This window comes from Trachemys scripta, chromosome 3 (assembly GCF_013100865.1).
Source record: "Trachemys scripta elegans isolate TJP31775 chromosome 3, CAS_Tse_1.0, whole genome shotgun sequence".
NCBI classification, from domain to species: domain Eukaryota; kingdom Metazoa; phylum Chordata; order Testudines; family Emydidae; genus Trachemys; species Trachemys scripta.
This window is the reverse complement of record NC_048300.1, coordinates 180,102,387-180,240,072: the sequence shown is the minus strand read 5'-3', so window position 1 is coordinate 180,240,072 and position 137,686 is coordinate 180,102,387. Positions and strand designations below refer to the sequence as shown.

Below are 137,686 nucleotides of genomic sequence, written 5' to 3'. Positions count from 1 at the left end.
CTTTGAAGCTCTTTGTTTTTATTCGTAGAACAAGAAGCATAAAGGCTTATTCCCTGCAGCCTGCACATTCATTTACCATTATAAATTGCCCAACTCAAACCAAAAAGAATCTGTAACTGTAAACAAAGTTGAAGTATTATAAGTGAAAAATTACAAATACAGATTATTTTTTTAAATAGTGTATGAGCTCTATGCCCAGACAGTAAACCTTTACATAGAGGTTTTTAACTGAAAGTCGTAAGTACAGCAAACATACACAAAACAAAACTAAAAGCTATTTATGTAAGATGCTGTACTTCTAGAAATCCATCCCTTGTATTAAGAGGGAGGCAACTTTCACATATTCACAGAAAGACTCTCCCTGCATCCACTGCAGTCACTGATAAAACTCCCAGTGAATTCAGTAGTGCAGCATTAGATCCATATCCTTTAAATGGGCGACAGGGGATGGATCACTTGATTACCTATTCTGTTCACTCCCACTGAAACACCTGGCACTGGCCACTGTCAGAAGACAGGATACTGGGCTAGATGGACCTTTGGTCTGACCTAGTATGGCTATTTTTATGTTCTTATATTAATAATACTCAGTTCACATATAGCACTTTTCATCTGTAAATCTCAAAGCATTTTAAAAAGAGGGTAATCATCATTTACCCTTTTACAGAGGGGGAGACAGAGGAGGTGCCTCGCCCAAGATCATCTAGTAGGTCAGGGCAGAGGTTGGAATATAACCTAGGGCTTTTGACTCCACTGCCCTCTGACTCATGCGGCCTCCAGTCACAACATTAGTTAGTAATGAAGGAGTCACAGAAAGAGCGAGAAACATAGAAGAGAGGAAATTTGGAGTCAGGAGGGAGGAAAAGCAAGAGGCTCCCTTTGAGGACCAAATTGTGCCCTTGCAGGTCCAAATACAACTCTTATTGAAGTCAGTAGAAATCCTCAATCTATATGTGAAGGCAAAACTTCACCCTTAATTTGTAATCTGGAAAATGATACCAAATTCCATGAAATTCTGCAAGTTTTTCCTGAATCCTGTAAATGAGGTTTTTGTGGGGTGCAACATCCATTCTGAAAAAGAGGGAGGAGAGATGCCCAAGAATTTTATGCAGCCAGTGAATATTAAAAATTGATGGGGACATTCCATTTCTCTGTGGTTATGACACTTGCACTGGTTTAATTAAGAAAACTTATTTGTGTTCAGTTAGCATCCAAAACAATGTTCACTGAAATCAATAGACTCCCATTAACTTCAGTGGACTTTGGATCAATAAGTTGTGTACAGGCCTTTATACCATCAGTTCATGGGAGACTTGATATTGATATTAGAGTGTTCTTGTGCATGAGGTAAATGAGTGAGAACCACAAAGCAAAGGTGAACAGTTCTGGCACTCTGAGTGGAGACTTGTTTAACAATATTGAGCAACAGAGTATGTAATGTGCTAGGAATTCCACTACCACACCACACCTCACGCAGGATTTTTTCCAGATTTTATTCTGAGTGAGCCCATTGCCATGCTGTATGCTGGTTTATTTCCTCATTAAGGAAAGTCAGTTGACTTAACATATTATACAACTACCTGTGGACATTAAAAACCAAATGATACCAACTGAGGGACATTTTCTGTGATTTCACCTAGTTGCATGCGGGCAACTGATAACATGAAAGAGACCAAGAAAGAAAGTGCTAAGCTACCATACATAGGTGACCATTTTTGTCCTCATTAAAACCTCTCTCACACCTCTTTTTTTCTCTCTTCGTATGTTCCCTGGTGACCGTCTCTCTTTCAGATTTTACTTTCTTCCATTTTATTTTTCATTTTTCTATCAGAGTACTTTTTCCATAGTGTCTCTCAACACAAGAACTAAAGTGAGTCAAAAACAGAGGAATGTTTTTGAGGGGAAAAAACTGAGAGTGCTGGGTCAAGGAAGTTTCCAAAAAAACTTAAATTGCTCTTACTACTACTATTTGATTTGGGGTCAAATTTTTGAATCCTGAAAGTGAAATCGAAATTAGGCTCAATGATTTCACCCATTCTTACGGTTTCCTTATTTTAAAGTGGTTGAAACCATCAACAACAAATGCATCAGCAGTGTGCACAAGTATGTATGCATGTTCACAGTTCATTTTTACTGAGCAATATCATGTAAAAATAGCAGATACAAACAGGAAGGTTCCATAGCTATAAATTTTGGCTGCATATGAATAGCTTTATCTAGTATACTATGTACATAAAATTGGAAGGGATTCAGACAAGATATTTGGGGGGGGGGAATGGTAGGAAAACGCAGATTATCCCATATCTGCCTGCTATGGGGGTTCTTATACATTCCTCTGAAGCATTTGGTGCTGGCCACGGTCAGACAGGATACCGGACTAAGTGAACCATCCATTATGGTGACTCCTATGTTCAGACAAATCTACAAAAGAGGGGAAAAAAGGTAACGGGCCAGATTTTGCGATGTGCCCTCTCACTGTGCACACAATTTTTTGGCACAAAATGGGAGGTCAAGATGAGCCCCAAGAACCTGATCCAAAGCCTCTAAAAGTAAATGGAAAGATTGACATGGTCTACAGTGGATTTTAGGTTAGGCCCTAAGCCTCAATGTGCAAGCACTGGAATCACAAATAGATGGTTGCTATCAAACTAATTTGTATTACAACCCATAACAGGAATAATTTGTTGATACCTGCTGAACACTTCATGATGTTGTTTTGACACTAGTAAAAATTAGATTTAAAATGTGCTACTGGGAGGAAAGCTTTTACAAATACCCTTCATTCTCCAACTAGGTACTGGATTTATTTTTCTGTACAAGATAAAATATTTGATACTCTTTCCCCTGCAAGTCTCAGTAGAAAATCAGAAAACAGAGAAATTCAGTTATTATGGGCAGTACATTCCCATAGCTTTCCTTTAAGATATGTAAAATTCATACATTTCCACAATGTAATAATATTGAAAGTTATTGAGTTATGAGGCTAATATCATAGAAACACTCACTGACACTTAAATGATAAGGCATTTTCTGCTTGGCTGATCATTTTGTTTTTTGTTTCAGTAATTTATTCAGCAGTATAAAAGCTAACATTGCAATCTTCATCTCCTTTAAAATGAGAGGTTTCTTGGTCAGATTTCTGACCTATAAGAGAAGGGGCGGGAGGAAGGAAGAAAAGTAAGAAATTATTATTAAACTTGTTTCTGTATGAATCATTGCAGACAAGAGTCTTTTTCTCAAATAACCAGAGAAGGCACTAGAATAGAATATAAGATTTATCCTATAATATCCATCCAAATTGTGTAAAGAAGCCCTCACACCCATGAATATGGAAATTTTTTATTAATGCACATTTATCTTTTGGGAAAATTTACTATGAGAAATAAATATATCCAGTAGTGTATTTCTGGCAAGTTTGGGGAATGTGTAGGCAGAATAAACATATCATAGTAAGAAGGAGTACAAAAGGAGAGAAAAAGTGTTGCAATTCAGGAAAAATATAGCAGCATCAGATTTTAAATGAATTAACGTAGGCAAATGTGTTTCAGTAGCAAAAAGAGAGAGAAGCATTTTATTCTTTTAATATCTAATTTTATTTACAATCGGGACAAAATTCCAGTGAGACCTCCTTTGTTTATTCCAAAAAGATGGAGGATACATTATTATCAATTACAATGGGACCTTGGCCTCCAGGAGCTGAGAACTATATAAATAGATCACAAAGAAACAGTCCCTGCCCCATGCTGCTTACACAACCATACTTCATTTTGCCTTTCAGATAACAATTCCCCAAATGTTAACTGATTAATACCTCTTCTCCAGCAATTGTGAATTTTATTTCCTGTTTTACAGAGGTTAAACATAGGCACAGACCAGCTAATTACCTGAATTTCAAAAATGCTGAGTGAGCATTCACAGTTCCCATTGACCTCAGTAGGAGTTCAGCACTTCTGAAAATTAGAACCATAGATTTCTTGTCCTGGGTCACACTCAAAATACCCCCGATTCCCAATTTTCAGTTTCACTCTAACCAATACACTATGCTTCCTCCCATGCTTGTCAGTTATTTGGCTACTGGGTTTTTCAAACAGCAAGGACTTTTGCAGTATTCTTGCTCATGATATAAGCCATGATCTCATTTCATATAAATAAGAGTTTTCTTAAGAGGACAATGTTTTAAATAACATTGATGAATGGCAAATTACAATTCACTCGAAAAGAAAACTAAAAGTCTTTAAGACAAGACAACAAAAAGGTGGGTGGGAATGACAGTGGACCCAATTCTGTGAAATGCCCAGAGTCCTCAGCTCCTACTGAAGTCAATGAGAGTTGTGTGCACACATGTGAGGTTAGAACTGGGACAATAACTATTACTTTCATCATTAGCAGAACATTTATGAACAGTTGGGGATGGGATTTTCAAAAACACTCCAAGGGCTGGCCTAACTCTGCTTTAATTAAAGGCAACTGGAGTTTTACTATTCTAAGCACTTTTGAAAATGTGATCCTTAAACTTCAGACACTTCAATGTTCTTCAGACACATTTAAAAAAAAAACTAACTAGGACCCCGATCCTACAAGGGAATCATGCAGGCAGATACCATTGACTTCTGTTGGACTCCGTATGGTCACAAGAGTCACCCACACAGTTCTCTTTGCAGGATCAGGGCCTATAGCTTGACTTTAAAACCTCAGATGTGAGTATTTGATCCTCCAAAAAGTGGCAATCCCAACTGACTGAAAAGTGACAGCAGCTCCCCAATTCATTAAAACAACTGATCTCTAAGCAACTGGCTTCCTAGATGAAAAGACTTACGTGTGGAATTTACACCTACCCACCTTTTAAGTACGGATTTTATTACTTAGTGTTTTTCAACTGATATTTGGGAATGTCTTTTTAATACCCCTGTTAACAGAAGTTGAAAGGAGAATAGTCTATGTGGTTGGTCTTTAATGTCTACTGGCCATTCCAATCAGAGGGAAAGGGCAAAGGGGAAAAAAATAGCCTATGCTGGCTTATTTTGCTCAGAAAATGGAAGACAACAGATTTTATCAAAATAATAGAGACCTATTCAATCAGGAGAATTTCAATGTCCAGTTCTATGGCCCCATTTTTTCAGCTGTTTTTCAGACACCTGCAGTGATATTTCAGGTTTCAGAGTGGTAGCCGTGTTAGTCTGTATCAGCAAAAACAACGAGGAGTTTTTGTGGCACTTTAGAGACTAACAAATTTATTTGGGCATAAGCTTTCGTGGCTAAAACCCACTTCATCAGATGCATGGAGTGGAACATTCAATTTGGCATATTTCAAAGTTAATTTTCATATTTTAAAAACATTTGAAGACCAACATCAGTACCCATATTCCATTAAAAGCCTAGCCAAGTTATTTCCAAGGGAGTCTCATATTTTCTTCATGAAAAGCTTGATTTTTTTTTGTTAATAACTTTTGTTATTGGGTTCAGATAGCACTTATTACTACGGCTATGATTTTGTCATGGAAATTTTTAGTATATTTCATGGCAGAGGTACAGGACAAAGAACAATAAGCCACTTGAAGGTCACAAAATATTGTAGTTTTCTCTACATTAACATACACAAGAGTATAGTGGGGGGGGTGCTGAAAGGTGAGGTCTGGGCATAGGGGTTGGAGAGTCAGCCTACACTGCAGCAAACGGCTCCTGTCCAGCAGGGCTAGACCCAGCTCCCCACTCCAGGCATTGTGACCAGGTGCACGAGATCACAGCACCACTGAGGTAACCTCATGTCTGGCTTGTCTGCCCCCTTCTCTCCTCCCCCCCCCCATAGATGGAGACAGGGCGCAGACAGGCCAAACCTGAGTGGTGCTGCAACATCATGTACCAGGTTGCAACACCATTCGGTTTGGGGCCCTAATCAAATGTGTTTTTAAAACCACTTCCAAGATTTCATGGACTTTATTCAAATTCATGATTTCCGTGACCTCTGTGACAAAATCGTAGCCCTACTTATTACTTATTTAAATTGTGGTAGTGTCTACAGACCCCTACCAGGGACCACGGCCCAGTTGTGATAAGGCATTGTATTAACAAGTAAAGCATGTTTTTCTTCCATTAAAACAGCACACAGTGCCTTGCATTCTGAATGGACAGTTTTCCAGAGTGATGCCAATTGTCATCAGGATATTCAGAACCTCTTTGCAGAGCTCACAAAACCAGCTACAGCAGCTGAAGAAAATCAAATTAAAAACAAAAATCTATGCTTATTTCAAGTCAATTAGTATATTCTTTAAATGCTACTTAGTAGTGACCTGAGTGGGTATGAACAGGGGTGCTAACCAGTTATTCAGGCCAAATTTCAGCACATACTGTTCCATTTTGCCTGCTTAAATTCCCTCTTCAGTTTCAACTGGAAAATATCATCTTTACTTCCTGTCCTAAAACTGTTGTGTAGCATTGGTGTGTGCTGCTAGACAGTGGCCATATTTCATCCCGGAAGTGGCTCCATTGTAGTGCTGGATGTAATGATCCTCGGGGACATAGCTGGCATATCAATTTAATTGTTATAAAACTATTGATATCCCATGAAAAAGGGCAACATACAAATTTGAGATCATAAACACCAACAATAATTAGCCTTCATATAGTTTGCATGTTCAAAGAACTTTGCAAATATCAGGGCCCAAATTCAATGTAGTACTTAAGCACAGACTAAGGTCCAATTTTTTAAGCAAAGCACTTAAGCACATGCTAAAGTCACATGAACTTCAACTGCAACCATTTCTTAGCTCTTTTTATCTGCTATGGAAATTAAGCATATGCCTAAAGTGAAGCACATGTCCTTACGTGCCTTGCTGAATTGAGGCCTAACAAATTAAACATGGCACACCATTGTGAAATAGACAGGTGTGTAAATATTATCCCCCTCTTACAGGTAGGTAAACTGAGACAAAGTCAAGTGACTTGCTCAAGGCTACACAGTAAGTCGATAGCTGAGCTGGAACTAAAGCCCACATCTCCTGATTTCTGGTCCAAAGTTCTAACTAGAGAATGCTGCCTTTGCACATCGTATCATTGGGCTCTTCCATTTTCCATCTATGTTAAAATCAATACAAAGTCCAGGAAATGTTATGTTGTGAAGAACAGTGCCAAGTAATCACTAGGAAGGAATGCCTTGCCTAATGAGGCCACTATACAAGTTGGGTACTTGTGCTCAAAATGTATTCAGTATCTTACTCCTAGGGTTGTCACTTATGCTTTTCATCCTGACAATTTGTATTTTTGGAGGTTATGTTCAGCATGGCAAAATTCGTCAGATTTTTTTCTTCAACCTAGCAAAGATGTGCATCAACTTTTTAATAATCACATGCTAGTCAATTTTTGATTCTTTTACGCTTTTAATCTTCTTCAGGTCTCATACCCATGAGCTGTACAATTTCAATATTTTTTTTCAGGTTTCCCACCATAGCTGTGATGATTCAGGACTCCAGTATTTTTCCTCTTAATGCCTGAATTGGTTCTTAAAGTTAGAGCTCCCTGTGTTTGAGTGATAGGAGGCACAGTTCCTGGGGGACTGGATTTTTTCTGGCTGAAATCCTGGTCCCATTAAAGTCAATGACAAAACTCCCTATTTACTATCAGAGGGGTAGCCGTGTTAGTCTGAATCTGTAAAAAGCAACAGAGGGTCCTGTGGCACCTTTAGTTAGTCTTAAAGGTGCCACAGGACCCTCTGTTCCTATTTACTATCTTATCCTTACCTTCATCTTGTCTCCTCTGCCTTCTCCCCCTATTACTATCTTCCTCTTTCCCTGATTATCCCTCTCCTCTTGTACTCATTATCTCATCTCTCCTTCCCATCCTCTCATCTCCTGTAGGTTTCCCCATTAAATTCATCTTCTTTTTTCTTCATCCTTCTGGATGTTCCAAGTAGAACATGCTTTTTAACCCACACAAATCACACATTCATACCACATGCCAGTTCACCTGCACCACTGACTGAATAGCTCTCTGCCACCTCCACAGAAAGATACAGTCACTTACTGTGGAGAGGAAGCATTTGATCACCACCTGGGACAGGATTTGTTTTGTTCTTTCCCTTAGCTGCAACACATGGGAAATCCCCAAAGTATATGTTGGAGAATTAGTAGGTCTATAGATTTAGGGTGGGGTTCAGCTGAGGTTCTCCACTCCATTATTGATCCTGCATAAGCTAGTGTTGCTTGGAGAAGACTCTGCTAGAATCTGTTAAACTATTTTCACTTCCATTGTTCAAAACAAATGAGAGAATGTAAAAGCCAACCTACCAGAAAAAATGCTGAACAGAACAGTGAGTGAAGCACATCAATCTGTCGCCTCAAAGGAAGTGACAATAAAATGGAGACTTGCAATGAAGAAAGGCCTGTAATCAAATTCAGTCCTGCTGTTCACTTCTGTGAGCCAATTATAGTATGGGCCACTAATTTCACCCTCAGTAATGGGCACACACCCTTACCAGGAAACATGGGCTCTATTCCTACCTCTACCACTGACCTGCTGCAGGATGGTGGGCAAGTCACTTCACTTCTTTGTGCTTCCATTTCTCCTCCCTTCCTTTTATCTGTATTGTCTATTTGGATTGTAACCTCTTCAAGGCAGGGACCATCTCTTACTAGGTATTTCTATGGAGCTCAGCACAATGGGTCCTTGCTCACATTTGGGGCCTCTAGGTGCTAATGTAATACAAATAATAATTTGATAGAATATAGACACAAACAGCAAGGAGTTAAATCTAATCCTCTAGGATGCTATGACAATATTCCTTTAAAACTACCCAAGTCCCCTACAGAAACAATTTACAAAAGTACATATTGGCAAGTAGGACAGAAACAAACAGGACCATAGGGAATTTTGAATTTCCCTAACGTTGACCTGCTCTGTCAGGCTCTGATACACATTCAATTTAAGACTCTTGATTGAGATCTGGTGCTCACTGAAGGGCTGAAATTGAAACAACACAGACAGATATCTATCTTTTGGATAGATATCTGTAAATGTACCAGTAACTGAATTTTCTAGGAAGTGCTACTAGAACTTAATTCTCCTAAAAGCTTACAGGACCATTTAATGGAGAAAACAGAAGAAGGGCCTATACAATACATATTAAATATATATGTTAAAATGTAAATATATTATCAAAAAGTAATTTAGCACTTGTATAAACCCTTTCTATCTTAAAAGAACTTGTCAAACAATAACTAATAATTTTAACACCCCTTTAAAGTTCCTAAATATTATGGGAGGCAGTGTGGGCCCACTGATAGGGCAAGTGACTGGAAGTCAGGAGACCTGTGGTCTGTTCTTAGCTCTGGCACTGACCAGTTAGCGAGAAACAGAGAGGTGAAGTATTTTGCCCTATCCGTAGACTGATGCTTACCTTCCTTTGAGATGAAAAGCACCATAAAGAAAGTATTAATTACCCCCTTTGTACAGATAGTGAAACTGAGGCAGCGACATTGAGTGACTTAATCAAGGCTACAAAGGGAATCAATGTCAAGCCCAGGATTAGATGAATTCCTTGAACTCAGTTCTCTGATCAGCCATTTTGACAAAAAGGTGAAGATATCGTCTATTGTATTAAATAAGAGAGAAAATATTTGTGGTTCAACTAATTATTAGCTGCAAGCTAGACAAGTTCCCAGTCAATGTTTTGGGTTTATAGTTCAAAAGAACTGTTAGGAATTTTAATTTAAAAAAATCACTTACAAGCTTTAGGTGACAAGCTTCATTTTACCTGTTCGCAGCCCTGGGGCGGATAAGCTCCCTGTTTTCGTTTCTGTCTCTTTCAAGGCTTTGCCTTTCAGCCGAGAATACTAAAACAGTGACCACACACCCCTACTCCCCAAAGTGGATTGTATTGTAAGATATAAAAACAATATAATTCAAACTACAGATAAATGAGTCTCATCTTGACTTCAGGAGACATTGGCTCAAGCCCTGTATTTCCCTTAAACCGTTCCAGGAGGATTTTTTTTTCCTAGATAAAAATCTAACATCATATATTCAAAATATTTTTGGCCTGTGTTATACACAAGGTCAGACTATGTGATCTAACTATGCTTCCTGACCTTACAAATCTACAAATATATGAATATTCACTTTTGCTGATGTATGTTTTCCAGGATGTTTTTGAAACTAGTTTATCACTTCAAGATTTTCCACCTGGTACAATGTAGTGGGGGAGAGGGGAGGGGAAAAAAGATCAAAAGGTCTATAAATGTGTCAAACTTTAAAATGCAAATCACCTGCCATAATGTTGCTGAGAACAAATCTTTCATTATCACCTTTCTGTGAAAGGTTCAAATTAGCCTGAATTAGTTAAAAAGAACAAGCAAAAGACAACAAATTTATCTTCTTGTGGGTTTTGTTACCTTTTAGATTTATTTGGCTAATTACACAATACTCCATTACTCAGAATTATTCCACAATGAATTCTTCAGGCAATCTATAAATAAATGGTGATCACATAATGGTGTCATTATAGTTAACGGACAGATATGGCAATGTTGCTTGAAGTATTGATAATTATAGAAATGGTTTATTTGTAATGCCAAAGGAATCCTTATAAGCAGGACACTGTAGGCTGAAATAACTCTACCATTCTAAGTCAATATACGACATTGGAAAATATAGACATTTTCTATGAACTGTACATGTCAATGATCCTTTAAAAGTTATAATGAGCAAAGTTTAAGGGCTAGGAATTTTTCTAGATGTCAGTCTTACAAACTTCTATCGTCTGTGACAAATAACATTTCTTTAGTATTTAGAGGTATATTCATTTAGAAAGAAAGGTCTTCTGCAAAATTCCATCCTCCCTCATCCCCAGCATCTATGTCACTTCCATGTCCTTCCAACTTAAATTTTAGGGCCCAATTCTGCAGTGAACTACACACAGCACCTCAGCTCATGTGGCACATATCATGGGATGGGGATCTTTATTTCCAACTCAGTTTAAAATTTTTAAACTTTAAAGTTTAAAATGCTGAAACACTGTAAATACCTTACTACAACCGAAGGAAATCTACATATATTTCAGAATGTTATGGAAGCAAAGATTACTGTAATTTGCATCGCTTAATAAAAATGCCAGTCCTTTCTGAGGCTAGCAAATTAAAAGCTGTTGTGCCAGCAATGCATGAGTTATGGAGCCTTCCCTCTCCGGGTTACCAATTGAAATCCAACCAGGATTTGTAGTGATATGACTGAAAGTGATCTCAACAGACTTCTTATTGCATAGATATCCCTGTCACAAAAATCAGTACTCTAACTGGTGCCGCTGGTGGTCTTAACAGAGAATTCATGGTCATGGATAGAAACTGAATCATCCTAATGCTCTTAGAGCTGGCCTTTTTCGGGTAGGGAAGAGGCACGTGTATGGGAGAATATGGGGAAACCTAGTATGGCTACTTCCAGTACTGTCCATTTTACATATAAACTAGGGCTGTCGATTAATTGCCGTTAACTCACGCGATTAACTAAAAAAAATAATCATGATTAATCGCAGTTTTAATCAAATTGTTAAACAATAGAATTGAAATTTATTACATATTTTGGATGGTTTTCCACATTTTCATATATATTGTATTCGATTTTGTAGTTGAAATCAAAGTGTATATTATTTTTTATTACAAATATTTGCACTATAAAAATAATAAACAAAATAGTATTTTTCAGTTCATCTCATACAAGTACTGTAGTGCAATCTCTGTCGTGAAAGTGCAACTTAAAAATGTAGTTTTTTTGTTACATAACTGAACTCAAAAACAAAACGATGCAAAACTTCAGAGCCTACAAGTCCATTCAGTCCTACTTCTTATTCAGCCAATTCCTAAGACAAACAAGTTTGTTTACATTTACAGGAGATAATGCTGCCCTCTTCTTATTTACAATGTCACCAGAAAGTGAGAACAGGCATTCGCATGTCACTTTTGGAGCCAGCATTGCAAGGTATTTTCATGCCAGATGCGCTAAAGATTCTTATGTCCTTCATGCTTCGGCCAGCATTCCAGAGGACATGCTTCCATGCTGATGACGCTTGTTAAAAATAATGTGTTAATTAAATTTGTGACTGAACTCCTCAGGGGAGAATTGTATGTCCCCTGCTCTGTTTTACCCTCATTCTGCCATATATTTCATGTTACAGCAGTCTTGGATGATGACCCAGCACATATTGTTCATTTTAAGAACATTTTCACTGCAAATTTGACAAAAATGCAAAGAAGGTACTGTAGTGAGGCGGGGTGGCTCCCCTCCACCCCAGAGAGGGACGAGCCTATCCGGAGGCCAGGGTGGGCAGAGCTAGGGAGCTCTGAGCCCGCCCCTCAGAGGTTCAGGCGGCGACCCGGAAGTATAAAAGCTCGACCTCAGAGCTCACTGGAAAGCCAGATGCATCCAGCCTAGTCCGCGACTGGGAAACCCCCGTGGCCCAAGGTGCCCGCCAGGACTGGCTCGACTTGCCCTGCGCCCGCTACCCGGAGGAGTTGCCGGGCCTGCTGCTCGCCCACTACCCAGAGGAACCTATGGTGCTGGACCCCCCAGAGGACACCACCGTGACTCAGGTACCACAAGAGGGGCAGCCGACCCTAGTCTGGCTGTAGCACTGCCAGAGCCCATGTCAGTGTGTTGCGGCCAGGATCCCCACTGATTCAGCAGCAGGTCTTCTACCGCTGCTAGAGCCCCGGGCTGGGACGCAGTGGAGTGGGAGGGCCTGCGTCCTCCCTGCCAACCAACTCGTGGGTGGCAGTCTCCCCCTCTCCCAGGCCTTTTAGAGGCTTGGGCCTACTGTTACTGCTCAGCCCTGACTCATTATTGCCCCACCCTGACCTAGGGCCTGGGCACACTGTGGTTTGTTCTGTTACTGCTCAGCCCCTGCCTGAGCTCCTGACTTATTATTGCCCCGCCCTGACCTAGGGCTTACTACTGTTTATATTGCTATAGCATTACTGCTCAGCCCCTGCCTGAGGGCCTGAGTCATTGTTGCCCCGCCCTGACCTAGGGCCCCGGCATAAGTGTACTTATTTCTGCCTCCACAAGGGCCGCCAGGGAAGTCACCCGCGGCCGGACTAATTCCCCAAACCTGAGCTGTGTGTAGTGAGCCAGTGTGGCTCCCTGCTGCCCCAGAGAGGGTTGAGCCCCGGCCAGCCCCTCTACAGCTACCCATACGAGATTTCTAAAGATAGCTACAGCACTTGACCCAGGGTTTAAGAATCTGAAGTGCCTTCCAAAATCTGAGAGGGACAAGGTGTGAAGCATGCTTTCAGCTGTCTTAAAAGAGCAACACTCCCATGCGGAAACTACAGAACCCAAACCACCCAAAAAGAAAATCAACCTTCTGCTGGTGGCATCTGACTCCGAGAATGAAAATGAACATATGTTGGTCTGCGCTGCTTTGGATTGTTATTGAGCAGAACCCGTTATCGGCATGGACGCATGTCCCCCGGAATGGTGGTTGAAGCATGAAGGGTGGTTAGTGCATGTGTCATGTAAATATCTTGCGATGCTGGCTACAACAGTGCCATGAGATTGCTTGGTGTCACTTTCAGGTGATATTGTAAACAAGAAGTGGGCAGCATTATCTCCTGCAAATGTAAACAAACTTGCTTGAGTGATTGGCTGAAGAAGAAGTAGGACTGAGTGGACTTGCAGGCTCTAAAATTTTACATTGTTTTATTTTTGAAATGCAGTTATTTTTGTATATAATTCTACATTTGTAAGTTCAACTTTCATGGTAAAGAGCTTGCACTACAGTACTTGTATTAGGTGAATTGAAAAATACTATTTCTTTTTTTTACAGTGCAAATACTCATCAAAAATAAAATGAGCACTTTACACTTTGTATTCTGTGTTGTAATTGAAATCAATATATTTGAAAATGTAGAAAACATCCAAAAATATTTAAATAAATGGTATTCTATTATTAACAGTGCGATTAATCACGTGATTAATCACAATTTTTTTTAATTGCTTGACAGCCCTAATATAAACTAAGTACATCTTTTTGCCTAAGGCTATTAGTCCATTCTGAGCACTTAGAGTACTTTTTCAGGAATGTAATTATCTTTGCTTTTTTATAGGTAGTTATATTAATTTGTATGTAATTTAACCTGAGTTTAAAAGTGCATGTGTAAACATTTGAATCACTACAAAGCAAGAGCAAAGCTGATATATTATGCCCACCATTTATCAAACGCAGGGTTGACTAGCAGGGTGGTTTTTTTATGAGGGATGGGAATACTTGAAATTATTCCCCAGCACTCCTTCATTTGTTGGAACCTGGATTTGTTAACCCTCTGGGGAGGCTGCAAATCCCATTTTTTCCTTGGGCTTTTGAGGAAAGGTTAGGCTGAGGTCTTGAGTGTGGGTGTTGTAGAGATTTATGGTGGTAGCAGTTATTCACATTGTGTGTTTTAAGTCATGGGATAGGCACCCACAGTGCAATATATTTTGTATATAATGGAAGAAAAATAATAAACGATATTCACAAAGTATACAGATAGTTAATGTGAGACCTCATGACTTTTTAAAAAATAAGACAAATATTCTATATCAAATAGAATAGTGCAAGGATTTTTTTTTTAAAAGGAAAATAACTATATGATGGGTGCAAGTTCCTTGTTCTGCTGTGTTATCAGCCCTAAGCATTGGAAATATGAGACCAGCATGCCCACTTAATATGGATTTATCCTTCAGCCTGTCCAAATGGAAAGGAAGAATGCCCCTGATGTATTATTTTAGATGAACGATATGGGCTAAAGATGTTAACATAACCCTGTCACTGTCCAACAATAAACAGTTGTAAACAAGGTTCGGTGTGTGGTATACAGCCTGCTTAGTACCATGGCAAACCCACCATTAAAATTATTTTAACCTTTTTATTAAAAGGTACAGAGAAGAAAGAAAAACAGAGCATTTGACAACAGCTCACCTAGAAGCTGTTGTCAAAGCAAATATTTTCCAGTGATAGAAGACAGTAAAATTAAGATCTATCGACTCTACAAGCAAATATCTGTGCAGAAGATCTGGAATAAATACTGGGATATGTGCACATTAGGATTATTAAATTATATTATAGTAGAACCCAAACTACCAATCAGGACAAGGATTCTATTATGCTAAGTACTATACACATACACACGATGACATGGTATCTGCCCTACATGTACTGATAAAATTGAAGTATGGTCATGGGGAAATATCTGTATTGCTCCTTGTATAGCCAAATTTTCTACTCTCTATATGGATTTCAAGTGGTGAGCAATATGGAGGTACATATAAAGATATGCAGAAAGGCATAGTTAGAGGAAGCTTGTATCTGGATCGCTCTGTGTGAGAGACCACTTCACCTACCACTGAAGTAGGGCTTTCCAGCACAAATACTACATGACAATTTAGGGTAGAAAGTGAAGAATGTCTCACCAGCTCAACTACAAGAGAAACTTAAGTAAAGCAAAATGTAATAAAACTGAAATATAGTCTGGATGTTGGGGTTAGCACACCTGCACCCAAAGGGTGCCATGGAGTCTTTAATATCCGTAAGTTGTCACTCTTTCACCCTACAGCTCATCTGAAAGACCGTACCTCCAGTAGCACAGTGCCACCTTATGCCATGCTGGGGCATTGGCTCAGTAATGACTCACAGGAAAAAGGATCACCTACTGAATCTTCTGGAAGCAGTGGTGTTTTCCCTGAAGATTTTTCACCCAAGGCCTGACTCAAATCAATACTTCTTCAGTTTTGAGCTTAAGCGTGAGCTAGTGTTGCATCCATAGGGCCTCATTCTACTTCCACTAAAATCAGCACTCTTATTGGCTTCAGTGATTCCTGCAAAGTCATTTACCAAACTGTAGGTTCTACAGTTGAAAATATAAAAATCACTGTTACCACCAATAGAACCAAGACAATTTTAAATGTCTGAGCTGTCACTAAGTATGTAGCACAGCATCAACAAAAGGAAAAATAGTTCACATGGCATACATTATGTGGCAACTGTAAAAGCATTTGTAAACTCAACTCTTGCTCCTTTTAAGCTTCAAGTCCATAGGAGCCTTTCAGAAACTCATCTGAATAATGCAAATGTGGGGCTATATGCATATGGAATAGGCCATCAACTATGCAAAATGTCCCTCCCTCCCCCCAAAAAAACCCTCAACTCCTTTACCAGAATTTAGCTATTGACAGGTTTTCTTCATTTTCTATCATAGAAAAATGTTATATATATATATATTCTGATCCTAGCAATGCTGTGCACATCTTGAGTGACTGACATTCATCTTCACTGTATTTACCTTTAAACAGAAAAGCTGAATGCATGACAACTTCAACTTTAAGACAATTATCAGTAAAAGGTTCCTAATCTTAGAAGGGGGAGTATTGAATTGAGCCCTGAGAATTTGCGAAGGCTGGTTTTGGGCTATTGCTGTTGGGATGAAACATAGAAAATCTCATGGTGAGAAAGATTAATGGGAGCTGTTATTTGAGACAAGATAAGACCTTTTCATGTCTAAGAAGGTGTTAAACCCTGCTATATTACATCAACAGATAAAAGGAAGCTGCAGTTAGTAATATTACTGGAGCTTGTTGCAGCCTAAGTGCTACTGACAAAATAGTAAAAGTCAGTGGTGAATTTAGCACTCTCTCCTTCAGGAAACAAACTAATTTGCATTCTTAAAACTGCTAAAATGGGTGATACAACCAGAATGTACTACTGTTCACTCAGCTCCCGGGTTCAGATGATAAACCGAGTTTCTCATGTGCAGATTAACAGCTAACCTTTTAATTTTACCCAATAAAAATGAAGATTGTGGGTAAAATTTTCAAAAGGGCCTGAATTATTTAGGAGCACAAGCCCCCTTCTCAAATATGATTTTAAGAACTTGGGGATGGGAGACTTAGGTTCCTAAATGCCAAAAATCACATTTGAAAAGGAGACTTAAGCCCTTTTGAACATTTTACCCAGTAAAAATACAATTTAGATCAGATTCATGGATTTTAGTCAGTCATCTATTTTGGTTTAAATCACAATGAGAGAAATTTATTTGAGCAACATCATTTTTAACAATTTTAGTTTTCATAGACGTACATTTGTCAGGATATTTATGAGTGACAGAGCACCATTTATACACCCTTGTATTTTAAATACAATGTACTCAAATTTAGAAATTCCTAGGTTCTAGCTACAATGACTACCCAATCCTAAGGTTTGGGAACAATCCAAAGTGAGGAAAAAGGTTTAATATTGTTCATGGGACCATGAACCCAGATCCAACAGTCACAAGCTGGGAACGGAATGGACAACATAAAGGTTCTAATGACACACACATCAACTATGCAAAATGTCTCCTCCCCCCTCCCCCCCAAAAAAAACCCACCCTCAACTGCTTTACCAGAATTTAGCTATTGATAGATTTTCTTCATTTTCTATCATAGAAAAATGTTACATATATATATATTATGATCCTAGCAATGCTGTGCACATCTTGAGTGACTGACATTCATCTTTTCAGTTAAAGGTCAATGCAGTGAAGATGAATGCATGACAACTTCAACTTTAAGACTACTATCAGTAAAATGGTCATTGTGGGTGTCATTATGTCAAAACTAATTTGCTGCTGCCTTCTCTAGTCAGTCAATGGTCTCTGTATCAGGTAGGTTTCAGAGTAACAGCCGTGTTAGTCTGTATCCGCAAAAAGAAGAACAGGAGCAGTTTGCCTGGAGTTGAGGCAGCAAGACATCACAAGGAAGGCCACAACGTATTTGCTTGCACCATCTCCATGTTGGACATAGTATGGTTAATACACTGGTGATATAGAACAGCTTGACATGTTCTGTTTGCGTTACCATAAATAGATCATCTTGAATGCCTTTTCATTTTGGTTATCTGGTCGATTCATCTCATTCGCTTATACATGCTGCTAAAGAAATGTATCCCTTGTAGGAATTATTTTCTGCAGAGGAAATTTGCTATATTTCATATTACTACATGTTGATGGTTTATTTTAGGATTTTCCTTAAGGTGTATTAGGGTGGTTGAAAAGAGCAAGTCTGTTAGAGTAATATTAGAAGTACAGTACTTTTTGTGTGGCGTAGCTTATTTTTCTTTGCAAGATAGAGACTAGGTGTTGAAAACGTAGTAAATAAGCCCTCCTGCTTTAGCTTGTAAGTGGTTTGCGTGTCCATTATTTACCTCTATTCTGGATAGCAAAGCAGACAGCTTAGGAACTGTAAAAATAAAATAACACTAAGAAAGAGTATTGGCCTCAGCCATGAATTTAAAAAATGAGACAATTAAGAAAAATACTTCCATTAGCAGCCTGGACAGAGCTGCTGATGTGACTTGACCGAATTTAGAAAATAGTGCATTAGCATTGCACTTGCTAAAAGACCTAACGATGTGGAATCTGAACATCACACTGGGTCTAAGAGTAGCACACAGAACAATTAATGCTTCCCTCTACCAATGCAGAAGCAGTTTCAGCTGGGTTTTCTCCCTTCCCTCCAGAAAAAAGGGCCAAGTCTCCCCTTCCTGTGTGTTTTAGCACAGAACTAGGCCCTCATTAGACAGAGCTCTTTAGCACAAGTACACTTAAGCCTAGATCCATAATACTGAGGCGCCTAAGTCCCAGTTTTAGGCTTCACTGTGATTCACAAACTCCTGCTGAACCGTGTAGGCTCCTAAACTCATTGGCACCTAAGTTTTTTGGGGTAAAAAGTTCCCTCAATACCTATATTTCTGCCTCTGGGCATGCACACTGCTGCCTCGCTCTAGGCATCTGGACACCCATCTCCTGCCTAAGCCCCCGAGCGATTCACAAACTGGGGAAGATAGGTGTTCACACACCTAACTTATGTGTGGGGCCCGCCCAGAACAAGCCTATCAGAAAAAAAAGGTTAAAAATAAACAATATTATCTGTCAAATTTACAAAATAAATAAAAATAAAATAAAATCAGATTCTGCCAAATCTAGCTAAGAGGTATTCTGATGTGGGGCTTCCTCAGTCTTTTCCGTTGAAGCAGTGCCACTATGGATAAATAACTAAAGAGAGTCACTGGGCCAGACAGTGAGCAAGCAAATGCAAACATGAGAACAATTTTGTAGCATGAACTATTAAACACAGCTGTTTAAACTTTATAATCCTCTGATTTTTTTCCCCTCTTGCAAGTCTCACTGTACAACAGAGAGTGTAAACTTCTCTTTGCTAGTTTAACACTTACATTTTCCACAGAAATTAATCAAAAACCTATTAGTTTAATAGAAAAAAAGAGACGCATTAAGTTAAAATCATTAAGAGATTGTTTTGGTACAAATTATATTTTTCAATATATAATTAATTACATTTTCAAACACTTAATTACTTTTAGCCACAACACTTTGTAAGTAAAGAACTTTTTGAACAAAATTCAGATATAACAAGCATAATAAAGGTAAACACGTATTTTGGTCTTCAATACAAATGGTACAATTAGATGGAAAATGTTCTTACATAGTATTGTATGTCTAGATGTCCATTTAGAAGTCTAGCACTACCACAATCGTTATTCAGTATAGGACATAAGGTTTACTGGCCTAACAGTCTCCTAATTAGATTCAGCATATTTAATGAAAGATGACAAAACAGAAAAGTAACATTTCTAACGTAGGTGAGTTTCTTCATTGGAAAGATGTCTCAGGCTTTACTTAACAGATTCAACAGCACAAGGCTATATGGTCTGTACCAACTCAATGCAAGGATGAGCTGAACTATCATAGGACTATTTTTCTCTCCCACTGGTGTATGTCTTCACCAAAGTTGCTCCTGATAATGGAGTTACACAGGTGTAAAGCTCATGAAAGGTAGAGATGAATCAGGCATTAGAAATTATATATTTCCTGTCTTTTGCACATACCTGGACCTGAGCTGTGGGACTGAATGTGGCTCTTACAGGGATTCCAAGAATACACTGATTCTCTGCAGTGCCGGAATCTTTAATAGATATACTTTACATATCTGACCTCCATCATCCAAGGAAGAGTGGGTTCAAATCAGAATCCTGACAAAATACTTACAAGATATCATCCATCTATGCAGTTACATAGGCCAAGCAAAATTCATGACTACAGTGGAACATCCTTGGAGAACACTTCTAATGTCTAATAATCATCAGGCCCCATATTCCAAAAGGGAAAAATAGGAAAATTGTCACAAAATGGAGAGGACACTTGTTTTAAATGCTTAAAAATTCCAAATCTTATTCCATCAAAGCAAAAGAGTAGGAGCTGCATCTTTCTTGTTTTTCCTAGGTAAAGAAAGTACAGTTCTTCTTCCAACATTTTTTACCTTTAGTCCTTTTGGTATGATGTCCATCTGCTTGCATTTGGAAAGGAAGATGAATGCAAGCAGATGGACATCATACCAAAAGGACTAAAGGTAAAAAATCCATTACAATCTACATAGACAGACATCATCTTCCAACATTCAGTCTCCAAAATCAATGCGCAGTTTTAGAAACAATACCTTCAAAAGATAAAATCATAACCATGTAAAAAGAAGACAGACAACCACACAGACAATTCTGTAAGTTACTTACAGCATTCGTCTCTCAAAATGTAGTAGTCCTGATCTAGTCAACCACTGATCCCTACTCACATTTTCTAGTAACTACATAATAAAACTCATGAAGCATTTCATGATCACCTTTTCATATGTATACTAATGATTCTATTGCTTCATTCCTTTATGTAATGAGAATAAATGCTATTATTTTCAGAAGTAGTTTTAATCAATCTCTCTTGCCACCTGGCTGGACCAAAAAGGCTTGACCCTCCTAAAAAGGTAAGGATCTTGAGTTTTCTATTGAAATGTTTCTCTTTTCTGCTCTATTTTATGTACTTATTACTGTAGTATCTAAACACCTCATACTACTTAAATAATTTTACCTTCACAAACACCTGTGAGGTAAGAAAATACTATTTCCCCCATTTTACAGAAGAACTACTCACGGAAAGTTACTGTAAAGGAGCCATTTCTCTCCTTTCCTGGGAAACATACTGAAGAGAACTATCCTGCAAGAGGGAAGGGGATTGATTAGTTGAGATCATCGGTTCTCCTTTTCTCTAATTTCTACAAATTCTGTAAACCTGACATTATTGCTTTTTGATCAAAAAGTCTTCTTCATTGGCTGCTAGCTATGATGAAGTCATGCATAATTTCACCTACCGCAGCGATTCTCAAACATTTAGTATTGTGATCCCCTTCACACTGCAAGCCTCTATGATCCCCCCCCCCTCCCAGAAATTAAAAATGTGTGTGTGTGTGTGTGTGTTAATTTAATAATTTAAAATAACAGGGGCTGAGGCCTATCAGCCCCATCCATTGCCAGGCCCACCCATGGGCTGACAGCTCGTGACCCCCACATAACCATCTGATGACTCCCTGAGGGGTCACCACCTCCAGTTTCAGAACCCCTGACCTATAGCCAATGGGGAACTCAGTGGTGATCTGTGGGAAATAGAATGTAGTTTGGGATATGTAGTCCCAGTGAACTGTATCTCTGCATTAATGGGTGGGATCTATTGTGTTACTTTTTTGTTTTAAGTCTAATTTCAAGGCTCCTTTTACAAACAATGATTTAAAATGTGATGCTGGTAAATGAAGTTGCAATAGCAAATTTAATTTTAGGTTTCCTATAATTTAACCTCTTCTCTGCTATTACCTAAAGGCAAGTCAAAACTTGCAGAGATTTCATTCTTGTTCTGTAGCAAAAAAATGCCACCAGCTACAAACATTAATTTAATACAATTACATTTAAATAAAAATGTAGAGATAGCAATTACAGAACTAGAATGCACCTAAAATACTCACTTTGAGTCCACTCAGCTGGCACTGATTCAAGTGGTTATTAATCCTTTTCTGGACTAGGCGTCTGTTCTAACAGTTCATTATAGGACATGTCAGACAAATTCAGCTACACTGGACAAGCTCAACTGCTGAATTTATCTGTTCATTTATTTAAAAAATAAACAAGTAAACAAGTATTTGTAAGCCTGTTTTAAAGTTAACACCCCATCAAGAGAGTGGAGCACAATGGGGAATTTCCGTTACACAAAAGCTGTATCAGTTTGTCTTGCTGAGAACACCTGATAGCAGCATAGCACATTGTAACTATATTATGAGTCTACCTTTACAAGCTGAAAGGCTAATGCTTCATTACATAAACCTTACCTCCTTTGGAATAAAATAGCAATGTTGTATATTATGTCCATGGCTATGGTGCTTAAGGCAAGAAAACACTATACAGTCAAACGGATTTCACGGCATGTCAGTTGTACTCCAGAGACTGCACAATTTTGACAATGTTTACATTTCAAACTTCAGTACCAAGTAAGCAGGACTTCACAATGCTTTCTATTAATTACGACTATGTCAACTTAGCAATACAGCGTCTCTTGAACTTGCATACACCAATGCTATGAATATGAGGAAAGGACCTATGTAGGAGTTTTAGACACCAAGTTAACTGTTTAATGTAATGTATTTTTAATGAAGTACTAATTGCTTTTGAGTCTTAGTTTGAGCCTTTCAGACAGAGGCAGGGGACTATCTACCCATACATCACAGTCATCATTTTTGCTTTGCTGAAGAGAAGAACAGGAGTCTAATCTTTTAAATGATAGTATTGGGCTTGGGAAACTGTTAGCTTCCACTACCGAGGCAGGTTTTGGAGATACTTCCATTGACAAATTAGTGCTAGTTATTTTTAAATTTGCCTCTCTCTCTCTCCATTTAGTTGAAAGATTTGATCCTCTGTTACCCCTCTCCTTGGTGGTGTTTTCCTTCATCTGAGCTGGATTCGGTTGTCTCTGCTGTTTAATTCTGTAAGTCTGATTTTTATCCGTCATATTCCCATCATCACTGTCCTCACTAGAAGAATGTCTGTCATGGCACACACTCTTTTTAATGAAAGTTTTCCAAGTAGCTTCAGTACAGAATTTTCTAATGTGACAGTTATCTGTGGCCTTTGCTAACTTCAGTGATTCACTTTTGGAGTTCAAAGGCTTTGTTGCTTGACTGCTCAAACCCACAGACTTCAAACAGCTTTGTTTGGGGTGTTTTTGCTCCATTTGTACCAAGTTTCCAGGTTTTTTGTACTGTTCCTGGTAATTTTGTACACCAGAGATCTTCAAATATTTTTCTGATAACATTTTGATTTCCTTTGTGGTGTCACGCAATTGAATTGAAGGATAAGTGGAAATAGTCTCAGGAATTGATGTTTCTTTAATTTGTTTCAACAATTGTAAAGGTTTCGGTTGCACAATGTTTAGAGACAGTGCAGTATCTTTCTGCACAGACGTCTTCAGAAATATTCGTTCTCTTAAAGGCAACTTCTGAAGCTGTCCTACCAGATCAGTAGGGGTTGAAACCAAATACTCTGCACTGATGCAAGAATCTTCATCAGATTGTGTAGCACCAGAATATTCTGTGTTTTCCCTTGTTTTGTGCTGAAGTGTACATGGTTGGCTTATACAATTATTAGATGCACCAAGCTCAGACACTGAACAGGCAGAATCAACATGTGCTGGTGAAATGCTAAACGAGGTTCCTTCCCAATCAATGCCACTCAATTGTAGATCAGCTATCATAGAGGAAACATAAGAGGATGATGCCTCAGGGAGTTGAGTAAACTGTGCTGGTGAAGTAAAAGAGTTATCTAAAGCACTCTGATATTGAGTGTTGGGTGAAGCAGTTAGAGGAAGGGTAGATACTGGGTTTTGTAACTGAACAATTACAGGGGAAAAATCTGCAGCTAAAAGGGAATCATTAGATTTGGAGATACTTTTCTCCTGCATTTGATTATCAGGAAGAGTTTTAAAATCTGACTTGGAATCCTGCTCAGGAAAGCTTTCACATGTAGACTGCAAATTCATCAGAGACAGAAGATCAGCAACTTTACCATCGATATTTGAGCGTTCTTTTTCTTTTGGTTTATTTTTCTTACCTGAAAAAACAAAGAGCATACATAATAGGTGTTTCTTTATGTCAAAGTAAAAAACAAAAATTAACCATATAGTGCTAGCAGATGAAAAAGAGCAGGAGATGGGAAGGAGAGAAGGAAATGGGATCTTAATCTTCCACTGTAAATGATGTATGAACAGCTATGGAAGAGCTGATGCAGTCCTGAAAATATCTTTATTATCTGTGTTATGGCAGTGCCCACAGAGTGCTAAGCATTGGTCAGCTTTCAAACTTACTTCTCTGTTTCCTTTCCAAAACTTCCAACTTTTCCATTTTATAGAAGCCAACGATGTCAGGATAGGCAGCCTGAAACAAAGCTTCTTCCTCTACTGTAACCACAAAGGACTCTGTGGGCTGATCATCTGCTGTAACATAATGCTCTAGAAAATTAACAAAGGCATATTAGGGCTGAGGGCATGGAGGAAGGGAAAGGACCAAAGCAAGAACTATGCAGTTCCCTTGTCCTTAACTGCAATTTTCAAATATAAAGGTCAGTAGCAGATTAGAAGTCAGACCCTGGTCATGCTAAGGCCCCTTTGCACCAGTCTATCACAGGCTGAGATTCCCCAATCATGGGGGATTTTTTCATGTAAAGTAGTACCACCATAGTATAGGTGATATGCTGGGGCCAAGGAGGAATAAAACTGGAGTCCAATGTGCTGTCGTAGTCCCAAGCCAGTATAAGGGACATCTTTGGCCACCTTCAAGTGTGCACCAAGTGCTGATCTGATACGCCTAAAGACTGCCACAGACAACCCCCCCGCAAGGGTTCATTGTTTGCATTTTCAATCCGTTTGATTTTAAAAGTGTGTGTTTTCTGCATATGTTCATAGAACAGTTGTCCAATCTGTACTACAGGTCACTTGTGCATATTGCTGGCTACCCACTTCCTTTAAAGGGGATTTTTGTCCACTGTTTTTAGTTACATTACAGAATAACCCATGTGTGTATAAGATCGCACCAACCTGGTTTTTGCCATTCAATTTCAAAACAAGGAATTCCATTTTTAACACGTGTCCTGACTATCCTGTGAAACAAAAGCAGACATGGTATCACTAAATGATTTTGCTAAAGCAAGAAATGTGAAAAATCACAAACCTATTGCAAAATTTTAATTTTGTAATCTATGCAAATTAATCAGAGGGAAAAAAATTCTATTCCTCTATCAGTAGATTTAGTACAGATTCTAAAAATCAGAAAGATTTGCTTTTAAGATTTGTAATTTTGTCTTTGGTGTAGGTAAATAATAAACTTCAGTTCTTGACTTTGAACATTTAAACAGACCATTAGTGAACGTAAAGGTCATAAAAAAGGTACCAGATGAGCATCACTGAAGAGTGAAGTCCCCTTCTCACAAGAGATACAAAGGCAGTGATACTAAAAAACTTCCTCAGACTGCCCTGCCTATGGCCCTAAACCCTAGCATGGGGACAACCTGACACAGTAGTTGCGTCTCTATTCATTCACTCTTTTTGTCTCTTTGCTCAGACTGGAGAGTTTTGAGCCAGAGAGATATTGCTTGGGGGGAAATATTCATTTTATCTCCATTGTGCAGTTTAGTTAGGTGTTGTTGTGTGTGTGTGTGTGTGTGTGTGCGTGCTACTGATGTTTTTTTGTTACACTGACAGTTACAACTGAACAGCCATCAGATAACTTAATTTTGCTATTGGCAGTGGATTTGAACCAGCAACTTAGAGGTTAAAAGGTTCCACATTCTACTAACACTCCTATAAACCACTTGGTCCCTGCTTTCAATATTCCTTTGGAACAGAATTCTGAATAATAACCATTGATCCTGCAAAAACTCACCTTACCACTTGTGCTATTGCACATCTGTGAGCAGTCCCACTGAACTCAATGGAACTACTCACAATAAAGTAAAATGTGTAAATGTGTGCTAAAACAGGTTTTAGGCACTAATCCTGCATATATGGAAACTGAATGTGCTACACAGAAGCAGAAGGAGAAATTACTATGCTATGTAATAGGCATAACTCTGTTCAGTGGTGGCTTTGCACCCAAGCAGGAAAGGAGAGGATAATTGGATGTCTTTGGTTATCCATGAGGGTGCAAGATTAGTGATGAGATTGTCACAGGTACATACTGGCAATGTGTGTGGGTATATCATCTAAGCAGTGCACAGCCTCTCTGCACCCCCTTTTTTGCTGAATTGGTAATAGAATTTGATGGTAACACTGAACTGAAAATTTAACAGGGTTAGAAAATAATGATATTCCGTCTTGACAAGAAAGCATTAGTAGAATTCAACAGCAAGACCATTCACTCTTAGCCATAACAAGAGGAAAGCCAGTAGGTATGACAAGAACTTCAGCTCCCCAGCTGCAAACTGTCACTGACTAAGATTTATAGACAACAGGCCTGATCGTGCATGGACTTCAATGAGCAAAGACTCATGCCCATAGTGCTTATCTCATGTATAGTCCCATTGAAGTTGATGAGACTATGGCTAAACGTGAGGGTGTGAAGAATCATGCCCTATAAACTAGCATTAAAAGAAACTTTTGTACACATTTTACTTTACACTTTATTTTTGTGTAGCCACAATGACAGAAATGCAGCACTAATTTAAGCTTTTACCTTTTTCGAAAGGCAGCGCATAGCTCAAGGATGAGGCAAAAGGGGGAAGTAAATTTTACTTTAGTAAGTAATAAGATTTTCTCCAGTGACAGAAGTGAACAGAAACATGGAGTGAATTCAAAAACTTCACAAATTACATTACCGTATTGCCTGCAGTTGCTCTGTATCTGTCTGACCAGACTTTCTTTTGATCATGTCATAGCGTGTCAACAGTGACAACAGTTTCTTGCAAGCATAGTGTTTGGTCCATTCCATCTTCTCAAAAGCAAGTCTCTGTTAAGAAATGCAACCTTAATACCTTCTTATTTTGTTGTTACAGTTTCCTTAACAGTTACCTCAATGAACACTTTAAATATGTATTATGTTTTATACATCGGTTTAATACCCACCTTATGGTAAGACACTAATGACCTCTCAATGCAAGATGGCAGAATAATGGACAGCCATAACAGGATAGATATAGCAGCCTGCTCAACTGAGAGTTAAGGGAGCAGTTGTAATAGCAGCAGCAGGAATGGGAAGGCCACATTGAAAGCTAAACATTTTCCCCATCAGATTCTGATAACGTATCTCTCCCATGCATGCACACCCACAGATTTTTATCACCTTCCACCAGAGTACTCATTAGTGGTCCATTGTCTATACACCATTCATGTAAACAGTCTCAGAAGGTGGAACATCAAAACAGATCTTCTGCCCTGCCAGGAAAGGTGAGCCTTAATGTTAGCCTTGGAGATGACCTAACCAAGAAGGGTATAGTTTCCAACTTCTGTACATCATCCCCCCCCCCCCCCCCCCCCCAAATTCAGATAGATAGTTCTCTGTTATGCCGCAAGAATCCACTTGGTAAGGTTCCACAATTATGTTGTCGGGTAATCTGTAAATCAATCTAGAAGAGTCATTGTTCCAATGGACACTGAAGTCATCCAGCACAATAAACCCGGGAGAATTCTATACTGGGCACAAGAACATAATCACTCACTCAAGGCATAAAGGGCTGGCCTTTTTCTGTGATTAGCACTAAAGGGCATCACCAATTTTTGCATTGTAAATATCAGTCTCAAATGTTATCTACAGACTTCTAGACAAAGCTGTTCTAATGTAAGGTGACCTCTTCAACTGTGTCGATTAAATACAATTTTGTGTGTACATTTCAATTATGTTTCCTTTTGTATTGATAGAGTACAACTAAAACACATCTTAGGGTTTGATTAAATGTATAAATGCAGAGTTCTTACTGGTAGGCTATTGGTAGCCAGCCTAGTTCAACAGCACAACGAAGGCATCATTTATAGCACTAATGCTCAGAAGAACAATATAACGTCAATATTGAAATAAATTTCTTGAAAGACGAGAACAGCGGTTCACAATTTTTTAAATTTATTTTTATGATGGAGCTCCCTTTGCTACAGATTAGGAAATGGACATTACCTTGTGTCCTTTTTACCAACCCATGACAGTTGCCACCAAATTCTTTTTTATTCTGTCCAGTCTCTCTCATGTGTTCTCTGCCCTCTCTCCCTTGCACACTTTCCTTCTCTCTATAGGGTTGTTATTTTCAGCTATTCCCCTCCCCCCATTATTTTCTTGTGTAATGGATCCTCCTCCTCCTTTCCCACTAGGCAGAAAGCTACATCCTGCTCACCCACTATGGAACTATCTATTAGTGGGCCAGATCCATAGCTACTATAAATCATACTAGTTTCGCTGAACTCAATTGTGCCATGCTGATTTACACCAGATGAGGATTTCACCCATTGTACTTTAAAAAGTGTTAATGATACATAAGTATCTCTCTCTCTCACGCACTAGGCTGATAAAATCTACATCCACTCACATAACCTCTAGGGAGCATGCCAGGGCAGATCTTTGAATTTTTGGGATGATGGGCCTTCCCAGAAAAGCCTCCAAATTTGGTAGGTGGCAATTCAGAACTGGTAAGTGAGGGCTAGCTGCCATAACAACTCAACAGTTCAGGACAGGATGTGAAAAGGAACTTCATATCTAGCTAAAGCTGCAGTAGTTGTGAGTGACCCTGTTTTCCAGTTTCTCTCACTACATTGTCCCCTTCTACACCTATTCTAAGGCCTTTATTTCAGATTTCCAAACAAACATGTATATTAAAGTTGTTGCAAGGTTCTTACGTTCTTCCCACTGATAAAAGTTACTAATTAATGTTAATATTCTCAAGTGCATTGCATACTAACAAATGCAACATGTCAAAGAGCTGGATTCTCTATGCATCATTCTGTACCTGAAAGGACAATAAATTTGGCCTCTGGCACTCCATTATCCTGACGAGTTTGTTTTTGTTTACAAGAAATTCTTCGATAACCTTGAAATAAAGCAAAGAGAGGACATTGAGAAGAAAGTTAGCTGAAAATCCAATTCACTGATTCAAAATGAACCTTTAGCAGACTTTTTAGTTACCTCAGAAAATGGAAAGCCCTCACAATCTCTAGCTTTTCTGCAAGTAAAACATACACATTAGGAACAGGATAGAAATGTGTGTGATGCAGGACTTGCATGCTCACCCTGCACCTGAAAGCAATGAGGAGCAGTTCATTTTGAAGACATTCCTACTTTCTGATATTGTCCTCCACTGCATTTGTCTGTTTCACTCGCTCTGAACAATGCCACTCACAAGGGCAGCAGTATTGATAGTCATGTGGTTCACAGTACATAACACTTCCACACAGTTTACATCCACTGAGCTCATGGTCCTTACAAGAACCTACAGAAAAAGGAAGAAAGAGAATGAGATGAACCATGTTTCCCAAACTACACAAGAGTGTTTCATAAAGTTGAGTATACGTGGGTATATCACCAAAAGCTGCTGTATACAGAGCTAAGCACACTAGCAATACTGAGTAACAGTTACAATAAAAATCAGATTTTTCTTGTTAGTTTGAATGTTGCAGAATGTTATTCTGGAAAATTATCTCTCTAAAGACCCACAAATATCATGCATATTTGACACCGTGACAAAACTGTGGAATGAATGACTCTCTCTCTCTCTCTCTCTCTTCCTCCCTCTCCATCCCCCTCCCCCCACCAAATTTCTTCCTGTAAGCAGCATTGGGTTTGAACTGAAGGTGCCAGATAGATGGCCCTCGAGACTGAATGCCACTTTAAAAATAAAATCCAGACACAGTAAGAATAGCAATGCAAATGTTCTCTGCTAATATATCTCAATTGTGTCAATGGAGGGCCCGCCAACATGAATGACTGAGTAGTTCAGACTCAATGTCAGTTCAGTCTTCGCTCTCTTTATTGACACTGCCAAAAAGGTGCCAACTATGACGGCAGTTTGTGATGTATACACCTGTCCAAACTAGACCTATACCACCTAACAGCAATTCAATAGTAACATCTTCTGCACGCCTCCAACATGGCCCATGCTTGTACCAGTGGCCTGCAGGTTTTAAAAAAAAAAAGTCCTACTCCATCACCAATCCTCAAGAGAGACCTTTTATATTTTTTAAAGAAAGATAATCCAGAAGTTGAGACCTGCATAAAAGCAATTTTTAATGCAAGTCATTTAAAATATTTTAAAGGGCATTATCCTTTTTCAAAAGGCATTATACAGTAACTCCTCACTTAAAGTCTTCCCGGTTAACGTTGGTTTTGTTGTTACGTTGCTGATCAATTAGGGAACATACTCGTTTAAAGTTGTGTAATGCTCTCTTCTAACATCGTTTGGCAACCGCCTGCTTTGTCCACTGCTTGCAGGAAGAGCAGCTCATTGCAGCTAGCTGGTGGGGGCTTGGAACCAGGGTGGACCGGCAGCCCCCCTATCAGCTCCCTGCTCCCCTAAGTTCCCTGTGCTGCAGCCGCCCAGCTATCAATCAACAGTTCAGCTGTCCCTTCCCCCACTGCCATGTGCTGCTCCTGCCCTCTGCCTTGGAGCTGCTCTCAGAGACTCCTGCTTGCTGTGCAGGGAGTGGGGGGGGGGAGGAGCGGGCTAATATCAGGGTGCCCCCCCCCGCTCCTGCACCCCACTTACCCCTTCTCCATATAGAACACAGTGGGGACAGGGAGGGAGAGAGACAGAGAGAGCTTGGGGCAGCAGCTGCTGTCTCAATTTCCTGATCCACTTAAAAAGACAATGCACTTAAGAGTGGGTCAGCTTACTTAAAGGGGCAGTGTACGTCTTTCTCTCTCTCCCACACACAAGGTGCGTGTGTGTGTCTGTCTCTGTCTGCTATGCTGTCTCCCCTCCCTCGTGTTCGTGCTGCCTTGTGTGAGAGGCTACATTAACAACAATGCGTTAACCCTTGAGGGCTCAGCCGAGTGCTAGTTCATCATTTAGCAGCAAGACATTCCCTGGAAATATACCTCCTTCTTCCACCCTCTAACTTCACCACCTCAACCAAACTTCACAATCATCATAGCAGTGAACAGTATTAAATTGTTTGTTTAAAACGTATACTGTGTATATATCTATATAATATATAGTTTTTGGTCTGGTGAAAAAAATTTCCCTGGAACCTAACCCCCCCTCATTACAATAATTCTTATGGGGAAATTGGATTCGCTTAACATCGTTTCGCTTAAAGTCGCATTTTTCAGGAACATAACTACAACGTTAAGCGAGGAGTTACTGTACTTATAAGGCTCCAGAATGGGCAGCCTCATTACCCAGGGGAGCTGGTGGGGGAGCAAATAAAATGTACATCAAATTAAAACAAAAATCTACCCCTTTTCCTACCGACCTGGATGATGGCACACAGAACAATGAGTCATCTTGTTAACTGTCAGAACAGATGAATTACCACATTGAAGCTGTCCTTTCCATTGATCAAACCTAAAATTATATTACAAATGTTAACGTAATGCAATCCCATAGCTTATTCATGCAAATTCTACCACTTAAGTTAAATATGGGGAAAAAAATCATACCAACTAATTCATCCTCTTAAAACTATTCCGTTTTCCATTGCACAATTTGTTTCAGTGAATGTACTTTTGAGTACGTACTGTGGATTGTTGGGATGTCTAGCTTTGAGAATCATTGTGACAATAGTCATACCAGACAACATTAGGATCTAAAGTCCTGATCCAAAGCCCTTTAAAGTCAATGAGAGTCTTTCCAAATTACTTTTGTGGGCTTGGGATCAGGATCTACCTCCTCTGAGCCTGCAAACATGTATACATGTGTTACTGTCTGCCAGAATAGGGACTATGAGTTAACACAATTTTAAGCAATAACTAACTTTAAAAAAATAGTTTGCCTGGAAGAATGTATTGTTTGAATACACAGCTGATCATCATGTAAGAAATTTAATATTTTGTTTTCTTAAAAATTAAAACATGAGTAGCATAGACTCAGGTTCAAAGTGCAACATAATACTGCCTTTCAATAAGACAATTTAAAACACTGAAATATTTCAGGAGACAAGACAAACTTTAACTTTACCTCTGCAGTAAACTTTGACCTCGCAAAGTCTCAATTAACTTTAAAGCTTGTTCTTTTCCAACTCCTGGCACTCCCTTTTAGAGAGAGGGAAACATGGTACATATTAAAGTTTAAACTAATGTAAAACATTGATATCTGTTAGGTGTAATAACAAAAAATTAATTCCATGAAGAATTTAAAAAAATTCAGATGCTTCTTCCTTTATATATACAATATGGATTTAGCCATCTTACTTCTGCAGAGTGGAAAGCACCTTGGATTGAATTCATTACAATTAAAATCCTTACTGTTTACACAAAAAATTAATATGGGGTTGTCATAAGATTGTAGTACGTCTCCAATGCAACTACAGTGGGTCACCGTTATGTTGACATGGTCATCTGGGAAATATGTTTTGTTCCACAAATATGTTTTGTGGAATCAAGTCCACAATTAGACATAGCACAGAAAGGAAGAACAGAGGTCTTGAAGAACAAATTTAAAAGTCAGTGAGAAAGCTGCATGAGAAGAGTCAACTTGAACTACAGCAACTGGGAATTGGGGTACTCAATTGGAGGGGCAGAGACTAGGGAAAACATCCAAGCCAGACTCCCATTGAAAGATAGTTGAAACAAGTACATAGAGCTGCCCCTGCCTGTGGTGCTTGGTCCCCCTAATCTGAGCAAATGATGCCATCTAAACACTGAGGGCTAGGAGGCAGTACCCCTCTCACTATTTTGGGAAGAAAGGGCTCCAAGCTTTTTTTTTTTTAAAAAGGAGCTAAGGTGGGGTGATTCAAAAAAAGTTTAACACACCTGATTTACAAAGACACCATCAACTTAAAACAAAAGTAATTTTCTTCTCGAAATTTTATCTGTTATAAGTTATTCCTAAGGCTTGGTCTAGAGTAGAAAGTAGTACCGGAAACACTTGCCTTTAAACAGAATTGCAGGAAGATTACGAAGAGGGGAGGGAACATCTCTGTTTGAGTTTCTTTGCTCTGGAATTAATCCTGAGCCTCAGATGTCAATGGCAAAATTCCCAATGACTTTGTTAAAGTGGGATTAGTGAATATGTGCAAATTAAATTAAATTGATTTGTTCACTGCCTGTGGCATCTCCTGTGTCTCACATTAGGATGATGAATTCACTCTCATATGCCGCTTTGGGGCAGTTCATAATAATATTTTTCCTTAGCAGGAAACCAGCAAAAGCAGCAGAAAAACAAACACAAATTGAAGAGATAGCAGGAGAGTGGAAGAGGGATAAACCCAGGCTTATTTATTATTTCTTTTGGAGCCACGCAAAACAAGCTTCCAAACATCAATATGGGAACAAATCTCACTGATTTATTCTATAGTATTTTGATAACATACTATTTAAAGAGCACATCAAAAAAGTAAATTATATTTAAGTTCTTGGTTTCTGAAAATAAGTTTGACAGTGTCCCTTTAAAATACTCTATACTTGAGAAGTATTTACTGATATGGGTATCAGTACTGGTACTCAAAGCTTTTGTGACAGGTACTATAGGACATGTTACATCTCTGTTTGAATAATATGCCTCTGCTGTGTAACTCAGTACATTCTAATCTGCAATAGAGTTTCAGCTCTCCAAAGGATAATCTTGCATATTTGAGAGACTAGGGTATAGAACAATTCAAGAGCCATTTTTGGTTGAGTGGAAGTGACAGACACAAATGAGGTTTTAGACTGGTAAACTGGATTTGGAATCGCTTCACTTTACTTGGAATGAAGGAACAGTGGGGTAGACTAACCATCAGAGCAGCTTCATAATGAAGTGCTCATTGCCATAGTTTGCAAAGAGTAATGCACATCAACCTTTACTGGCAACTTCCATTTCAGCTCATCTTTTTCTAGTCAAGAGCATCAGTACTTACAAACCGAGACTATTATTTCTTCTCAACTTCCTCTGCATGCATTACAGCAGCAGTTTCCAATTAAATGTCAGGACATGCTGTATCAGGCGTGCCTGGTCACACCAGACAAATGCATTTGTTAAACATTTCTTTAAGCCCTGCAGCAGAAGTGGTTAACTCCCCAATCTCCATACAGTCATGCTTTTTGGTCAAATCCAAAGTGGCTCAAGAACAGTCTACCAGCAATCACATTTAGAAACAGTTATTACTGATTTCTCCAAACAGAGTGTACAAGGATTTTTCTGGCAACTGTGCTTTCCATAATCATACTGTAGACTGCCCCATTTTCAGACACGCTTGTTACTAGCATAGTTACAGCCACAGTGTGGACAGAAAGCATAATCTAATGGACTAAGTGTGAGACTGGGAGCTCAAAGTTCTAATAGGCTCTTAGTTGCCGATGCCAGCTCTTCCACATATATATTACATGCCATCTAAATTTGTTTTAGCTTCCTTATTTGTAAAATGATAATACTCACCTATCTCACAGAGTTGCAAACATTAATTTTCACTACAAAGTATTATGAAAATGTCTTTACGGTAGGAGTTATTAAGGTACTTTCCTCAGCTAGATGTCTGTAGTCTACCATGCATTTCATATGTTTTTATACATGCTCAAATCTTAATTGGTACTGTATGTTCAGAAAAAATAAGTCACAGAAACATGGTAACTAATTAGTTTCCTCACCTTAGGAAGATAATCACAACCAAGAAGAATTGCTAGCCCAATCAGAGACTCTCTGTCACAACGTAGTTTCTCCTTAATAGAGGACATCGTATAGCAATCAACATGTGGGTCCTGCAAGAAAAATATTACAGCTGGGAATAGTGTAGGCAGGACCACAGGTGACTAGGAAATTGATTTGTTGCTGACAGGTTAAGAGCAATTTGTCTTACTGTTGTTCAACTGCTAGAATAGAAGAGACCAAGCCATTTGTCATTGTTACACAAAGTATGATTGACATAAATATCATCTTGCATTGAAGACTAACCAAATGATTTTAAGAATTGCAGCTTTCAATATCTACATACAAATGTAACTGTTTTTAAGTAAAATAATTAATCAAGGATTAGCAAAAAGAACAGGAGTTCTTGTGGCACCTTAGAGACTAACAAATTTATTTGAGCATAAGCTTTCGTGGGCTACTCAAGAAACTGCCTGAAAAAGCACAAGAGCAAATCCGCACAGACACACCCCTAGAACTCCGAGCAGCGGTATTCTATCTGCAACCCAAGATCCATAAACCTGGAAATCCTGGACACCCCATCATCTCAGGCATTGGCACACTGACAGCAGGATTGTCTGGCTATATAGACTCCCTCCTCAGGCCCTATGCTACCAGCACTCCTAGCTATCCTCAAGACACCACTGACTTCCTGAGGAAACTACAATCCATTACTTGCATCTGAAGAAGTGAGGTTCTTACCCACAAAAGCTTATGCTCCCAATACTTCTGTTAGTCTTAAAGGTGCCACAGGACCCTCTGTTGCTTTTTACAATCCATTAGTGATCTTCCCGAAAACACCATCCTAGCCACTATGGATGTAGAAGCCCTCTAAACCAATATTCCACACAAAGATAGACTACAAGCCGTCGGGAACAGTATCCCCGATAATGTCAAGACAAACCTGTTGGTTGAACTTTGTAACTTTGTCCTCACCCATAACTATTTCACATTTGGGGACAATGTGTACCTTCAAATCAGCGGCACTGCTATGGGTACCCGCATAGCCCCACAGTATGCCAACATTTTTATGGCTGACTTAGAACAACGCTTCCTCAGCTCTCGTCCCCTAACGTCCCTACTCTACTTGCGCTACATTGATGACATCTTCATCATCTGGACCCATGGAAAAGAAGCCCTTGAGGAATTCCATCATGCTTTCAACAATTTCCACCGCACCATCAACCTCGGCCTGGACCAGTCCACACAAGAGATCCACTTCCTGGACACTACAGTACTAATAAACGATGGCCACATAAACATCACCCTATACCGGAAACCTACTGACCGCTATACTTACCTACATGCCTCCATCTTTCATCCAGACCACACCACTCGATCCACTGTCTACAGCCAAGTTCTACGATACAATCGCATCTGCTCCAACCCCTCAGAGACAAACACCTACAAGATCTCTATCAAGCATTCTTACAACTACAATACCCACCTGCTGAAGTGAAAAAACAGATTGACAGAGCCAGAAGAGTACCCAGAAGTCACCTACTACAGGACAGGCCCAACAAAGAAAGTAACAGAACGCCACTAGCCATCAACTTCAGCCCCCAACTAAAACCTCTCCAGCGCATCATCAAGGATCTACAACCTATCCTGAAGGACGATCCATCACTCTCACAGATCTTGGGAGACAGGCCAGTTCTTGCTTACAGACAGCCCCCAAACCTGAAGAAAATACTCACCAGCAACCACACATCACACAACAAAAACACTAACCCAGGAACCTATCCTTGCAACAAAACCTGTTGCCAACTCTGTCCACATATCTATTCAGGGGATACCATCATAGGACCTAATCACATCAGCCACACTATCAGAGGCTCGTTCACCTGCACATCTACCAATGTGATATATGCCATCATGTGCCAGCAATGCCCCTCTGCCACGTACATTGGCCAAACCGGACAGTCTCTACGTAAAAGAATAAATGGACACAAATCAGACGTCAAGAATTATAACATTCAAAAACCAGTTGGAGAACACTTCAGTCTCCCTGGCCACTCGATTACAGTAATCGTTGTAATATTGCTAAAAGTCGCAATATTACAACCAAAAAACCCTTCAAAAACAGACTCCAACGAGAAACTGCTGATTTGGAATTAATTTGCAAATTGGACACCATTAAATTAGGCTTGAATAAAGACTGGGAGTGGATGGGCCATTACACAAAGTAAAACTATTCCCCCCCCACCCCTACAGTTCCTCATATCTCCTTGTCAATTGCTGGAAATGGGCCATTTTCATTACCACTACAAACAGTTCTTTTTCTCTCCTGCCGATAAAAGCTCACTTAACTGATCACTCTCCTTATAGTGTGTATGGTAACACCCATTGTTTCATGTTCTCTGTGTGTATACCATGAAACAATGGGTGTTACCATACATACTATAAGGAGAGTGATCAGTTAAGTGAGCTTTTATCAGCAGGAGAGAAAAGATATATATATCTTCCTACTGTATTTTCCACTACATGCATCTGATGAAGTGGGCTGTAGCCCACGAAAGCTTATGCTCAAATAAATTTGTTAGTGTCTAAGGTGCCACAAGTATTCCTGTTCTTTTTGCGGATACAGACTAACACAGCTGCTACTCTGAAACCAATCAAGGATTAGAAATTTAACCAACACCCTAGGCTTATAGAATGACAAAAGAACACGCTGAAGCTGCAAAGAACGAATGAACAGGAGGAAGTTGTCTTCTATCAAAGGATCTGAACTTTAAAAACAAACAAAAACTTATAACCCAATTTTCAAACTTTTTAGGCACCTCGACAGATATTTAGACAACTAAAGTAAATACCCATTTTAATGCTATTTGAACACCTAATTTAAGACATCCCACTTTGAAAACTGGGCTCTAGTTTACTCTGTACAAATGTATAGCCAAATGAACACAAGCAAATTGCCCTACAACATTTTCTTTTTTAACATTATGTGCTCCCAGCTCTGCCTCTTCATTCCATTAGTTCTCACAAAGAAACAAGCACTTTTTTTAGCTGAACAACAGTTTCTTACACCAGGATACATTTAAATCTTCAATCTTTACTCCATTTGCTACCGCACTTGCTTGATGCCCTAGACTTAGCATAAAATAAATCTCTCTGCATACTACAGAAGAGTGCACAAGAGAGTTATTTGTTCTGCCTTCTCAAATGTATCAAGCTACATTCCTAACGTATCTATAATTTTAATCAGGGTGGTCTGTTTTATTGGATACATTCATTTTTGGACTGGTCATACTATAGTTTATTATTCAGACATACAAGACATGGTGTCAACAGTGCTTGATTTGGTGAGCAATCCTCATTATCAAGTGTGACAGTGTTACACATTTTAATGTGTATGTAAGATGCAAATGAGGGAATTTGCATTTATTTAACCCCATAGACCTGTTGCTTCTGTAAGCACACAACTGTCACTACAGGGCTGTGTCCTGTAGAAAATTTACAGCTTTAGGTCACATAAGAATTCATGTAAAAGAAAACCTAAACAGACAGCAGATAATTTCATGTTTAGTATCAGAGGGGTAGCCGTGTTAGTCTGAATCTGTAAAAAGCAACAGAGGGTCCTGTGGCACCTTTGAGACTAACAGAAGTATTGGGAGCATAAGCTTTCATGGGTAACAACCCTCACTTCTTCAGATGCAAGGGAAGTGAAGAAGTGAGGTTCTTACCCACGAAAGCTTATGCTCTCAATACTTCTGTTAGTCTTAAAGGTGCCACAGGACCCTCTGTCAATTTCATGTTTGTTTTCAACTCAGCTGTTTTTCTTACTCATTCAGTACTTGAACACTAATGAATCAAGCAAAGCACGTCTTCTTTATAAGAACAGAGATTTTAAGCAAGACCAAATACAGGAAGACAAAAGTAGGATACTGTTAGTGTTCTTAATATAGTATTTAGCCTGTATATTTGCCTGAAATAAAATTTTGGGTTTTGTTCACCTGTTTGACTTTTGATATTTTTACTAACGCGTGAATAAAGACACCGTGTGTTGCATTTGCCCACAACCAGATGGGGTTTATAGCACAATGAGAAAAGATAAGTAAGTGAGTTAAAGTGTTGCAGGTTTTGGTGGGAGTTTAGTATATACGACTGCCACAAATCCTATCGCAAGGCAAGGTCAAGCAACCAGTTGGGAGGGGCAAGGAGGGGCGGCATAAGAAACACTAAAAAGCGAAAGAAATGGTGACCCTGGCCGAAACACAACCTCACTCCCTACACTTCCGATGAGGCACAAAAGAGGCGGTACCAAAGCCCCCAAGATCATGATCCTCCAAAATGGAGCATGACCATAAATTGTAAGGGGTGGGACCAGGGTGTGTACTACAGATATAATTAAGCCTGCTAAGGAGGAGGAGGTGGGAAAAAGAAACGGAGAAAAGCTCTGCAGCGTACAGAGCTATGGATATGCTTGCTTGATTAACCCCAATAAACATTACATTGCCTGCACTTCAGACTCTGGTCTTCTGCTTTCTGTCTGTCTGACAAGAACCAAGGGAGTGGTGAGGAAGAAGCCTTAACAGATACCATAAATATTTTGAACAATTAACTACGTGCTTCACATTTAAGCAATATAATGAGTGTGAAGTAGTCTGAAGGAAAAAAGACTCCAAAAAACTTAACACACTACCTTTACATTCATGGTGAAATTCCTATAAACTGTTTGAGCTCCATACAAGAAAGCATCTCCATCATTGGTAATGCAGCCATCCACATATCCATTTGCATTCAGGTAAGCACACATCGCCTCCGCTTCACCAGCTGCTTGAACCCAAGGTAATCCTAAACACTCCAACATTTCAAGGCACTAAATAAACAAAAATATTCAAGAGAAGACAGAGATTGAATCTTCAGTTATCCCTTTTTACAATTAACCATTTTTTCTAAATAGTCCTCAGGTTCATGTGTATGTCTGCAGTGGCCATTATTATTATCATCAATGTAGTACTATCATTGTATGTGTCACTTTACAATACATGTGGCATTGCAAACAAAGACTAGCTCCCCGACTGAACTAACTTATAATTTATAGTGAGTAGGGACATGGTTATGTTCAGTTTCACAGTACTAAACACACACTGATTGCCAAAACACTTTATGTATCAGATAGGCAGGGGCGGCTCCAGGCACCAGCGCAGCAAGCGCGTGCCTGGGGCGGCAAGCCGATCGCTGCGAGGGCGGCAGTCAGGCGGTCCTTGGTGGCGTGCCTGCAGGAGGTCCGCCAGTCCTGTGGTTTCGGCGGCGGGTACGCTGAAGATATGGGACTGGCAGATCACCCACAGAAACGCCGCCGAATCCGTGTGACCGCAGACCGCTGCAGGCATGCTATCGAAGCCTGCCTGACTGTCGTGCTTGGGGTGGCAAAAAACAGAGCCGCCCCTGCAGATAGGCTCATCAGATTTTTGAAGGAGAGGCTGGAGAATTGGCATACATTGCTTAGGAGGTTTCTGTGCAGAAAGAGGCACAGAAGTAGACAGTGAGCGAAGCTTGGGTGGAACATAGGCAAGACAAAGTATGAAACAGGACTTCTTAAACTTTCATCATGGATCACATCTTAATGAAGTGCCTCAGGGATCTACGTCCCCTCTCATTCATGATCACATAACATCTCTGTGATAATTACAGCAATTGCTTAAGTGGAAAAGTAATAGATGGGAATGTGCAGAGGAACAGAGGAGCCAATCCAGAGATGCAAGAAAGTGTGTATGTGCATGAGTGAGGTAGGGGTCCGGGGGAAATCATGGGCAGACCAGCAGAAAAGGAAGGTTACCTTTGTAGAAGTGTTGTGTGCAAGCTATCTGAAATGACTATACTGAATTATTATGATGCCTTCTCTTCACAAGTCAGGATTTTTAACAAATCAAAACCACAAAAGTGGCATAGTAAGAATTGCTGTCCTATTGGAGCGTAGCTCACGCCAAGCAGCTTGACAATATTAATATATTTTATTCAGGTTAATCATCTGGTGCCCAATCCAAAACCCACTGAAATCAATGGAAATATTTCCACTGTGCTTTGGATCATGCCCTTGAAGAGAAACAAACAAAGCAAATAAAACATCTTCCCTCATTTCATTCCTGTCCTATAAATACTTTTCCAACACTACCAAAAACTTTATGGAAGTACAGTTTACTTCAATCACAAAAGAAACCCGGCAAACAGTGAAGCTGACATTAAGAATCTCCAAGTTACTAATTGATCTACAATGTTACTTAAAAGGACAGTAGTCATTGTGGTCCAAGGCCCACAAATTCAACATGCAAATTGATATTGCCATGTATTTTTTCATGCCACAAGCAATCATGTAGTACATTATTTTGATACGAGAGCAAAGAAAGAGCTGAACACTAAGGAAATGAGGAATTAGTAACGAAAGATATCAATAAACAAAAACTTCCATACAAAATGACAGAGCAATTTGTCCTGCAACCTTGGTTCTCTCAACCTAGTTAAATACATTTCTCACCAAACATTTTCATAGCTAACTATGTTAACATGGCTATTTTCCTGGTTCATAGACCTAGTCTAGAAAACAAGTCTACTGTGTTATTATGTAATGACCAAAAGTGTGCTAGGTGCTTTAGAGCAGCGGTTCTCAACCAGTGGTCCGGGGCCCACTGGGGCGCCACGAGCAGGTCTCAGGGGGTCTGCCAAGCAGGGCCGGCGTTAGACTTGCTGGGTCCCAGGGCAGAAAGCCAAAGCCTCACCACCTGGGGCTGAAGCCCAGGGCTCCAAGCCCTGTCACCTCGGGCTGAAGCCGAAGCCTGAGCAAGATAGCTTCACAGGGCCCCTTGTGGCATGGAGCCCTGGGCAGCTGCCCTGCTTGCTACCCCCTAATGTTTGCCCGAAAAACAGTTGTTGTAGCACAGACAGGCCGTGGAATTTTTATAGCATGTTGAGAGGAGGGAGGGGAGGCTCAGAAAGAAAAAGGTTGAGAATCCCTGCTTTAGAAACATATAAACAGGTCTACACAACACCAATATGTTTATTAGGTAAGTAATAAAAAATATAAAACCAAAAAGGCTTATGAGGAATTAGATGGCTTGAGAGATTGGTAATGAGATACAGAGCCTTGTATCTCAATCACTGGTCTGAATCCAGCACCAGAGAGACTTGCCATGCAACAGCTGTTAGAAGAACAACTAGAATTTCAATCTACTTTCAAATGGATGGGTGTCCTGATGCCAAAATCACCATGACAATAGTCCACCTTCTTTCCAGCATCAGCAAAGAGATTAAGGAATGGAACAGAGCAAGTCAGGTTTAAGGCGCATCCAAGGAACGGTGAAGAGAGCTTGTACTAACACTACCTGTGTAATGCCTATTGTGTGCTTAGCTCCAGAAGAGTCTCCAGCATTGTCAACCTAGAACTATTAACAGGCACTATATTCACTTAGGATTTATTGTCAATATGTATACCTTGGAGTTTAATAAAAGTGTATTGAAATTTGCATAGATAGGGGAGACTACTAAGTTTGTTGACTCAGGAGTGTACATAATAATTTTTAGGTGCTAATTCAAATGATCATTCTTCACTGAGTGACATCGTTGTGCTCAATGCTGTACAGTACATATGGGAACACACTGCCCCAAGAAGTTTATATGATCTTCACAAAAAAAGGGGGTTCATAAACTCTTAATACAGCAAGTTACAGGACTAATATCCAATCTCAAAGTGATGCAAATTTTTTGGGGGCAGAATCTCATTGAAAAATCTGTCTGGAGTCATTTCTGTGCGTCAGATTTATTGTAAATTCTTTCCCTTTTTTTTTTTAAACGTTTTTTCTTCCCTCTCCATTCTCTAATACCCCAAATAATGAAATTCCTCTATCACTCACCTCTTTTAAAACTGATTTAAAATAGGATCTCCCTGTTTTTGCAGCCCTAGGTTTTTTTGAAGACCCATAGCGGAGCTCATTCCTCTTACTCATTGTTTCTGCTTTCAGCTTTGGGGCATCCCCCTCCATCACAAACACCAATTTGATCTCCATTGAGGTTAAAGAAGAGATTCGAAAAAATAGATTCCTGTATTAACAAAGTAAATAAATAATTTCACTGAAAAATTTAGTTATAAATTAAGCCGCATGACAACTGATGTGTATACCCTAAATGGAAATTTCATGTTGGTCAGAACTTCATAATGAAACATACACAGTTTCAAACCAAAGAACAAAAATAGCAAAAGAAACACCTTAAGGACAATTGGATTATAGCCCTAACCCAATGCTCCTCCATCCACCCAAAAAGATTCTATAGCTGCCATTTGGAAAACACACACAAACATATCCGAAAAGATTTCATACCATTTTGTATTGCAAGTCTTTGTACAGGTATATAACTACAGAGAGGAAAGATATTCATTTTTCTGCGGACTTATTGCTCAGAAGAACTTTAATACCTTTTCATGAATTCTGTATTATAGGAATATATTCTTGTTCAGCCTTCCAAAACTGTCATGAAATTTACCAGCTCATGAACAAGATCTGCTCCCAGACCTACCTTCATACTGATGATAAAGGGAAATTGGAAGGAGGGAAACAGACATCCTGTTAAATCAAATGTTAAAATGTTGAGAATACCTCAGCTGTTATGGTGATCAGTGTGGTATAAAACTCAGATATAATAGAAATATAATACTATTTTTAACATACTGATTTATATATTTCTTGTGGGCAAAAAGAATGTTGCATCTTTCATAACTGCAATTTTTCCTACTACAGTAATACTGAGTAGGCACAAAGACAATACATTTTTGCCATAATCCATTGAGCCGACATTCAAAAGCAGTAGAACAAACATTCACATGTGTTAGATTGATTTAGAAAGACTACTGCTTAAAAATATTTTAGTTAATATACTACTACTGAGGGGAGATGAACTGACATTTCTGGAGGCTGAAACCCTGTTTATGTATAGAACAAATATAATACAATCAGTTTCAGTGTAAGTTTCCCTAAAATGGCTTAGCAATGTACTTTTAACCCTGTCCCCATGAAAGCTTGTCTACAGTGGTGGAATAATTTATTCTCCAGATCCATTCAGCTTTTGGTCACTCTGCTGAAAGTTCTTAAAAGGGTGCCAGTTAGGGTGATCTGTGTGATGTGGGTATGTCCATTAGAAAATTGACTGATATTTCCATCCCACTGCAATCAGAGTAATAACTTTCTGTTACTACTAACATGATTAGTAACTAACAGATTTGAATCAGTGCCCCCATGCCAGACAATTTTTGAATTAATTGCTGATCGGCTAAGGCTGCATTTTGGAAAGTGGTCAGCTATTTTGGGTCCCTAATATGAGACATTTTAGATGCTTTCAGAAAATGTGGTGCATCCAGAATTCCAGTTGAAGTCAATTGGTGCTGTGGATTCTTACAACTTCAGAAAATCATCCATAAAGCCTCTTGAGCTGGGTACTCAAAATCTAAGAGACCTAAAAGCCACTGGTCACTTTTAATAGTAAAATTCTAGTTGTCTATAGCTCCACATGTCCTCTTTTCAGTCCTGTTTGCACAAGTCAGTACTTTGGAGTTACAGTCACTTTGATTAGTTTGTTCTTTGAACAAGCATCAGACACATCAACCATATATGCACATACTCCTCAAGGCACTTCATAATGGCTCATGCAGAATGATCGGCACACACTGAGTAAGTGGTTAAAACTATATGGTAATATGGACTACCACGGATTTTGGAAGTACCTTGGCATAACTCTGGGAGCAAAGCACCACATGAGCAAACTATATTATATAGATTCAAACACTGACTGGTTACAGTTATCCACCCAAAAGAAGAAGAAGAAGAAGAAAAAAAAGATACTGTACCTAAGATGAGGCTTGGTGACTACTCCAATCATCTTTTTAACAGTCTGTGCCTCACACACCCATAGACTTAAATCAACAGCAAGGGTTTTTCCACTGAGACTGCTCAGATGAACATGTTCTTTCACAGGCTCCAAGATCTGCCATAGATTAGTCACTCCCATTGTTCTGAATTCCGCCTTGCCAATATGAGGCTATCAGCTGTAAAGACTGATCAAAACAAAAGTTCACAGCTAATAATATGGAATGTGGCAATTTTGGGGGGGGGCAGTAAGTGCTCTAAGTACTTCTAAAAATAAATGTTAATGACTAAGTGAATGACACAATCAAGCAATCCAAATATTTAGAGACTTAAGTTTATAGACCCCCCTTGTTTAATGGATGAGCTGCTTGTAGGACAACTTTTATTATAAATAGGCTACAGTGCTGTCTGAACAGAATGGTAAAAGTGTCTAGTTTAAGAAATCACTTTCATCTACACCTTAAGTGCCTCTTTCTCACTTTCCACAATAACTGAACATCTACTGCCCCAATCCTTTCTCACAGAAAATTCAGATTTCTATGAATAAACATATTTTGGTTCAACTACAAGAAAAGAGCACGGATACATTCCATTGTGTCTTTCTATCCAAAAGTGAGGGTGAGACTTCGAAATTCATACTCCTTTATTTCTTCTTGAAGTTCCCACTTCCGTTTAACATCTGAGAATTACTTTTATGGAAACAGTGCTTTTTGTCCGCAACCAGAAAGACACTGGGACAGATCCTCAGCTGGTGGAAATGATCACAGCTCCACACTGGAACTATGATCATTTATACCAGCTGAGGATCTACCCCAGTATATTAAGTGGGGTACATTCCTTTTGACTCTCTCTCTGCTTATAACTCTAAATTCATAGAATCATAGAATATCAGGGTTGGAAGAGACCTCAGGAAATTCTCCCTTTCCTGAACCCCTCCCTCATTCCTTCCTGTTATCAGATTTCCTTTTCTTCCTGTTTTCTCCTCCTCTTTCCCATCCCCTTGCTCACTCCTCTCCCCTTCAGCCTTGACTGACCTTCCTTTCCAGTGCTGTTCTCACTTTCATCCCTTGCCACTCTTAAAATATCAGCCTTTTGCCTATACCCTGCTTGTTTGCTAGAGTCCATTTCTTCACCTCAATGCCAATCTATTCCTCTTGGGAGGAGAAGGAATACATTTTCCTTATGCTTATTTCTCTTCATTTCAATATGAAATAGACTTAAATAGAAATTGTTTTTTTTTTAAATCACTTTTGTTAATGGTTTATGCATGTCTATTTTACTTTTGAAATAAAGAAAATCTCTCATAGAAATGACACAGCAGTCAGGTCACATTGTCACATTAAGAAAAATGATTAAGCTTAAAGAGTTTTGCACTACTCGAGAGCAAATCGTGACCCTGTAGGTCAAAATTGAATCAAACAGGAAGTCAACCATGGAGAATGAGGAATGCTGCCATCTAGTGGCCTCTTGAGCCTTCTGCGTGGCTTTCACAGAAATGGGTTCTCAGAGAACCAATGTTAATGCAACACTAACATAGGAGTATAAAGCCCTGGGATTCAGCTAATTGACCAGTCATTTCTCTTGCTCTCATTGCATGAATTACAAGTTGTTCTAATTGAAGGACTTCTTACTACTGGTTTTCAGGGGTTACATTCTCCCAGTAGCTGATCCATGCCTTTGGAATTTGCAACACCTAAATCTGTATTAATTCACTCAAATAACTGGCCTGATTTTCAGAAGTGCAGAGCACATACAGTTTCCTTCGAACTGAAGCAGGTTTCTGGGGGAAATCACTTAGAGCTCTGGGTGGTTAAGCACCTTTTTCCCCCACCCTAATCAGGTCACTTAATTAGACTCCTACTTTTAAGAATCCAAGCTTGGAAATATTACCCTGTTTGACCTTTGAAGATTTCTGCTTTAGTTTATTACTAGATATTGATACTTTTGCTATTGAGCAAAGAGTTTCTCTGCTGGGTTTTGAAGCCCAAAGGCTGCTGTTTCTTTTCATAAACATAACGGTAAGGTGACCAGTTGCTTTGCAGTGCGAGCCAATATAAATATAGCTGTTTGAAAAATTATCAAGAGAAAAAGCACATGCCTGATAAATTGTAGTATTGCATCTGGGAAGAAAACTATCCCCCTTAGCAACAACGTAGGTTTCCTTTCTCTAAGTACTTGAGAACTTCAGGAGACAAGCACTTAATTAAACAAGCTTCTAATTGCTGGGAAATCCCAGAAGTTAATTAATTGGCTGGTAAAGAGCTGATGACATATTAACCATTTTTGTGTCCTACCGACATTTGGAGAGTATCTAGTAATACAAGTCAAATACATTGGCATGGCTATGCTTCTGAAGTTTTGTATAGCAGAACAGGCATTGTAAGAAATTAAGTGGCCCTATCGGAGTGCAAATCTGGAAAAAAAATAAAAATTATATGTTGGGCTACCTCTTGCACTGTAAAGAAAACTGATGTGAACAGCACAGGCAAGAGAATAGAAATGGGAAGCCGAGTTATTTTCCCCACTCTAGTTGCTGTGTTTACCCTGACATTCGGGGCTGGCCTGTGCCAACCAACCCGAGGTGTGGGGCTGTTCCATTACTGTGTAGACTTCAGGGCTTGGGCTGGAACCCAAGCTCTGGGATCCTCCCACCTTGCAAGGTCCTAGCACCAAAACTCCAGCCCAAGCCCAGAAGTCTACACAGCAATGAAAGAATCCTGCAGCCCAAGATCGAGTGGCTGGTACAGGGCACTGGCGGTGTCTAGTTGCTGTGTAGACATGACCTCAGGGTACATCTACACTACAGCGGGGAGTCGATTTAAGATACGCAAATTCAGCTACGTGAATAGCGTAGCTGAATTCGACGTATTACAGCCGACTTACCCCGTTGTGAGGACGGCGGCAAAATCGACTTCTGCCGCTTTTTGTCGGCGGCGCTTACTACCACCTCCGCTGGTGGAGTTAGAGCGCCGATTCGGGGATCGATTGTCGCGTCCCGACGGAACGCGATAAATCGATCCCCGAGAGGTCGATTTCTACCCGCCGATTCAGGCGGGTAGTATAGACCAGGCCTCAGAGATGCTCATTTGCTAAGTAGTAGCTTCAACAGTATTATACTTAGATAAAAGATGCTTTAAAACTACTCAGAAGTATTCTTTTTTTGCCACAGTAATACTTTAATATTTCCAATTGTTACCTTTAAAAGCTAGAAAGCCTTGAATAGAACATTCTGCAGGGGGGAAATTAACCTTCTTACCATCTAACTGGGACTTCCAGCTTTTTGAGAGGTGAACGAGACAACACTTTGCAAAAAGCCCTTTTGATGTTACCATTTGTTGCCTATAAATCAATCTATGTTTCTTATATAGCTTCCTATAACCTTTGTGTTAATTGGTTTATTAGTACCATGATGACATAGCACATCTGTATTAATGCACAGGGAGGATAAATGCATCAAAAAGTATTTTTAATTCCATACTTATGCAAAAGTAGCTATATAGACAAAAATGTGGCGAAGGCAACTTACAAAATGAAAAATAAAAATAAGTCGATGTTGCTCAACACCATGGTAAAATATTAATTTATAACTATGGAAGTGATTTTTCCCTTTCCATGATTCAAACAAAGTATATTAGTTGCTGAAGTAGGTAGACATGCCATAATACATTTTGGAGGTTCTTTTATTTTTGTCATTTAAATGATTTAGGTTCTAATCCATCTTGCAGAAAGCTGTACTGTCTAGAATGGGGCTCTTTGTAAAGACCCACCTGAACAGATTTTATTTCAGGGGCCTTAGTTATACCAAATCTCCCATCCCACCTTCTATATCTTAGAGAAGGTAAAATCTTCACAGCTGGACCTTATTTTTCTGTATGTCTGTAAATCACCCTAAAACACTGTTAATGTTATTACAAAAACAACAACAAAATTTAGGGAGTTGATCTGGCTTCCACAAAAGTGAATTGCAATACAGTCACTGACATCAGGTCCAGGATAAACCAGCCTTTAAAAGTTTAGAGCAAGTAAGGGTACGTCTATACTTACCTCCGGGTCCGGTGGTAAGCAATCGATCTTCTGGGATCGATTTATTGCGTCTTGTCTAGACGGGATAAATCGATCCCAGATCGATCCTGGAAGTGCTCGCCATCGACGCCGGTACTCCTGCTCCGTGAGAGGAGTACGTGGAGTCGACGGGGGAGCCTGCCTGCCGCGTGTGGACCCGCGGTAAGTTCAAACTAAGATACTTCGACTTCAGCTATGTTATTTACGTAGCTGAAGTTGCGTATCTTAGTTCGAAGGGGAGGGTTAGTGTGGACCAGCCCTTTGTCTATAAACAATGAACATTTTATATGATTACAATTAAATCAACAAAAACAAAAGGAGTACTTAAAATGAGTGAATGAATTTAAAGTTGATGACAGTTAATGGTTTGCTTCAGACAGGTCATCTGACTGCAAATTTATCCAAGAAATCTTGGCCAATGCGCCTCAATTCTGCCCTGCAGTACCCCTGCCCTTCCCATACTAAGATCTCCCCACACAGCAGAGTTCTGCAATTACTTCTTCTAAACTACAATCCTCACTAGTATTCCAAGTCCTGAGATCACATCACACAGCTTTGCTAACACACCTAAGCTCCCAAAGTGCATCACCCACTACTATTCCGTTTGTGGGATACCCTCTTGTTTTCACTGGGACAAAAGAGAGTGAAAAAGTGTTATGAAATGAAACACAAAACACATTCTATGCAATTTAGTCTTACTCTTCAAATATAAAAAGACATGTTGCACAAGATTAAATACTTGCAATTCTTTTTTTCTGTAAGTAAAACAAGAATAAAACCATTAAGTCCCTATGCTACTAGCTGGTTAGGCTGCATGCAATGCTGCATCTGTCCTTAAAATACCAATACTTTTACTAATCCATGTGTATTCTCAGCATTAGTGAATTTTGGAGGGATGAAGGGAAGAGAACCACTAAAATCCTGAACCCATTGTGGGCATAGGCACTGAGTTTTTCTTTTCCCCCGGGGTGCTCCACTCCCACTCTGCCCTGAGGGCCCCCCTTCAACCCATTCCCTCAGGCCCCGCCCTTACTCCGCTTCTTCCTCATCTGCTTACTGCTCTCCCCCAGCCTACAATCAGCAGTTTTGGGGCACCACCAAACAGCTGTGGCTGGGGGTGCTGAGCACCCACTATTTTCTTTTCTGCAGGTGCTCCAGCCCCAGAGCACCCACAGAGTCAGCACCTATGATTGTGGGTACTGGGATGGCCCACCCAGAACTAAAGGTTTATCCACTCACCCAGGCCACAACTAAAGTCTTGGGGCAACAAATGAACAAACAAAAATGGAGGGAGGGTCAAGGTTAAAAAGCAGGGAACTAGAACAGGAAATAGAGCAGAGAACACTCAACAATGCACACTGCTCCTCAAAAATGTCCAGGGAGCCAGTGGACACTGCCCAAGGAACTTTGCTCAGAGGTACGAGACAAGGGACCAGAAATATACCACAGTTACAGAGACACCCACCCCGTCCAGCTTCCTCCTCAAGGAGTGACGGATGGTCATCTTGACCATTGCCAGGAGGTTGACAAAGAGGTCTTGTGACTTTGTGGGGATATAGAGGTAAATGAGGTGTGGGGAAAAGTGCACCCAGAATCTCAGCAGGAGGTTTGTCAGATTTCAGCCCCTCAAGACCACTAGAGTAGAGTATCCCAAACTTTTCAGGGTCGCAGCCCCACTCCCAGGAGCCGGGAGAGGAGCTGTGGCTCCAGGGGTAGGGGGGACATGGACAGGGTAAGGGGCCCAAGGCTGGAGCTGTGGTGGGGGCAGGCAACGGAGCCTGCAGCAGGGTGTGGAGTCATGGATGGGGCCGGGGCCAGGTGCAGAGCTAGGGGTAGGGCTGGTGGTGCTCCTGCCCAACCCCCCAGTGGGGACTGATTTGGGCCCTGCTGCACCCCCCAAATGTTCCTCTGTACCCCCTAAGGGGGTGCACCCCACAGTTTGGGGACCTCTGCTTTATGCAGATGTGCATCACAGTCTCCCTCTTGCTGCAGAAAGAACAAGTGTTAGGGAATTCTGTGAACTGCACCAGATACATGAGCCTATGTTCCCGGCTCCATGGAGGAGCTGTCAATTAATATCCGTGGTGGGCCACCACTAAACTCCTGCAGCTCACTCCGGATACTAGATCCTTAGGGGACTACAGCTACGCTGCATCCAGGGCTCCTGTACTGGTTTCTGGGGTGCAATGGCAGCAGGGTGGGAAAGAGGAGAACTGCAGTGTGGATGGGGGAAGAGGAGACACAAACAAAGAGCCAAGGCAAGGCCAGGACTGGAATTCAGGTCCCCACAGTGGGAAGCAGGCAACAGCCTTGATAGGGTCTGAATACAAACACACATCCCCAGGATGCTAAGCAGGAGCAACTGGGATGAAACACGGGGTTGGATAGTTTAGGGAGACCAAGATGTGACCTGGGTGGCAGTAGGGTGCGTGTGAGAAGGGGGGGATCTGAGCCGGGGGGGGGGAACGAAGAGGAAGGAACAGCCTAGGCTGGATGGGGGCTGGGAATCGAACGCGGGTGGGGCGAGGGATGAGAGAAGGGAACAGCTCAGGCAGGGTGGGGGCTGTGAACCGAATCGGGGGGGACGGGTGAGAGGAGGAAACAGCCTAGGGGGGGGGGAGGCTGGGAACCGAACCGGGGGGGGGATTTGTGTGTGAGAGAAGGGAACAGCCCAGGCGGGGCGGAGGCTGGGAACCGNTTTGTGTGTGAGAGAAGGGAACAGCCCAGGCGGGGCGGAGGCTGGGAACCGAACCCGAGCGGGGATGTGAGAGGAGGGAACAGCCTAACGGGGTGGGAGCTGGGATCCGAACCAGTCTACAGGGGGGTCCCACCTGCGCGGCCAACGGCACCGCGACGTCCCACTTTATCACTGAGGCCCGGCGTCGGATTCGTATTTGGCGCGGGAGCCGCCCACCTTTCCTCCCGGAAGCGGCTACGCCTCCGTAAGATGGCGGGGCCGCAACCGCTTGGGCCGCGCGTGCGCACTCAGGGGCGGGGTCTAGGGGCGCCTGCTTTCCCTTTCCGGTCGGTGCCTGCCGCTGTATGCTTGCCGCCTAGCCGGGGCAGCGCGGAGTCGAACGCTAGGGCTCAGAGCGGGTTTAAAATCTCAACGGATCATAACGATACCGGCTGTTCCTTCGCTGCAATCCCTCCCACCTCCCCGCGAGGTAAGAGGGGCGGCCCGGGAGCCTCTTCTCGCGGCGTGCGCGGGCCGGGCGGGGCTCTCGCCGGCTAATCGCCCTGCTCTGATGGAAGGGGGGGTCGCCTGGGTTCCCCCGGGCAGCGCGTTAGGATGGTGTCCCTGGTGGCCAGGCTGCAAAGCCCCATGTCCCCGGGGGTGGCCGTGGGACACCCATGGTCACACTAACGCGGCTCTTCCCAGTGTATCAAAAACTGTTGCGCTGTATTGTACCCCAGTAAACTAGATTCTGGTTTTCGTGAGTCCTGGGGGCCAAGGACCCCATTGCGCTCATTTTGTGCTTTTGCCTTTCTAATCTTGCCCCTGCGTTCCTGTGTTGTTTGCCTATATTAATTCTTTGTAATCTGTCCTAGTTTCCATTTTTTATATAATTCCTTTTTATTTTTTAGATCATGCAAGATCTCATGGTTAAGCCAAGGTGGTCTTTTGCCATATTTTCTGTCTTTCCTACTCAGCGGAATAGCTTGCTTTTGGGCCCTTAATAGTGTCTCTTTGAAAAACTGCCAACTCTCCTCAGTTGTTTTTCCCCTCAGTCTTGATTCCTATGGGACCTTACCTATCAGCTCTCTGAGCTTCCCAAAATCCGCCTTCCTGAAATCCATTGTCTCTATTTTGCTGTACTCCCTTCTACCCTTCCTTAGAATTTCAAACTCTATGATTTCATGATCATTTTTGCCCAAGCTGCCTTCTACTTTCAAATTCTCAATGAGTTCCTCCCTATTTGTTAAAATCAAGTCTAGAATAGCTTCACCCCAGTAGCTTTTTCAACCTTCTGAAATAAAAAGTTGTCTGCAATGCAATCTAAGAATTTGTTGGATAGTCTGTGCCCTGCTGTGTTATTTTCCCAACATATATTTGGATAGTTGAAGTCACCCATCACCCATCACCAGATCATCAAATCTTGGGCTTTGGATGACTTTGTTAGTTGTTTAAAAAAAGCCTCATCCACCTCTTCCATCTGGTTAGGTGGCCTGTAGTAGACTCCTAGCATGACATCACCCTTGTTTTTTATCCCTTTTAGCCTAACCCAGAGACTCTCAACACTTCCGTCTCCTATGTCCATCTCCACCTCAGTCCAAGTGTGTACATTTTTAATATATAAGGCAACACCTCCACCCTTTCCCCCCTGTCTATCCTTCCTGAGCAAGCTGTACCCATCCACACCAACATTCCAATCATGTGTATTATCCCACCAAGTTTCAGTGATGCCAACAGTGTCATAGTTGTATTTATTTATTAGCACTTCCAGTTCTTCCTGCTTATTACCCATACTTCTCGCATTTGTATATAGGCATCTAAGATACTGGTTCGATCTTGCCTCTCAGTTTTGCCCTGACCCTCCTTTCTCTCTGCCATTATAGCCCACACTCCCTCTTGTTTCCAACCCATTTCCTAGGCCTCCACGTTCCCCACTTACCTGTGGGCTTTGCTCACCTGTCCCCGTTGAAGCTAGTTTAAAACCCTACTCACTAGGTTAGCCAATCTGTGTCCAAATAGGGTCTTTCCCTTCCTCGAAAGGTGAACGCCATCTCTGCCTAGCAGTCCTTCCTCGAATAGCATCCCGTGATCAAGGAAGCCAAAGCCCTCCTGGTGACACTATCTTCTCAGCCAGACATTCACCTCCATGATGCATCTGTCTCTTCCCGGGCCCCTACCTTTGACAGGAAGAATCAAAGAGAATACCACCTGCGCTCCAAACTCCTTCACCCGTACTCCCAGAGCCCTGTAGTCACTCTTGATCCGTTCAGTGTCACATGTCGCAGTATCATTTGTGCCCACATGGATGAGTAGCATGGGGTAGTAGTCAGATGGCTGGATAATCCTCGACAACGCCTCTGTAGCATTTTGGATACGGGCTCCCAGCAGGCAGCATACCTCCCGAGATGAAATGTCAGGGTGACAGATGGGCGCCTCCATCCACCTCAGCAGAGAGTCTCCGATCACCACTACCCTATGTTTCCTATTCGCAGTTGTGGCAGCAGACCTCCCAGCCTTAGGGGTACGAGGCTTCTCCTCCTTTACTGTAGGGGGTGATTCCTTCACTCCTGTATCAAGAAGAGCATAACGGTTACCTATTATCACGGCAGGAGGGTTCGGAGCAGGGGTGGAGCACTGCCTGTTGCCAGAAGTAACCAGCTGCCAGTGTCCACCCTGAGCCATCTCCTCCTCCACCGGTGGTGTATCAACAGTCCTGTGTACTGGGACAGCTACCTCAGCTGTCTCCACATGGACAGTGTCCAGGAATTGCTCGTGGATTCGGATGCTCCGCAACCTAGCCACCTCCTCCTGTAGCTCTTCCACCTGCTGCCTGAGAGATTCCACCTTCAGGCACCTCTCACATTGGATGGTCCCCCCAGCCTGGATATCAGTAAGTGGAAATTGCAAGTTACAGTCTCTGCAAAACCACACCAGGATCTGGGTAGAAGCATCCATGCTCCAGCGCTCTGTCTGGCTACAGGCGCAGGTGGAGGAGACAGAAGCAGTGCTGGCACAGGTGTTATGGGTCTTCCTAACCATCGTAAGCCTCCCTCTCAAACTGTCCTGTCTGCAGCCCCCTGTCCACTGAAAGGGTTGTTTAAGCAAGAAGTTTTGAATGTAGTTGGTTTATAGGTTTTAAGGGGATAAAGGGAAAACAAATAGTGAGAAGTGATGTGGGTTTTTTTTTTTTTAGCATTAGGACAAAGAATGGTTATTTCTTTCTGGTGCTCCATTTATAACTCCAATTATTTGTAAAATCACCAGAAAAGGATGGAATAAGGGAGAAGCCACTGAAAACTCAAGAGTTGCCAATGAAGGCGAATAGTGTATTGTTATACTTGGTGAAAGATCACTTCAGAAATATATGGGAGGGAGGGAAAGAAATATACTGTAGCAAGACAGCTACTGAATGTTCAGAGCCATGGAACAAATAATTCTGGTAACAAAAGGGTGAGTAGAGAGAATTTCCACTCTTTCCTCTACCTCCCCAAGGAAAATCCACTCTAAATTGGTATTCCTAGATCCATAGATTCTAGGACTGGAAGGAACCTCGAGGGGTCATCGAGTCCAATCCCCTGCCCTCATGGCAGGACCAAATACTCTCTGAATACTGTCATCAGTTATAGTGGCTGAAGTGAACAGTGTGATGATCATTCAATCCATGTTATTACACTTTCATTTGGGAAGTAAAGTATTCTACTCTTTGAAGGAAAAATACCATTTATTTTTTAATATTTCCATATCTGCAGGACAAATTTGGTCATGACACTGGTTACTGTCCACTGACTGATGAATCAGAGCTAATCTCCTGAATAGATGAGGCCTCAGTAATGAAAATTAACCAGTTTAGCTGTATTCTTTGTTTCTTTTCATTAATGTTAGTCTTAAAAGTTTCATTACTCACTGTTGTATTGCTTATAATTTCCATAGGAAAATATCATAATTAAATTGACACTTGTTTGTCTCTTAGACACAGTGTGCAATTTTCAAAGGTGCCTAAAGGAATTGGTTGGCTCAGTTCCCATAAAAAATTAATGGTGACATTGAAAATCTCAGCCCTAATCTTCACTTGATTACAGCATGCTAGAATTATTATTAAGGCTACGATTTTGTCACGGAGGTCGCGGAAGTCATGGATTCTGTGACTTCCAAAGACCTCCGTGACTTTGGTAGCTGGGAGCTGCAAGTACCCCTGCCACCTCAGTCTGTGGGGCCGCCAAGCTCTGAGCCACCATGGACAGCGGGAGTACTCCGCAGCTCCCAAAGCGTCAGGGGGATCCCCACTGCTCCTGACCCCCACGGACAGTAGACGGATCCCAGCAGCTCCCCGCAGGTGGAGGGGGACCCTGGAGCTCCGAGCCCCGATAGTGGTAGGGGCCCCTAGAGCTCCCAGCCTCTCCTGCCCTGCAACTGCCCAGTGGCTTCCCATTTTGTCATGGATATTTTTAGTATTTTCCATTAATTTTTCTTTATTGCCCATGCTCTGTCTGACTTTTACTAAAAATGTCCATGACACAATCTTGGCCTTAATTATTATTTATGCAGTGTATTACCACAACACCAGTTTAACCATAAATTCCTTTATTAAATGCACAGGCCAAATAATATTTATACAGTTGCTCTAAACATAACTAAAAAGTCAAAATAATAAGTAATTTACTATTTCCAAATAGTAAAATAAAACATTTATAAACATTTGATCAAGATATTTACAAATGGGCTAAACTAGGAGTGCTTAGACCATATTGGTTAGATTCAACTTGGTCAGGCAGGTATTAGCAATGAAGCCTTACTTTTTAATACCCTTTAACAAACAAGTGATGATATTACCAATTATCTACTTCATCTAAAAACAATTTGAGATAATTCACCTTTATTTCCAGTCTTAATTCAGATAAGATTTACAATCGCCTGTCTTCCCGAAGCCTTTCCTCCCTATATCTTTGCTCCTTCTTGCTGATCAACAGTTTTTCCCTTGCATGCGGGTTCTCCTAGACACTCATTTTTGAAATAACACTGGCATATGTTTTTCTTTACAACACATATTTCTTTAACCAAACTTAAGTTAATGCTAATTCTCTAATATTATATTCTACACAACATCTAAAACCTGTGTCAGGTTCAGAAATGTATGAAAGGGGGCTTTGTCTCAGCAATGACAAAGTAAGTCCGGCTTTCTTACTGATAGCAGGTGAGGTGATTTTACCGTTTTCTACCTTTATCTGTTGTCTTTTCTCTCTTCAATCAAACAGGAAGTAGGTTGGAACAGATGTAACCCTGGTGTAAGGCCTCCTTGATTCCGTTTTTTTTGTCCTTAGGCTGTGTGTGACTATGGCTTTCAGCATAGCCTCTGCATTGTCTGTAAACTTGTCAAGTGTCTTAATGGTCTAATGACAGAGCCACTTGTATGCACTTGGGATTTCTCTTTCTCGAGCCTCACGTGCTGAGTAACTTCACTTGCTCTGTTAACTTTGGATATGTTAAATTCTTTAAGACTAGTAATTTTGTATTTTATTAAAATCTAAAACTACTCATTGTCTGCCAGGTAGTGCTTTATCCTGTAGAGGTGAGTACTGAGTGTTCTTAACACCTGTTGACTTCAGTGTTGAGGGCTTCTAAGCACCTTGCACAAGGTGTTTAGCAACTTGTAGAATTGTGCCCTTGCTGTATGTGCATGAAAGATATTTTTCAAGTAAATCCTGTGGCATACAAAGTTGAGATCTTGAGTAGAAGAACTTAACCAGTTAGAAATCTTTTAACATTGGAGAATTATTTTGAAACTGTTGACATTTCTGTTGATATTTCCGGATCCTGCAAGGACTTCTGCACAGGCTTAGTTTTACTTACTGGGCAGACCCACTGAAGTTAGTGGGAATACTTAGATACGTACAATTAAATATGTGCATGAGTGTTTTCATGATTGAAGCTTTATTGTTCCTTCTTGATGCAGAAGTGTGCTTTCCCCCCCCGCATGCTTTGTGTAGTGCTAAACATAATTTGGTACTCTTGTAATAAATAAATTCCAATACAATGTGTACTTGGTTAGTGTCATAACCAAACCTCTTAAGTTGAATAGGAGCTATCCATTTATAGTCCAATTTTCATCATTACCATAATTGTACCAGCACTGATGCCTCTCTGTTGGGTTTGCTCAGCTTTAGGTTTTCAAAATTTTTTCTTTTTGTCTGACTTAATTTTCACTTTGTTTTACTGGGACTTGTCATATTGCTTCAAAAGTGGGCTGATTCTGTCAGTTTGCTCTTTGTGATCATCCATATTTTTATGTCGATATAGTGTTACAATCTGTGATATTTTTCATTTAGCTAACTGGAAATTACAATTTACTATACTTTTTTCAGTACTTATGGGTAAGAGAAAAGAGGAAAGCTTTTCAGAACCTGGACTCCACAAAAGGCCAAGACAAGAATACACAGATGAATCTAATGATGAGCTTGATGAAGAAGAACATTCACAGTTGCAGTCTGACAGTAATTCCAGTTCGCAGTCGGTAAGATGTGTGTCCTGTTAGAAATGACAGTTCTAAAAAAGAGGAAATATGCAAACTGGTATAAATATATCATAGACTAAGGTCAGAAGGGACCATTATGATCATCTAGTCTGACTTCCTGCACAACGCAGGCTATAGAATCTCACCCACCCACTCCTGTATCAAACCTGTGTCTGAGCCATTGAAGTCCTCAAATCATGGTTTAAAGACTTCAAGGTGCAGAGAATCTTCCAGCAAGTGACCCGTGCCCCACGCTGCAGAGGAAGGCGAAAAATCCCCAGGGGCTCTGCCAATGGCGATCAGCTAAACCCTGAGCATGTGGGCAAGACTCACGAGCCAGACACCCAGGAAAGAATTCACTGTAGTAACTCAGATCCCATCCCATCTAACATCCCGTCACAAGCCATTGGGCATATTTACCATTAATAGTCAAAGACCAATCTCATTATACCATCCCCTCCATAAGCTTATCAAGCTTAGTCTTGAAGCCAAATATGTCTTTTGCCCCCCACTACTCCCCTTGGAAGGCTGTTCCAGAACTTCACTCCTCTGATGGTTAGAAACCTTTGTCTAATTTCAAGTCTAAACTTCCTGATGTCCAGTTTATATCCATTTGTTCTTGTGTCCACATTGGTACTGAGCTTAAATAATTCCTCTCCCTCCCTGGTATTTATTCCTCTGATATATTTGTAGAGAGCAATCCTATCTCCCCTCAGCCTTCTTTTGGTTAGGCTAAACAAGCCAAGCTCTTTGAGATTCCTTTCATAAGACAGGCTTTCCATTCCTCGGATCATCCTAGTAGCCGTTCTCTGTACCTATTCCAGTTTGAATTAATCCTTCTTAAACATGGGAGACCAGAACTGCACACAGTATTCCAGATGAGGTCTCACCAGTGCCTTGTATAACAGTACTAACACCTCCTAATCTCTGCTGGAAATACCTCGCCTGATGCATCCCAAGACCGCATTAGGTTTTTTCACGGCCATATCACATTGGCAGCTCATAGACATCCTGTGATCAATCAATACTCCGAGGTCCTTCTCCTCCTCTGTTACTTCCAACTGATGCGTCCCCAGCTTATAACAGTAATTCTTGTTATTAATCCCTAAATGCATAACCTTGCACTTTTCACTATTAAATTTCATCCTATTACTATTACTCCAGTTTACAAGGTCATCCAGATCTTCCTGTATGATATCCCGGTCCGTCTCTGTATTGGCAATACCTCCCAGCTTTGTGTCATCCGCAAACTTTATTAGCACATTCCCACTTTTTGTGCCAAGGTCAGTAATAAAAAGATTAAATAAGATTGGTTCCCAAACCGATCCCTGAGGAACTCCACTAGTAACCTCCCTCCAGCCTCACAGTTCATCTTTCAGTACGACTCGTCGTCTTCCCCTTCAACCAGATCCTTATCCACCTTTCAATTTTCATATTGATCCCCATCTTTTCCAATTTAGCTAATAATTTCTCATGTGAAATCATATCGAATGTCTTACTGAAATTAAGGTAAATTAGATCCACTGCGTTTCCTTTGTCTAAAAAATCTGTTACCTTCTCAAAGAAGGAGATCAGGTTGGTTTGGCATGATCTACCTTTTGTAAAAACATGTTGTAATTTGTCCCAATTACTGTTGACCTCAATGTCCTTAACTACTTTCTCCTTCAACATTTTTTCCAAGACCTTGCATACTACAGATGTCAAACTAACAGGCCTGTAGTTGCCCGGGTCACTTTTTTCCCCTTTCTTAAAGATAGGAACTATGTTAGCAATTCTCCAGTCATATGGTAAAACCCCTGAGTTTACAGATTCATTAAAAATTCTTGCTAATGGGCTTGCAATTTCATGTGCCAGTTCCTTTAATATTCTTGGATGAAGATTATCTGGGCCCCCTGATTTAGTCCCATTAAGCTGTTTGAGTTTGGCTTCTACCTCGGATGTGGTAATATTTACCTCCATACCCTCATTCCCAGTTGTCATCCTACCATTATTCCTAACCTCCTCATTAGCCTCATTAAAGACTGAGGCAAAGTATTTGTTTAGATATTGCCCATGCCTAGATTATCCTTAACCTCCACTCCATCCTCGGTGTTTAGCGGTCCCACTTCTTCTTTCTTTGTGCTGTTTGAGTCAGGTTGATTGCAAAGCAATGTGTCTTGCATGTAGGCTGCAGAAGGAACAATATGAAAATAAAGCTACCAGTGATGTTTCTATCATATCTTCTTCAGTTGTCCTCTACTACATTTGAGGAAACATCTTCCTTCTGGAATAATTTTTTAGGGTGCTGTCAACCATAATGATCTGTTCTTTGGCTTCAGATACACGTGTTACACAATTTCTTGAAGCATTCTGTTTTGATCCTTTTGTAAATTCCACAGCCTGTTGCAGTCCCCAGTTGTCCTTTGGAATAGACAGTAAAGAGTACTATTTTTAAATGTAACTTTAATAATTTGTGTAATACATACTCATGGCAACTAAGCATTGTTTAAAATTAAAATCATAAGTTGCACCGGCAACCACAGTCAGTTGCATTATATAATATGACTACTTCTGAGGGCAAAAAACATAGGCAACCAAGTTAAGGAAATAAAATGTTTGGTTAGTCATCCAAAAACTAACCAAATATGTTGGGCAAGTTGTGATTTTATGTTGCACAAAAATGGGGGGTGGGTGGGAGGGAAATATTTACAAGATAAATGAGTGACCTGGAAGGAGCAGTTAGAGCCACTGTAGCTTGTTAAACATATCCCAAATACTTTGTGACACCATCAAAATATAATCATATTTTTTAAATATATTTTTTGTGTGAGTGCTAATTTAAAATAAAATGAGGATAAATGCCATCCTTATTGCTCTCTAGAGTAGTTGAGTCATAACGAGATAAATATTTTAAGAAAAAATGCTTTAAGAAGAAATGTTCTTCAAATGCATTGTTGTCTGATGTAAGAACTCAAGTTACAGGTGGCCTTTATATATGCTTAAAACAATTATTTGTTTCTAGGAAACAAAAGTGCAGAGAAATGAGTATTGCATTCCCAAAGCTTTGGCTTTACCCTAAAAACTTTCTAAAAAAATATATATCAGCATTTTGCCACTGGATTATCCCTTCTGCTTCTAAATTCAGCTCCTTCTTCCCAACTTTGAAAGTTCTTTAAAAAGAGTAAAGATTATTTAAAAAAAAAAAAAAAAAAATCTATATGGTGTATGAAGAATATTATACCACATGGAAGCTAAATAATAAAAGCATGCTGTGCTCTACATGCCACAGAAAGGAGTATGCAGTGTAGATGTACCCTAAAACTATCTTTGATAAGTGAAGCATTTTGATAACTATTTGCATTTAATACTACATTATGACTGAATTACACCACCAACTATAAATTTTCATATTGTTGTGTAATTTGTATATATCACCACCTAAAGCCCTTCCATCTGTTTGTTTGTCCTGTTTTGGCTACAAAAGTATCCGTGACTTTTGATACCATTACCATTTTATCACCATGTTCTCATTTTAATTTCTCATTCTACGTGACTCACTTTCAGTTTTTTTCATTAATTTTGTGCATTTGATTTGTCATTTTCATGATATTTCTGTAGACTTCGGGGGAAGTGGGGATAATTGAAAGCATCCAATTGAAGAACTTCATGTGCCATTCAATGTTGGGGCCCTTTCAGTTTGGATCCAATGTAAACTTTGTGGTTGGAAACAATGGAAGTAAGTATTAATTTTCTCATTTCTCTATCAGGAGCATTTTTGTGGACTTATCCAAAAACTAAACCAAATATGTTCCTAAATATTTAGAGCAAACGTTCATTAAAAAGTCTTTTTAACTACAGAAAAGGAAAACAATTCTTTATACAAACTTCTGCTTTTTCATTGATGTTCGTCTCAGTGCTAAACAAGATAGAGAGGTTTCTATATGTTGTGATTTTAATTTAGTTATACAATACAACATTGATTAATGATGACCTGTTATGTGGTGTTATCAAAACAACTTAAACTTAATTTTGATTAACGTTCTTTGTTGTATATGTATTTCTTAACTTTCAGCCCAAATGTAGTATTACATACTAATTTAAAATGTTACTGTCTTCTTCTTGTTTTTCTTTGTAAAGATGTCATGTTGTTTGTTTAAAAAACAAGGGGAAGATTGAGCATTAACAAAATAGACACCTTCCCGTTTATATTTGTTCAGTAATACTTGCATCATTTGTAGGTGCAATAAATGTTGTCAAAGCACAAGAAAAAGACAGAATCCTCCTGTATCTGTCAGAGATTAGTTCATTCTGCCAAGGATTGGCCCTCATAACCTGTTTGGAGTTTTGTCATCCATTCTGGATCTGCTGCAAGGTTCTGTGTACTGTGATTATCTCTGCAGTTGCACTTCTTTCACCCAGGGTTAGGCTGCTTCTTATTTTCCTCACCTTTTCATAGAAAGCCTTACCTTTTCTGGTAATTTGTGGAAATGTCTTATCTTCTGTTGAAATGTCCAACATACGAATGTCTCTCCTCTCTGGGTTTGAACTGTCATTTGTCTCCCAGTTATCCTCTTCTAGTGTATAGTCTCTGATTCTTCTATATTGGTTAAATGTCTGTCCTAGCTTTGCACTCTATACTGGGGTGAGGTAGTCTGTTAGTGTGATAATTGTGTACCAGGAGGACATTTTATTTTAATTTGGGGTGGTTGTGTGAGTTTAGGTGCTGATCTAGTGTCATGAGGTTTCTTGGGGTTGTTCGCTCCATTGGTTGTGAGGTTAGTGGTGTTGCAGTAAGGAGCAATATATAGGTATGAATAGTATTGATTCATTGTCTTATGTTGAAGGGATTATTTGCTGCTTTCAGGTAGAACCTGAAGTGCAGTGTTCTTTTCTGTACTTTTATTAGGAGTGGGGATGGGACTGAGCTCTGCCCTGTTGTATTGTTGCTGGTATTTTCTTCTGCTTGTGTAGTGTACATGGTGATACAAACAAAGCTAACAGCATTGGAGAAGAAGGGTACATAATAAACCTCTACATGGCTAGGGTAATTAAATATACAATCATATTAATAACTGGGGCTGTCAAATGATTTAAAAAATTAATAGTGATTAATCACCCGATTTAAAAAAAACATGATTAATTGCAGTTTTAATTGCACTATGAATAGAATACCATTTATTTAAATATTTGTGGATGTTTTTTACATATTCAAATATACTGATTACAATTACAACACAATAGCAAGTACACAGTGTTCACTTTATATTATTTTTTATTACAAATATTTGCACTATAAAAAAGATAAAAGAAATAGTATTTTTCAATTCACCTCATAGAAGTCTGTAGTGCAATGGTCTTTATCATGAAAGTGCAATTTACAAATCTAGATTTTTTTGTTACATTACTGCACTCAAAAACAAAACAAGTAAAACTTTAGAGCCTACAAGTCTATTCAGTCCTACTTCATGTTCAGCCAATTGCTAAGACAAACAAGCTTGTTTACATTTATGGGAGATAATGCTGCCTGCCTCTTATTTACAAAGTTACCTGAAAGTGAGAACAGGGATTATTAGCATGGCACTGTTGTAGCCAGTGTTGCCAAGGTATTTATATTCTAGCTATGCTAAACATTTGTTTGTCCCTTCATGCTTCGACAACCATTCCAGAGGACATGCTTCCATTTCTTTAACTAAGCACTAGGCTTGGCAGAATGATTTTTTTTTTAACAATATATAATTTGGATGGATAATATTATTTTTAAGCATTTTTAATTTTTATCTATTTAAAATTTTCACAGTGCACAAAACTGAGTTTTAATCATTTTTTTTTTTTTTTTTTTTTTAAATTTTTATTGACTTAAATTTTCAGTTGAAGGATACTGCGGGATAAGACAATGGAGAGGAGATCAGACAGACGTTAAGACTCAAAAAAGTTAAAGCTGTATAACCATGAAAATATAAATTGTCAACATCATATGTCAAAATATACTAACTCTGTAACCTTAGATCAAATTCTAAGTTCTCAAGCAGCATTTTTCTTACTTTGCCCATCTGTAAATTTTGATTATTATCGATAGAACAGGCCTGCACAACATGCGGCTCACTGTGCGGCCTGCGGGCAAGTGGTGGGGGGAGCTGCTGGCTTCACCCCCTGCCGGGTGCAGAGCCGACCTGACAGCCCCGCCCACGCGTACCGCGCTCCGGCCGGTGAGAAGCGCGGCTGCCAGGTTCGCCCCCTGCCGGGGGAAGGGGAAGGGAAAAGAGGAGGCTGACCTCACAGCCCCGCGCGTGCGCGCCGCACTCCAACCGGCTGGTCAGAAGCGCGGCTGCAAGGTTCGGCCCCTGCCTGGGGGGGGGGCCAACCTCACAGCCCCGCATGTGCGTGCCGTGCTCCGACTGTCCGGACGGTCAGAAGCGCGGCTGCCGGAGGCCCACGCGCGCCGCGCTCTAACGTCCCGAACGGCCAGAAGCGCACACATGCGTGCACGTGTCTCCGTCTCCCGCTGCCCCCGCCTGGCGTACAGCGGGTGCGTCCCTTCCGGGGCCTGCTGAGGCGGGAAGCGCTGGGCATGAGGCAGAGCCTGGGCTCGAGCCGCAGCTGGGGGGGACTGGGCCGAGACACCCCCACCCCTGCGGCCCTGCCTGCAACCAGCCAGCCCGCCCCATACCCCCCTGTCTCCAGCCAGCCCCGCACCCCTTGCCCTGCCTGCAGCCAGACCCTACCTCCAGTCAGCCCCTGCCCTGCTTCCAGCCAGCCCCATGTCCACTGGTGCCCTGCAGTTCCCAGGGCAGTAACCCTGCACACCTGTTTCAATGAGGGGGGCAGGGAGCAGCTGGGACCCACACATGTGCACACAACTAGGGTGACCAGACAGCAAGTGTGAATAACCAGAACAGGGGTGGGGGGTAATAGGAGCCTATATAAGAAAAAGACCCAAAAATTGGGACTGTCCCTATAAAATCAGGACATCTGGTCACCCTAGGACACCCCCAGGGAGTGGCGGGGACCCAGACATGTGAAATGGAGCTCATTAATAACCGATAAACAGCATATATAGCACAATGTACATAATATATAATTTTATTATTTATATAGTTATGGAAAGTAAATAATACATGGAAGAAATGAAAGGCTCCGGTGAAAATGTTCGAATTGGGCCCCGCACTTCCTAAAGCCCGTCCTGTGTGTGTGTGTTGCACCTGCCCTGCCCTGACTGCTGCCCCCTTCCCTGGTCCAGGGACCTTATCCCTCCCCGGCCTCTATCACACTGCCCCTCCCCCTCCCCCCCCGGGCTCCCTGCGGCCCCTGTATTTGTGTGTGAGACAGTCACATCCAATCCCTTCCCACTGCTCCCCTTCCCCTTCCCTGGCTTAGTTCATACCCCCAGAAAATCCCTTCAAACTGTCCCCCTTTTCCCCTCCCCTTATTTCATGGGGGGATGACGAACCGAGCGGGCGATTGGGCAGGTAGTGGCGGTTAGGCTTTATACTTCGGGGGAGGTGAGGAGGTGAGCGGCGAGTCGGTGGCTGGAAGGAGGCATCCATTTTCAGTATTTTAATTTTTGGTACTGCTGTGTGCAGTAATATAGTGATCCCTAAAAAGAAGAACAGGAGTACTTGTGGCACCTTAGAGACTAACAAATTTATTAGAGCATGCATAGAATGGTTCCATTCTATATGCATCCGAAGAAGTGGGCTGTAGTCCACGAAAGCTTATGCTCTAATAAATTTGTTAGTCTCTAAGGTGTCACAAGTACTCCTGTTCTTCTTTTTGCGGATACAGACTAACACGGCTGCTACTCTGAAACCTGTCATAGTGATCCCTGGGGGTTAAAGAGGGGTGTAATGGTGGGGCCAAGCAGGGAGGGGGTGGGTCCTATTTTACTACTGTGATCTGGTTACCCTATGCGCGCTGTTTCTTTCCCCCTCTACAGGCTTCCACACACTGTCAGTGCCTTGCTAGTGTGCCACGTGCCGTGAGATATCTCTTCTCTTTGTGTGTGACTGAGTGTTTCCCTTGTGTGTGAATTTATTCAACAAAATCTTGAGCTTCATAATGGCTACCATGACTGAAAAGAAAAAGAGAAAAATAGAATCCAAGCACAGAGTTTTCAACACTGAATGGACAAATAAATACTTATGTACTGTTTCCAAAGACAAAATACTGTGCCTTGTGTGTTGAGAAACGTTAGCCGTTCCGAAAGAATACAACCTTCGGCGGCACTTTGAAACTAAACATCCCAATCTCGCCAAATTGAACCCAAATGAAAAAATAATTAAACCAGCCAGTTTAGTGAAAAACCTTAGTGGAGAACAGCAAATTTTCAAGAAAGTGAGCACTGAGAACGATACAGATATTAAAGTAAGCTTTCAAATTTCTAAGGAAATTGCTGCTGCTGGGAAATGCTTCACAGAAGACAAGTTTTTAAAAAAGTGTATGTTGATTGCTGTATCTGAGTTATGAGGGGAATATTTGAGAATGTCAGTCCATCATGCATGACTGTACAGAGAAGAATAGCTAACATTTCTACTAATCTAAGTGATCAGTTAAAGCAGAGAGTCAGTGAATTCTGCTTTTACTCCCTAGCTATGGATGAAAGCACCGATTTAAAAGACACTGCCCAACTTTTTATTTTTATTAGAGGTATTGATAAAAATTTTGAAATTACTGAAGAACTTGTTGGCATGTGCTCCATGATGAGTCACACAACTGGAAAAGAAATCTCCAGTGAAGTGATAAAGTGCATGAGTGATAAGTTGGGAATAGATTTCACAAACTTGGTGGCCATTTGTACTGATGGTGCTCCAGCTATGTGTGGAAAAAATGTTGGAGCAGTTACACTTCTTGAAGAATTTATCGGGAGAAAAATAACCAAACATCACTGCATTATACATCAGCAGATTTTGTGTAGCAAAGTCTTAAAATTTGAGCATATAATGTCAGTGGTAGTTTCCATTGTAAATCTCATCCGTTCTAGAGGACTAAAACATAGGACATTTCGAGCCTTTCTTGAAGGGGAAGACGCCGAGTGCAGCGACTTAATCTACCATACGGAAGTGAGGTGGTTGAGTCGAGGAAGAGTGCTCCAGCATTTCGTTGCTTTGAAAGAGGAGATAGCAAAATTCCTAGAGAATGGGCCAGTAAAATTCCCGGAGCTTGAAAATGAGTCCTGGAATCAAGATCTCTTTTTCTTTTGTGATATTACAGCACACCTGAATGATCTCAACATTCAACTTATATTTCAAATGTGTGCAGCAGTGAAAGCTTTCAAAATGAAATTGAAACTTTTCAAAAGTCAGCTGTCAAAAGGTGAAATGTGTCATTTTCCCACTTGTGCACAGCGTATCCCTCAGCACAAACACGCCGAGTTAGGAGAAAAATACGCAAAGCACATCAATCTTTTGATTGAAGAATTTGACAGAAGACTTACTTTGTCTAAAGATGATGACATCCAGTTGAAGCTGATTGAAGATCCCTTTTCTGTGGATCCAGAGGAAGTGCCACAAGATTTGCAGTTGGAGGTTATTGAACTTCAATGTTCAGCAGTTTACCGAAATAAGCACAGAGAAAGCAGCCTGTGGGACTTCTATAAAAGTCTGGACGATGAAAAATACAAGAATCTTATTGAAGGTGCACTGAAAACGCTCAGCATTTTTGGAAGCACTTACATATGTGAACAAACATTTTCCATCATGAACATGAATAAAAACAAGCAACGTTCTTCTCTGACTGACGACCATTTGGAAGACATTATGAAAATATCCATTTCAAATATGACCCCCGAATATGACAAGCTTGTTGCCGAAAAGAGATGTAATATCTCTCATTAAATTTGCAAGATAATTATGAAAAGTACAAATGTTTTCTTTCAATGGAACAGGTGTTTTTCATTTGTCCATGATTCATAAAAAATTAAAATAATTAAAAAAATTGTTACTTTATTAAGAATTTTTCAATTAAAGCAATCACCCCCCCCCCCCCAAAAAAAACCCTTCCTTTTCGGCCCACAGCTGTTTCGGCGGGGCGGTGCTGGGGAAGGAGGGTTTGTTTCCGTGGTGCGGGCGGCGCTGGGGTGGGGGATGTGTTTCGGGGGGTGTAGCAGGGTGGTTACCCCGCTCCTGTCCTGAAGGGCTTAAAACAGCTTTGGGGGAGGGCTGTGGCAGGGGAAAAGCTGAGCTGATTGAGGAAGCCGCTGCAGCTGGGCCATGCCACAATCAGGCCCCAGCTGGCCTGTATAAAAAGGCTGTGAGCCAGAGGCCCAGAGGAAGTCTCTCTCTGCTTGTAGAGAGAGAAGGGTCTGGCTGCTAGGGAGTTGAGCAGGGTACTGGGAGTGGAGCAGGGCTGGGGAAGGCTAGAGGAGCTGGGGAACTCCAGCCTGGAAAACCCCCAAGCTGCGGACCTAGCTAAGGGCCTAAGACCAGTACCAGGGCTGCAGAGGGGCAGCCCAGCTATAGAGGGAGGCAGCAGGTCCAAACCCAACCTTGCCTGTGATGAGTGGCTGATATACTGCAGTCTACCTCAGGGCGCGGGGGCTAGTTGGTGACTGGCAGTAGCCTTATACTGAGGTGAGGTGGGGATTAGAGGATTGGGGGTTCCCCAGAGAGAGGAGACCAAGAGCCAGAGTGTGGGGGTATTGCCAGGGGGCAGCACCTCAGATCAAAGGTCACCGGGGTCCAGGGGGGACACAGAACCAGCGGCAGTGGGACACCGGCCTGCAGAGGTCGCTCCAATGGCTGGATGAGCTAATTCCCGAGAAGACCAGCAGGAGGCGCCGCCGGGGTGAGTCCTGCTTGCTTAAACGGGGGCTGGGCGGCGCTGGTGGGGGACGGGGTTCAGTGGGGCTGGGTGGCGCTGGGGGGGGGGGAAACGTGTTTCAGCACGGCCGGGGGGTTTCGGTCCTCAGCTATTTTCTTTGGAGTAATATGGCCCTCGCCGCTTTACGAGTTGTGCAGGCCTGCGATAGAAGTATGTTTTCATCTTTTTTTGTGCATACAGTGAAATTGACATTTATCAACATTTACCTATAAAAATCTAATTCTTCCAAGCATACTTAGCCCATGATTACCATTCAAAATGTTCTCAGCAGATGAAATACATCCTAGAAAGCTCAAGGAGCTGACTGAGGAGATATCTAAGCCATTAGCGATTATCTTCGAAAAGTCATGGAAGACTGGAGAGATTGCAGAGGACTGGAAAAGGGCAAATACAGTGCACATCTATAAAAAGGGAAATAACAACAATACAGGTTATGGGGGGAAGCGGTAGATGTGGTATATCTTGATTTTAGTAAGGCTTTTGATACTGTCTCACATGACCTTCTCATAAACAAAGGAAATACAACCTAGATGGAGGTGGGTGCATAACTGGTTGGAAAACTGTTCCCAGAGAGTAGTTATCAATAGTTCACAGTCATGCTGGAAGGGCATAACAAGTGGGGTCCTGTAGGGATCAGTTCTGGTTCTGTTCAATATCTTCATCAGTGATTTAGAAAATGTCATAGAGAGTACACTAATAAAGTTTGCAGACGATACCAAGCTGGGAGGAGTTGCAAGTGCTTTGGAGGATAGGATTATAATGGAAAATGATCTGGACAAACTGGAGAAATGATCTGAAGTAAATAGGATGAAATTCAATAAGGACAAATGTAAAGTACTCCGCTTAGGAAGGAACAATCTGTTGCAACCTACAAAATGGGGAATGATGACCTAGGATGGAGTACTTTAGAAAGGGATCTTGAGGTCATAGTGGACCACAGGCTAAATATGAGTCAACAGTGTAACACTGTTGCAAAAAAAAGCGAACATAATTTTGGGATATGATAGCAGGAGTGTTGTAAGCAAGACACAAGAAGTAATTCTTCTGCTCTACTCCGTGCCGATTAGGCCTCAGCTGGAGTACTGTGTCCAGTTCTGGGCACCACATTTCAGGAAAGATGTGGACAAATCGGAGAAAGTCCAGAGAAGAGCAACAAAAATGATTAAAGGTCTGGAAAACATGACCTGTGAGGAAAGATTGAAAAAAATTGGGTTTGTTTAGTTTGGAGAAGAGAAGACTCAGAGGGACATAAGTTTTCAAGCACCTAAAAGGTTGTTACAAGGAGGAGGGAGAAAAATTATTCTCCTTAACCTCAGAGGGCAGAACAAGAAGCAATGGTCTTAAATTGCAGCCATGGTGGTTTAGGTTGGAATTAGGAAAAAGCTTCCTAACTGTCAGGGTAATTAAGCACTGGACTAAATTGTCTAGGGAGGTTGTGAAGTATGTTGTGAAGAAGGTTGCTATGCATCCGAAGAAGTGAGGTTTTTACTCACGAAAGCTTATGCCCAAATAAATCTGTTAGTCTTTAAGGTGCCACCAGACTTCTTGTTGTTTTTTTAGGGAGGTTGTGGAATCTCCATAATTGGAGATTTTTAAGACCAGATTAGACAAACAATGGTCAGGGATGGTCTAGAATGATAATCCTTAGTCCTGCCATGAGTGCAGGGGACTGGACTAGATGACCTCTCAAGGTCCTTTCCAACTGGTAGACTCACTACTTTCAGAACAGATCCAAAATATAGAAAAGTTGAGAAAACTTTATCTGGTGCATGGTTTGTCTTAATTCTTGGTCTCTGAAAATTATTTTGTGATTAGAGGTAAAAAGTCAGTATAAACCGAACTCTTGCACATTCAAGCTCTGGAAAATAACTTGTTAAATGCATTGTTACTGTCTTGTAGGGGCTAAAATGGCTGATTTTTTTTGTTTTGTTTGGGTTTTTTCAAATCAGGTTTTTAGTAAGATTATCTGTCCTTTATTCACAATTTAAAGGATGGGTGTTAGGTAAAACAAATACATTTAATTTTTTCTTGTGCATTTCACCTGCTTGGACAGTCAACAAATAGAAAAATAACTAGTCGCCTCGGCTTGCATTTCTAGTCACTTTTGCTCTGTGTGTGCTCTGTCCTAGTGTAGCACTGCAATGTTAGGATTGCAGTCACTGCAGAAACTTATTATTTTCATACTTAAAATAGTGATCTTTGAATTCTTTTTGTTCTGTAAAACATTTTAGTATAGCTTTGGAAAAACAAAATGCACAAACAGTACTACTTCTCAAATTTGGACATGAACTACTTGACCTATACTTGTTCATGTTAGGAGATAAAATTATAGATATTCTTTTCAACTCAGTTTGAATACATTGAACTTTAGAAAGCTTTTTGTGGAATAAAAACTGGAAAAGCGGTAATATTTTGCCAACATTGGAACAGTTGGTGTGTGCGCCTATCATATCTTTTACAGTAGATATTCTTAAAGTCTATTTTCAGTTTTATTAGTTTGATTTAGATGTGTGCAGATTTGTCTAAAATTATATACACTGTAATTGAATTGTATAAATAGAAGACAGTACTGTTTTATAAAAAGATTTCTTGTTTGCTTTTTCAGGTGGGAAGAGTGCTGTATTAACTGCTCTTATTGTTGGTCTTGGGGGAAAAGCTACCACAACTAACAGAGGATCCTCTTTGAAAGTATTTGTGAAAGATGGAGAGACGTAAGCAAAACTCTGTATTGATGTATTTGAGGTGGGCTGTTACTTTGATGTTAAAATTAGTTTGGTCCATTGAGTTACAAAGTCCTTAGTTTTCCCTTTTGCTTTATTGGGCCTTTTATAGAGCGTCAGGATGAGAAACATTTTTAAAAATGTAGAAATGTTTGGTTTTAAAATAGTAAAAATTAGTGGTTGGACTTCGGTGTGATATCTGAAACTACTAAATTTTTTTAATGAATTTGAAATTTAGTCACTGTCTTTAACTGCTATATAAATAGAAATTTCATTTCCTCTCAGTAGTCAATTCTAAAGTAACTTAAATATTTTAAAGAATGCCCATAAGTGTACTGAACTTTCTTTAAACTCTTTCCTTTACTTTGAGCAGCCTATTTATCCCCTTCTGCAGTGGCAACTTTATTTTTGTCTGGAATGGGTTGTCCAATACCCAGAGCTGATTGTTAATGTTCCTCTCAGCCCCCAAAGTAGAAAGTTGACTTATGTACTAATTCAGTTATCTATTATTTGATTTATTACTTTTTCACTGAGTTGGACAGACACAATGGAAGGCCTTTTGCTCTCAGAGCATATAAAATTGTTGCAGCACTGCCAGTCTGCCATCCTACCCTTTCAGATAGATTTAAACTTTCTGTTAACATACTACTTAAAGCCTTTTTTAATGCTATGTTTATGTGGTTCTATAGCTGCGTGCTCATAAAAGTAAAGGTCTGGTATCATGGTTAGATCCAGACACATTGCTCAGACAGCTCTGGCCATGCAACTCAGTTTGGCCTGTAGAACTTTCTGCTTTGGAGCTCAAACTCTCCTGTGCAAACACAGTACCACAGTAGTTCTGTGTTGACCTACAATTAGGGTGAAACAGACCCAAGTAACTTTCGATTGTGGCCTAAACAGGAATTGAAAATCTATTGGTGGAAAGTCTATTTCTTTATCTTGAATGATTCAAACTCAGATATTTTAAGTTACTATTTATTTTAGTTCTGCAGATGTTTCAATAACGTTAAGAAACCGAGGTAAAGATGCATTTAAACCAGAAGTATATGGCAGTTCTATTATTGTGACTCAACACATTAGCATGGATGGAAGTCGTAGTTATAAACTGAAAAGCAAAACAGGTTTGGCAATACTTCGTTTTATTTTCAATTTTAAAGCATTTGAAAAAAATATTTTCATTACCCTTTTGTATGTTTGTGAAGGATTAGGTATTTCCTGTGAGCCAATGAAAATTCAAAAGGTAATGACAGAGTTAGCTAGTTTTTCTATACTGGTTCTGAGAGAGAGAGATGCTTGAACAATAAAATAAATAAAAAATGTAACTTCCATTATTTTAAAAAGTAAAACTTAATATCTTTCTAGTAACATATTTGCATTTCTGTATTCTGACTTTAACAGTACTGTGAAATTATTATCCATATTCTTACATTAATTAAGAAATACTAAGTAGTATGTGTCACATTCTGACTAGTGAGAGGTTGTGTCACCACCTGCCTCGCAACCTCGGGTGCCTCACAATATTTTGCTGCTGTATCTCCCAACCTGAGCCCCCTCACAAACAACCAGACAGCATGCAGGTCACATCCTGAGTGTCTGTATAGCTGCAGCCTGCCAGCAGTACTCTGGCTTCTACCAGCCTTGATTATCACTTCCAGGATGACCCCAACACACCCCCAGGCCCGAATTTTCCCAAAAACGTGTTCTGCATTGTCTAGTCATCTCCTGGATAGTTCAGATATTAGAGGTTTATTGCCCTTGTAAGGGGTTAATATTCAACAGTATGCTTTTTAATTGGAGTTACCTAAACAGTTCAATTTAAACACAGCAGTGGATTAGTTTTGATTAAAGAATAAAACAAGTTTATTTAAGTACAAGGAGAGATTTTAAGACAGTACAAATATAAGGTGTTAGTCAGAAGTGATTACAAGGGAAATAAAGATAAAACACTTTCTAGTAACTAAAACTTAAAAAACTAGACTTGGTCCCAGATAAAATCCTTACCACTGGTTCTAAGCAGCATTGCTGACCAAATTCTCAGGTCTGAATCCCTCCTAAAGGCTGGTTCCTTTGTCATTTTAGGTGAAAGAGTAAGCAAGAAAGATAGGGAGAGGAAGAAAGAGAGAATCCGTTGGGGGGGAAGGGAAGAGGGTGTTTGCCCCTCACTTTTATAGTTCAGTCACCCTATGAAATTCATTTTCCTGAGCATTACCCCTAGATAAAGTTCCTTATCACTGTGAAGATGAAGATATGGGGCTTCATGATGAAAGAGGTTCCATATTGTTGTTTGTTAAAATGTACGTTGATCTGTTCCTGTCCCCGTATTGCCAAACAACTTTGATGACACCTGGCTAGAGGCATCAGCTTGTCCTTTTGTCTTTGAGAAACTGGTTAAGCCACTCCCTAGACTTGTCTGGTAAATGTATTTCAGTCATAATTTCAGTTTGTTAAAAACTTTACATAATGTTGTTATGTTAGGTTAATAACTTTAAATAATGTTGCTGCATACATTGACCAGTGAGCTATTGGTTTTCAAGTGATACCTCACAAGGTATATTTTGTACAAAGATTATTAGAATAGTGTGTAGAGTGTAAATACAGTGGTGCATTCAGTCACAATATAGCAAGCTATACATTTTTTGTACTTATCTATTATTTTGGATATAAACTGTGATTTGGGCTTTTTTCTTTTTTCTTTTTTTTTTTTTTTTTTTAATACCTTCAGGGACATTAATTTCTTCTAAGAAAGAAGAACTTACTGCAATACTGGATCACTTTAATATACAGGTAATTGCTGAAATATTTGTTAGAGTTCTACATTACTTGTAGAGGCAAACTGAACATATTTGATAAAGCATGCTCCATTTTGATAAACGAGGGCACTAGTTCTTTCATACTAGCACAGTGCTACATCAGTTCACATTCAAAAGGTTATCTTCACAGGCAGTGGCTAGAAACTCAGGTTTGAAAAGGAAAAACGGAATTTGCATTCTGCAGGGTATGAATTTGCTATAGAGGTTGGATAAACAAAATAAGCAAACCAGATGGGACCTAACGTTTGGGATTCAGTCATGCTGTTCTGGGAATTCCCAGCTTATGTATTGATGCCTGTTATTTCATCCATACAGTAGAACCTCAGAGTTATGAACACCAGAGGTATGAACTGATCAGTCAACCACACACCTCATTTAGAACCAGAAGTACGCAATCAGGCAGTAACAGAGACCAAAAAATAAGCAAATACAGTATAGTACTGTTAAATGTAAACTACTAAAAAAAAATAAAGGGAAAGCAGCATTTTTCTTCTGCATAGTAAAGTTTCAAAGCTGTATTAAGTCAATGTTCAGTTGTAAACTTTTGAAAGAATAACCATAAAGTTTTGTTCAGAGTTATGAACAACCTCCATTCCCGAGGTGTTCATAACTCGGAAGTTCTACTGTAATTGGAGATCGTTATAGTATCTTATTTTACTCACTTTCTGCAGAGGGTCTGTAGATCAACCTGTTCTAGCAGAGACCTATTTGGTTAGTTTTCTTCCTGTTAAGTGATTCAGGGAAGAATAATATGTACTACTATGCACAACACTATAAAATGTTTTACAGCAACACATATTCAACATGTGCAAAGAAAATCTTTAGTATGTTACAACTTAATGCAAATATTGTACTGATTTTATCAGAATTTCCATGCCAAGTATAATTTTTTGGGATGTGCTGAATGGTTTGTGGAACTGAAGATGGAGTCTTATCTTTATTTCACTCATATAGAATTGATTCCAGATCAATCATGGAGAAAATCATGACACTCTACAGCTGTTCAATGGTCTGTTTAACCATACCTCCTCCAACTCCCCTCCCCGCATACATTTTTACCTTCATTTCACTTCTTAGTAGCCAGTGTTTACGTCGGCCTGGTCTACACTATGGGATTAGGTCGAATGTAGCCGCATTAGGTCGATTTAAAAATGACTGCGTCCACACAACCAACCCCATTCTGTTGACCTAAAGGGCTCTTAAAATCGACTTCTGTCCTCCTCCCCAGTGAGGGAAGTAGCGCTAAAATCAACCTTGCTGGGTCAAATTTGGGGTAGTGCAGATGCAAATCGACGGTATTGGCCTCCGGGAGCTATCCCAGAGTGCTCCATTGTGACCGCTCTGATCAGCACTTTGAACTCCGATGCACTAGCCAGGTACACAGGAAAATCCCCGGGAACTTTTGAATTTCATTTCCTGTTTGGTCAGCGTGGCGGCAGCACTGGTAGCCCCCCCAGAATCACAAATGAGCTCCAGCATGGACTAAAAGGGAGACACTGGATACCTTGTCCGTTATCTCATTTTTTTTTAATTAAGAAAGAATGCATGGTTTCAAAACAATAGTTACTTTATTTTGAACGGGGGAGGATGGTTGGCTTACAGGGAATTAAAATCAACAGAGGGGGTGGGTTTGCATCAAGGAGAAATGCACACAACTGTCACACCGAAGCCTGACCAGTCATGAAACTGGTTTTCAAAGCCTCTCTGATGCGCAGCATGCCTTGCTGTACTCTTCTAATCGCCCTGGTGTCTGGCTGCTCAAAATCGGATGCCAGGCGATTTGCCTCAACCTCCCACCCCGCCATAAACGTCTCCCCCTTACTCTCACAGATATTATGGAGCACACAGCAAGCATCAGTAACGATGGGAATGTTGTTTGCGCTGAGGTCTGACCTACTCAGCAAACAGCGCCAGCGAGCTTTTAAACATCCAAAGGCACATTCTACCACCAGTCTGCCCTTGCTCAGCCTATAGTTGAAATGCTCCTTATTACTGTCCAGGCTGCCTGTGTAAGGCTTCATGAGCCGTGGGAGCAAGGGGTAGGGCGGGTCCCCAAGGATAACTATTAGCATTTCAACATCCCCAATGGTAATTTTCTGGATCTGGGTAGTAAGTCCCTTCTTGCAGCTGCTCAAACAGCCTGGAGTTCCTAAATATGCGAGCTTCGTGCACCTTTCCTGGCCATCCCACGTTAATGTCGGTGAAACATCCCTTGTGATTCACCAGTGCTTGCAGCACCATTGGGAAGTATCCCTTGCTGTATGTATGTATGTATTGGTTGGTAAGGTAGTTCGGTGCCAAGATGGGGATATGCGTTCCGTCTATCGCCCCACCACAGTTAGGAAACCCCATTGCAGCAAAGCCATCCAGTGCGACCTGCACGTTTCCCAGAGGCACTACCCTTGATAACAGAATGTCAATGATTGCTTTTGGCTACTTGGATCACAGTAACCCCTACAGTAGACTTGCCCAGTCCAAATTGATTCCTGTCTGACTGGTAGCAGTCAGGCGTTGCAAGCTTCCACTGGGCTATTGCCACTCACTTCTCAACTGTCAGGGAAGCTCTCACCTTGGTGTTCCTGCACTTCAGGGTGGGGGAAAGCAACTCACAGAGTTCCAGAAAAGTGGACTTACGCATGCAAAAGTTTCGTAGCCACTGTGAATAATCCCATACCTGCAACACTATGCGGTCCCACCAGTCTTTGCTTGTTTTCCTGGCCCAGAATCGGCGTTCCACTGTATCAACCAGCCCCAGTACCGCCATGATGTCCCAGTTGCCACAGCCCGTGCTTTCAGGAATGTCTGTGTCCATGTCCTCATCAAAATCCTCCTCATGCTGGCGTTTCTTAGCCCGGTTCTGCATATACTCCAGGATAATGTGGTGTTTACAATGCTCACAACAGCAGCAGTGATGGTGAGCTGAGCGGGCTCCATGCTTGCCGTGGTATGGTGTCTGCACGGATAACCCAGGAAAAAAGGCGCGAAATGATTGTCTGCTGTTGCTTTCATGGAGGGAGGGGCGACTGACAACATGTACCCAAAACCACCCGCAACAATCTTTTTGCCCCATCTGGCATTGGGAGCTTAACCCAGAATTCCAATGGGTGGCGGAGACTGCGGGAACTGTGGGATAACTACCCACAGTGCACTGTTCTGTAAGTCGATGCTAGACATGGTAGTGAGAACACACTCGGCCGACTTAATGTGCTTAGTGTGGATATAATGCAATTGACTGTATAAAATCGATTTCTAAAAATTGACTTCTATAAAATCGACCTAATTTTGTAGTGTAGACATACCCGTCATAAACACTACTCCCACGGTGTACCTCTCTTTTGCCTTAGTGTGTGCCTTGGAAGACTCAGCAGTCAGTTTAATGAACAAGAAGACTGGACTAATGTCTCTCCTTTAGATGTGGCTCCACCAGGTCATGACTTAGTCAATTTGACAGAGGAATGTAGAAAAAGTGAAGATCTTATTTCCCATTTCTGTCAATGTGCTTTCATTAATATTAACTCAGTTTAAAATATTTCTGTTTATAAATGTGTTGTTTTACAGGTAGATAATCCTGTGTCTGTTTTAACCCAAGAGATGAGCAAGCACTTCTTACAGTCTAAAAATGAAGGTGACAAATACAAGGTAAGCTCAGCAGGATCAATGGCATTTAAATAAAATATTGTAAAATACAGTTCCTGTTCAGTCATTTTTAATTTTTAAAACTTCTGTGAGGTTGTTGCATGCAATCCAATGAAAGCAGAGTTGTATTCAGAAAAAATATGATTTAAGTGGGAATATATTTGTTTCAAATTTGTGTAAAGGATTTACCAATGGCATTGAAAAATAATTTTGGAAAAAAAAAGTTAATTGAATTTGACAGCCTTCAAAGCAAGTTGGAAAGCTTACTTTTACTCCCTGGCCTGTGAGGAGATGGCTGTTGGTAGGTCTGGGTAATGGTGGTGTGGGACTATGGGGATTGTATAGGGCGGTTAAGTACTTATTGTAGTTCCGTTATTTATGTTATGTTATTGCTGGGTTATTTGATTTTATGTGATCTGCAGGGTCTGATGCATTGGCTTAATGTTTTATAAGACTGTTTAGGGTGCTCAGACTATTGGATGGGTGCACGTTTTATAACAGTTTGTTAAAATCCACTTAATTCACTTTACACAGTTTTACCAAAGCTGACGTTTCAATCTCTCTCTTCTTTGGTTTTAGTTCTTTATGAAAGCAACCCAGCTGGAGCAGATGAAAGCTGATTATTCATACATTATGGAAACTAAGTCAAGAACTCATAAACAGATAGAACAAGGAGTAGAGGTATGTAAAGGTTACAGTGGTTAATTACTACACTCATGGACACTGAAATAATATAAGAAATACAGATATTACCCATTATAAAATACAGTTGCACCATAAATTAACTATCAACTTGTAATATAGTTTAGCTGGGTTGCTTCAATTGATTAATCTGAGTCAGTTTAAACTTTTAAAAAATTTTCCTTCTACAATTCCATACTAAACCAACAATCCTTTATGCTCATTAACATCTGAATCTTTTTACTTTTTTTAGCTTCTTCAAGACCTTAAGCAGCACTATGTCGAGAAAGAGGAGCGCTACAAAAGTATTGCTTTCGTGAGTGAAATGCAAACCAACCTAGAGGCTTTGAAACACCAAATGGCCTGGGCAGTGGTAACTTTCTTGTTAGAATATCTTTTTCTTCAACTCAAGTTCACTTAATTTATCTTCAGATTACCTTGACTGGTGTGTTGTATACTTCAGTCTTTCTTTTAAACATTTCAGGTGAATGAAACTGAAAAAGAAATGAAACCAATCAAAGATAGTATTGATATTGAGGAAGGACGTACTGAAAAGTATGACCAGAAGCTAAATGAATGGCAGGTAGGGTTGTCTTAAACAACATGTTAATTCTAAATTTAGTCTGGAAGCATAATGTAGTAAACTCTCATAATAAGCAAAGCTGATAATCAATACCACTGAACTTCGTTTTTTGCTGAAGATGGCAAATCAACTTGAAGCACTCCTTCCATTTATAGTCATTTGTAACATTCAAAGAGCTAATCAGGTTTCATATTCTTAGTACTGTGTTATAAGCTAATGCTATCAGTCAAGGGCCACAATTTAACTTTGTGAGGGCAACATATTTGACATGCATATGTTAAATTATAATTTAAAAAGTTGATTTTTAAACATTTTCTTGAATATATATCTATATAATTGTTCTAGGTTTGTTGTGTTTGGTACCATTATGTTTGTGGGAGAAAGGGCTTTTTAATGCCACTCCTCTCAATCCATTTCTGATGACTTTTTAATCAAAATTTCCACAGACAGGATACTTGAAGTTGGAAGGTGGTTGGGTGGACAGCAAGTCTCCCCTGCCATGTCACAAAGGATGACATCATTGAAATTCTGATTCTGTAGATTTTTTTAACAGTTAAAAGACTCCTTCCTTACTTTATCATTAACTTGCCCTGGGAATTGCTCCCAAACTTTTTATCTTCTTTGTTCTAGTGAGGCAGTGAAATTAGTTTAATTAAATTTATAATTCTCCACTGTTAAGTAGATTATCAGAGCTATCTACTCAGTTTCTTTCAGTTATAGCCTAAAGACCATATCTAAATAGCAGTCTTTATTTATGCACTATTGATTAGCAGTCTGAACCTTCATGGTCATATTAGTGCTCATTCACCACCCCACTTCACTGGGGACTAATTCTAGGATGGGAAGATAGTTTGTTCGCTGTACTTGTTGAGTCCTAGGTTTTTTGTTTTGTTGATTCACTCAATGACTGTCTATGTGATGTGATGTGATGTGGAATCACTGACTGAGAACCAAACTGAGATGATCAATTTTGCATAGGCCAGTGAGCAGTATTTGAATGATGGTTACTTTTAATTCTGTTCTATATAGACTCTTATACAATGCTTATCACAATACTATGAGTGCCTTTCAATCGTGTATTAAGCAATGTGATTAACATTTGTCGTGTGTGTTACGTCAAGTCATCATTGGCCAGTTGAGAGCTGGAGACCACTGGTGAAAGGCACAAGTATTCCGCAAAGAAAGACTAAATTGACTTTTCATGGCACTGGAACTTTCAGATGTGTTAAGAGAGGGACCTGATGAATCAGATATTCAGGTGATATGCATAGGAAATCAGTTCCTCACTGGGTATATTAAAAATTGCTGTTCTGTGTGTTGTTTTGAGTCATTAAAATCCCTCAACGTTTTTTTTTAACTTAGCAAAGCACTTGTTCATCTCTGAAAATTGCATATGAGCCAAATATACATTTTTAAAATGAAGCTGATTTTAGTTACTTTTTTCAGCTGGAGTATTAGCTTAATCTCACTTCTGTCTGAAATATTTTACATACGGTTATCACAGTAATTGAAATGGTTTACTTTGTGCCTTTGTCAGCACTTTGTGTTTGATCAGTTTCATGGATTTTCCTCTGTAGGGGTCCTCTGTGCCTCAGGGAATGAGAACATATCCTAAAATAAAAATAATGTAAAAAAAATTGTAAAACCACAAGAACAAAGGAAACAGAGGTAGATGTACTTGGAAACTACTTTTAATAAGGCAACCAACCACCTGGAGCACCCTCTTGCAGTAGGCTGTGGCACAATCCATGCATCCATCTCAGTTTCCCCTCTGTCTAGCCATATAAAGAATGCTCTCATTGTCTAATTCAGATTCTCACCTCTGGGCATAATTTATTCATGTACACATACGATCGTAAAACCGTTCTCCCAGTTCCCATAGTAAAACAGAAAGATACATTGATTTTCCATTCTGTCTAGAGATATCACTTTTACGGTCATCCACCCGTGAGTCTACAAGCAGTTCCTTTCTGCCCTTGTTCCAGAGCCCTGCTCTCCAGGCCATCCATCTGAGAGAATGACCAGTCTCATGACTCTTCTGCCCAAAACACAGTCCAACAACTCAGCCCTTTTCAATCTCTTGCCACTGGCTCTCCAGCTCAGGAAGGTCAACAGGCTAGTCCTTTTTCTGACTGATCCTTAGGCAGCTCTCACCTGCACCTCTCCTTGCTCTTTCAGTTTGTGTTCTCAGGCAGCCCTCCTCTGCATGCTTCTTTGATTTTTTTTCCAGGCAGCTATCACATGCTTTTTCCTATTATTATTATTATTTTTTTTTTATGGCCCAGGTGTCGTCTTTTAACTCCATTTTGTTTTCTTTTGACATGTAAAAATGTATAAATTTTTTTGTTAAGGACTGACACAGCAATTACAATGACAGCAACAGAACCATTAGCTTAATACTGAAAGCTTTCCTCCATAAACTTGGCTTGTAACTTAAACCGTGTTAAATATGGAAATATTTTAAACAGTGTCTTAAGGTACATTCTAAAACACGGCAAACCTTAAATATATCAATTATAAACTCAGTATGCTGGGAGGCAGCTAATCAGGCACAGGTGCTCTGGACCCTGCTCCTCCTTAAAGGAGTTAGTCACACTGTGACACTACTCGTGACTCTTTTTTCAAAGTTTCTGGTTTATAGTGTTAAAAAGTGCAGAGCCAAATATCCTTTTACTTTTCCCACAAGCCACACATTTGATAACTCAAATGTAGTAAATTTTGCCAGACAACAAAACAAACTCTTGGCATTAAATTTTTCAACTCAAAGGATAACTACTGGGTAACTTTTTATACGCTCCTTAAACCATGGACTTACTTAATCATATCTTCTAATGTCACTGTGGAATATATTTGGGGGAAAAAATCACTTCAAATAGCTGGCTTCAGGTTTGTCTCAGAAAGCTTTTCCTGGTTTAAAGAGTTGTGGAAATAAAATATTTTGTTTCATTACGTGAGCTCATGTATTCTCTATATTTTGTTGTAAGGTCAAAGTAAACGAAGCAGAAGAAAAGTACAAGGCCATCCAACATAAGTTAGAGAAGATCAGTGAAGAAGCACAAGCATTACAGCCTCAGTGTGTGTGTTTGAAAGCTGATGTACAAGCAAAAAGAAAAGCATACAACGAGGCTGAGGTTGGTGGAAAAACACATTTTCTAATTCTATAATGCTAATGGTGGTGTTCTGAAACACATGCTGTAGTTTAGATTACTTTGTGGAAGTTCTATGGCCTGTGTATAGAGGAGGTCAGACTTGATGACCACATTGATCCCTTCTGTTCTTTATGAAAAAGGGCCTGGTTGTGTGTTGAGCTCTGCTCAGGTGGACTCCTGCATCTATGTGGAGGCCACTGAAATCACAGGGACTTAAGGCAAGTGCAGTGTGAGACAGTACAGGGAGTGAGGGAGCTGCCTGCAGGAGACTTGAAGCCTGGAGCAGGCTTGCTAAATGAGCTAACCAGTTACACCTTGCATGGGGAGGGAACCACAAACAGCTGATTTCTAATAAGAGAGCTGAAGCAGTTGTTTGAGGGAGGTGATTCTAGGATGTCAACTCTGAGCAGGACAGCTGCAAGCCAAACCACAGGTTGGTGACTCCTAAAAAGTCATTTAAAAAAAAAAAAGGGTACTAGAGGAAAGAACCCTTTCTCTCACCAGTCTCTGAGGCAAGAGCCATGCCTTGGGACAGATTTTTGGGACTCTGTTTTACTTTTGAGTTATTTTTGGAATAAACCCACACCCCTGTAAGAGTGGTGAATGGACAAGCAAATGTCTGGAGTCTCTGTAAAAAGGCCTAGAAGAGGCAGAATAAAGGGCAAAGTAGAGGCACCCCCACCACAAGAGGATGCACAGGGCCAAACAGCTCATCCATATGGAGGCTTCCACTTGAATGGAGCCAGTTGTGTGATCAGGACCATAGGGTCTACATCCTTTATAATAGTACTAAAGATCGGATGGCTATTGGGGCCACATTAACGTAATTAGAAAAGGAACTGATAAAATGATTAGCATGACATTCAAGTTCTAATCTTCTGCTGCGGTATTGCAAAATGGTAAATCAAATGACATAAGTGTTTATCTTCAGAAAAATAGTAGATGTGTTTGATGTATTCTTTGTGAAGACCAAGTAAGCCAGTACAAATAAGAATTAATGTATTATATATGTCTAATTTTCTTGGTAGGCACATTATAATCGTTCTAGAACAGAATTAAAACGACTAGAAAAAGATGATGAACAGCTACGGAAACGAATTGAAGAACTGAAAAACAGGTAAATGCCCCACAGTGTTTGTACTACACGTTTGTGGTATGTAGAGAATGAGCTCTTCAGAATTGGATGATCCAATATCTTTATTTAAAAAAAACTCTAGCTTTCAACAGAATTTAAGATTTTCACTACTCTCTAATTTTGCTTAAAGCGCAAAATATAAAAATGTTGAAAATTCTGTCCTGGGATTGATTTACACACACAGATTGGCTTGTTTTTCTAATCACTATTAATAGCCAGTTCAATTGAAAATAGTATGGTATGTGAGAAAAGAAGTATAGTTCTGAGAAGTGACATCTTTAGATACACGCTTTTTGGTCCAATGTAACTTTTGACGGGTGAAGTTGGAAACAAAATAGAAAACTCTGGCTTTTTGATAGAGCAAGCCTTCCAGGTATGTTTCACTATATGCAAGGCTGATTTGGCATTTTTACTATAAACTAATATCCGAGATTTCAGTGTCTCCGTTACAAAAACCTTTAGTGAACTGAAGCTTGGAGTTCAAGTTGTTACTCTCTCTAGATGTTACATTTTTGAGTTTACTTCTCTTAAAAAAAAAATTGAGGCTCTCATATTTTGAGTATTCATTTAAATATCTAGAACCAGATAACATGGCTTCAAACACAATTTAATTTCAGAGGACACAGGCTAAACCACCGTTTTTCAAATGCAGCCCCTGTGGCCGCATGTGGCCACCAGGGGCTTTTATTGCAGGCCCACCCTTCTGGGAACTGCTTGCGGGGGGAGGGGTAAAGCAGCGGTCCTTCCTCCCCAGGAGCCACCAGCAGTGGTTGGGCCCTGCCCACCTCTGGAGAGAGACAAGCTGGAGGAGTAGGCAGTCAGTGAGTTCCCCACATTGCCGGAGGTGGTGGGGTTGGGCTTCAGCCCTCGGGAGGTGGGCGGCAGGCAGCAGTCACAGGACTTCAGGCCCTGTCCCCAGGGTGTAAGGCTTTGGGCTCCATTCCTTGGCTGCGCGGTGGCGGGCTCTGGCCCCAAGCTCACCCGCCCCATCACCTCTGGCACTCGCTGTCTCTCTGTGCCCCATCACCCCTGGCCCCCGCTGCCTCTGTAGCCACCTCCCTATCCAGAGGTTCTTTCTGGGCTTTGTTCCCGGGCTTGCAGGGGTTGAGTAAGTCTGCTATGAAAAATGATATTAACAAACATACAAATATCACTTTTCACAGTATACTTATAGCCAGCAAGTCTTAAAAACAAACAAACCCCAAAACAAAACACACCCCACCCCCAAAGAAACAACAAGAAAAAAGGCAAGAATGTTCAAAGCACCTTATTTGTGTTTCTATTCTGTGTAGGTCCAGTAAAGAATAGATACAACTGTACATTATTTTTTATTATTGAGTCTGCAAAAAACAAACCCCTATATAGATAAATTACAATGATTTAGATATGTGCATATTTATTTGTTTTTCCTAAAGTTAATTATTTTAGAAGAAGTTCTCAGAGTGGCCACCAGCAAGAGTTGGTGGCAGCACTCTGAGGCCACCAAAAATTTTGTTGCGAGAATCCCTGGACTAAAGCATGTATTTAAAGCTTTTACCAGGAGCAGAAGTCCTTTAATGTGTACTGCTTTAGTAGTGGTTGTATTCTTGCTATTTTGTGTGTTGTCTTTAGTGTGATTGGCACCTACTATAGTCATCTGTGAGTTTATTTGACACACATTTTTGGTGAAGGAGTGAATTTTTTGGCTGGAGGTAGGGAATTGAGGTTTGATTTTAAAAAAGAAAAAGAAAAGTTACTTGCCCATTTATTGCTCTTAACAGGGCTAAATCCTTTGACAGAAGAATTTGAAGCTATACCATTCAGAAGTCTGACCTAGATGCAGGAATATACATATAGTCTAAGGCAAACGATAAACAGTTGGAGGGCAAGAGGAATGTAAAACACTTAGGCAAGGGCTCAAAACCCCCCAAACTTCCACTTTTGTTACTATTTAACCATACATGAACTGCCATGATTGCCTGTTTCTTGTTCCTCATTTGATCTTTTAACTCTAGCGTGTTTATTTTAATCCTTATTTTCTACTTTTAAAGAAAATAGTTTGCCTTTTTTTCTCTGTAACTTCAAGTTACAGAGAATCGACCCTTTACTGTAGTTCAGACCAGCAAGTGATCTGTGCCCCGCACAGTAGAAGAAGGTGAAAAACCCCCAGGGTCTCTGCCAATCTGACCTGTGTGAAAATTCCTTCCAGAGTCCAAATATGGTGATCCTGAGCATATGGGCGAGACCCACTAACAAGACACCTGGAAAAAAATTCTCCATTGTAACTCAGAGTCCTTCCCATCTAGTGTCCCATCTCCAGCCGTTAAAATATTTACTAATAGCACTCATGGATGGGCCACATGCCACTGTAGGCAGTCTAATCATCCCATCCATAAACTTAACAAGCTCAGTCTTGAAGCCAGTTAGGATTTTTGCCCCCGCTACACCCCTTAAAGGCTGTTCTAGAACTTCACTCCTTTGATGGTTAGAAACCTTTGTCTAATTTCAAGCCTAAATTTATTGATGGCCAGTTTATACCTATTTGTTCTTGTGCTAACACTGGACCTTAAATAACCCCTCTCTCTCCAGGGTGTTTATACCTCTGATATATTTATAGAGAGCAGTCATATCAGCCTTCATTTCATTAGGCTAAACAAGTCAAGCTCCTTAATCTCCTTTCATAAGGTAGGTATTCCATTCCTCTAATCAGCTGAGTAGCCCTTTTCTGCACTTATTCCAGTTTGAATTCATCTTTTTTAAACATGAGAGACCAGAATTGCATTCTAGAATTGTATTCTAGAGGAGGTCTCACCAGTGCCTTCTACAATGGAATTATCACTTCCCTGTCTTTACTGGAAATATCTTGCTGGATATATCCTAGGATTGCATTATCCTTTTTCATGGCTGCATCACATTGATGGCTCACAGTGATCAACAAATACACCCAGGTCTTTCTCCTTCTCTGTCATTTCCAACTGATATGTCCCCAGCTTATAGCAAAAAATCTTGTTAGCTCCTAAGTGAATGACCTTGAATTTGTCAGCTATCACATCCAGGAATACCTGGGCCCTATTGGTATTAGTAACAATTGTGCTCATATCTGGACCTGGGACATTAAAGTCTCCCATAATCACACACTTCCCAGTAGTATTTATGGATAGGGACATTTTTAATTTAATATCCAGATGGGATCCTGGGAATCTAGCAGACACCAGGCACTATCCTATTAGAGCCTCTGTTCCGTATTTTTCTCAGTGATTTTGACCCAAACATATTCATTTTTTGTCCATTTCATCACTTCTAGTTTCTTTGCAGTCTACTTTGTCATTAGTACACAATGCTACTCCACCACCTTTGCCTTTATTTCTGTCTTTCCAGAATGGCACATACCCTTTAATACCTGTACTCCAGTCCTGGCTACTATTCCACCATGTTTTTGTTATCCCTATAATATCTGGTTGCACTGCCGTTAACAGTAATTCTTCTTCCATTTAGTTACCTATGCTCCTGACATTGGTGTACAGATATCTTAATTGTTTCTGCTTGGTGTCCCCCAGATTCCTCATCTGATTAGGTACAGTAATTTTACTGCCAGTATCGCCTTCCTGACTGTTAGTGCCAATACCAATTAGACTGTTTCCTGTTGTCCATTCTCTTACCTTCTGTTGTTCCTTTCTCCATCGTTGTATCCGCTCTTGATTTCCTCCCACTCAATATTAGAATCAGGCGTGGAGATTACATGAGAATCTCCCAGCCGTCTCCCCCAGATTACTAGTTTAAAGCTATTTTAATCATTTTTTCCAGCCTCCATCCCAGAAGACTATACCCTACCTATTCATAAGAACATAACATAAGAACGGCCGTACTGGGTCAGACCAAAGGTCCATCTAGCCCAGTATCCTGTCTACCGACAGTGGCCAATGCCAGGTGCCCCAGAGGGAGTGAACCTAACAGGTAATGATCAAGTGATCTCTCTCCTGCCATTCATCTCCACCCTCTGACAAACAGAGTCTAGGGACACCATTCCTTACCCATCCTGGCTAGTAGCCATTAATGGACTTAACCTCCATTAATGTATCCAGTTCTCTTTTAAACCCTGTTATAGTCCTAGCCTTCACAATCTCCTCAGGTAAGGAGTTCCACAAGTTGACTGTGCACTGTGTGAAGAAGAACTTCCTTTTATTTGTTTTAAACCTGTTGCCTATTAATTTCATTTGGTGACCCCTAGTTCTTGTATTATGGGAATAAGTAAATAACTTTTCCCTATCTACTTTCTCCACATCACTCATGATTTTATATACCTCTCATATCCCCCTTTAGTCTCCTCTTTTCCTAGCTGAAAAGTCCTAGCCTCTTTAATCTCTCCTCCTATGGGACCCGTTTCAAACCCCTAATCATTTTAGTTGCCCTTCTCTGAACCTTTTCTAGTGCTAGTATATCTTTTTTGAGATGAGGAGACCACATCTATACACAGTATTTAAGATGTGGGCGTACCATCGATTTATATAAGGGCAATAATATAATTCAGGTGGAGACCATCCCAGGAGAACAGCCCTCAGTCCATGAATGCCTCCTGGTGGTCGAATAACCCGAAGCCCTCCTTATAGCACCATTTCCTGAGCCATCTGTTGATCATCATAATCTTGTCTCGTCTTCGCTCTCCTCCTTTAGGGACAGGTAGAATCCCACTGAAGATCACCTGAGCCTCTATTTCTTCGCCAGCCTGGCATAGTCTTCCTTGGTGTGTTCCAGTGAGAATCTAACAGTATTACACCTCTACACGATATAACATGAATTTGGATATAACACAGTAAAGCAGCGCTCCAGGGGGGTGGGGCTGCGCACTCCGGCGGATCAAAGCAAGTTCGATATAACGCAGTAAGATTTTTTTGGCTCCCAAGGACAGCATTATATCGGGGTAGAGGTGTATTTGCTCCCACGTGAGGGACACTTGGATTCTTTCCTGCTCCCATTATGATCTTCTTCAGCCTCAGGTCCACATCTCATATCTTAGCTCCTGGCAGACAGCCCATTCTTTTGGTCTCTGCATCAGCTCTGGTGACAGGCCTGTTTGCTGTTCTTGGTAGGGAGTCTTCAGTCACATACTCCCTCTCTTCCTGGTGGTGGTGCAATTCTCTGGCCTGCCTCCTTCCTTCTGTTCTTTCTGGTTGCAAGTCGTCTTGTCTTTTGTTCTCATTTGAAATCTTCGTGAGTCATCCTTTATCCTCCAGGGGCTCTGAGCTCTGGCTATCTCCATTGACTTTCCCTCTTCTTGTAGGACTTAGCTGCTCTTCTGTTACTACTTGCCTCACTCCTTCATTTTGCAACTCAGCAAACACACTCCTCTGCTCTTTTGCTAGTCAGTCTTTTTTTTTTCTGCCTTTTTCTCATAGTCACATGCTTTCATTGGCCACCTTCCTCATCCAGCAATCTATCTTCACAGTTATCTGGTCCAGCTTGTATCTGCAAGTCTTGAGTTTTCCCTTCAGCCTCCATCATCTGATGAAATTCCCATCGAAACTCAACTATAGTGTCTAGCTGCATCTCTAGACCTCGGATCTTCTCTTCCATCAGATCTGTCAGGCAGCACCATTCAGGTACCCTCTCTAGAATAATGTATATCTCGCAGCTTCCACATCCAGGCATCTTTATTGTCCATTCCATTCCTCGAGCCCCTACCACTGCTGCTTCTGTAGCTGTAATAGCCTTCCCCCCTAAGCTGCTGTCCTAAATAAATAAATAAACCCCAGAACATCATACTCACCCTGTTTTCAGCTCTGTGTGCTGGCTGACCGCTTGGCTGCTTTGAGAGGCCTGCTGATTAGGGAAACCCTGAGCCCTAGTCCAGGCTCAGTTGTGATCAAAGGCTCTACTTCTTTTACAACAGACTACTCCCTACCAGCCAGTCCTTTGACTAAAGGAGTTTTCTCACAATCAGTTTTTCTGTAGAGCTTGCTGATTTTTCAGTCAAATCAGGATCTACTGGGTTCTCCTCAGTAAATGGATAACAGAAGGTCTTTTTGCTTCAGGTTATATTTCTCCAAAACATTGTTTTGACCCCAGAGACCAGATAACACCCTGTGGCCTTGGCGTCCCATGCTGATTACAACTCTCCTCTCCACTCCCCCCAGCCAGCATGTTTTCCTGTTGACTTGACATGTAAATAGGGCTTCCTTTGTGTTTGACTTATTCTGCATTTGAAGATCTAGGCAGACAGGTAAATTAATGTAAAAACTTTGTATATCATCCTTGCTTACTTTAAACATATTTTTAGTATAATCATACAACTTGTTGTGTAACATCCATATATACCTCTTGCAAGGCTTATGATGATCAGTATGATATAAGCTTTTGATACTTTACACATCCAGGGGCTCTTTAGGGTCATAGGCATAGTGTTGATTTCATCATCAAGCTGTGGTATAAATTCCTGCAAGTTCTGTACAGAAGGGCACTAGGGAGACAAAGGGAAAACATTGTATTTGTTGAGTGCATCCACACCTTGCAGTAAGACACAAACTTGCTTTGTAAAATGAATGTCGCATGAGCAAATTGATAACATTTGTGCGTATATCATAAGGGACTGGTTATTTGAGCAGTGTCAGGGAGAATGGATGACACTCAGGTCCTATAACTTGTAATATATGTGGTACAGGTTCTAAACATACTGTACGTGTGTTGTTTAAAGGGGGGAGTGTTGGGCAAAACAAAAACAACCTTATTTTATTTTGTATTTATTTTTAGTTACAAGGTTTATTTCCAGTTTTTTCTGTGGGAACTGCTTATTGTTATAGAGCACTTATTGCTCAAAGAAAGCAAGATAGACATTGCCATGATGTGCGTTTTAAAACAAACATGAAAAAACCTGTTCAATTTCTACAATATTAAAAATAGATAAATTCTTTGTTCTGCATTGTGCACCTGTGGTAGGTAGCCATAGTTACCCTTCTGTGTTTCTTAGATGTAGATCCTGCCTTAAATTAACACACCTCCATATCTAATTTTATTCACTTATCTAATTGCTTTTTTTAGTTTATTTTGGAAATGTTTAATTTTGTTTTGGGTAAGGGAAATTCATTGTTATCAGCCAGACTATATGTGATCATGATCCCAAATAGATCTTGCATTTATTTAGAAAGTGTCACATGCAAGCCAGACAACAGACAGGTTTTTCTGCTGTTGAATAATGTTGGATATGCTTGCTTAATAAAACCTGTTAAATGCTAAAATGTATGTTTTAAACAATTGTACAGTATTTTTGTTCTTTTCACTGTCATCCATTCTGTGTGATTTTAAAATATTGAATTGTGGTCTGTGTACTGTTACAGTGCTGATCAAGTTTCAGAGTCTGAAAAGTTGGAAAGACAGAAAAAAATAGCCCATTTGAAAGACCAGTTGAAGACCGTCCATGATCAAGAGGTCATGATGGGTCAAGAGATGGATCGGTTTCAGCAGGCTGTCTACAAATCCAAGGAAGAACATGCTAGACTCAAGTAAGTTTAACTTTGTTTTTAATTGTCAATGTTTCTTTACTACAAGTGGCAATAGGTGTTCTGCTTCATTACCTGTATTTCAAAGTACTCCATGCAGCACTATACTTAATTTATTTTTTAGTCCTAATTCTCCCAAAACAGCTTATGATCTGGTACTTCTTTGTCCATCATCCACAGTGAGACTAAATTTGAAAGTTCTCAGCACAAAATACAAAATGTGCTTGCATTAATGCTGAAATGCAGTGCTAAAATTAAAATCTGATTTAATCTAAGATAGGGTGGGTGAAAACCAGTGTTTTCAAATAAAAATCAGATTTTTTTAAAACTCAAAGGCAGATAATGGTGGTTGTCTCCGTAATATAATAAGGGATTTGGCATATGTTGCTTACTCTTCTCATATTAGTCCTGTTAATCTTCCTTAATTCCCACTATCTTACTTCTACATCAAAATTGTTTCTTATTGGTGTGTTGTTACCTAGAAGAATGTTTCTGCAAGATACTGGACTACTAATTACATTTATAACATGATTACCACTTGAATTCTACTGATATTTCCCAAACGTTTGTATATCATTGGTTTGTGCATACTATTTATGAAATGATGATACCAATAAGATAAATGGTAGAACCATATTTATAAATTGCATTTCTCAAGCCTCTTCTGATAAGCTCACCTGTACAACGGAACTCATGTTCATATTCTAGCTTACACTTTCTTGAGCTCACTTAATATAATGATACCATCTCTACCTTCAAGTATCAGAGTGGTAGCTGTGTTAGTCTGAATCTGTAAAAAGCAACAGAGTGTCCTGTGGCACCTTTGAGACTAACAGAAGTATTGGGAGCATAAGCTTTCGTGGGTAAGAACCTCACTTCTTCAGTCTTGCATCTGAAGAAGTGAGGTTCTTACCCACGAAAGCTTATGCTCCCAATACTTCTGTTAGTCTCAAAGGTGCCACAGGACCCTCTGTTACATCTCTACCTTGTTCACGTTTCAGTTTAAGCCTGTGTACACCTAACATTGAGTTAGTGACATTCCTTTCCGTTGTCACACTTCTGATATTATTACTATGTACTTTTTGAAGTTATCTTGGAAATCTTTCTTTCTGTTTTTATTATTGATACTCTTGCTTGTGTTGTTGTGCTGCTCTGGGCATGTCACCTTGGTACAAATGAAAATGTTTTTCAAATCCATATACTCTAAAGCAATGAGGATAGTTCAGCATACTCTTTCTTTCTCTCTCAAATATTTTGAAGCCTAAGTCCTTTTTCCAATTGTAACAAGTTTTGTTACGACAACAAGAAAGTCTGACTGCTAAATTTGACAACTGATAAAATTGTGTCAAAAGTTGCTATATTAATTAAAGTCAATGTAAATTTGTTACAAAATGTTTCAGTAGCCTTTCCTTTCCTCAGGCGAGAAGAACTTGATGTGAAACAAGCATTGGATTCCAAGCAAAGACAGCTGAAGGAGCTGACAGACAGTAAAACAAATAGATTGAAAAGATTTGGACAACATGTGCCAGTCCTTCTTGAAGAAATTGAAGATGCCTATAGAAAAGGACATTTTAAACACAAACCTATTGGACCTTTAGGTAAGATAGCCCTTGCATAAAGGAACGTAAAAAGTTTGCCTTTATAGAGTCCCACTGTACACTTGGTCATGTGAACACGGAGCCTTTTTGAAAAGTATTTGTCACTTAAGGGGCATGATGTCCAATTCTCTTAAGGTCTGAATTTCCTAGACTAAATATGTTAGACTATACAAAGCACACGGGATTTTTTATGGAGGAAAAGGCAAATACGCCGCATTTGTTGAAAATACAACAGTTAGCATATGCTGTTCAGTCACACACACTCTCTCACTCACGCCAGTTGATGTTTATAGTTACCAGTCTGTTGTAGCTCGAGTCAATCTAATGGCCAGTTAGATTGAGCATGAGTGTGGAGCTGGGCTCTTGTCGGTCGCGATCTGATGCTCCGAGGCTTTGCAGGACTGAACCCAGAGTTCCATGGCAAAACACCCCAGCTTTATAGTTGTAAATTCCCATTTGAGTCCATGCAGGGAAGGAGGTTGGGGTGGAGGAGGGGTGTGGAGTGCAGGAGGGGGGTCAGGGCAGGGGTGCGGACTGCGGGAGGGGGTTCAGGACAGGGGGTTGGGGTGCACAGGGGTGTAGGGTGAAGCAGGGAGCTCAGAGCAGGTGTACGAGGGGGCTTAGGGCAGGGAGTTGGGGGGTAGGAGGGGTTCGGGCTCTGGCCTGGTGCCGCTTACCTAAAGCGGCTTCGGGATGGCAGTGGCGTGCACCGGGGCCAGGGAAGGCTCCCTGTATGCCTGCCCTGTCCCCAGCCCCGTGCTGCTCCAGGAAGCGCTGCGGCCCCTGAGGGAGGGGGGGTAGAGGGCTCCGCATGCACTGCCCTTGCCACGCCTCCAGGTACCTCCTCCGAAGCGCCTATTGGCTGCAGTTCCCCGTTCCCGGCCAATGGGAGCTGCGGGGGGCAGTGCCTGGAGGCAAGGGCAACACACGGAGTCCTCTGCCCCCCTGCCCGGGGGCCGCAGGGACATTGTGCCAGCCGCTTCTGAGAGCAGTGCGGGGCTCGCAGCGCCACGGGGGGCAATCCTGCGGGCCGGATCCAAAGCCCTGAGGGGCCAGATCCGGCCTGCAGGCTGTAGTTTGCCCACCCCTGTCCTAAGGGATGTGTCTGACCAAACCGTGTGCTCTTCTGTACCTATCAGCCTTCTCCAGCCTTAAATTAAAAATTCTTCTAAGATCTTTTTAATTTTACATGCCAGCAATCTGATTTCCTTTTTGGTGCAGGTGGAGCCCATCCTTCCTGTATAGGCTCCTCCTTTCCTAAAAGGTTTCCCATTTCCTAATAAACCTAAATCCCTCCTCCAAACGCCATAATCTTTTCTACACATTGAGACCTTGTAGTTTTGCCTGTCTGGCCCTGCTCATGGAACTGGAAGCATTTCAAAGAATGCTACCTTGGAGATTCATGGATTTAGCCATGAACTGCTTCCAGAGATTTCAGGGGAAAGGACCTACCCATTGTGAGGGTCTGCTTCTCAAAGTGTTTGTGAGAAGAGAAATTTGCATGTAAGAGAACAAATTATCTATTTGTATTTACATTATTGCTTAGAAAATCTAACCTGAGCTTAAAAAAAATTAAATATATGTTCTCAAATGTTTTTTTAAAACTAAAACAAAGAATAATGTAGCTACGTTTTCATTGCACTTACATATTCAAATATATTTGACACTGTGCCTCTGAGGTCTTGACTTTTTTGTTTATATTTAGGTGCTTTCATTAGTCTCAAAGATGCTGAACTTACTTTGGCTGTTGAAACTTGTTTAAAAAGCCTACTGCAGGCATTTTGTTGTGATAATCATCATGATGAGAGAACACTTCAGACACTGATGTCAAAGTTTTATACATCTGGATATCGGCCCCAAATAATTGTCAGTAGGTTTCGAAATGAAGTGTATGATGTCAGACCCAGGTGAGTTCCAAGTTTTGAATAAAATTGCTTCTTCAGAATCTTGATCCAAATGGCTTAATAGTAACTCCAATATACAGTGCATTTTTTAATGTACGGTCATGTGAATTTTTAAAGCGGTTTGCACTGTTTAAATATGTACATTTTAGTTTTGTTTCTTTTCTCATAGGGCCGTTCACCATCCAGAATTCCCATCAGTCCTTACAGCTTTAGAAATAGATAATGCAGTGGTTGCTAATTGTTTGATTGACATGAGGAGTATAGAAACAATCCTACTAATTAAGGTAGGACATAACTGCCATATTTGTTTTTGCTATAAGTTTTAATAGGAATTTATATGCTATTGAGGCTTTTTGTAATTAAAAAAAGGCAACCTGGTTGCTTCTTGCTGCCCCAAGATACCTATGGAAACAAGGCATTCTTCTTTGAATGGTTGCAGATGTGTATTCTACTCAGTACACACATGTGCACACAGCCAGTGCACTGAAGCCAGAGAGCTTTTCCTAGCAGCACCCATAGAAGTGGTGCTCCTGCTCTCTGGCCCTAAGACCTTTCCATGGCTATATAAAGGCAACACAGCCCCAATCCTGCTTACATCCTTCATGTTGGAGTCAGAGCTTCCCATGTGTTTTTTTTTTTCATCATGGATTTTTGACATCAGTTATTTGTAAATAATTAGTAGTACCCTGTAATTAGTGGTTAGTTCGTTAGCTTTCATTTGTGTTAGTGTTATATAGTGCTATGCCCTCACCAGGGTTTGAGAACTGTCCTTCATGTGAGGTGGCTGTTCCCAATAACGACCCTCATATGTGCTGTTAGTTGTGCCGAGGAGAGGGGCACATTAAAGAGAGGTTCTTCATTTGCCACTCCTTTAAAAATAAGACTCAAGTGGACCAAGATTTGTGCTTAAAACAGCACCTCACTTAATAGGATAAAAAGGGGGGTCCTGGATAACCCCCATCCAAGAATATTAACGGAACTGGCACATGAAACTGCAAGGCCAAAGGGGGGAAAAGAGTGATCCAGGAAACTACAGACCCCTTAGTTTGACCTAAATTGTATGCACGGTCTTAGAACAAATTTTGAAAGATTAATTAGTTAAGGACATAGAGGTAAAAGGTAATTAGGATAAAATACAACATGATTTTAAAAAAGGTAGATCATGCTAGATCAACTTAATCTTTCTTTGAGAAGATAACTGATTTTCTAGAAAAAGGAAATGCAGTAGATCTAATCTATTTGGATTTTAGGAAAGCATTTATTACAATTCCACATGGGAAATTATTAGTTAAATTGGAGATGATGTGGATTACTATGAGAATTGAAAAGTGGGTAAGGAACTGGTTAAATGAGGGACTACAGCGGGTCATACAAAAGGTGAATTGTCAGGCAGATGGAAGGTTACTAATGGAGTTCCCCATGGATGGGTCTTGGAACCAGTCTTATTTAAAAGTTTCATTTATAACGTTGGCACAAAAAATGGGAGTATGCTAATAAAATTTGCGGATGATGTAGAGTTTGCGTGGTATTGCCAATACAGAAGAGGACTGGAATATCGCACAAGAAAATTTAGATGAACTTTGAAATTGGAGTAATAGAAATTGGATGAAATGTAACAGTGCAATATGCACAGTTAATGGTTTACTTAAAAGAATTTTTGATATAAAATTGGGACTTAGCAGTTGTAAGCGAAAGGACAAGAAAGATCTGCGTGCATTGATCGATCTCAGGATGACTATGAGCTGCCAGTGTGATGCAGCTGTGAAAAAGGCTAGCACAGTCCTAGGATGCATCCTGTGAGGTATTTCCAGTAAAGATAGGGAAGTGATGTTTTCCATTGTAGAAGACACTGGGAGATCACATCTGGAATACTGTGTTCAAGAAAGATGAATTCAAACTGGAACAAATGCAGAGAAGGGCTAGTAGGATGATGAGAGGAATGGAGAATCTACCTTATGAAGGAGACTTAAAGAGCTTGGCTTGTTTAACCTAATAAAATGAAGGCTGTAGGGAGATATGATTGCTCTCTATAAATATATCAGAGGGATAAACATCCCAGAGAGATTGGAGTTAAGGGCCAATGTTGGCACAAGAACAAATGGATATGAACTGGCCATCAACAAATTTAGGCTTGAAATTAGACAAAGGTTTCTAACTGTCAGAGGACTGAAGTTCTAGAACAGCCTTCTGAGGGGAATAGTATAGGCAAAAAAACCTAACTGGCTTCAAGACTGACCATGATAAGTTTATGGAGGGGATATATGATGAGGTTGCCTACAGTGATGTAGGGCCCATTTGTGCCCTCTATTAACAAATATCTCCAATGGCTGGAGATGGGACACTAGTGGGGAGCGGTATGAGTTACTACAGAGAATTTTTTCCAAGTGGTTCTCACCCACATGGTCATGGTCTAACTGATTACCATTTTTGGGGTCAGGAAGGAATTTCCCCCAGGTCATATTGGCGAGACCCTAGAGGTTTTTTGCCTTCTGCTGCTGCATGGGATATGGGTCACTTGCTGGTTTGAACTAGAGTAAATCGTGTATTCTCTGTAATGGAAAGTTCTTAAATCAAGACTCAGCAAGAGGTTATGGGACTATTACAGGAGTGGATGGTTGAGTTTCTGTGGCCTGCAGTAGCGCAGGAAGTCGGACTACGTGATTCGGATAATCCCTTCTGCCCTTAAAGTCTATATCTAATATTAAGGACACAGCAGAGAACATCTACAGTTGGAAATTTAATCTGTTACTGATAGTAGTTGATGACAGTAGGTCCACCTGAACCAGAGCTGAAAACTGTTTAACTGCCTTTGTCTGTTGGTCAAAGCTATTTTCAGCACCCTCAGAAAGCTGTGTTTCAAAAAGGTTTTCTTTAAACGAGTTAAATAATTTTGTTCCAGTTTTGTTAGCAGTTAAACAGTTCTTGTCACTGGTTCAAAGCAGGGTGGATTTGATTTGAATCAAATTGATTTAAATCACTAATCAGGAAGACTCAATTTAATCATGGATTTCTACATAAAAGTGCATTCTTGTTGGTTGTTATAACCTTAATACATATTCTTCACAACTCAGAGATATGAGACCCAAATTGGGTCTCTTTTACGGCCTGCTGCCATTATAGGTTTTCCCTTCTAGTGTGAGAATGGTATGGTAGATCTCAAGTTAATGAAGGCTACACTCAGAAAGACCTCAAGACTTATGGAATATGCTGCTCAAACAGTTTCACTTTTGTTTCTACTGCTTGTCCCTCCCTTCTCACATTTATCTCCAGACTTCTTTTCCTTGTCCAGATCTATTCCGCCCCCAACAATCTTCTATTCATTGAACTTTTTGAAATTTTGCACTTTTAGAGAGAGGTAAGGGATTGAGTTTGTGTACACAAATTTGCAGAGGGACAATAGAGTTGAGGTCTGTTATTTCTCACCTCTATACATAATTTATTTATTTTATTTTATTTTATTTTTTTTTTTTTGCTATTAACAAGCATATTATCTCTGGAGACACAAATCCACAGTTTGAGAACTGCAAAACTAAGCATCTCTGATGGTATCTTCTAGACTTAGCACTGTGTCCCATTGGGTAGATAGAAAGATTAACCTAAATAATCTATACAGAAGCCCCTGGAACCCCATAAAATTGGGTCCCTAATCCATGAACTATTAGAATTCTTTTACAAAACTTTTCTTAAACATTATATGAATTTATTCTCATACTATAGAATTAGAATTTATAATCCCTATTCCATGATGAGATATCTTTGAGCTATAATTTATCTTAATTAAAACTATCTTTAGATGGCTTTTTTCCTTAAAAAGCATTTTATCAAAAAAATCCAATTTAAATAAAAAAAATCCATTTTTTTTTTTTAAGTCATTGATTTTTATCCACCCTGGTTCAAAGAGACCCATTGCTGGCAGTTGTCCATTTCCTAATGTAGACTAAGCTTTGAAAAGCAGTAATATCTGAGACCCTTTCTCCCTCTTTCTCCCCCCCCCTCCCCCTGAAGTTCTGGTTTACAGCAAAATAGATGCAAGTTTACAATGTAATATGGCAAGGGGGAAAATGCTAACGGGATTAGCTCTGTCTGTACTGCACTTAACATACTGCTTCTAGTTCTGGGCATCTTAATTTCTGAAAGATAAAGAAAATTGCAGGGAATTTGGAGAGGAGCAAGAAAACTGATTACGGGGCAGGAAATAATGGCTTATGAGGAAAGAAACTAGTATTACAAGTATTTGATTAATTTCTTTCTTCTGATAAATATTGCTTGGGTAAGTAACAGGACACAGTCCTCTAAGGGTTTGTCTATATTTAAAATGCTGCAGTAGTGCAACTGCACTGCTGTAGCACTTTAGTGAAGTTACTGCCTACGCTAAGGGGAGGATTCTCCCATCGGTGTAGGTAATTCTCCTGCCCAAGAGGCACTGTCTACACTGGAGGTTAGGTTGATTTGAGTGTGTCACTCAGGGATGTGGATTTTTCACACCCTGAGTGATGTAATACCAACCTAATTTTCTAGTGTAGACTAGACCTATGTGTTTGAATGGTGTGAAGATCAGAGAGAGAGAGGATTGGTTATAAGTCAGTAGAAGGAGATGTAACTAAGGGTATGTCTACATTTAAACATGTACAACGGCACAGCTGCAATGCTGCAGCTACACCAATGTAGCACTTAAGTATAAACACTACCTACGCCCAAGAGAGGGGTTCTCCCATTGGTGTTGGTAATCCATCTCCCCGAGAGGTGGATTCTTCCATCGACCTAGCACTGTCTACAGTGGGGGTTAGATCAGCATGGCAACATCTCTCAGGGATGTGAATTTTTTACACTCCTGAGAGACGTAGTTATGTTGCTATAAGTCCCCAGTGTAACCCTAAGAGAAATGGGATGCCAAGCATATTGGGCTTGACCTAAACAAAGCTGCATCAGTTTTACTGAAGGTGTGATTTTTAAGGTGTTTTGGTTAAACCAGTGCAACTTTCTGTATGTAGACAATCATTTAGTTGTGGAGTATTTTTCCAAAGGAAACAGGGAAAACGTCATTAATTGAGAGATTTAAAATGAAGCTGTACAAAGAACACTGCCAGATGGATTCAGTAGATGATCTAAGGGTGTATTCCATCTTGAATATCAGTATTTTTGTCAACTTAAGACCCTTTAGTAGACTCATTGGTCCAGGTAACTCTTAAGTGGGTTGTTTTTTATTCCAAGTGTAAGGGACTTAGACTTTTCTTAAGTTTCAGATCAAGTTCTTAAATCTTAAACTCAGTTTTCTTACTGTTCTGAAAGCAAGAAATATCACGCCCTGAGGTTGGTAGAAGTCAGTGAGAGCTTTGGGTGCTCTAAGGATCAGAAATATAGATAACATTTCAAATTGCTAGCCATTGTGAGTACTTTTTATGAGAAAATACCTATGTTTTTCAGAGTAACCCAAAGGCTCGTGAAGTAATGCAGAGGAACAGGCCTCCAAAAAACTGTAGAGAAGCTTTTACTGCTGAGGGTGATCAAGTGTTTGAGAGACGTTATTATTCATCTGATAATACCAGGTCAAAATTCCTAAGTAAAGACGTGGAAGCAGAAATAAGGTTAGTGTCGTGTATTGCTGAAGTGTAAAGTATTCTCTCTCAAGGTGTTAGAAGTAACATCTTTTGTTCTTTGTCCTTCTACTCCTGTTTGAGGGTTTCAGGAGTGTTTTAAAGCACAAAATCAAAAAAGAACCCTTCCCTCTGCATTGTAGAAAAAGGTACCCTTCTCTTCAGTTGACCTTTCTTTTCTTGTAGACTTAACTCCATGTCTGTACCTGCATCACACTTTTTTCTTGTGAAGTTTTTTTTCCTCATTAGACTTATTAAAATCACATATATATTTTCCAGAAGTACCTTTTGTAATAGATTCATATTTTTGAGTTCCTTCTTAATTGTTTTGAGCTTGTGGCATGTGGATATGGCCCAAAGACATGGGATTTGCAGAGGCAACTTACTCTGAGAAATCCAGTTACCTTTCTTTAATTTTTGTAGCCTTAGCCAAAGAGCAAGCCTGAAATGAAAGGTCTCTAAAAATACTATGATTGGTTGAATGTAAGATAACTTAGTTTTTCTATTCCAAATTAGCCTCACGCCAGTTGCCCTTTGTTAAAAGATTTGTAGCTGTTTTGTTAGGGCATGTTTACACTACAAAATTAAGTCAAGCTAATTTACGTCGGCATACAGCTGCTGCTGCAGTAATTACATTGCTTGTGCATGTCTACACTTAGTTCTGTAGGTCAGTGGTGTGCATCCTCACCAGGAGCACTTGTATCAATTTGGGACATTGTGGGATGACTTTTGAAAGCCAATAACAGTCTATATAAGCAATGCAGGGTCTACACTGACACTGTGTCAACCTAACTACATCAACATTGACTCTGTTTCAGAGTAACAGCCGTGTTAGTCTGTATCCGCAAAAAGAAGAACAGGAGTACTTGTGGCACCTTAGAGACTAACAAATTTATTAGAGCATAAGCTTTCGTGGACTACAGCCCACTTCTTCGGATGCATATAGAATGGAACATATAATGAGGAGATATATATACATATCATATAACATTGACTCTGTGCCTCTCATGGAGGTGGAGTTAAGTCAGCATAGCAGGGCAGTTATGTTGGCGGGAGCAAAATTTTAGTGTAGACATTTAGGGTACGTCTATACTTACTTCCTGGTCCGATGTAAGCGATCGATCTTCTGGGATCAATTTATCGCATCTTGTCTAGACACGATAAATCGATCCCAGATCGATCCCGGAAGTGCTTGCCGTCGACACCGGTACTACAGCTCAGCGAGAGGAGTACGCGGCATCGACGGGGGAGCCTGCCTGCCGCGTCTGGACCCGCGGTAAGTTCGGACTAAGGTACTTCGAATTCAGCTACGTTATTAACGTAGCTGAATTTGCGTGCCTTAGTCCGAAGTGTGGGGTTAGTGTGGACCAGGCCTTACATTGTTAGATCAATGTAAGCTGTCTTGTGTTAACCTAACTCTGTAGTGTAGGCCAGGCCTCAGTTCCAAGCATTTGGCATACCTACGTGCAGCTATATGTAGTCATCTTGATTATTCTGGTTACTTTTTCAAAATAGCAAGCTTTAAAAGAAAACCAGCATTTATTCTTGAGAGATTTCAGTGGTGGTGGTAATAACTTCTTTGACCAACTCCAATTAGTACCATTAAAATACTTTATTTTGGGGGCTGAGCTATAATGCAGATGAAGTGAGAAAATAGGGCACTGTTGAATTAAAAATGTATTGAAAAGAAATTTTCCTTAACTTATTAACACCTAAGATGTTTAAAATTCTGTGAGCTCTAATAACAACTTTTTGCTATTTAGGGTGTGGTTTAGTATTTATATTTTTCTCCATTTAGATTATTAAAATAAACCAGTCAGCTTCTCTTATGTTAATAGTCAGTTTCTAGTCCACTACTTTTTTCAAGTTTTCAGTTGTTACCAAAATGCTACAATATTTCTGTTGCAAATTTTGTAAGTGGAGGGAAGTGTTTTTATATTTAAAAAAAAAAAAAAAAACCACACACACAACAAAAAGTCTCCCTTAGAACATAAAATAGATGGGACGAGTATGTCATTTCCTTTAGTCTCTTGTATTATAAACATTATATTTTTATTAAACCTTATATTGGGATCCTGCTTAATCTGTTGTTTCTTTTAAACACTAACACTATATTGCCTATTTTGAAATATGCATGTTTTACTGCAAAAAGTGTTTTTTACTATGGTCGGCTGAGATGCTGCCACTGCCATTTCCAGTTATGAAAGCTATATATGAGTATTTTGTCCACTCTATATGAAGGTTAACTAGAGTGTCTGTTTTGCTTTTTAAGTGAACTTACTGCTCACTAAAAGTGCCATATTAACAATCCTGAGGATTGAAATCCTTCTTAAAAAGAACAAGTATGGGAGGTGGTAAGCCAAGTTTCTCCATACAGACTTAATTACTTTGCTCCAGCCAAAGTTCTGTCTGGTCTTAAAGTATACTAGCATTTTTAGAAGTAATAACATAGTTTAGTTCAGGCACTTGGCCTTTCTGCTAAGGCTGCCAATAAGGGTTCTTAATGCGATGGTGGTTTATTTGACATGAATGCATACCCACTAGGGACTGAACAGAGACTACTAAATAACTATCAGATGATAACCAATTATGAACTAGTGAGCTAGTGATAAAGCATTCAATCTCCCTATCAGTCATTAGCGCCTGTATCAGAATTTTTTTGTTTCATAGCCATTGTTCAGTCCATTTGGTAGAATTTGTAATTGGAGAGCATATAATCTTATGATAAATTTTATATTTTAAGTCACTTGCAGAAAGAAGTTGAAAACAAAATGGCACAGTTGTCAACATCTCAACATCGTTTATGTTCCAATGAAAATGAGACGAGACAGAATGAAGATTATCTTAATCGTTATCGTAGACAACAAAAAGAATTACAGGTAGAAATATGTAATAGACTGCTAAAATCAAAAATGCATCTGTTTTAGCCTATTGTATTAGTCTTTATTTGGTGGCTTTGCTTTTGTTTAAAAATGTGCAGAGTCTCAGGCTCTATTGTTGTTAAGTGTCCTTGCATCATGCAGCTAGATTTATGCTCGCATGCTTCCCTTGTTATTCTATGAATGCTCACTAGGGTTTTCACTTTCCTTGGGAGACCAATATAATAAATACCGCTTTCTAGGATGTGTATTCCTGATCTTCAGTCTAATTTCTTTTTCTTAATTTCATCCCATTAATCCTTGTTTATGTTTTATTCAAACATAAGTAACTTACCTTCCTGTTTAGCATTTGCATCCTTCAGCTGTTTATGTATTAATGTTGTGACGCTTCCTAGGGGTATCCAGGTTGTGAGGCACCTTGCTAACACCCATTTTTAATGTGAGGAAGCCTTGTCTGTACCTGCCTCGGGTCAACTCCTTGACTCCCCAAGCCACAGGCCACGCAAGCACTCAGGTTCTGCTGTCCCTCATGCAGCTAGCAATAGGCATATGCCAAATCAAGTGTAAATTTATTTAATGAAGACTATAGATTCGAGTGATAACAAACAAAAATACATTATACCCCCAATTATTTGAATAGCATAGATTCTGATAATCGGGAGTTTGGATAATCAGGAGGGCAAGAGCCATTCATCCATTCAGCAGTGGGGTGGCCTCCCCCACAGCCATCTTCCTTGCAGTCCTGGCTGTGAGGGCCTCTGCTCTGCCCCACTTACTCAATCCCCTGACTGTGGGGCTGCAAAGTTCTCCCTGCAGGGCTGGTGACACCCTGTCTCTGCAGGCACCAGGCATGGAGGGAGGCTGCAGTCCTAGTGAGGCAGAGCAGAGACCCCCAGCCAGAACTCTGCTCTGCCCCACCAGGACCACAGCCATCTTGCACCTTGCAACCTCCAGGTGCTGGTGGGTGTCACCAGCCCCGCAGCGGCGCAGGGAGCCCTTTGCAACTCTACTATCATGGCCACGTTGCTTGCTTACTCCCAAGACAGTAGCCTTGCAGAACCCATTCAGCAATAGGGTGACCTTTCCTGCTGCTGGGGACTTGTTGTCCTTCTCTCATTTCTGGCCAGGGCTCTTCGCTGTATTATCCAAACCTCCACATTATCTGAATCCCTTCCTTGACCCCCAGGAGGATAAATGATGCATGCTGCGGAGGGCATGTATTTCATGCTGCAGGACAAGGAAGGAATTCACGTAATGTGGACACGTTTCAGAGTGGTTGTCGTGTTAGTCTGTATCAGCAAAAACAACGTTGAGTACTTGTGGAACCTTAAAGACTAACATATTTATTTGGGAAATAAGCTTTCGTGGGCTAACACCCGCTTCATCAGATGCATGGAGTGGAAAATACAGTAGGAAGAGTATATAATGTAGAGGTTCAGATAATAGGGTTTTGGATAAATTTAAGTATATTGTATTGGAAACAAAGAGTTACAAATAAAATAATATTGTACCACATATACTAGTGCCTAAACTCAGCTAATAAAATGCCCTCTTGTCTAATAAAGTACTGCTTGCCCCAAAGGCTGTCTCACAGCATTCTTCAACCAGGATGACTGAGATCCACCTTTCATGAGACCAAGCCTGCTGGTAGCCTGTCTTCCCCCAGATGAAGGATGCCAGGGCATCTTTGTGCACTGCTAGATATTGTAAGACCAGTCCTTTGTTCTTTACCTTCAAAACAGACACCCCACCTTCCATTGTTCCTGTTAAGTTTCCTTCTGAAGTCCCTACAGTCTCAGCATTGGCGTTTATGTTAATAGACTTCTGTTGTAAGACACACAACAGAAAGCAAGGGAGATAATGGTCTTCCACCTCCTGTCTGATGGAATCAGTCTCAGGGCATGCGACTGCTACAAGCCCTTAAGAACATAATTTCTTTATCTATGTCTACCTATATCTGTATATTTGTAGATATTATTTGCATATACATTTCGCAGAGATTATGATGACCAGTGTGATAAAGGCTTTCAATAGAAACCTTCAGAGACATTTCGGTGAACTAGAATGTAAATACCTATCCAGGGGATCCCTGTAGCCCTTAAGACCTCCTGTGCCCTCTTCCAATTGGCGTCACAAATGGTCCTTGGGTCGCAAATGTCTCTTTCCTTCCCTCCATATTCCCTTAGTTATTGCTTAATTGAGTTGTGCATATTTAGTTACTTTTACCTTTTCTTATAAATCTCTTTCCAATCAGTCGTCATTCTTGTTCTCAGAATGCCTCTTTATAGTAGTAGGCTAGGTTCTACAGTTCACTTATATTGGCCAATGATGCTCAAATTATCAGGTAAACAATCGCCTAGTGTCCTATTATGGAAGTATGTGCACTGAAGTGCATATAAACAGTCGTATAGTATCAGCATATGGACCAAAATTTAACTACTGCAGAAAAATATTTGAAGGTGGTTTTTTTTATGTAACATAGCAAAGTTTTACTGTCCATTATTTTGAGAAAAATGTAATTAATGCAAATGTAATTTTTAAAAATTACTTTTCTTCGGAGCGCCTGCACTTCTGGATCAAAATGTTCTTGTTCTGGTATGTATTTTGGGTTACCTGTTTAACTTTCTAAGAAAAAAATGTTTCCTTTTTCAGATGAAAATAAGAAGAATAAACATAGAAATAGCAGATCTTGAGAATGTAGAAGAACACCAATCAGTAGACATCTCCACATTAGTAAGAATGATTAATGTATTCTTTCTTACCTTGATGTATTATTCTATTTTTTTAAATGCTAGTAATGAAAACTTGTGTTTGGCTAAAGCATGTTTTGATCTGACGGCAACCAATCTTGATCTGAAGACAACACGAGAGAGAATCCACCACTTCTCTTTGTTCCCATAGTTAATCACCCTTGCTTAAAAAATAATATATACAAAAAATTGTGCCTTACTTCCAGACTGAATTTGTCTGGTTTAGCTTCCAGCCATTGGTTCTTGTTACTCCTTTCTTTGCTAGATGAAAAAGCCTTTTAGTACCCGGTATTTTCTTATTATGGTTATTGTCACTCCATTCTGTGCTAGATTAAAAAGGCTTTTAGTACACAATATTTTCTTTGTACTGTAATCAAGTCACCTCTCAATCATATTTCTGATAAACTAAAAAGATTGAGTTCTTTAAGCCTCACACTATAAGGCATTTTCTCTCACCCTGGAATCATCTTTGTGGCTCTTTTTTGTACGCTCTCCAGTTTTTCAATATTCTTTTTAAAATGGATTCTTGGAGATCATTGATGACAATGTTGAAGACTGACTTAGACTCCTGTGCCTAGGGCAAATGAGGCAACCCATTTGTTTCCAGTGCTATCTGTACAGACCAAGATGTTTGACTCCACCTTAAGTCATCTCCATAATGGCAGCATCCTTTACTGTGATGGCATCAGGCCTAGCACCAATCTCTGCAGAGCCCCACTAGAAACACCCCCATTTAATGATGATTCCCCATTGACAATTACTTTTGAGATCTGCCAGCCAGTCCTTAATCCATTTATCATGCAGTTTATAATTTTTGTGTGGTATTAAGTCAAATTCCTTATGTAAGTCTAAGTATATGATATCTACCCTGTTACCTTTATCAACTAAACTTTTGATCTCGTTAAGGTTTGTTTGACCAAACCTATTTTCCATAAAACCATGTTGACTTGCATTAATGATATTTTTATCCTTTAATTCTTTATTAATTGAATCTGTATCAGCTTTTCCACTGTTTTGCCTGGGACTGAGGTCAGTCTAACCTGTCTGTAGTTAACTGAGTCATCCTACTTACCCTTTTTGAGTATTGGCACAACATTAGCATTCTTCCAGTCGTCTTGAATTTCCTTGGTATTCTAACATTTACCAAAAGTGAACATCAACGGGCCAGAAATCTTCTCAGCCAACTCTTTTGAGCACTGTTGGGTGCAAGTTCTTTGAGCCTGTTTAAGTAATTTTTATCCCTCGTAGATATTCTTGTTAGCTAATGTACTGGAAAAAAGCTTAATCATCCTCATGTGATACAAGTACATCATTCTGCTTCTTTCCAGTACAGCATAGAAATATTTATTGAATACTTCTGCCTTTTCTGCATTGTTATTAACAATTTTACCATCTCCATATAGTATTGTGCCTATAGTATTGCTGTAATTTATTTTGCTATTAATACACCTAAACTCCTTATTGTTCCAACACCTGCCAGTCATGATATTTTCCCTGATATTTTTAACTTCCCTTATCAATTTTCTAATTTGTGTTGATTGCCATCATGGCTTTTTGGCCATCTAATAAACTCTCAGTTCTCTGGTTTGATTTGGTTGTCTGTAACAACCCCCTTCAGTATCCTCCTCCCGGGCTTGTTAGTTAGCCCATTGATCCATAGACATTCTTATTAGAGAATTGAATACACTGTTGCATGTAATCTCACATCCATAAAAGTGACTCTGAAATGAATATCTTGTACAATGACCGAGGGTGATATTTTTTCTCTTAATTTTCAAACCTATGTTTATATGCTAACAGGAAGATGAAGCTCAAGAAAACAAACATAAGATGGTATCTGTTAAACGGGATATGGAACAGCAAAGGGGGAAAATGGAGGAATTGAAAAATATTCTACGAATGGCTGAACATAAACTTGAAGAAATTAAAGAAAAACTTCACCAAGTAGAAGAAATAGCCAGTCCAGTCAAGGTAGAAACCATACAAATATACAACTTTTAAAAACATATTTGATTTTCATTTGTTGGCAAACGTAGTACTAATCTTTAAAGAGGGGAACAAAGGATCTGGGGAATTATTCCAGTCAGCCTGACTTTGATATCTGGAAAGATACTGGAACAAACTATTAAACAATCAGTTTGAAAGCACCTAGAGAATAATAGGGTGATATGAAATAGCCAATATGTAAAGAATAAATCATGCCAAACCAACCTAATTTCCTTCTTTGACAGGTTACTGGTCTAGTTGATGTGGGGGGAGCTGTAGACATGATATATCTTGATTAGAGTAAGGCCTTTGATACAGTCCTACATGTCATTCTCATAAGCAAACTAGGGAAATGTGAATCTAGATTAAGTTACTATAAGGGCAATGCACAACTGGTTGACAGATCATACTCACAATAATTATCAAGGATTTGCTGTCAAACTGGGAGAATGTATTTAGTGGGCTCCAACAGGGGTCAGTCCTGGATCCAGTACTATTCAGTATTTTCATTTAATGACTTGGATAACGGACTAGAGAGTATGCCTATAAAATTTGCAGATGACACCAAGCTGGGTGGGTTTGCAAGTGGTTTGGAGGACAGGATGAGAGTTCAAAACGACCTTGACAAATTCTCCAGTTGGTCTGAAATCAACAGATGAAATTCAATAAAGACAAGTGCAAAGTACTACCCTTAGGAAAGAAAAATTGAATGCATGTCTTTAAAATGGGGTATAGCAGGCTAGGCAGTAATATTGCTGAAAGAGTCTGGGGTTCTGGTGTTTCACAGATTGAACAGGAGCCAACAATATGGTGATGTCAAAAAGGCTAATATTCTGAGGTTTATTAACAGGAACATTGTATGTAAGGAAGTAGAGGTTATCGTTTTATTTTACTTGGCCACCGGTAAGGCTTCAGCTGGAGTAGTGTGTCCAGTTTCAGCCACCACATTTTAAGAATGGTGAGGGCAAACTGGAGATAGCCCAGAGATGAACAGCAAAAATAATCAAAGGTTTAGAAAAGCTTGCCTATGAGGAAATGTTAAAAAACTGGTTATTTTCAGAAAAGAAGACTGAGCGGGAGCCTGGTAACAGTTTTCAAAATATGTTAAGGGCTGTTATAAAGAAGATTGTGATCAATTGTCCTTCCTATCAGATGAAGGTAATTGGCTTAATCTTCAGCAAGGGAGATTTAGGTTAGATATTAGAAAAATCTTTCTAACTATAAAGATAGTTAAGTACTTTAGTAAGTTACCAGTTTATAAGAGAAGTGCCCATTTAATGGATTCTCTGTTCTCTTCCCATTTTTCAGTCCAGTGTTTCTGAGCTCTTCTTCCCAATGAGTAAAGAATTATACTGTTCATTTACAGACCACATACAACCCCTAAAAGTTACCAGTATGGCAGAGGAGCAACACGAGGCATTCTCTTACTATACTCTTTCTGGCAGAATTGAGTGTGTGCTCTCACATAAATTGCTGTTACTGACACTGGAGTTCAGCGGGAATGACATTATAAAATGTGAAAATCTAGAAGCTATGTTATTGGAGCAGTAATGACTAAACATATTCTCCCATTTTAAGTTAGTAAACATTGGGGAGGTGTTCACAAATCTGCCATTCCAATTAAATGTGACATTTTGATTTGTTCCAAATAGGATGAATTAAACCAAGCTGACTTAGAATTGGAAAAGAGTAAACACCACTGGCAGCACTATGAAGAGAAACAGAAAGAGCATTTGGCATCCATAAAAAAAATTAAAGGAGAACTAGCTGCTAAAGAAAAAGAATTAAAGGTATGAGGGTTTTTGGCAATTTGTAGGGGACAAAAGTTGGGTATTCAAGGTCCATTTATTACTTGGATAGTCGGTTGTTCCCTCTGCTAAGTGAAGTTTCTGTTATTTTAAAATTAGTATCATAGTCCCTTGCTCTAACCCCAGGTACTCAAGAAATCTATCCTGCATACTATTGTCCATATTTTAGTTGTCTTTAAGTATTGATTGCTAGGTTAGCTAAAAAGAACTTGAAGTGTATGGGGTGTAGTTTCCTTTTGATATATGTCTTAATGAAACATTATCGGGATTTTAAGCCTACCAGTTAACTTAAGTCTTTCTGTAGCCCCCCCGTCTCCCACAATTCTGGACATCTGGGCTGTTCTCTCTCTGCCATTCACAGAGGTAGATTCAGCATTTTGGCGCCACATGGTCTGGTCACGCCTACTCTGCTTTTGCTTGTTGCCTCCACAGCCATAGACAGTGGTGGTTTCTTTTGTTCCTGCCTTCTCTTCTTCTATTTTAACTTTTCTGCACATTTTTTGGCAGGGAGCAGTATTCTCCTTCCTTGGCATTCCTCCTCTTCCCTGATCAGTTAATTCTTCAGGGTTTAACCCTCCCTGAGCCTCCCCTATTGTATCTCCCTCGTGGACAAAATCTTTTCTTTCCAAGGGAAATTCCTCCTTCTGTGCTTCCCAGGAGGTTGTGATTCCTTCGTTCTGTTCAACTGCAAAGGTGTGACACATCTTAGATGTCATAAGAAGTTTTGAAAGCATACAGAATCCACGGGAAGATTGGGCTCCTAATTCATTTCCTTCCACTCGAAATACCTTGGACTAAGAAAGACTATGTATTGTGGAAGCTTATAAATCATCAAAGATTCCTCTCAGAGAAGGGATCAAGGTTCACGCTCTCATGAGTGGAAAAAGCAAATGCATCCACTTTGGAAATTTGCAAAGTGACTATTTGGTCTACAGCTAACATCTTAAGTAAGCACTACAAGGTGGACCTTCTACCTTCTGTGAACACCGCCTGTGGTAGGAAGGTGCTGCAGGCAGTGATCTGAAAATAATAGACTTTTGAGCAAGCTCACGAATAGGGGAGGGTACTTCTTTCCTTCCAAATTTCTTGTTTCACAACCCTTCCTATATCCGTTCACTGCCGACTACTTCCCAGACATCCACAATTGTGAGAGACATTGGGCTGCGGAGCAGAAAATTTCTTACCGCTTTTCTTTCAGCTAGTATTGTCTCCCACAGTTTTACCCACCGTGGATGATGGTTAATGAGTAGAGTCATCTAATACGTGGAATTGTTACCATATGACTGTCTTCTTTCATCTAATGTACATAGTTATTTCATTATCTCTGGTATATGTGTTAATGATATTATGCAAGGTTTAAAGCTTGGGAATAACTCATCTGGCAGCAAGCGGGAGCAGTGTGTCATCAAAACACTGATCTACCTCCATGAGCTGCTGAGAGAAGAGACCAGTCCAGACATACAGAATTGTGGGAGACACTGCTAGCAGAAAGGAAATTATTAGTAAGAACTTTTCCATTAGATAACTCAGGTTTACCAAGCCAAGAATGCTGCTTTTGTACCAGTGGGGAATATATGATGAAAATGTCTTCACCCAGTAAAATTTATACTTACTGTCTCAGATCTGAAAACAAATAGCAGTTTTTCTGAACATTGCTTTTGTTCAGGGTGATAATACATCACAGGAAAAATCAGTTTTTATAAAATCATCAATATGGCATATAAACACAAATGTAATCATCAAGAGAGCTCTATGAAAGGATTCAAGACTGAAGACTATATAGATTCTAAACTTCAGAGGAAAGTATCTAGCAAATGGCAGGAGCCAGTGGGGACAGACACAAGCATTAGACTTTTGACCAGTGGCTGCAACTTTATTATAATTTAGAACAGCAAAAAACACACACAAAAACAAAAACAAACCCAACCAACCAACAAGACATTTCCAAGAGAGGATTCCAATCAATGGCTTGCAAGGAACTCATTAATATTCATACAATATTTGCCCTTTCAAATATAATTAGATACATGTTTTCCCACTGATGAGAGCATCATAAAATTCAAATGAGGATAATTGATTAAGCAAAATGTTAAATTAAAATGTTTGTATAAAACAAAGAAATTTCATAAATTTTGTGAATAGGGCTGTGAATCACAGTTAACTCACGGGATTAACTTAAATTAATCGTGATTAAAAAAATTAATCGTGCTTAATTGCATTGTTAAACAATAGAATACCAGTTCGAATTTATTTAATATTTTTGGATGTATTCTACATTTTCAAATATATTGATTTCAATTACAACACAGAATACAAAGTGTACAGTGCTCACTTCATATTTATTTTTGATGACAAATATTTGCACTGTGAAAAACAAAGGAAATAGTATTTTTCAATTCACCTAATACAAGTACTGTAGTGCAATTTCTTTTTCATCAAAGTTGAACTTACAAATGTAGAGTTAAGTACAAAAAAATAACTGCATTCAAAAATAAAACAATGTAAAATTTTAGAGCCTTCAAGTCCACTCAATCCTACTTTAGCCAATCGCTCAGACAAACAAGCTTGGATAAAATTTGTAGGAGATAACTCTGCCTGCGTCTCATTTACAATGTCAACTGAAAGGGAGAACAGGCGTTCGCATGGCACTTTTGTAGCCAGCGTTGCAAGGTATTTATGTGTCAGATACGCTAAACATTCGTATGCCCCTTCATTCTTTGGCCACCATTCCAGAGGACATGCTTCCATGCTGATGATGCGTTATTTAAATTTGTGACTGAGCTCCTTGGGGGAGAATTATATGTCTCTAACATGCCATATATTTCATATCAGAGCAATTTCGGATGATGACCCAGCACATGTTCATTTTAAGAACACTTTCACAGCAGATTTGACAAAACGCAAAAAAGGTTCCAATGTGAGATTTCTAAAAATAGCTACAGCACTCAACCCAAGGTTTAAGAATCTGAAGTGCCGTCCAAAATCTGAGAGGGACAAGGTGTGGAGCATGCGTTCAGAAGACTTAAAAGAGCAACACTCAGATACGGAAACTACAGAACCCGAACCACCAAAAAAGAAAATCAACCTTCTGCTGGTGGTATCTGACTCAGTTGATGAAAATGAACGTGCGTCGGTCCACTCTGCTTTGGATCGTTATTGAGCAGAACCTGTCATCAGCATGTACGCATGTCCCCCGAAATGGTGGTTGAAGCATGAAGGGACATATGAATCATTAGCGCATCTGGCACATAAATATCTTGCGGCGCTGGCTACAACAGTGCCATGCAAACGCCTGTTCCTCACTTTCAGGTGACATTGTAAACAAGAAGTGGGCAGCATTATCTCCTACAGATTGTAACCAAACTTGTTTGTCTGAGTGATTGGCTGAAGTAGGACGGAGTGGGCTTGCAAGCTCTAAAATTTTACATTGTTTTATTTTTGAACGCAGTTTTTTTGGTACATAGTTCTACATTTGTAAGTTCAACTTTCATGGTAAAAAGATTGCACTATAGTACTTGTATTAGGTGAATTGAAAAATACTATTTATTTTGTTTTTTACAGTGCAAATACTTGTAATCAAAAATAAATATGAAGTGAGCACTGTGGACTTTGTATTCTGTGTTGTAATCGAAATCAATATATTTGAAAATGTAAAGAACAGCCAAAATATTTAAATAAATGATATTCTGTTATTGTTTAGCAGTTCGTTTAAGCTTGCGATTATTTTTTTTAATCGCTTGACAGCCTTATTTGGGAGCCTAAGATTGATGCAATAGTAGATCCACCAGTGAAAGACATAGTCAAACCTTCATAATGGGACTCCCTTCCAAAAGACCGCATACACCATAAGAGTTATGACATACTGCGCAGCAAATTCACCTATAGCTATTAAGACCAAAGATTTTTCATATGTTCAGTAAGGAAAGCCGACTTTGTGACCGCTCCCACCCCCGCAAAAAAAAAAAAGGCTTATTCTCTAGAGGTATGACCCTTGCCCGGAGTGAGATGTCTCGGGTTCTGTACTCATCGAAGCCTTGATGTGATCTATGATGAGCAATGGATTCCAACTAGGTGGCTACAAGGAAGCAACATTTCATATATGAATAGGCATTGCTTATCCTAAACTGGTATCTTGTGCAGCCAGACTTATAGGTGAGGAGCTATTGGGGAAAATATTGAGATTGCAAAGAGGCCTCAGACCTCGCTGTTGAAACCAGCATAGCAATCCATTGGTTGCTACCAACACCAAGAGTATCCAAGAAGGGACTATTACTCTGGCTGAGGGAAAAATCTGGAGCAAAAGCTTCCAAAGAAGCCTAGATAAAATGCTCTTCAAACTACATCCTTTCAGCTCATTTCAGAACCTCTATCCGGGCGATGGGGTTTTTTCTTTTCTTTTTAAAGAAAAAGCAAAACCCACATGGCCTTATGGCATTAGATCAGTGGTTCATCGAGTTCGGTATGCTGTCTGTAACAGGGATCAGTACCAGCTGCACTGGTGCAAGGTACAAGAAACCACATAGGTTATGATACGTGCAGGGGAAGTCTCCTCCAACCTCCCATTGGAGGTTGGCTTATGATTGAGACTTGAGTGTTTTATAGCCTTTCCCAAATCAGGAAATAACCAGAGGTCAAAAGCTTCTTCGTGATAATGGAAATAATGTCCTGGGTAGAGAAGAATGTGCTGCTTTTCAAGACAGTTCACATAAAGGGTACGGAAAAGAAAAAGAGAGAGTGAGTTGTAGTGGTCCTCCTACAGCAGGCACTTTGGACTTGCTAGGTACCCAAAGACCCCACATTATATCTACAAAGAACACCAGACCCCTTGAAGCAGGGACTCCTTCAGTCAGACTGGGAACATCTACAGTTAACAACCTGGGCATCAGAAGAGAAGTGTAGTTTAGAATTAACCTCTGATACAGTTGATATTCCAACAAAACTCAGGGTATATCATCATTGGTTTAGTCAAATTTACTTTCCTGGTGTGAGGGGAAACAAAAAGCTCTTTTGAGGCAAAGATTGCCTCTTTGTGCAGTCCCCAGCACACTGGGTCCCTGACCTCTACATGATGATGTAATAGAAATGCAATAATAATCCCAAATTTCTGATGTGATTTCAGGTACACTAGAGTTTCTTCAGGAGGCTTGGTTGGAGTCCTACAACCAAGCATGGTAAAAATGTGGGTAACAGCCATAACAATATTTTGTCATCAAGTATTTGGAGTATCAGGTGCCACATTTAATCATAGTGACAAATTGCAGTTGGCCTTGCTAGTCATACCACCTGTGAAAGGCAAGTTTTGGAATTAGTTCCCATGTCCATACAAGAACCACACTGCCTTTGTCATGAGGGAAGGATTATGCTTATAGCTCCAGAAACCTTTCAGTTCAAAATAAGTTCCCTTTTCCACAATTTCTGGGAAATAGTTCTCCCACCATTTTGTTCTAACATGTGGAAGGTGTGGCATCAATGGGCATTCCTTGAGTGCTAAAGATCTATCTCAAGCATCTGAAGTACATATGTACCTTTTCATCTCATTCTGTCCAAAATGCCAAGGCCTCACAGTTTCAAGTTTGTTGCAAGCAGGAGGTAAAAATGGGGGGAACTTCTGTCTAAATTACTCTGTTATAATAATTAAACTTTGCTTATTCTTTCCCTCCCTACCTCTGGGATACACTGCTTATTACTTCCCAGGAGTAATTAAAGAGCAGAGAAGCTTTGCAACAGAATGATCAATTTCTTACCTGATAATTTATTTTTAGCAACTTTTCTCTGTATTCCATCCACCCCGGTAGTCTGGTAAATGATCAGAATATAAATTGAAATTTTTCTCTGAAGGGAGACTTAGACTTAGACAATTTGCATCAGGTTGCCTTAATACTAATAATTGGTTGCTGGAGTATTTCTACAGCTGTTGGAATCTTTTTTGGGTGGCCTGAGATAAAAGACAGAGCTTAGTACTGGATCCTCCAGCTACAACACCGGACCGTTTCTGAATTCCACAGGTGGAGAGCCCATTAGTAATTAACTCAGAATTTCTCTTTTACTGCTTTTCACCATCCAAAATGTTATAGTTGAGAGGAAGATACAAATAAACCAAAATGTATAGCATTTTTTAGCATTTCAAACTTCTCTTTAGGAAAAGATTGCACAGGCCACACAAATCTGCCCGCAACGGATAGAAGTCAACAGAACTGTCAAGAGTCTTGACACAGAAATGAATCGCTTAAGAGACAAGATAAATTCAAAAAGAGATCATCATGGAAACAGAGAAGAAATAATAAAGTAAACAATGGCTACATATTTTGGGGTGGGGGGCAGAATGGTTGCTTCATTGGCATAGTAGCTTAATTTTATTTTAATTATCTCAACTTTTTTTTAACAAGTTTGATTAATGGTGGCGGGTGCTTTTCTTGAAATGAGTAGTCATAGCCTTAAACATATTTGGCTGCTCATTGCATTCTTTCTGTAGCACCCAAATGTGATGCTGTGTGCTCCAGAGAAACTGAGTAAGACATGGTCCCTACCATAAACAGTTCACAATTTCTATTTTTATATATAATGTGACAAAAATAGGAAGAGTGGAGTAAGGAATCTCTGTCTAGCTATGTCTGTTGCTCTGGCATTAGGATGCTGGCCACCTCACTTCGCATGGCATTTTTTCTAAGGCAGGATCCATCGTACTCATCAAAGTAAGTGGTGCCAGATGCTGTGGGTATTTGCATTTTTGGAGTTAGGGAATTCATAGTTTTAAAGCCAAAAGGATCAGGATGATTATCTAGGCCAGTGGTTCTCAAACTTATTTTATTGTCCCCCCCCCCCCCCCCCCCTCTTAGTGTCTGTAGTTGTTGGCGCACCGCCTCTGCTCCTCCCCCCCCGAGTACATATATCACAACCCAGCTCTGAAGGCAGAGTAGAGAGCAGCGGCTGTTGTCTGGGCGCCCAGCTCTGAAGGCAGCGCTGCACCAGCATAGAAGTAAGGACAGCAATATGAAAAGTGATATTTGTCAATATTACTTTTCACAGCAGACTTAGCACTCCGTTGCCACTCTTACTTCTACACTACTACTGCCACCCCAGGGCTGATAGCTGGACCCCTGCTGTTTCCTGGTGAGCAGTTTGGGGGGCCTCCCGCTGTTCCCTCTATCCCTGTCTCCTGGGTGTGCATGGCCCTTCTGCACATGCCCCAGCCACCTGGGGCTGACAGCCAGAGTTCTTAAATAAATAAAGGCACATAGCTCGCACTTCCCTTGACGCATTCCCATGCCTCCTTTGTGAGGTCCACCCCATAGTTAGAGAATCGTTGATCTAGTCTGATCTCTTGCATGACACTGAACTTCGCTCTGTAATTCTTAAGCCAAGTCCAAAAATTTGTATGGAACTAGAGCTGCCTTTTAGAAAAAGAAATCTAGTCTTGATTTAATAGATTCTAAGGCTAGAAGTTACCATTGTGATCATCTAGTCTGACTGCCTGTATAACACAGGCCATAGGACTTCCCCAAAATAATTCCTAGAGCATATTTTTTAGAAAAACATCCAGACTTGATTTAAAAATTGTCAGTGATGGAGAATTGACCTTGGCCATTGATAAATTGTTTGAAGGTTAATTGCTCTCATAGTTAAAAATTTGTCTTTATTTCCAGTCTAAATTTGTCTAGCTTCAGCTTACAGACGTTGGAGCATGTTACACCTGTCTCTCCTAGATTGAAGAGCCAATTATTAAATATTTGTTCCCCATGTAGGTACTTTTAGACTATAATCAAGTCATCCGTTAATCTTCTCTTTGTTAAGCTAAATAGATTGAACTCGAGTCTTTAATCATTCTCATTCTTTAAATCTTCTCCAATTTATCAATATCCTTTGTGAATTGTGGGCACCAAAAGTGCACACAGTATTCCAGCAATGGTCACAGAAGTGCCAAATACAGAGGTAAAATAACCTCTCTACTCCTACTCAAGATTCCGCTGTTCATGCATCCTAGGATTGCATTAGTTCTTTTCGCCAAAGCATCACATTTGGAGCTCATCTTCAGCCAATTATCCACCATGACCCCCAAATCTTTTTTGTCACTCCTTCCCAGGATCAAGTTCCCCATCCTGTAAGTATGGTCTACATTTTTTGTTCCAGATGTATACATTTACATTTAATCATATGAAAACTCATATTGTTTGCTTGTGCCCAGTTTAACAATCAGTCCACCTTGATCTGAATCAGTGCCCTGTCCCCTCCATTTTGTGTCAGCTTCAAAATTTATCAGTTGTGATTTTTTTTCTTTCACATCATTGATAAAGATGTTAAATAGCATAGGTCCCAGAATTGAGCCCTGCGAGGCCCCACTGGAAATACACGTACTTGATGACAATTTCCCATTTACAGTTACATTTTGAGACCAGTTAGCCAGTCTTTAATCCTTTTTTGTGTGCCATGTTGTTTTTATATCGTTCTAGATTTTAATCAAAATATTGTGTTGCACCAAGTCAAATGTCTTACAGAAGTCTTAAGTATATTACGTTAACACTATTACCTTTATCAACAAAACTTGTAGTCTGACAGGATCTATTTTCCATAAACCCTTGTTTATTTTCATTTATTTACATTACCTTCCTTTAGTTCATTATCAAGTACCATATCCGCTGGTTTCATTATCTTGCCTGGGATTGATGTCAGGCTGACAGACCTATAATTATCTGGGCCTTCCAGTTTACCCTTTTTAAAAATTGGCATGTTCACTTCCTTCTAGTCTTCTGGAACTTCCTTCGTGCTCCAAGACTTACTTGAAATCAACACTGATGGTTCAGTGAGCTTCTCAGCCAGCTTTTTAAAAAAATTATTGAATGCAGGTTATCTTGATCTGCTGATTAAAAAAGTCTAAGTTTGGTAGCTTATATTTAACATTCTCCAGAGATCCTAGTGGAATGGAGTATTATCACCATGTGGTGAGTCTTCATGATGTGTTTTTGTTTTTACCCAAATACAAATATATTTATAAATAAATTAAATAAAATACCTTTTGTGCATTATTATTGATAATTCTACCATTTCCATCTAGCAGTGGACCAGTACCATTTCAGGATTCTTTTTGTTCATAGTTGAGCTCTGGTCAAGTGAAAAATTCTCTTAGTTAGGAAAAAAACAACACCTCCTTATTGTCCTTAACTTCATTGGCCCTAGATTTCTCCTTGTATCCCTTGGCTTCCTTTATCAACTATGTACAGTTCCTAACTTCATTTATAATCACTACTATCAACTTCCCTTTCTTCTGTTTTTTATATATTATTTTTTTACAGCTGCCTTCATTTACCCTCTAAACAAAGTTGTTTTTTAACTAGTTCAGCCTTCTTCCTCAATGGTGGGATTGTGGGTTTTGGGGCATTTAGTAGGGTGTTCTTAAATGATTTTCAATTATCATTCACACACTTCTGATTAAATTCTTCCTCCCAGCTGGTTTGGCTCACAATTGTTTACATCTTTCTGAAATTGGCCCTACTAAAGCTCTGTCTGTGTCTGTCTCTCTCTCTCTCTCTCTATCTATCTATAAATAATTTATTTTACTGGTTTGTGCATTATAAATGTCATCAAGCCATGATTAATTGTAGCTAAGTTACCATTAACTTTTAGTTCTGTCATCAGTTCCACTTTATCCGTAGAACAAGGTCTAATATAGAATTCCACTGCGTTGGCTACAACACTTTTTGAGTTAGGAAATTGTCATCTATACATTTAGAAATTCCAAGTATATTTTGGTATGGGCAGCATGAGACCTCCAGCATGTATCATTCATATTGAAGATACCCGTGATCAGAGTTTTTTCCTGCACATTGTAGAGAGGCGCATAAGGAAGCAGTCATCCTGTTCTGTGTCATGATTTGGTAGTCTGTAGCACACACCAACTGCTACCTCACCTTGTGCTTTATCTGTTAGGACATTGATCTATAAGTGACTTGGAATTGGGTAATGCCATTTCTTTATCTGTTAGGACATTGATCTATAAATGACTTGGAAATGGGTAATGCCATTTTTGCGGGAGAGTACTACTCGCCCTCCCCTTTTTGCCCATTTGCTCCTTCCTAAATAGGTTATGACCATTGATTTTAACATTCCAGTTGTGCAAATAAACCCCCCAGGTTTCATTAATACCAACTAGATTGAATTTATGCTCCTAAATAAGCAATTCCAATTCCTCCTTTTTTGTTACCATGTCTTTCGGCATTAGTGTGTAGGCAATTCAGTAATTTCTTCTCTTTATGCCCTTTGGTTCCTTAATTAATCAACATACTGATTTTTGTGCTAACTGATTACTTATCTCTTCCCTCTTTTTATCCTCCCCTTTTGCTATTAGTTTAACCCCCTCTTGACTACTCTAGTCAGCCTAATGTAGTCAGAGATTGGTCTACCTTCTACTGAGGTGAAGACCATGTAAACTATATAGTTTAGAAGGTGGACAAATCTTCCTCAGAATCAAAGCCCAACACCGTTTACCTAGCCAGCAATTCACTTCCAGAATCTTCTGCCTCCTGTCTTCCTTTGCTCGTGGGACAGGAAGGATTTCAGAGAAGATTGCTTGGATATTTTTGTTCTTCAGCACACTTCTGAGTTTCCTGAAGTCATCTGCTGTCTGCGAGAGATCTCACAACGCAGTGTCAGTAGTGCCAATATAAATCATTACCAGTGGATCCTTGCCCGTAGATTTCAGAAGCCTATCCAGTCTTAGAGTGACATCTTGTGTCCTGACTCTGGGAAGGCAGCTCAGTGTCCTTTTGTCTGCCTGTCCATTGCCAAATGTTCTTTTGATTCTTCTGAGTATTGACTCTGAAGACTCATCTAAATTAACAGTCTCTCTCTCCTATTTGGGGAAAAATTGGATAAGATAGTGGCAGAAAGTGCTGCCAAATTGAAACAGTCCCTCCCCTCTCTATGCAATCCTCTGAACAGTGACTAGAAACCCAGCAAGAAACAGAAGTGCTCCTTTCATCCATCCTCACAAAAGTACCAGAAGAAAGACAACAGGTATATCAGGAAAACCCTGGAACCAGGGTTTGGGTAGAAAATCCAGAGGAAGTCCCACTGCCTGTAAGAACCCACTATGACAAGGAACAAATGCATGTCTGTCCAGATCCTATTTCTCAGAAGAATGGTACATATCAACCACAGGCGAGTGGGTGAGAGGGGTAGTGAGTTACAGATAAGTCCCTTGTACTAAAGGCCTCATCCCATCCCTTCACCCAATCCCCAGCAGCCCCATCTAATATGAACTGGTGTTGATGACATTTTGTATCTCCTGAACGTAGGAGTTCCTTCAGGAGCAAGGTTCTCAGGTTTCTATTCTATTTTCTTCATTGTCCAGAATGCACTGGGGGAGGAGGAGTCAGAGCCATGCTGGACCTCAGTGGCTCAACAAATAGATGAAGAAAACGAGTTTCTAGATGGAGACCCTAGCTTCAACAGTGGCATCCCTGTCCCAGTGGGACTTTCTCACTTTTGTGGACCTAGAAGATGGAGATCTCCACATTCTCATATGCTCATGCCACCGCAGACTGCTAAAAGTTGCATATGGTATGGTTTACTACCAGTACCGAACTCTTCTAGTTGGTCTCTCATCAGCCCTCAGTGTTTACAAAGATGTTTGCGGTTGTAACAGCCAGACTCAGGTTTCAGAGCACTCATCTGTATCCCTTCTTGGATAACATCTTGATCAGAGCTCCGACCCAAGCTGCAGAACATAGTGCCGCAGTTTGGACTCTGGAGCTTCTCCAAGTGCATGGCTTTAAACACCAATAAAAATGTTGACCCCCCCCCCCCCCCCCGACAAAGATAATTCAGCTAGAAGTGGAAATGGACACTTCTTCAGCAAAGGTCTACCCATCACTGGATGTATTCCAAGAGATCCAGTATGTGGTATCTATGCTGGTCAAGTGTATAGGCCAACCATAACACATTGTCTCCAAATATTGGGTCTCTTGATATCATGTATAGAGATCACCCCATGGACAGGGTCTCTTTATCAGGGGTCTCCAGGCCTTTGTACTGAAAGTATGGAACCATTGGAACACATGCAGGATCAGGTCCTGAACTAGGTACTGGATTCTCTAAGATGATGGGCAATCCCAGAGAATTTCCCTAGGGGTCTTCTTGTATGCCTTCTAGACTCAGAGGAACTCTCAACTAATGCCAGCCTGATAGGATGGGGAGCACGCATCTGAGCCACAGAACAACACAAGATGCCTCAGACTCCTGGGAAAGGAACCAGAGAGTCAAACTAGCTCTGCTAATGTTCCAGAGGGTGACCATGTTCTGATCCAGTTGGACAGTACAAACTTCTATGGCTTATCTCAACAACCAGGGAGAGAAAGGAGTTCAATTTTACATGCAGAAAAAATATCAGTATTGGAATGGGTAGAGAGGACCCTTCCTGCCGTAAGAGCGATACACATAAAAGGAGAACTGAACCAAAAGATGGACTGGCTCAGCAGTCAGTCATCAACTTAGAATGGTGCCTAAATCAGAAAGTCTTCACTCTGATCTTGCAGATGTTTGGCCTCGCTTCAGTCAACCTGCGTCTGACAAAGTGGGTATTCACTTATGAAAGCTTATGCTCCAATACATTTGTTAGTCTACAAGGTGCCACAGGACTCTTTGTTGCTTTTTACAGATCCAGACTAACATGGCTACCCCTCTGATACTTCAGTCAACCTGTTTGCCAATCACAAGAACCCAAAGCAGGGTTCTTCACCAGGGAAACAGATCCAGTGTCCATTGGGACAGATGGTCTTTCACATAGATGTGGCCACAAGGCCTGCTATATTCATTCATGCCCTTTCCACATCTAGGAAAGGTGATCCAGGAGATAAAGGCACAAAGATGACAATGCCAACTTCGCAACAGCAAAGGAGACCATGTTTCTCCGATCAAAATCTGATTGAATTTGGGACCACCATTGCAGCTACTAATGAGAACACAGACATCCTTCGCCAAAGCCGATTCCTCCAACCAGACCCAGGCCATCTATACAACTGATAGTCTGGCTATTGAGAGGGAAGTGTTGGTCTATCCTTCAAAGTGATCAGAACTCTGCTCTCCTCCAGAAGAGCTTCCACATTAAAGGCTTACTCCTCATCTGGAGCAGGTTGCATGATATCAAGAATGCCAAGGATCCTAGTACTCCTGTTATTCAGGACTTTCTTGAAGAGAAGGGACTTCAGCCCAGCACTGTAGCACTTCAGGTGTCAGCCATAAGTAGCATACTGTTTGTAGGATCCTCTGTTTCCTTGGTGGATAATCCTCAGGTATCCAGATTCCTCAGAGCAAAACCAGTATTCCCTAAGTGGGATTTACCCCTGGTATTGAAAGCCTTAACTATTCACCCTTTTGAACCACTGACATAAATATCTGCCTTCTATCTGTCCATCAAAACCTGTTTTGTGGTGGCCATGATGTCTGCTAGACAAGTTTCTGAACTGGTAGCTTATCCATGCAGGAACCCCACTGTGGGTTCCACGATGACCAGGTGGTGTTAAGAACTACAGAATTGTTCTTGCCTAAGGTGAATTCATCTTTCCATGCCTCACAAGAGATCATCCTTACTTCATTCGGTCCAAAGCCACAGCACCAGAGTGTAAAGCTGTGGTGTGCCATAGATGTTCGAAGAGCACTAAAGATCTATGTCAAGGGCACAAAATGAACAAGAAGGTTGGGTTCCTTGTTTGTCTTTCATCTGAAGTGCCAAGGGCTCAGAGTTTCCAAACTATCCCTGGTTAGATGGATCAAGCTCTGAATTTTAGAGGCATACATGGCGTGAGAGGGGCTTCTATTCCAGATGGAATCAAGGCACATTCCACAAGATCTGTGGCAACCTCATGGGCCAAAAAAGTTGTGCTTCCACCACAGAGATCTGCAGGACAGCAACATAGTCTCAGGCTAACATCTTTTAGGCACTATAAAGTAGATTTTCTGTTCTCAGCAGAGGCCTCCTGTGGTGAGAAGGTGCTGCAGGTGGTGGTCCACTAACAGTATTGCCGTTTAAGCAATCAACAGTGCTGTTCCCTGTCCCGTTTTTTTTCTCCATCCATCCCCACTTCTGTTCACTGCTGGCTACTTCCTCTGTATATCAGAATTGTGGGAGACATGGGGCTGCAGAATGGTAAATTTCTTACCTGATAATTCCTTTCTGCTAGCAACGTCTCCCCCAATTCTACCCTCCTTGGATATCTTAATGGCCAAGGGACAAAATTGTATTTTGATCATTACCATTGTAGACTGTAGCCTGCCGTACACAATTAACTGGCTGGCTCTGAAGTTATTGTTACTAATCACATTCTGAGTTTTTACTTTGAAATGACTCATTGGCAGCAAACCAGAGAAAGGGGCCTGTCTAGCATAAGATGTGCTACTGCTTTGTAGCTTTCAGCTCTGGAAACTGAAGACAAGAGGGGAATAGACCATATATATCAGAATGGAAAGGAAGTAGAAAAGAGGGAAACAGCCCATACATATCAGAATTGTGTGAGACACTGCTAGCAGAAAAGAAAGTACAGTAAAAGCTCTTTTATCTGGCACTTTACCAACCGGCAAGCTCTATTAAACCGACATTTCTGATCTGCACTGAAAGTCTGGTTTATAGTGCGGTTGGTGTGGGGCCAGCAGGGGGCTGGGGCATAGGAGGGGTTCGGGGTGCCGGATGGTGGGGGAGTGCTCACCTCAGGCAGCTCCCCATCCCTGCTGTTGCTGGAGAGGCGTGGCCAGGCAGCTCTGCAGGCACGCTGTCTCTGTCCCCCCTCCCCAAGCACAGACTCCATGGCTCCTGTCCTAGCCCACTGGCTGGGAACCGTGGCCAATGGGAGCTGCGGGGGGCAATTCCTGCAGATGGAGGCAGCGTTCCTGCTTGCAGAGGTGCCTGGCCACACCTCCACCAGGAGCAGCAGAGATGGAGAGCCTCCAGATGTGAGCGCCCCCCCCCCCATATGGCACCCCAAGTCCCCGCCCTAAGCCGCCTCCTGGACCCAAACTTCCTCCCAGAGCATGCCCCACAGCCCCTCCCATCCCCTTCCCTTCTAAACCCCTTCCTCTGAGTTAACCGGCATTTTTAATTTACCGGCCTCCCGTTCCCCCAGTATGCTGGTTAAAAAAGCTTTTACTGTATCATCTAAGAAATTTACCTTTCCTTTTCCTCCCCCAACAAATAACAATAATCTTTCTTTTATTAACAATGATTTCCCCTTTCCCTGTGAAAATTCAGCTTATGTACCCACATGATGTTAGTTTTAGAGTGATGGTTTAATAGATTGTAAGCATATGTTTTTGTTTTTTTGTTTTCTGAAAAGAGAATTTTGGTTGTCAGCCTGGTTTTAAATTAAACATCAAGAATTTACTTGGGTCTTAACAGCCTCTTTTGTGTTCAACTAAATATTTATGAAAATCTTTTTGCTGATAAAACAGGCAGCTTATTGAAGCAAAGGACAAATATCAGGATGCAGAAGGTAAAGTGAAGAATTTGAAGAAGTTTATTAAATTGCTGGATCAAATAATGACACAGAGATACAAAATGTATCAACAGTTCAGAAGGTGAGTGTGATCTTCATTGTAGTGTTAGTGGTTCAAATACCTGTGATGGGGCAGATTAAAAATATTTGTCATAAAATTCTATCGATTGGGGAAATTTAGGCATTTCCCAGGGTCACTCAGAAGCAATTTCTGTATTCAACTTACACATACTTCTGTACACTTCCTGTGTTTCAACAAGATGTGTTATCCACATGGATTCCACAACCTGCCCTCCTTCCCTGCTTCTATGAAGACCTACTTCTCTGGAATTCTGTATTGTGAGGGAACTGAGGGACAGATGGGTCTGCTCTGTCCTTTATTCCCTGGGGTGAGAGCATTTAGTATGGGGTGCATGCACACCAAGAGTGGAGTTCATGTGAACAACACATCTCAAAGAACCACACTTACTGTAAGGTAAATAACTGTTCTTTCTTGAAATTGAATTGTGGTGTGAAGCTTTTGTAGAGGGGGGGAGATAATATAACAAAAACTCTGTAGATCCTTCCCCTTTCTACCTTTCCAGTGGTTTTTGGGTATTGGTTGTAGAGTAATAAGTTAACTGCAGTATATAACTAAAGTTTAAATTATTGCTTTTAAAAAAATAGCTTAAGATGCTTTGCAGTAAATACCTACTTGGTGTGTTTTTTGAGGTCTAAGGAAGTGGATCTAACTTTTCTAATATATGTTATGGTAGAGCAATTGAGACATCACAGCTAAGGCTGCATTCTGTTTTGCTCTTAAAATGGGAGTTCAACCTCAAAGACAGTGCATCTGTCCCAATTTTTAGTATATAATTTCTGACTAAAGCTTGCATTTTGTGAGGATTTTCAAGAAAATCAGTTAATTTTGTCCCCAAAATAAATTCACATTCTCAATCTCAATTTTTTGTTTCAAAATGACAAATGACAGAAAGTCAAAAAAAAGTACCTTTTTGGTTTTGTTGGACTCTCTAGAGTTGTTAAAATATTTTGTAAATTAACAACAACAACAAAAATTAGTGGTCTTTGTCATAATTGAATCCTTCTGCACAACAGTTGGCCGGGGGAGATGAAGATTTATAATTATCATGTAGCTGCTGGTTTCTCAAAGAAAGGACCTCTTGTGACACACTTATGGCTGAACAGTTTTCACGATGACCAGGATCCTCTGTGCAATAGCTATTGATTTATTGAAAACTAAGAGCTCCATAAAACTGCTGCAGCCTCTTTGATAAAGCAGTTGATACTGCATGAAGGATCTTGTTCTTTGTGAAATCATTCAGCCAGCACAGGAGCCCCTGGGCTTCATGAAAGCAACCACTACCAATCTCAAAGATCCTGTTCTTTGTCAAACTGTTCAGCTGGCTTAAAAGTTCCTCTGCTGAACCAACAGGAGAGTTTCACAGAAAATGGGAACTATGACAAAGCAACAGGAACTTTGACAAATACTAGGCTCTTCATGAAAGTGCCTTTCTGGCTCAGGAGCAGATATTGTTGTTCATGAAAGTAGCCATTTCTGCATTGGAGAGCCTTTCTTAATCTAAAAAAGTGGGAAATTAATAACCAAAAGCACTATGGTGTGTGAGAGTTAAGGTTGTAGATTTTACATCCAATGCAAAACCACTAAAGCAAGCAAGGAAAAGTTAAGGCCTTTAACAGTTCGTACTTTCTACTCCTCTATCCACACTTCACAACTAAAATAACCACCTTACCACACAAAGCATCACAACTTCAACTGTGCCGCAATAGAAATGCCAACATTCCAACAAACCCTTCTCCAAACATTGAATGAATGTGTTCTCCCTCACAACCTCCTCCTCCCCCCCAGAACTGTGAAGAATGGATAGTAGTGGGGGTAAGTCTGGGAAATTGGTGATAGATGGCTACCATCCATACTAAAGTAAAATTTAATTGTTGCGTGTTTTAGTAATGGGGTGTATGTGTGTCTGGACGGAGGAGTATGTACTTTTAGATGTTTTGATTAATTTCCTTGCTTTTGTGGTTCTATTAGGTATGTTATGTATGCAACCTTAACACATAGAACAAAGGAATTGTGTGTATGTATTATATTATTAAAATGAAGCAGTAATTAAATATTGATTAAGATTCCACTCTTTCATTTCTGTTGTGGGATCTTTGACTCTAAATCTGTTCACCTTTTTATGTATATTATTTTTAAAGATCACTGATCTGGTGTTTATTTGCATAATTTATCCAAAAAGGTGCCTTACTTTACGATGCAAGTTCTATTTTAACTTCTTATTATGTCAGCGATCTTACTCTGGAAAAATGAGTTTTGACCACAAGAATGAAACACTTTCAATAACAGTAAGTCACTTTGTATTTTCTTTATTAATACCTTACCAAAAGTTATGTTTGATGTTAAACTTTGGAATTTTTAACCCTTCAGAAATTCTGTTCAGGTATCTTTTTGTATTTCAGTTACTTGGCATTTACTAATGCAGATTTTTGCATGAAAACAAAATATCTGGTTTCTGTCAACTTACTTTACTATTTTCTGTTCTCCATCTGAAGTCATACAGTATAATCTTCTGATATTACAATTAGTGTGAATTGATTATCCTGTAAGAGGATGCAGGTGCAGAAAAAAACAAGATGAGCAGATGAGCTGTTACAGGAATAGATATCTAAATGTAAATTTAAAATGTGAAGATGTAGTAAATGTATAATTGGTCAGCATTGTTCCAGACTTACAGTCCAACTTTTCAAATGGTGATTAGGAAAATGAAAACAAGAGAAGTCATGGTATATTACAGCAGTGTCCAGTAAATTTTACCTGATATTTACAATTAGTAATTTGTCATTTGATGTCATCCCACCTTAGTGTGGTTAGTTTCTCTAACTAGACTTGCACAATTTTTCAGACCCTTTAACAGCTGAAGACCAATTATATATTTTTTAAAAAAACGATATAAATTACTTGTGATCAAAATGTTTTTCTCCAGATAGGAGAAGTATGGGATAAGGTACAAAACTTGCATAGCATTTCAAATTCTTGCAACATACAACACTATCTTTAACCAAAAGAAAAAAAAGGCAATTCATTATTTCTGCTGCTCAGATGCATCAAGCCCCTCTCTTGGGTCCCCTTGGTTTGATTCCTGTCCTGTTGACATATTGTGGAGAGTGATTCAACACCTATATTTGTCTTGAAAGGTAAAAAAAGGAAGAAACAAATTATGAAATACACTTTGTTTAAAGAATTTACCAGCAAACACATTTTATGTTTAACGGTATATTTTGTTACAATATCTTTTCTTTATTTTTTTCAAGCACTTCAGAATAAAATATATATAGATAGATACCACAAGGTGTCATTGTAATCCAAGGAACAAAGAACTGTTACCCTGTTTCATGTATTCATACAAGAGGGGCTATTCCTTGTTAAAATACCAGTAGTGATATAGTTAGCTGCAGTTCTAGGATCGTTCGTGTTTGACAGAAACATAACTACACTGGGTGATGAGTTTAACAGTTATAAAAATAGGGAATTAAAGACATCATAGGCTGAGTTATTGGTTTAAATTAAATCTGTTCCATTTTTATTTGGGCAAAGCAGTGGGACAGTAGACTTGCAACTAACCCTTACAAAATTGTGTGTGATTTGAACTATTTTAGTTTCATTGAGATACATATACACTGAAATATACAAACTTACTGTGTTGCTACATATATATTCATATTCATGTTCATGTTTAATATTTGTAAATTTAAATCTTGTATGAAAAGATTACAGTTGTGCTTCTTATGCAAGTATCTATCATGATCTACTAATTAAATGAATGTCTTAACTTAATTCAAGGTCCAGCCTGGAGATATAAACAAAGCTGCTCTAAATGACATGAGATCTCTATCAGGAGGTGAACGTTCTTTCTCAACAGTTTGTTTCATTCTTTCTTTGTGGTCCATTGCTGAATCTCCTTTCAGATGCTTGGATGAATTTGATGTCTTCATGGTAAGTATAAATTTGAACTACGTCTTCCAGTTTTGCTGTATAAACTACCAAAGTAATTATAAGTGGAGATCATTGGAAAGTTGAAAGACTATGGTAGAACCTACTAACATTTTTCCTCTATAATGCTAATTAGAGAATACAGTAACTTTATGCTCTGGTTTTCTAAGTTGGTAACCAGAAATAAGGCGCTTGTATGTGTAAATAAGTCTGACTACTTTAAAATATAAGTTGAGTTAATGAGTGAACTCAGAAATATAACTTCCACATAACTTGCTCTTCTGGATCTTAACATTTTCCCCAGTCCATAATTGTCTGCATAACATCGCTGAGTTTCCTCAGAGATCTGCTAAGAAAACTCTGGTCCTAGCTCATGCCCTCACTTCATCAGTGTACAGTTTTGCCTTCACAGTTAGAACAAGTATAGCAGTTTAGCTCAATGTTGCTTCTTGGAAACATGAAGTAGGTTTACGTCCCTCTCCACGCTTATGCACCAGAGTTCTTCCAAAGCTATTGAAACACAGATGAATTAATATCAAAATACCAATACAAACTCATATCTTCTAACTCGATTTATAAAGAATTTATATAGGAAAACCCTATACAGCACCTTTCTATCAAAGAATGCCTTTGTGGAGATCAGGCAGTCCGCTTTGTAGTGTGTGTTCAACTTGTCAGTGGAGAACCAAGTGGTTGCCGTTCATATTTCCTCTGTTATAGCTGATAACCTCTCTGACCGGGATATGATCGTGGATTATGCTGAGGATGGGCATTTATGGCTTCAGGACCTTGCATGATAGATACATTTTATGTGTTGGTTATACAATATATCATAAATCTGGACAGGGAGGATACAGATACTCTGCAATGTATGCACCTCAAACATAAATGCCAACTTCCTACCCGATTTGGGGTTTTGTGATATAATTCAGCTGTTCTTTGAACATTGTTCTTATGCCAGAGTCTCTGGACCCTTGAGAGTCCTAAAAACAAACAAACAAATCTAGAAAATTCCAGTGAGAAACTTTATTGAAAGAACTTTAAGGTTGCATGGTGAAGTGATCAGGACAGCAATAGGTAACAACACCACTGTGCATGTGCATTACAATACCGTGTTTAATTTCATGGTCATATTCTGGTTTTCAAATACAATATACATGCACATTTTTCTGCAACTTTGTATGGTCCATTTGTATAATTGACAGCAAGGAGGCAGGTCTTTGTAGGAGTCTGTGCTTTGTTCATTGTGCATGTTGTATATAAGTGACTACCAACCACTCTCAAGTGTATGCTGAGTGGTGCATGATAGCATAAGGAGCTATGCACGTATCCAAAGTAGTAGGTCTGATGTATTAAGATATAGTATGTGAGTGTGTAGTTGAAGGCTGTATCATAGTACACATATGCAAAGGGATAGTGCTAATGACCAGCGCACAGCCTCTGTTCACTTCCTGAATTTTAGTGCTTGACTGTAACCTTAATGTTCTCTTGATGTAGATTTTTTTGATGGCATTTCAATGTACGTGTTTTAGTTAATTAGATAATTGTGTTAGCAAAATATCTCCAAACTTAATTTAGTTTTTGCAGGTGGTTATATTAATAGCTTGTCTGTACAGTAATGCAAGACAATAAACATATATTATAAATATCAGTAACTGGTCAATACTCTGCTTTTAGGACATGGTTAATAGAAGAATTGCAATGGACATGATGCTCAAGATGGCAGATTCTCAACGTCATCGACAATTTATTTTGCTCACCCCACAGAGCATGAGGTAATCATTTTTCCTTAAACTTCCTAGCTCAAAAAGTGCACTAGAAATGTTAAATAGATATGTAAGAAAGAAGGCAATAGACGTTTTTCACAGTATATATGCCTAGAATATCAGCATCCAAAGCATTCTTAAATGGCCACCATGATGATTTGGGGACTTTAAGTAGTATTTGTTCACTTCCCTACTCCACTCTCCTTCAACGATTTCAAGCTTCAAGATACTGTGGTCACTCTTATTTAGGGTACATCTTCACTATGAGATAGGGTGTGATTCCCAGCTCACATAGACATACACTAGCTCTCATCTGAGCAAGTACACTAAAACATAGCAGTGTAGCTGTGGTAGCATGGGTAGCGGCAGCAGTGACACTGTGCTAGCTGCCCCGAGTGCAAACCCTGCTTGAATCCCATGGGTACGTAGCTGGAGCTGCCAGTCTGGGCTGGTGCTGCCTGTGCTACTACAGCTACACTGCTACTTTAGCATGCAAGCTCAGATGAGAGCTAGCACTAGTATGTCTACACAAGCTGGGAATCAGACCCCAAGCTTATAGTGTAGATGTTGCCTTAGTGTCTTCACTACACTAGCTCTCTGAACCATTTCCTGTGTTACTTAAAATTAATTCAAAGTAACCTCTCCTCTGTATGTTCCAGAACAAACTATTCCAAGGAGTAATTTGCTTAAGATATCAAACTTTCTCCAAACTGTTTTACTGTTACAGTAAACCATTTTATCTGGAGTAATTGTTCTCTATTGTTCTCTCTCATTATTTTAGTAGATTTTGTTGCTTATCTCTTGCAACATGTTGACTTGCTCACTCATTCAGAAGCTGTTAATACACCCCTACTATTATTAATATTATGGACTGGATTTTGTAGCTACACATATTCTGTCCTTAGAAATTTTTCATTTGATAGCCAGTGTAATTGTAGTATTCCTCCACCTTGGTGACCAGGTTTCTTCCCTATATTTACTCCTGGGGGAATTCTGTGCCACTGCGCAATGCAGAATTTTGCAGAAATTAACATGCACACAGAATTTCCTTTCCTCCACAGAAATGGGCTGCAGTGCTGCTAGCCACCACTAGGGGCTGCTGGACCTGGCAGAGGCCAGCTCGCACATAGAAGATACTGCCGGGGGGAGGGAGCCAGAGGGTTCCTGGCAGCTGCAGTTCCCAGCTATCTCCAAGGGAAGGAGAGGGCATCACACAGGAAACTCTGTGCAAGCCTGGCACTGAGCATCAGGCTGTTTCTCCCTCTGGATCCCTAGGCTCTGGAGGAGTGAAAGGGATGTCTGGCCAAGGGGGGGGGGGGGGGGGGGGGCGGGGCTGGGCTCTGGGGGGGAGGGAGGGTGTGTGGGCGTCTGGGCAAAGGGGGGCCCTGCAGCTGGGCTCTGGGGGGGAGGGCGTGCAGGTATCTGGGCTGTGGGGGGGGGGGGCACAGCCGGGCTCTGGGAGGGTAAAGGGGTGTGGGTATCTGGGCCCGGAGGGGCCTGTGGCTGAGCTCTGGGGGGGAAGGGTTGTGGGTGTCTGGCCCTCCGGCTGGGCTCTGAGGGGAGATAGGGCCAGAGAAACAGGAACTGGGTTGTCATAGGGGTTTCATTAACTTTCTACTCCTGGGGGAAATTTTGTGTGTCTCTGTATTATTACAAACATATTTGCTGACAGGTACTTTGAAATAAATTACCAAAATAATTGAAACTGGTGTGATTATGTAGCGTTATCTTGACAAATGCAGTTTGCAGAATTTTAAAATATTGTGCGCAGAATTTTTAATATTTTGGTGCAGAATGCCCCCAGGAGTACTATATAGTTTGATGGCCAGGAATTACTGATTATTTTTGTGCCACAGTGTCTCAGAAATGCTGTTATGTCTAAGTGAGTCAACAGGTTTGCTTTTCAGTGATCTGTTTCTATGCATCCTTATGTAAAATCGTTTAGGAAAGAGTGGCTGTTGTATCTCCACCTCTGAGAGTCTGTAGGTTTGAGCTTGATTCTCATTAAACATCTAGAAGTCCCTTTTGAGTTTTCTATTAGAGCACCCTCCTGGCTTCAATCCGATCAGTCAGGAGGGTAGATTGACTACAAGCCCCTCCTTATTTGGTGGTTACTAGCCACACTGGTGCCAATAAAGATGTCTGCTCCTTATGTTCATGAACCATGGGGACCTGGTTTTGTGCCTGGCCCTTTTGCAAGGACCCAAGAGACAGGTGTGGAATACTGCTTGCACCATCTCCCCGTAATCTATGCAGCTATGTGAGGTGAGGTACAATCTGTCCCTGAAGATGAGGATAGCATACTTGGGTCACTGGAAAACTAATGATTAAATATATACTGGACATGGTTATTTAAAAAAAAAAAAAAATCCTACTTTGGGAAATGGAGAATAGATATGATATGAAATACAATTGATGCCAGTCTTAGTGTCTGTCGCTTTGAATAATGTGAGCAGAAATAAAAGTTACATAGCTCAGAAAAAACAGGGAATGTTTTTATCACAAGAATGTGCCTGAGGTGGAACACAGAGCAAGTTTGCTGTAGTTGTTTTTGTTTTTTAAAAGACATTTAGGATTTAAGAACATAATTGAAGTCCCCACAAACCCAGCTCAAGATAATTTAGTGTAAGGTCACCTGGTAATGTTATAACCCAGGAAAAGGAAATACAGTAGTGTATATCTAAAAGAGATCACAAACTTAATCTAATCAAACTAGGTAGCTATAAGAAAAATGTCGACATACCAGGGAAGGTTTGTGATTGGTTTGTGGGTTTTTTCCATAAATACAGGGGACTCTTTTTTCCCATGCATAATCAGTATTTAGAATAAGTAAAATCACATCATAAAAAGTCAACGTTAGTATTAATAAGGGCATTTTACAATGCTAATAACTTTTTTGAATATGGAATGTGAACCCTCAAGAAGTCACCAGAAGATATGGATGGAATTAAAGCCTTTACGTTGAAATTTATGTTTTATATATGTCCCCTGGTATTAATTTAGGAGGAGAATAGAATTATATTCAGTCTTAATATTTTAAAAAAGCAAATACCTTTCTGAATAATTTATGAAGCTATATTTAGTTAGGAATTCACCATTTGATTGTATTATTCCAGGTAATGTTTCATACATTTAAGTGAAGTATTATGAAGTCTGATTTTACATTTTGTTAAAGTATATGCATTTAATTGCAGTATTAATATGGAAGAACACTAATATAATGGAAACAAAAGTACAAAGAAAGTACAATTAAGCTATTTTGTTGGAACAGCCTCTAGCCCACAATTTAAAGCCTGGATGCTGCATTCACATATGTGCATAACTGCACTTAGGTTGAGTTGTGTGAGTGAGCGTTTGCAGCATCAGGATCTAAGGTAAATGTAAACTTTAAGGGGTGTTTGAGCACTAATTTTATTTCTCTTGGAGTTTGTGCTTTTAGTTTAAAATTCCATTTATATAATTTATACAGTCTAGATTTTAAAATTTTGGGGTTGGAATAAAAATGGTGGTATTTGTTGCATAAACTATTATAGAGTTCACAGCTCAAGGTAAAGGCCATGGGTTTACGTTATGGACATACTGAAGTCTGTGGAAACTTGGCTATTCACTTCAGTAAGGCCAGAATTTCACTCCATGTTACTGTTTTATATGATCAAAGAAAAATTGCTGTCATATAAGGCAAATAGGTAATGGAGAGTCGAATTGGCAGAAACATTAACTCATTCACAAGGGTCATTATTTAAATTGTGTGTTTTGTTTCTAGTTCCCTACCCACGAGTGGCCTTATTCGGATCCTCCGAATGCAAGACCCTGAAAGAGGACAAACAACGCTGAATTTTCAACGTAAACATCAAGAGGAGGAAGAAGACTAAAATTAATAAATACCTTTGACACATTAATATGCTATCCCTAATGTTCAGGTTTTTATAGTAGAAATGTATATAATTTATATGTCTGTAAGATTACTAAGGGCTTGTTTACACACATGGTGTGCGCTGTAGGGGTAGGATTTCTAAAGCACACTAATTGGTCTGTTTACACCCTGCTGGTACATACTAAAATTTCCCTAATGCACTTCACTCCACAGCCTGTGTAGACAAACCCATACTTTCTTCTTATTGCAGGTTAAGAGAATTCAATTGAAGGATATTTCTAATACAAGAGAGAGTTCCTTTATATTTTATAGAGAAATAATTTGTGTAAAGAAAATGTAAATGAAGTGTGTAATTTTAGTAAAACTACAATTTAGTTAAAAATATATATATATATACAGTTTGGTTCACTGGAAAAAATGTAATGAAAATGTTCATTTTGATTAACTTATTTTTAAACTGCCAACTGCTGGATATTAAAACATAAAGTATACTCTTTTGGCTTTTCTGAAAAAATTAAATATGTTTTGTATAATTATGCTAGAGAAAAATCATTTAAAAAAACTCTTTAAAAACTGATAAGTAGTAATGTGTGTGTGTGTGTGTGTGTATATATATATATATATATATATATACGCACACGCACACATATATATTTAAAAATAAAAAAAATGTCCAAGTACACTTAAATTCTGCTAGGTTTGTATTTTTCAACACTATTCAAGAAGGTTTTAAAATGTAACGTAAAATATATTAAATTTTCAAGACTGGATTTTGCTGTTCAGTGTATCCAGGACAGGATCATTTTGCTATCAGGCAGTATCTGTGATTTGTTTTGCTTGTATTAACTGTGTTTACATATTTAGCTGTTGAAATATCATCTGCAATATTTTTTCTTGATACATTTAAGAACAGAACCACTTATAAATGGAAGTGTAACAAAACAATAAGTTCTTCGAGTGCTTGTTCATGTCAATTCCAATTGGGTGTGCGCACGTGAGTGCACGGCAGCTGGAAAATTTTTCCCCTAGCAGTATCCGTCAGGTCGGTACAGACACCCCCTGGCGTGGCGCCATCATGGCACTCAATATAGGATCTTACCGACCTGCCATCCCCTCAGTTCCTTCTTACTGCCAGAGACAGCTGGAACTTCCCCTTGCTCTTGTTGTGATAATTTGGCAGTCTTTATACACAACAGACCTGTTTATGCACAAATCCGCTTAAAGCCCGATAGCACCATGCCTCCCAGTGCTACCTATTTAACACGTGAGACTCGTTAACACACAGTACAGAAACTTGCTATGTCGCGCTACAGATTTACTCACTGACATAGAAATTGACAGGAAGTGCGGAGCGGAAATGTGTTGTATGTCTTTACCGATATTAGTGAAGACGTATCATGCACGCTTAGTCATTGTCACGCTAGAGAGATATATAATATATAGTAGTTATATAGTAATATATATACTACATCAGAAAATTTTAACTGTAGGCCTAATATAATGGCAGAGGGCAAGCGTCAGTGTTCCTACACTTTAGAAGAAAAGCTAGCTGCAATAGATTGAGTAAATAGCAGAGAAACCCAGGCCAAAGTTTCAAAAGATATTGGGATTGCCAAATCTACTCTCCGAGGATGGCTTTGTACAAAATATCGATTCTGCCACAGGGCTTAAGCGAAAATGTGTGCACCATTCAGCAAAACTCACAATAGACAAAGCCCATGCGCACATGGTTTGCTCAGGAAAGGCTGAAAAGGAATGCCGCTAAGTGGACCAATTCTTCAAGCCCAAGCGACAAAATTTGGAAATTTAAGGGGGGATGAATCATTCCAAGCCAGCAAGGGGTTTATAAGTCGTTGTAAAAAGTGTCATGGCGTAGCGCAGGTATAGATTTCTGGAGAAAGCTGATGACTCGGCCACGAACGTGTTTCCCGACGAGTTAAAATGTTAATAGGTTGCATTTCTTATTCTTTTCTAGCATACTGTATATTAATGACTGGTTTATATTAGGGCATTAAACTTCATAAGAAAGAAAAAAAAATGCGAGCCAGAAAGAGCAGAAAATAACTGCGTTTTTTTCTAAGTGAATCATAGACACTTTTTTCAGCATGGCCCTCTTAACCCGTGGTCCGTTAACATGCGGTCGTGATGGCTTGATTCCTGACATCGGCGCGTAAACGGGTCTGTACTGTATAGTTCTTCGAGTGCTTGCTCATGTGTATTCCACAGTAGCTGTGCGTGCTCGCCATGTGCACTGGTGCCGGAAGTCCTTCCCTCAGCAGTACCCGTAGGGGGAGTGCTGCTGTGACCCCTGGAGTGGCGCCTCTATAATGCACTATAAGGGGAGCCGCGCGCTCCCCCCACCCTCAGTTCCTTCTTGCCGCCAGTGATGGTGCATCAAAACTACTCGCTCCAGCTTTGCTGCAGCTCATCCCAGAACTTGTTCATTGTTAGTAGTACCTGTATTAGTTAGTTTATTAAAAGTTCCAGTTTAGTTAGCTAGTTTTTGGGCCAGAGCATGCCCCTAGGCCCCAGGGTTTAAATCATGCGAGTCTTGCAGGTGCTCAATGCCCAGAAGTGACCCGCACACCGACTGTCTCCTCTACCTGGGCGAATCTCACATCAGCAACCGCTGCAAGATCTGTAGGTCCTTTAAACCCAGGAGGAAAAAAAAGAGAGACATTAGACTTTGGGCTCTTTTCATGGAGTCGGCACTGGCTCCAACCCTGGTATGCCGAGTGGAATTGGCACCGGACACTTTGTCTTTGGCGCGCGGCGATCTCCCGGCACCTTCGGGTGGCCAGGGACCACTCCCCGTCGAAAAAGCAGAGGAAGGCTCCGTCTTCTCAGAGAGAAGGCACGGGGTGAGGCTAGACCTGGGTTGGGCAGCCCCAGTTCCCCCCTGGGCTCTGAAGCTCCGACTCATGACGAGCGGAGCAGCCCAGTTGCATTGACTCAGGCCTCTCTGGCTGAAGTCCACATGCCTTCGACACCGGAGGCCCTGCAGGCAGCCAAGGACATTCTGACTCTGCAGGTGCCCGGGGCACCGCCGGCACCCGGACCCCGCTGTAGAGGCAAGCCGCCACTGGGCTCTCGACTGCCGACCTGACGCAGATCCCAATCAGGGGACCGCTCTCGGGTCCGCTCGCCGCTCAGTGTCCTGTTGGGACACAGCCTCCAGCCTCTGCTCTCGTCGCTCTCTAGGTTGTCTGGTCAGGTGCCGTCGGAGCAGAGTTCCAGGCACCGCTCCATGCTGAGTACAGAGTATCGGCAGGACAGGCCCCGATGCCATAGACGC

General features: G+C 40.2%; 2 protein-coding genes across 3 annotated transcripts; one reads left to right on the top strand and one right to left on the bottom strand.

The window, feature by feature from the left end:
- Nucleotides 1-19,320: 19,320 nt before the first annotated feature.
- On the bottom strand, nucleotides 19,321-51,595 carry GEN1 (GEN1 Holliday junction 5' flap endonuclease). Its single transcript, XM_034766553.1, has 14 exons — nucleotides 51,414-51,595; nucleotides 44,502-44,708; nucleotides 42,517-42,703; nucleotides 39,309-39,485; nucleotides 34,627-34,737; nucleotides 32,021-32,094; nucleotides 31,317-31,408; nucleotides 29,185-29,335; nucleotides 29,032-29,068; nucleotides 28,856-28,936; nucleotides 26,744-26,874; nucleotides 24,969-25,030; nucleotides 24,240-24,383; nucleotides 19,321-23,986 (listed from the first exon to the last, which is right to left on the bottom strand). The coding sequence occupies exons 2-14, from the start codon at nucleotides 44,660-44,662 to the stop codon at nucleotides 22,539-22,541; spliced, it is 2,856 nt and encodes a 951-aa protein (XP_034622444.1). The 5' UTR covers nucleotides 44,663-44,708; nucleotides 51,414-51,595; the 3' UTR covers nucleotides 19,321-22,538.
- On the top strand, nucleotides 51,589-134,416 carry SMC6 (structural maintenance of chromosomes 6). Of its 2 annotated transcripts, XM_034766551.1 has the most exons (27): nucleotides 51,589-51,749; nucleotides 57,619-57,767; nucleotides 61,365-61,482; nucleotides 71,167-71,272; nucleotides 72,266-72,402; nucleotides 74,004-74,065; nucleotides 77,650-77,730; nucleotides 78,307-78,408; nucleotides 78,662-78,781; nucleotides 78,893-78,991; nucleotides 81,976-82,122; nucleotides 83,169-83,257; nucleotides 90,583-90,747; nucleotides 92,164-92,342; nucleotides 94,048-94,249; nucleotides 94,416-94,530; nucleotides 99,671-99,831; nucleotides 102,584-102,719; nucleotides 105,372-105,452; nucleotides 107,270-107,440; nucleotides 109,108-109,245; nucleotides 115,403-115,548; nucleotides 124,696-124,821; nucleotides 127,001-127,106; nucleotides 128,602-128,754; nucleotides 130,429-130,526; nucleotides 134,281-134,416. In XM_034766551.1, the coding sequence occupies exons 2-27, from the start codon at nucleotides 57,624-57,626 to the stop codon at nucleotides 134,387-134,389; spliced, it is 3,291 nt and encodes a 1,096-aa protein (XP_034622442.1). In that variant the 5' UTR covers nucleotides 51,589-51,749; nucleotides 57,619-57,623; the 3' UTR covers nucleotides 134,390-134,416. The 2 variants fall into 2 exon arrangements, with proteins under 2 accessions (XP_034622442.1, XP_034622443.1); XM_034766552.1 differs by lacking the exons at nucleotides 51,589-51,749; nucleotides 115,403-115,548; nucleotides 127,001-127,106; ... (1 more) ...; nucleotides 130,429-130,526; nucleotides 134,281-134,416 and having other exon boundaries at nucleotides 57,624-57,767.
- The last annotated feature ends 3,270 nt before the right edge of the window (nucleotides 134,417-137,686 follow it).

Coding starts and splice junctions, on each gene's coding strand:
- GEN1 (XM_034766553.1), bottom strand. CDS start 44,662: ATGGGAGTGACTAATCTATGGCAGATCTTGGAGCCTGTGAAAGAACAT. Junction 24,384..24,968: donor AATTGAATGGCAAAAACCAG/GTTGGTGCGATC, acceptor TTAATTTTCTAG/AGCATTATGTTACAGCAGAT. Junction 23,987..24,239: donor TTTGGAAAGGAAACAGAGAA/GTAAGTTTGAAA, acceptor TTGTTTTTTCAG/GTAAGAAAAATAAACCAAAA.
- SMC6 (XM_034766551.1), top strand. CDS start 57,624: ATGGGTAAGAGAAAAGAGGAAAGCTTTTCAGAACCTGGACTCCACAAA. Junction 82,123..83,168: donor AAGCATACAACGAGGCTGAG/GTTGGTGGAAAA, acceptor TTTTCTTGGTAG/GCACATTATAATCGTTCTAG. Junction 90,748..92,163: donor GAAGAACATGCTAGACTCAA/GTAAGTTTAACT, acceptor TCCTTTCCTCAG/GCGAGAAGAACTTGATGTGA.